We start from the raw sequence: 144,179 nt of genomic DNA, 5'->3' as shown, positions 1-144,179 counted from the left end.
ACCCATGATTGCTTCCACCACGGTAAGCACATAAAGCTTACTATTGCGGGTTCGTGGCAAGGTGATATAATCAGCCTGCCACACCTCCCCATATTTATATTTTTGCCATTGCTCTTCCCCCCACAGAGGTTTCATCCTCTTGGCTTGTTTAATTCAGCACGTTTCACAGTCATGTATAGCCTGTGCAATAGTGGTCATAGTTAAGTTCACCCCTCAGTCTCTAGCCCACTTATATGTTGTATCTCTTCCTTGATGGCTGAAGGTCTCACTGCCCATCAAGAAAGAAATAAATCACTCCTGTGTTGCCAATCCAATTCTATTTGAGCCACCTTAATTTTGGCTGCTCAATCTACCTGATGGTTATTTTTTTGCTCTTCAGTAGCCCGACTCTTGAGCTCATGAGCATCTACATGGTGCACCTTTACAATCATACTCTTTACTTGGGCGGCAATATCTTTCCACAGTTCAGCAGCCCAAATAGGTTTACCCCTTTGATGCCAGTTGTTTTATTCCCACAGCTGTAATCACCCTCTTAAGGGATCTGCCACCATCCATAAGTCATTATAAAGTTTATAAAGCATTGGCCACCTCTCTCATTCAGCAACATCTAGGGCCAGTTTGACAGCCTTTACCTCTGCAAACTGGCTTGATTCTCTTTTACCTTTGGTGGCCTCTGCAACTTGTCGTGTGGGGTTCCACACAGCAGATTTCCATCTGCGATGCTTCCTTACAGTACAATGTGATCCATTAGTGAACAGGGCATATTTTTTTTCATTCTCTGGTAATTCGTTGTGTGGTGGGATTTCTTTAGCATCCACTGACAAAATAACTTGACACACCAATGAGATATGTCAAGAAGGTATTCCCTTTATTACAGTGCTGTGTGCATGAGGGATGAACACTGAACATGCAGTGAGAGAAGCAGCGACTACATATTTAACGGCATAGCATATACATATTCATTACATTCCAAGGACATGGGCAGAATTTCCAAGAAAAAACTAACATCTCTGGTGGTTGTAGGATGCATTCTCACTGTAAACTCAACCTTTGAAGGGGAGGTAATCCAAACTGGTTTCTACTGATGTTACTTTGAGCTGAGGCACCTGTCTTGCCGTTTTCAACAACAGGACATCTATTCTTTCTTATCTTCACATGACAACAAGATTCATGGACTCCTCCGTATTCTGTTTTTAAGCTAACATTTATGCAAGCCTCCATCCTTCAGTTACTTACTCCGAGTAGCATCAGTGGAATGATGGGTAGAGGGAACCTCTTCTTTAACATCCAGTTCAGCACTGGATGTCAAGGTGCTAAAAGGAGCTGCCTTTCAGTACCAGTTACTTCAGACACAGACCGAACCCTCTCATATGTGACTAAGATCTCATTTTCAGTTGGTGTGTAGCACTCTTCGGACCCTCTGTATGTTCAACTCTAGAATCCAAGAGGTGTGCCTCAGTTGTCCCTCTTGGCAGTATTAAAAGTTGAATTTCTTGACAAATATGAAGTCCTTGCAGGAGCTGATATTAAAGGTAGTCAAGTGAAACCCTTTGTGCTTTCTTCCTGTGCACAGACAGGGCAAATGATTGTCTTTGCATTTCTTGAAATGATTTTAACTGAATTTTGAGCCAACTCAGGTCGCCTGAATTTAGACTCAGAAGATCCAGTGGAGGAGAAAATAGCAAGCAGCATTTGTAGACTGAATCAATTAGCATCAAAGAGCCTGATCTTGTAAAATGTTTCATGACTTTGATTTCCATTTAATTTACTATAATCTGTGATTTTTCAGTGTAATTGGCCCTGTGTGTATGAAGGACAATATTGCCTTTTAGTAAGAAATTTTCCCATTCATGTTAGCACTAATGCAATGCTGGAAAGCTGTGCAATGCCATGATACTTAAAAGCTTTATTTTATTCACTACTGGGAAAGCTGAATCTTAGAAATTTATAGAGATTCAAGAACCATGGAAAAAAGAACATTTCAGATGTATAATATATTTTACGAAGTACATATTCTCTGTCTTCTTTCTTCAGGTCAATCTATCAGTACAGATTGCTGTGTCACTAGGTTCAGCCAGTTTAAATGCTGGTCATCAAGAAAAATGCAGGAACAATTGTCCTTGCTGACCTCAAAACTGTGATCAAGCAGGTAACATCAAACCTCTGCTTGTACTGACTTGCTCCAAAATGTTGTTCAGATTCTGAAATGCCTTATGTAACATTGATGTATTCTCATGTAGGAACCTGTGAACATAAATATTTCATTTAGCATCCCAAGTGTAAAAATGCTATGATTTCCTCTGGTCAAGTAATGTTAATTTGAAAGTCTGAAGGTCAGTTATTAATGGACAGAGTATCAAAGAACTTACTTGGAAAATCGGGTGTGATTATATGCAGGTTTCCTGGAATAATAGGAGCAAATATAGCAACTTAACCAAAATACAGAAAAAAACCCTTCTCTTTTTCAGATATGTCATAAATCTTGCTGGGCACAAAAAATCACTGTAAAGAAAAAAATGTCGTCTTCTACGAGCAAAGCCACTCCTCCCTTAGTACCTGAGTTCAGTTATGATATACAGTAAAATGAACAGTCTTTTCTAAGGACAAGTGATGTACTGAAGTCAGCAACAGAACAACAGGGTGGTATGACAATGGTATGCTTGTTAGGTATTTGTATCCATCACACCTGAGATTTAATTTCTTCAGTTTCAAGATATAAGGAATCTTGCTATCACTGAGAATGAAAAATAGAGTAATCCCTATCTGGTGGCAGATCCTCAGCAGATATCTGCTATCATAGCGCTCCAGCACTCACTGGGGCACATATTCAACTAGAAAATACTTCTCTTTGTTGCTTTCAGTCTTTCTAGTTGGCGACCCTGCACCTGCAGGGGTGTTGAAACTAGATGATCATTGTGGCCCTTTTCAACCCAGGCCATTATATGATTCTATGATTCTTTTTCTGATTATGCTCTCCCTTAAACTGTATTTCAGTGTAAAACAAGTACTAAAAGTAACAGAGGTGCACTAGAATGTGTATAGCTGAGTCTTCAGTATTGCCAAAATGATTATGTATGTCCAGTTCTAAGGCAGCTTGTTTTGTAATCAATTACCCAATACACTGGCCATCACTGCTTTAGTGCTTCCCATCACAGCTGGGATACGATGACTAGGAATGGAGATACAAGGTGTGTTTTTTGGCTACAGCTTTGGGATAGAGGTTAGTTAATATGACATCAATCTGCAAGAAGGGCAGGAAGAAGGATCTGGGGAACTACAAGAATATCAATTTGACCTCTCTACAAGGGTGGTTTATAGAGCAGGTCACAGGTTATCATGTGATACACTTCAGGACATTTTTGGTCTCTTTTCTCAGGTGACAAGTGAGGAGACAGTCCAAGTTTTGCCAGAAGAGATTTAGAATGAATATTTGGAGGGATTTCTTCACAGAAATAGTGGTGAAGCTTTGGAAGAGGCTGCTTGGGTCAATGATAGAATATCCATCCCTGGAGGTATTTAAGAGATGCGTGGATGTGGCACAAGTGGATGTGGTTTAGTGATGGGACTCAGTAGATCAGGTTGATAGTAGAACTAGATGATCTTCAAAGCCTCTTCCATGATTCTATGACTCTACAATTCTATGAAAATGCTTATTTCCAAATTCATATGATACTTCTAACTCTTCGAACAGTATGAGCAGCTGCAGCTTTTTCTGGGTTCCTGACATTTCTGTTGTATCCTCCTTTCTTTAAGTTCTGGGAGATCTACTAACAGAGATATGCTGAGGTTGGATTAAGACTTAGAAAAAAAAATTATAAAAATACTCGAGAGCGTAGAGCAAAGTATTAACATGGCAGTAATTACCCACCTGAACACATTATTGCCTATTCAGTGATCTTTATCCTTTTGAAATTCATACTGGTTCATTATCACATCTCTGTTACCATAACAATCATAAGTATCATAAGCAATATAATTTTAACATGAGTGTAATTCTGTGTCACGAGGAAAAGAAATCAAATTTGAAAAATATCCTTGTGCCATTTGTCATTTTTCTCTCTGTTCTTTGACAGTAGATTCTCTATTTTTCTGCTGCATCATAAATTAGCATTTCCACAGGATGCCATCTATGCAAAAATGATTTCTCCTTACGGTGTGGTATATTATAATAGTTAGTTACACTGTAGCATTCAGGGACTATTAGAAAAGACATATGTCCCTCTTATGTCTAATTCAGTGTCCTACTCTTCAAAAGGTGCCAAAAACCTACTTACTTCACATAGTGAAATTATATGAGCTATGCAGAGCTGAAACAGAGAAAAGAAATGAAGAAATTTGGACAAAACAGAAAACCAAGTGAATCATAAAAAGGAAACTGTGCGTCATGTTTTCTACATAGTCTAAGCAATTAAAAGCAATTTATAACAATGACATGTATCAAACAAAGCAAGAATAATGAATACAAACATCTCTAAAAAAGTAACATAGCATTTGGATCAGAAGACTACATAGTCTATTTTATCAAACATAAAGAATTAATCAGAAAGAAATCGGACGCCAACATGCTTTTGGTCCGGAAAACAAACAAACAAACAAAAAACAACTATCATGAGCAGGGTGGTACTGCATGAAATGCTAGATAACTACTTAGTGTGAGTCAACAAAAACACATTAATAAAAATAACTGTTTCCCAGAAGGTGATAGTGGACTTAATGTAGTGTTCTCTAATTCAACTCACCATCTTTCTGCAATCTTCGTAAAGATTGAAAGCTTTTCATGCTGGAAGGCATGAAAACTCAATCTAGATGTCAAGATATTAAGGGATTACAGAATTAAATAAGTGCCAACTGAAAAATATCAAGTATCACAAAATGCTGCTTCCTTACTCTGGCAACAGAAGGAGGAATCTTTTCTCATAAATACTGGGAAAGGAGGTTACCTAATATTATAGAAACTTGGCTAAATTCTCATTGTTCCAGAAGACATACTTCTTGTTTGACTGCTTAATGGTGCTGAGAACTTGGTTTTTTTTTCCTTAGTCTCTCTAAAATAGTTTTCTTAAGAAGCTTTGTGATTCAGTTATATTCACATTTTTTTTATTTTCAAAATCATAGGCGAAATATTTTTAACACTGACAAAGCCTATTTAATATGGTTAGTGTGGGATATGTGATACAGTTCTGCGAAAGCATAGCATGATGGATGGATTCTACACAGCCTTCCCAGCCATCCTGATTTGTATGCAATGATTCTGTCTTCATTCTGAAACTCTTGCATTATGCCAGGGCTTATGATTGTTCTGAGACTCCTGATCCCTAGGAGAGGCATGCAGAAAAATATCTGAAACTGCTACAGTGAGGCAAAGTTGTAAAGAAACAGCTGGAGGGACCAGACATCAACAACAAAACAAGGATAAGACAGTCCCATAGGCCTTAGGCGGATAATTGAATGACATCCTCTGTCCTCAGCATTCTCGAGATCCTACCATTCTTTCTTCCTTGTCTATCACTATGTCACTGAAGGTAATAACTCTCTTTAATAATACAGAATAATATTATTATAATACTGCAGCCTGCAAATTACACTGGAAACTGAAACATATTAGTTGACATGCTCTGTTGAAAAGAAAGAAATCTAGTGGGGCTTTTTGTTTGATTATTAGTTTTTCGGGAGGCTTTTTTTTTGGGGGGGGGGGGAGGAGTTGTTTTTGTTTGGTTTTGGAATCCTTTTTCTCGATTTTACAGTGTTTGTTTCAGAAAGTGATCTGTATAGGTGCCCAATAAATGAAATTGTTTAAATTTTAAAAGCAATTATCAAATTACTGTTCTGCATTGTATGTATTAGTTCATTGATAATAGATTTCCATGTGACATTTCTTTATTGCTTTTTTGATGAAAGAAATTTAGCCAGTTGCTTTTTTAATTGTGACTTGATTGTATTCCAGTTTTTACAATAGACTTTCATAAGGTGAAATTAAACACAATTTTCTCTCTTCAGTGTCACATGCCCTGAAAACGTGCATCTAACTGGTTCAGCAAGCCTGCTGCTTGTGCATTCAATCAAGAAGCTGAAAGCAGCACAGTAGAAAAATTATGATTTTGGGAGGCTATGTTTATTAGAACTGTATGCTTTAGAAAATAACCAGGCATATAGGCAAAGAATAATGGTTCAATCACAAAACAAGCCAGTAAAAACCCTCTCTTTTCAAGGCACTTTGCTGGGGGAAAAAAAAAAAAAAAAAAAAAAAAAAGCAAAGCAAAACAAAACACACTGTTAGCTTGTCTTCCAGATGAGTCTAAAATTCAGCTGTTTGGAAAAAAGCAAAGGCTAGCTTCAAAGAGATTGCAGATAGTTGCATAGATACATGTATATTCTGACCAAAATTCTCTGGTAGCAATATTGAAATTGCAAAGCAGATTATCTCAGAAGTTAAACAATGACATAAATAAGGTTTCTTGTAGAAGCCTGTGTATGTATTATTTAAAAGGTTTTCCTATAGGACCCTGCCTCATGAGCCTTCTCTTCAGAGGATCAAGCAGGGATTCACATAGGCAGCACAGTGCACTCAAACACTTAAAAGAAAAGATTAGCAAGTATCTGCAAAAGGTTGTTATCTTCTGTGTGGGTCACCATGCTGAGAGGGATAGAAAAATGCATTTGGTAGGATGGCAGCAATATCCAGCCGCGTGATCAAAGAGCTGCTCAGCCTCCAAAGGAGAGTGCTTTTGAGCTATTCTCGTCTTGTTTTTTAGCTTCTCTTTATTCCTCTCCCTTGGCTCTTCTGTTTTTTTTTTCCCATTCTGCTGCTGCTTCTCCTTTCCCTTATAATTTTCTCATCTATCCCATCTTCTCTGCATCCATTCAATTAAAATTGTTTTCTTCATTTCCTCCTGGCTACTTAGAGCCAGACTTTACACGTGAAGTCAGTTACAGAAACAAGAACCCCAGCAATGCCCAAAAGACATGAGCAATGGTGGATGCAGGAATATGCCCCGAAACAGGCTGCAACATGCCCATACATTCAGGACAGGGCCATAACTCAGGAGGCAACTAGGATCAGGCTGAATCCAGAGCATATTCAGCAAACAGAAACTGTGCATTCAAACAATTCATGCATAATTAAATTCATAGTATTTAAAAATCTTGCAGCTTGTTCAAATTGGAAAAAGTTTCTGTAAGACTGGCAAAAAAATAATGTTCTTACTACCTCAGAAATCATCTTGTTAAATATCAGATTCTTGCTCCATAGCATAGAGACCTAATGAAATACACTTAAGATTATATTTAATGGGAAAAATAGTATTGGTGTTGTCCTCTGAAAATATCTGAACTATTTTAGCTGAAAACCCTAAAAGGCTCTTTAGTAGAGGGCAGTGGTCATGGCCCTAAGCAGCTGGTGTTCAAGGAGCATCTGGACAATGCTCTGAGATGTCTGGTCTGATTTTGGGGTTCCTATGTGGACGCAGGAGTTGGACTCAATGATCCTTATGGGTCGCTTCTCAGCCAGGATATTCTGTGATTCTATGAAAATAAAACGTATGTAAACCAGCCTACCCATAAGGCAAACACAGATATTTAGTTTTACCATATTTTAAGCAGCCAGGAGTACTAAGCCAGAAATTACTGAGAAACTTTAATCGTCAGCAAGCTTATAACATTGTCAATAATGGTGCAGATGAAGGTGGTCCTTTACTGACAAATCCAAAAATTACAGAAGCTCAATCTACAGTATATGTCTGTCCTGCAGATTATGCAAGACAATGCCTACCCTCTCACCAATAAAAAATATCATTCTATGTTACCTAAGCTGTTTTTAAATATTGATCGATTACGATCCTTCCTGCTGTTGATGGTAACTTGGCAGTTAAACTCTGACATTTCCCAGTCTCTAGCATAAAAAGTTGTGGTTGGGCTTTGCATGCTCAAAATGAAAAAAACACTGCAAATGGTAAAATTTTGCCATATCTTTAAATTGTGTGCTATATTTGCAGACAACACTCATTTTGTGATAAGCATCAAAAAGATGTTATGTTTTTCTCACAGGGTTGCCTCATTAACAAGAAAGATATGAGTATTACTCAACAACATGAAAAATATGCTTTGGTTCCTACAAGCAGCTGGGATATCCAAGCAGAGGTCAGTAACACGCGTTATGGTTTTGATTAGCAATGGTCTCATAGCTCTGATCAATAAACTAATTGAGCTATGTTAAATTGGTCCTCTGGGCTTTTACTTTGATTAGAAAAAAATTCAGGCTCAAATTTGGAATAAACATGTTGAGGAAACAGGAAAGATGATGTCTCCTCTGTGAGTAGCCCAGATATAATAAACATCTTCTCTCTCATCTCCCCTCACAGTTCATTCTAGAAGGATAAAGACAGTTTCTTTTCAGAGTTTCAACTGTCCTGATGTTCCTCAAGATCTTACATTCTGGCAGAACACCTCTCTTTCTACCCAGCAACAAACAGTTTTACATGCTGCTCTAGTCTTATTGCTGTTAGTCAACTGCTTTTCCCTGTTCAATCTTTCAATGACTTCACAAAGTTTGTTTTCTCACAGTGTCATATATTTCGCTTTCATTTAAGAGCCTTTAAAAAAACCTCAATCCTCTGTTGCTTTCACTGTGCATTACTGTGTGTGTAAAATTTGAAGGTGAGGATCAATATTTCTTGCATTTTAATAGAAAGGACTATGGGAGACAATCATGTACATTAAATACATGCATGTACTTCATGTACGTTTTTGTTTTTTTTTTTTACTGTTGGCTTTCGGTAACATTGAGCTATACCAGAACTGCATTTAGAAGATTTTAGAGGAGTTTCTGCTCCAGGACTGAGGGGACCTTATCCCTTCTGCTTCTTCACTGTTGACTTAACAGAGGTTTATTTCAAAACAAATTTCAGCAGGCATGCACAGATTGTAAACCTTCAGTAACATTAGAAGTAAATGCAACAACTTTAAATGTGCCTCTCAGGGAAGGAATTGCTATATGCAAGGTTGCACCTTCAGTTAGTTCAGCATCTGTCTAGGTCTTTTTTTCATCCCACATATAGATTCTGCTTACATTATCACTTCTCATAACTATGCAGACAGAGTTTCTCTGGAGATACATAGTCCTGTGTACACCACTGAAGAGCTCCCTTGAGAACTCTGCTAGGCAGAAGTGTTAGGATCTGGCTTTGCACTTCCTTCCCTTTGGTTTCCACTCATTAGTTTGTCTGGGGAAAGACTTCTGCAGTTTTGCATCAGTTATATGTACATTTTTATTCCAACAAACTTTGTGCCATAGCACAACAAAGAGATAGGGCCAGATCCTTCTTAAACAATCAGAAATTGATCAGGATTAAAATTACAGTTTAGGAAGTGCTCCATTATGATTTACTCTATTAACATCAGGAAGTTTTCTTCTTATCATAGAATCATAGAATCATAGAATCACCAAGGTTGGAAAAGACCTAAAAGATCATCCAATCCAACCATTCACCTATTCCCAATAGCTCCCACTAAACCATGTCCCTCAACACAACATCCAGCCTTTCCTTGAACACCCCCAGGCTCGGTGACTCCACCACCTCCCTGGGCAGTCCATTCCAGTGCCTGACCACCCTTTCTGAAAAGTAATACTTCCTCATGTCCAGCCTGAATCTCCCCTGCCGTAGCTTGAAGAAATCAATTATCATTAGCAACACTTTTAAAATATGTTCATTTTAATGATTATTATGCTATACTAAACTTTTAAGGCTTTATATACATCATAATGACGGAAGACATATGTTGTACTGCTGCAAATTGCACAAACTCAAGTGTATGATAAGGTCATTAATGTTTAGTGATACTAAACATTAGGGACAGCAAATTTCTTTGTGTTTTCAAGGGTTGCTAACATTTGCTGATAAAAAATAAACTAATAAAATAAATAACATAAAGATAAAATAGAATGCTTATGTTCCCTTATAGTAAGAACAGTTCTTCAAATTGTAAATTTGTTTTTGAAAAGGTGTCAGATCTTCTGCACTTTGTACACTTATGTCATGAATGTACTAGAAATTCCTTTTATGGTCACAGCTGGGAGGTAAAACTATTTTAGTGACCATATTTTTCCTCCCAGTTGTGTTTTTCAGGTGAGATATATGCACTATTTAGTAATTGCACCATAGCATTTACTGTCCTGCTCACACTCAGTGTTTCTTTCATTAAAGAGTTAATCGGAGCTTTTGTCAAACAGCATTACCACATTTCCCAACGACAAATAGTAGTCTTTAATCTGCTTTTAGAAGTGATTTAAATCTACCCTAACTGAAACTCTGACTAGTTAGAGGGCTGAGATTGGAAGGCCTTGAGTTATGCTCTGGCAAAAGCACATTCACCATGAATTGAGGACACAGGAAAAAAATCAATTAGCTTCCATTACTTCTCCGGAAACAATCCATAGTTCTTGCAAAGAACAGATGATCTGTAATTCACTCAATTGATGTGAAGGGGCTCACAGGATATTTAACAGGAGAAAAAAAAAAAAAAAAAAAGGAAAAACAAAAACCCAAACATTGGAATTGACTATCGAGACACGTGAGCGGAAGCAGAAGCAATGAGAACATGGGAAAAAAAATTGCTGGGGAAATATTTAAACTTGCGGTAAGCGAAAGTGGGTGTGTGCCACTCACAATATTGTGACTGGATTTTTCAGCTACGCTTTTGGTATGCAAGCATTTAGCAAGTATTTGCCAACAGTTAGACTTGTTGAGCATCTGGCAGCAGCTGATTAAAATGACTAAAGACCAGCAAATCTTAAAGTCAAAGTAGCATGTAACTGCCAAGTAGGACACAAGATTTAGGAGTGTATTAACACAACAAAGAAACACGGTGCGTCTTTGCCTACACGAGCTCAGACAGCCCGCCCATTGCTCTAGTGTGATCTAGCCTGCTTCTTCCCCTGGGCTGAGAGCAAGGATGCTGGCTGGAGACAGCAGCCAGGGAGGATTCAACTGTGTTTTTGCCATCTTCTTAGTAAGGCCAGAAAGCTTTTGGCTTAAATGCTGACCACCTATGCCGTCAGCAATCGAAAGAGCACATGTAATCAACTTTGATGGTCTTCTCTGGGTAACTGCATTTCACCTTTCCTGCCACTTCATTTCTTTTTAATTTTAGTTTTAATAATTTCCTAGGCTTCAGGAATGTTATTACCAAACAGATAACAATTCAGACAGATGATATTTACAAAAAATAATACACAGCTCCTTCCATTTTCACATTAGATAAATCATCAGACACTTCCTCGAGCAGAACAGTTGATCATATAAAACAAACTGCTGTCTTACTCAGTACCTACACTAGCTCTACCTAGACAAATCAAGTTCATCTGTCAGCACACATAACATTAACGACTTGTAAGTCATCAGATTTGCTGTACTACCCTTAGAGCAGTAACAACATAAGATCTTGAGCATGTTAAAAAATGTATTTTCTTTTTAGCCATAGATCTCATTAGATCTCATTTCAATATTGTAAAATTGAAGCATCCTACCTTTCAATTATTTATTAAACACTGAAATCAACTGATAACTACTGTATCAATTAATTTCTTAGTAGAATGAATATAGAGTAATGATTAGGGGGATGCAAATACATTTGGACAACTTGAATAACAATATGGTGAAAACATTTCAATTGTTTAATATCTTTTACTTAAAAAAATCATGCCATGTTTTCTTAAGGAACGTGATGTTTCAACTTTGATATAGGGGGTAATTTCTTCCATAAATTTAGGATTAGGATCAATCTCCATTCTTACGTTTAGTAAGTCTGTAATCAAAACCTTTGTACTGCTCTGCTTATTAGTCAAGCCATATTCGTACTCTTGTACATGTGTTCTTTATTAATGCATCTAAACATTTCCCCTAAAAGGCCAGTAATGAACAAACCATTCAAATAAATCAAGCAGCAGAACTCTATGCTAACAATAATAATCAGTACCTGAATTTCCCTCAGGAAGAAATTCAGTCTATAAAGTGATTTGATTTGGGAAGCATTTGTGCAACGGGCATTCTTGTTCCTTCAAACCAATGGCTGGGAGTCTGAAGCATACTGTTAACACCCTTTTGAGTATATGTGACTACAGTTTCAATCTATCGAAATTCCTGCTGTGTTGCTTTGTATTTAATCACAATCTTTATTGGCATTTATTCATTGTAACCATATTTTATTCATTTATTCACTTAAATGTTTATACCAAACAGAATATATATAACTGCAGCAACATTTTTTATGAGCAACAAATAAAAATTAAGCCTGCTTGTGTTGCATGTGCATATCTATTCAACAGATGTCCTGTTATTGTTTGATGGATGTCTGTGCCAGAAATGAGCTAGAAGCATGTTCTGTTTTCCTGAGAAATAATTGGTCCTTAAAAGATTTTCAGTTTTCTGTTTATCAGATACGCACCACATCTGCATGTATAAACTCATTTTAGAGTTAAACATGTCATTTTTATTTGCCACATTCAGGATCCCGATTAAAAGGAAGCATGATGGTCAGACTGTCTGACTAGAAGTCAGACTATTTTCACTGCTGTCAGTCATATCAACACAGTAGTGCCAGTGTGTGCTGACTGGGAGTACAGATGGCGTTTCTAGTATTTCTGTCAAAAACTTAATTCTAACTTACTTTTATTTTTTTCTATGCCAGTCTAGGATTTAGGTTTCCATTTTTTGCCAGGGAAGAGAAAAAGTTTTTGAGTCAGCACTTGTATTTATTTGGTTTTATTAAATTCTGCATTTGAATTCCTAGGCTTAAGCCTTCAATCTGGAAATAAGCCACTAAACGCTACCTCATGGGTCAGTTTCAAAAGTGTGTTCTCTCAAAGAATCAGAGGTCACAGATATATTGTCTCATTTGTCTCATACATGTACATAAGCTGTTAAAACGATGCTTGTTCTCAAGTGAAAGGGGCTTGGTAAAGTATTACTAGTATTACTAAACACTCCAAAAAGCCATGACTGGTTTCATTAACAGCAGGACACCTTTTGTTCTTCTAGTCCGTGTTTCAAACTAGCCACTGGAGAGAGAACACACTACATCTCCAGTAATGAGGACCATGAATCACTTCCCTGAACTCATCTCCAGAGCCTTTTCTCTTGCCTCTGTCTGCTGGAAGGGAATATGGGGATTGCTTCTGACCCCTCATCAGAGCAGAGGTGGTAGAGGTGCAGCCTTTATCTCGAGTTTTAAATACTGAATTTAATAGAGCATTTTTGACCAAAAGAAAAAATTTAAAAATCAAGAATCAGGAACAGGCTTTTTTGGTCAACAGCTGCCTCTTCAGGCACTTAATTGCAAAATTGCCTCATGGGAGTCACTTAAAGGCCCTCTTTTCTGTCAGAAAAATCCATATGGCATTCTGTTACTTAATTCTTGATAGCAATGAACAGTTCAGTTCTCTGTCTGTTTACTTTGTAAAATGCAGTGGAACACACAAACACCTTTACTCTTAGCTGTGGGGTTCTGATCTAGGGCATATACTCTAATCACATGGTATAAACCCACAGGAAGAGATATCCCTGACCATCTGAAAATCCACATATTCACTTTACATTGACCTTGGGCTAGAGACTGTACGCATGAATTAGTACACAGTAAATTTGAGCACTGGCCTGGAATAAATATTTAAAGGATTTATATGAGTAAGAGTGACATACTCACTATAGACTAATAATAGTACGTCACATTATATTCTATGGCTTGATAGCAAAGTTGGGACAGCAAATGGAGAAAGAAATTTGATGTGCCCTATGGGTATTTTAATCCTTTACAAATTATTTAAAAAAAAAACAAAGGACTGAAGTGACGTGATTTAAATACCTTCGATACCTAGACCCCGAAAATAATTTATGAGTGGACAAAGGTGTGTATAAACAGCTTGGATGTAGGCATCTCTATCTCACAAGGAAGAGGGCCGTAAGCCAATTTCTTTCTTTCTACAACTTCTTCTAATTGCCCTAGCAGTTCTGTATCCTGTGTTTGTGAATCCTGTTCTGGGGCACTTTCCTAGTCATTAAACTATTTCTTTGATCATTGTATGGGAAATATACTTACTTTATCCATGGCTGGAGATGCTACTAAGTAGAGCTGAAAAGGTGGTATGGCACACTGCTTCACAGAGGCAAAATTCCCAGTGTGAGTCTCAATTATCTGAGATTTTGGTGAAGGGGGAAAAATAGCTCCTCAAAATAGTATTTCATGCAGCAATTTCAGACTTACAGAACTAACTGTTAGAATTATAAATTATTCAAAGTAATGGTGTTAAGAACTTAAGTGGCAACTAACAGAATAAGTTACAGACTCATATTTTAGGGCCACTAGGGACCACTCAGCTCATCTGGTCTGACCTGCTGCCTAGGACAGGCCAAATAATTTCATCTAATCATTCCTTTAGTAAAAGGACGTCTTATTGCACCTGCACTGCAAATTAGCTCTACTGAGTCCTTTACTTCCTAATTGAAGTAGAATCTAGCAGTTACAAAAACATTCAATTTTTGTCTAAAGACTTTAAGTTTGTATAAACCTTTCTCCAAATACAAAGAAAAACCAGCCAGCACTCAAGAAAAATTCAAAGAAAACCATTTCTTCATATTGCTTCTTATTGGAAGTCAAAGAAACAGTAAACATAGCACTTTTCTGAGTTATAAAACACAGACTGGCATAGGAAGCTATGAGTCCAGTGTCAACAAAAGATGTACTTCCTTGTTTATTTCCTTAATTCCTCTATATATCACTGAGGTTTTAAGTAGGCTAGTTCTGGAGGCTAAAAGGGTTTTCCTACTGATTTCAGTCAATTAATGAAACATTAGAAATGTTTCAAAACCACTGAAACTAATAGAAATCTTTCATTGTCTTAAACATACTTTGGAACCAACTCAATGCCTACAACATTCTCTAAAATATAGACCTACACAATAGTCTGTAGAGATGTAGCCTTTATGACTGATTTCATACTTAGCAATAATTAAGTATCAACCCTAAGCTGCATCTTGGAACTCAATTTACATCTTACAAAAATAAGAAAGAAAAAATAAATTTTAGTACATGGTACATAACTGCAAAAAGATCTCTCTTTGTGGTGTTGTTAACACAGAAGAAAATTATCAAAAGAAAACTCTACAACAATCTAGTACTGATCATACAATTGATCAAAATCATTTTGTAAATACATATATGGAACACGTATATTATCTATATATTATCTGAATCTGAACTAATAATGGAGCACCTTTTACATTAGCACTTCAGTATCTCTCAGTAGATACACTGGATGTGTCTGTCACAAAGAGGCAGTTCCATGAATACTTTGGAGGAGAATTTGGTCTATCAAAATGATATTATGTGAGCTTTTATGTCCAAAAGATCAAAAAAAGCTGACAGAGAAAATTGCTGAGGTCATTTAACTCCCTCCTAAAATTAATTCCAACAAGCTAAGAATAAATGGAGTATCAGAAGATTGGAGATAGCCTAGCAAAGTCTGAGTACATGCAATAAACTGTTGATCCATTTGGTATTAGGCACAGGGCCATCTATCACTGATTATTTCTTGTATAGGGTGGTTTAGGAACCAAGTTACAAATACACAAATCTCATTTTTGGTCTCACTAATCAGTGAAAATTTCACCCATTCCAACAACTTCTCCATCAGTAGCTTTGCATATGTCATAATTAGTGATGGTAGCTCAAAGGCTGTCATGTAGGATATTTACAGTAATTTCAAATCAAGCAAATTTGCATGCCTATATCCCAGGTTTGGAGACACCCAAACTGGTAGGAAATGCTATGGGGAGAGCATAACATCTTAGATGAGCTTGAAAATATTTAAGCCTGGTGATATTTTGTATCAGAATGCTTTATGGTTTCACAGTTTAGTAGAATACAGCAGATCTAATTGTTTCAGTGTGGAGTAATGCAGTTGGAAGTAAGATGAACCTTCATTTAATTTACTTATTGTTCTGTAGTAAAATTATGGTTTTCTTTTGAGATAAGAAATTCAATTGGTAACTGAAAACAATACAATGAGCACAAGTATCCAGAGGAGAACTCATAAAGAATAAATAATGTTAGATGAGTTTATATAGCAGCCTACTTCCACACAAACACCTTGGCATGTTTTAATGATGCCACTGTCAGCAGCCAGGAATCTAGCCTATTTTCTTTAGGGTTTCATTTGTGGGATGAATATTTTTTGCTAAAATGTGTTAAATTAAGAGAAGAGAATGTTATCTTTAATCTTTAAAAAAATCAGACAGAAAGAAAAACCTCAAGCAACAACAACAGCAAACAGCAAAAAATACCAGAGTTTTCTCTGACCCCTTTTATGTAAAGGTTAAAAAGACGTTAATGAAATAGTCATCTCAGACTTTCAAATCTTTTGTACTCCGTTCTGCAACGTATTCCTAAGTACTGAAATATCAAAACATCACTTTACAGTTACACATCTAATATAAGTTATGCATAAAATATATGTACTTTCAAACATTTCTGTACAGCATCTGCAATATCTGTTCATTACTCAAGAGCTGCACTTATTATATCAATTGTATGCTGTTGCAGTTTAAGATGGTTTGCATCTTAATGCCTTGAGCTAAAAACTGTTTGATCCCAGCTCATTGGTTTGCTAGAGATTGTGTGATCCTGCGAAGTTTCAAAGACTTGCAAGATTTTGAATATGTAGACATTTTACAAAGTGCTCTGTGTGGCCTGCTGAGTGGTTTCCCACTGGTTGCATCAATTCACCATGCTAATCAGATGACAGCAATAAGCAAGAGTAATTTAATTACTTTTAAAGACTGCTTTCTGCCTCTCGATATAGATAGGTGACTCCTAGTGTCTTTAAAAGAAGGCACTGATGTGAGCATAGGCCTGGAATCTCACTCTGTGCTACATCATTTTACTCTCCTGCTTAAATATTTGGCTGGAATTCCAAAGACCTATATGGTATTTTCAGCGTCTTTGTCTGCAGAAAAACTGCTTTGTCAGAATGCTCCATCAGCATCCTTCTGACCTTATCTACCAAATACAAACATTTTCCAGTACTGGAGTATGCTCAGCATCCTGGAGGTGAACATCAAAAGATAATATTGTGCCATCCCACATGCAGACAAGACAAAACTACACCTGGAGATTTTGATCCTGAAGATCTATCAAATCAGAGTATTTACAGTAGTATTTGGTTGCTGAGCCGCTCTCCATCATATTTGAAAAGTCGTGATTGTCAGGTGAGGTCCCAGATGACTGGAGGAAGGGTCACGTCATTCCCATTTACAAGAAAGGGAGCAGGGAGGACCCCGGGAACTACAGGCCAGTGAGTCTCACCTCTGTGTCATCCTGGATGACATGCTTGATCACATGAGGAATGAGCGTGTGATCCGAGACAGCCAGCATAGCTTCACCAGGCTAAGGTCATGCTTGACCAATCTGATGGCCTTGTATGATGGAGTGACGGCATCAGTGGACAAGGGAAAGGCGACTGATGTCATTTAGCTGGACTTGAGCAAGGCCTTTGACATGGTCCCCCACCACATCCTTATCTCCAAATTGGAGGAATGTGGATTTGGTGGGTGAACCACTCAGTGGATAGAAACTGGTTGAAAGGCCACAGACAGAGGGTGGTCATCAATGGCTCTATGTCCAGGTGGAGGCCAGTAATGAGTGGTGTTCCCCAGGGTCTGTCTTGGGACTGGTGCTCTGTAATATCTTTATCAATGACATCGATGACGGAATTGAGTGCACACTCAGCAAGTTTGCTGACGACACCAAGCTGAGCGGTGCAATGGACACGGTAGAACAAAGGGATGCCATTCAGAGGGACCTCGACAGTCTTGAAAGGTGGGCCTGGGTGAACCTGGTGAGGTTCAACATGGTAAAGTGCAGAGTTTTGCACTTGGGCCAGAGGAATCCCAGGCATCCAGTAGACTGGAAGGAGCGGTCCTTGAGAGCAGCCCTGAGGAGAAGGACCAAGGGATCTTGATAGATCAAAACCTTAACATGAGCCAGCATGCTCTTCCAGCTCGGAAAGCAAATGGTATCCTGGGCTCCATCAAAAGAGGGGTGGCCAGCAGGGACAGGGAGGTGATTGTTCCTCTCTTCTCTGCTCTTGTGAGGCCCCATCTGGAGTACTGTGTCCAGGTCTGGAGCCCCCAGTAAAAGAAAAACAGAGTTGTTGGAGAGAGTCCACAGGAGAGCCATGAAGATGATCAGGAGACTGGAGCACCTCCCCTATGAAGACAGACTGAGGGAGCTGGGCTTGTTCAGCCTGGAGAAAAGAAGGCTGCGGGGTGACCTCATTGCAGCCTTTCAATACCTAAAGGGAGCCTATAAACAGGAGGAGAATCAACTCTTTGAAATGATTGATAACTGCGGGACAAGAGGAAATGGTTATAAGTTGAGGGAGAGGAGATTTAGGTTGGACATCAGGGAGAAATTCTTTATAGAGAGAGTGGTGAGGTGCTGGAACAGGCTGCCCAGAGAGGTTGTGGATGGCCCATCCCTGGAGGTGTTCAAGGCCAGGTTGGATGGGGCCCTGGGCAGCCTGGTCTAGTATTAAATGGGGAGATTGGTGGCCCTGCATGTGGCAGAGGGGTTGGAAATTCATGATCTTTGAGGTCCCTTCCAACCCTGGCCACTCTGTGATTCTGTGATTCTATGGTAGAGACACCTCAGAACCCTGCACATGTTGCGTGATTTCCACCTTCTAGAATTTCACAGTGCTGACAAAGGTGCATGCCACACTGTTACTATGATCCATATGGAAAAGTGGAGCTAGAATCTGCCCACACCATGCCAAACAGACAACCACATAAACATACAGGCATGGCTTATACTTCCCACTGTAAATTGTCTAGCAAAGCCTTTCCTCCTCTCAGCCTTGTGGTACAACCTGGATTTATTTATTAATTGTAAGGCTCTGAATGCTTTGACCATCACAAGCCAAGCAATTAGGTCATGTCTTTGAATAGTGACTTACAACTAAAGACTTGGGGGAAGAAAGATATCATTGTCTAGTTGGTGAGATATCAGTTTTACCTTGCAACTTCTATGGTAGGGATGTAATTCTTGACCATTCATAGACAATTATTCAATGTTAAAAATGAAAATGGAATGGAATGGAAATCACATTATTCTTTCAGGATTTCCAGATTAATTGTATTTGATGACTGCTAGAAGCATTTCTAAGATATATACTGCCTATCTTAAAATGTTTACCATAACTTGGACATACTGAAAACCACACCTTCTTGTTCCTCACCGCTAGTAATAGCATATCTGTAGCTTTTTCACTCAAGCTTAAACCCATATCTTCTAATTTTAGGTTCCTAAATGAGGTAAAAGGTGTATACTTGAAGCCAACTAAATACAGTATCACCATGGCTTATGTCAAGGTTTTTAGTAACTACAAGGCCTCAGGACTGGGGCTTGTCAGACTCTTAGGCAAGTTTTTTATTTGAAGATTTTGGTTAACTTGTTTAGTCAAAACCAGAACGTCCTAATGACTAGGTACGTATTTTAGCCCTGCTCAACTTTGTGCTGCTAAACCTGCTTCTTCAATAACATTGATATATTTCCTGTAAGCAATATATACTGGCTATGGGTAATTATTCTGGTAGTTATTCTGTGTAGAAAGGACTACGGGTGATTCCAGAATAACACTGTGGTGCAGTGCAATGCAAAGATGCTAGCAAAAACCATGGAAATGTGAACATAAGCCCAGAGGCTTCAGAGTCATACACAACTTGCCCATTATCCATTACTGATGTTTGAAGAAGTACATCTTCTGGAATTAGGTGAAATTTGTTTTATGAGTCACAAAAAGAACAAGGAAACAAATGCCTGGTGTATGTAGTACATAACATCTAAAGTAAATTCAGAAGTTAACATTGAAGAACAAAGAAGAAAGAACTAGTTGTTAGGAAATCAAACTAGCCCCAGACTCACCCTTGGCAGTGGTGGAAGAAACTATGAGTATTACATTCCTCCTGTCAAAGGACTTGAGATGTTGAATATAGAAGTAATCCCCACACACACGCCCATGTGCACACCCTGACTGAAACCAATGACTTCTGAAGGTGAAAGGAGAGTGGAAATCAGAATATTATGTGTATAGAACAGGTAATTTGGACTATGAATGACATATCACTGTAATTGATCTAATAATAATAACTTCACAGGATTTTTACAAGATGATTAAAATTGAAATTAAACAATAGGGTTTTTTTGTTGTTGTTGTTTAGCACTTAAAATACATTATTTTTTTACCCATTATAAGATTTTTATAATAATCAACTGCAAGATTGCAGTCAACCTAATTTCTCTCTCTCTAAATGAGTAATAAGGAAATTTTGCCTCCTAAAAGTCCCTTTCTATCATTACTGATTGCAGATGAATCCTAAATTGATCAGATTCCTGCATTAGAGGACTTCATTTAGTGCCTAAATTAGTTGGAATGAATCTTCTCTCATTCTAATTTCCCATAAGCTTATAATACATCCTGATGGTCTGAGAAAGAGAATGCTTTATCATGTATTCATAGAATCATAGAATTATAAAATCACTAGGATTGGAAAAGACCTCTAAGATCATCTAGCCCAACTGTCCACCTAGCACCAAAATTGTGCACTAAACCATCTTCCTTATTACAACATCCACGTTTCTTGAACACCTTCAGGGATGGTGATTCAACCACCTCCCTGGGCAGCCCATTCCAATGCCTGACCACTCCTTTGGAATAGAAGTTTTTTCCTAATACCCAGTCCAAACTTCCCCTAGAACAGCTTGAGACCATTCCCTCCAGTGTTAGCACGTTACCCAAGAGAAAAGGCCAACACCTACTTTGCCACAACCTCCTTTCAGGTAGTTGTAGAGGGCAATAAGGTCTCCTGTAAGCTTCTTCTTCTCCAGACTAAATTATCCCAGTTTCCTCAGCCTCTCCTTATAAGGCTTGTGCTCCAGATCCCTCATCAGCTTCGCTGTCATTCTCTGGAGATGTTTCAATGCCTTGATGCCTTTCTCATAGTGAGGGGCCTAAAACTGAAGTACTTGAAGTACAGCCTCACCACAGCTGAGTACAGAGGGACAATCACTTCCCTGCTCCTGCTATTTCTGATATAAGCCAGGTATCCTAGGCCTTTTTAACCACCTAGGCACACACTTCTGGCTCATGCCACTACTCCTTCCTTGCCTATCCCTTTTAAAGAGTTCATAGCCATCTATTGCAGCACTCCACTTGTGGCAATTGTCCTGCTGTGTTTCAATAATTTTAATAATCTTTAATTTTAATAAATAATAATTTTAATAATAAAAAATAAAATAAAAAATTAATAATTTTAATAATCTTTCTGCCTGATGCATGGTAGGGGGTCCACCACTACTTGGGGCGTATCACCCTACTGTCTTTCACACAGGTACTGTAGGGAGTTACTCCACCAGTCTATCTCCTGCTCACACTCCCTGACATTTCTTAATCTGTCCATCTCCTCCCTGAGCTCTGCCATCATGTTCAGCAAATCACACACCTGCTCATACATCACACAGGTGGAATCCTTCTGTCCTTCACTAAAAGTAACAGGCTCAGGCACTCTCTGCAGCCAGATATCTGAACAGCCACATTCTTGGGCAGGCACTACATCTGAGACACCCCATTTTTTTTTGGAAGGAAGTTTATGCCTAGTTGAGACCATGGCTGGATTTGTATTCTGGTAGGCAGTTGATACATGTGCCAGTCTCCCCACTGGGGAGGGATAGTCTGCCCCCCCCCTGCTAGGCCCTCCCTGCTCAAATGCTCTGCACAAACTCAATTCCTGACTATCTAAATTGCAAGAAAAAGGCCTTAGCACCAATGCATGATGTAATACACCTGATCATTTATTCTCCAGATAGCTGACCACACTGAGGTGACCTATTGGTTCAAAGCAACAGTGTGGATAATGTCAACTAAAGCAAGTTCATTCACTTACTTCCAAAATGTTGTGTCTTCATTGTGCTGTAAGACAACAGAGATTTTGCAGATTACAGAAAGAATTTGAAGCTAAAGAGAAAAGAGTGGATAGGGATGAGTACAAGAGATGCAGGTATGAGAGTTCCTGACCACATTAAGTGGGTGATGGGGGGAATAATGAATGATATAAAGTGTCTGGGGAAAAAAAAGCAACAACAGAGGTTAATGAGTGAAAGGAAAGTAAGAAGAAAGAAATTTTGGAAATATTCAACACAAGATATAGGAAAATTTATAAATGTGCTGAATATTCGCATCTGCAAGCAAAGTATACTTGAGGTGTGTACTGGGTACAGAACCGTAGCAATCACAGTATTCTGAAAACAAAGCCACCAAGGGCCATGTTTTTAAACATTTTAGGCACCAAAAAATTCAAAAATCATTCCTATGAGGATTTGCAAAAGAGCCAGAAGATAATACTATTTTATGTCATGGGGCTATCAGGAAGATACACTGAGCTAAACACTTTGAAACATTACAAAACAGAGGTGAGAAATATATTCAAACATCTAAAGTGTTGATTATATGTACATCTATCCCACACTGCAGTGTCTGGATAATGTAGACAAAATACCATTCAGGCTACAGCTAGTCAGAAGAATCGGGTATGTAAAGACAATTTTGAGGGGAAAGAGCTGTTCTTTTCTATCATTTTTAGGAATGTGTGGTTGCAATCAATCAATCAATTAATTAATGAAGTATAAAGACATCCTTAAGAAGTTCTTCCAAGTATCTGAGCCAAAAATTGACTTTAGTACCACCACAAGACAGAACCATCATGAGACCTACTGTCCTGATTCACAATATATGTAGTAACTCAAAAAGAAGTTTAAAAGGCAACTTGATTATGATCTCTAAGGACCTGGAAGATTTCTCATATGTGGGACACTTAGTCTGACAGACGATAGCATAACAAGATTCAGTTCTGGATAAGGTGGATATAGAAGAATATGAAATAGGTGGAAGAAAAAAAAAATATCCATGGGGGTAGTTTATCATTGTTGCAGCCTACCAAGAGAAGTGGCAAATTTATCACAAACATAAGTCTTTAATACTTCGTTGGCTGCCTTTCCAAAAGGTAGGATACAAACAACAGCTAGATAGCAAAAAGGAAGAATTCTTTCCCACAGAGGAACTATTACTGAGTCATACTGTCTGTCCTTGATATGCAGGCATCAGACTGTATAGTCAATGTCGTCTCATCCAGGCTAAGAACAAATTTTTTACATGGCTGCCTTTCATGATTGGCACATGCCATAAGGTATACAGCATGCATTTACTGAACATGCAGCAAATATCTTTGGGGTATTATAGTGTGCCTTTTTTCCCTGGGAAAATTAATGATAAGTGATTATTATGTATCATTTTTATAATACTGTATATCTGCATTGCTGCCTAATGAATATAAATTAAAACACTGGCCTGGATTTCTACTCTATCATAAATCAAATAATAAACAGATCAAAGAAGAAGAAAAGAGCAAACTGCAATTACGGAGTGAAAATTGTTTACATTCTGGAATGTGCAATGGCATTTCTGTTTTTCGCTTTTTTTGTCATTTGCTTGCATTTGTTTTCAGTGTCGTCATTTCAAAACGAATGAAGGTTTCAGATGTTTCAGAGACTATATTCCTCACCAAGAGTAATACAGAGGATAAGACTGTATTTTCTAACTTTCTTCCAGCATTAAACATAAAGAAAAGAACATCTAAATAAATGTCATTAATTTTGAATAAGTTGTATTCCTTTATATCAATCATGAATTCATATCCTGACTTGCATGTTTCTACAACTCAGTGCAGCTAAAAAGTCTTGACAGAGAACAAGACACTTTCCCTTAGACCTGCAGTCTGAGAAATTTGAGCCAATCACGAGGCATTATAGCTGAGACAATAGCAACTTTAAAAGGGGGAAGTTACATTTATTGTGCTAGCCACCTAGAAACACTTGTGTTTCTAAATAAATTAATTATTTTTTTTTTTAAATCACATATTCCCAGATTTTCCCCGGAGAAAATTTCAGGGAGGAATTTAGAATTTATATGGATTCAGACAGTAGTATCTAGATCCTGATTTATTTGTAATAGTATATTTAATTAGGTATTTAGAAGGAATATGGTAGGACCTGATCTTGCCATTTGTTATTCATGTTGCAAATAGTCCTGCCACAATCACACGATTCAAATTAATTAGAGACTGTATGTGCATATACAATATTGTTCAAGTATAGAGGAGCCAACAAACTGCAGTACTACAGTCAGTGCAGTGCAGTTGGAGCTGACACATTGTCCATACAGGTGGACCGTGACTGTTCTCCCACATACTGTAAAATGTAAGAACAAAAAGATGGTCTGTGAGTTCAAAAAACTTACAGTTCTTCCAGACAAAAGAATGAAGTCAGGAATGCTACAGAGGAGGTCAGAACAAAGATATAGGTCTATGATTAATCATTAGCAGCTGTAATGGTTAGTGAATAAAAACACTCAGAGAGAACAGGATTAACTCTCACAAGGGTAAAAAGACTGTTAAAGCTTAGTATGTCCCTTAAAAGATACTGTATAAAAGGTTACCATGAAGTTGAATGCTTTGCTTGTCTCCATTAGTTCATGATACCATGTCTCAAATAGAAAACTTTCATTTTTTTCAATGCCTAAACTTTGCACACACACACTGGACTCTAACACAAAATGGGAACAAGTCAATTCCCCTTGGTGTTAACAGTGAAAACTACCAGACACTTTGAGTTCTCAGGTATTTTCTTCCAAGTATGCGCTTAGCATTTCCCGTATTCTGCTGTCTGTGTCAATCTGAAATTAATCTGTGCCTACACTGCAGACTTCTGCTGGCATAGCTTTGTGAGCAGCTGCTATGGCAATGTCTTGGCTCCTGTTACAAACTCACATGCATTAAAAACAAAAACAAACAAACAAAAAATTGTCTATTTGTTTACCTGTTTAGCTTCCTTGACTTGGAGGTAATTGGCTTTCACAAGATAAGCTGTATCCTTACTAGGAAAGAATTGCTGCTATGGCACAGCAGTACAGGAATACTTCTAAATCACTTCTACTAAAGACATGGTTCTTGGCAAACAACTCTGTTGATACATGGAATAGACTGAAGTCTGCAGAGTAGTTGTATTGACTTGATAGAACTAGCCAACGTTAAAAGAAATTGGTGCATTCTTTGTTTCCAAAGTCAGCAGATTTAATATTGAAAGAAACAAATCTGTTAGTGTTCATACTAGTATACCGCTGCTGGAATATATATGAAATATCAACGATGTAATACTGGCACACAAGACAGGAGGCAAGGAAGGAGAAATCCATAATTAGATTTTTCTCAGTACATCCATCTTCATTTATCCAGGAGGCTAAAGTCATTATTATTTACTCAAAAATCTCCTTGGAGAGTAGAATTGTAAAGATTTACTGCATATTACAAGAATCTGTAAGTATACTGAAGTTCCCTAGTTCAATTATTTGTCTCGTCTACACTTGATTAAAATATGAAGAAAGTTATACCAGCACCTATATGTTTGGCTTCTGATGATATTTTCCCTTTCCTAAATCTGTCCTTTAATTCAGAAGGCGTAAGTAAGTTTCATTTCTCCCTTCTTATTTTGTATCTTTTTTCGCCAACTGACATAAAGTTACATGTGATGTTCTTTGTTTTTGGTACCAGAAGACCTTCAAATCTGTTAAAAAAAAAAAATATAATAATTGTGATGGTATACAGAGTCGAAATTAGAGAAGCTGTATATTTCAAAGCCATCCTTTGACTTCAGTGGAGATCAGGGCGTGGGTGCAGAAAGCAAATTTTCCTTGTAGAAAGTGGTAACCGAGAACAGTTTGGGTTCTTGAGTTAAGCCCTTGCAGTGTCCTTGGCCTGTAAAAGCAATAAACTTTTTAGAATCAATCCTATAAGCCATAGTGCAAAGGCTTCTAATCTTAAATTCTAAATCTGAATGTCCCGTATAACATCAAACTGCTGCTTAACAAGAGTCTTAATAAAAATGGCACTGTGCACACACACATACCACTCTCCAATTTACAATAGATTATTTAATCTCAATTAAACTTCTTTTTTTTCTTAATAAATCATACTAAACAAAGAAAATATTCTGTCAATAAATCAAAGCTTTCATAAAGCCCACTAGCTAAACTTCCATATAGAAGGTATTTTTAAAAGTACTTCATTTTGCTGTCTCCAAAATGAAGGCATTAATACCTGCTTAAGTGTGGTTCAGGCTGGAAACTTATACTACAGCTTGGTGCATTAAACTTTCCACCAACCAACCAAACAAACAAACAAAAAACACCCAAAAAACAAAACAAAACAAAACAAAAAAATCTAAGACCACACAGTTCTTTCTGAGATTCAACTATGGGTAGAATTTCATGTTATTTTTATCTCAGTCATACCAAAAACCTCAGTCTGGTTTTTGGTATGGTGCCTCATTGCACAATGCAGTCCTTTGTCTAGATCCAAGATCCTTCTCCTCATCCCACAGCCACATAATGGGCCACTGCACTCATTGAGGTTAGTAAGGTTCATTGCACAGCTCTGGATGCTGGCATCAGTCAAAACAGTTGTAGAATCGGGGCCAAATTTAAGGCAAATAATAACTAATGGTCATCATGAGCAGTAAAGCAAAGGATGATAGATATTTTGAATGATGCAGTTAACCCCAATGCCAACAATCAATTACAAATAGGAAAATGCACTCAGGACTCTCATGGGCGTGGGTTCTGGGCCATACAAAGTGAAATGTAGACAGAAAAGGCAGCCCTGCCCCAAACAGTGGTAGGATCAACTTGGTACAGCTACATACAATACATGTTCTTGTACTGCATATTTGTTTTTAGTAGGACTTTGGATGTTTGTTGATGGATGTTCTTTAAAAACATGTCTCAAATAATTATTCAGACCGTATTAAGTGAAAAATAAACTCTTTTTCTTTTTTCCCCTCATAATTTTGATAAATATCTACATTTGGGCTTAGGGAGCTGTCTGGGAAAGGGATTGTTTGGGTTTGTTTTATTTTTGAGCATTTTCTGCTTCTTTGGACCTTTAAAATATTCTACTTAAAACATTACGTCTGTATCTGCTTTTTTAAATTTTATTTTAAAGTTTCTCTTAATATCCACATTTTTTCCCTTATAGTGAATTAAAACTTTTTCAAACTGTGCTCTCTGAAAATAATTTTGAATCTTGAGAAAACACCATAGATGCATTTCTAGACAAGGTAGCAAGCTCAGCAGCCATGTTTTGCAAAGGCAACTTACAACCTTGTATCTAGGAATAAACCAGCTAACAACAGTGACATTGAAAAGTAAGGGTTAATGTTTGTGTTCTGTTTAAACAAAATGCTGATATGATATGAAACAAGCAAACAAACAAAAATCTTACCAAATCCTTGTTTGGAAATATACAGGAATATATGAAGTATATGCAGAAAGAACATGTAAGTATCTGCAAGAATCTGAACACAGCTCTGGAACTTTTTGAAGAACTGACACTTTTCAAAAAAAAAAATTCACCTTGGTGCAAAAAAAAAAATTCTGTGTGTATGCATATTCTCACACTGGTGCAGACTGAATTTGGAGTCAAAGCTAGTGAAGATCTGAAGTCATTCACCCGAGACCTCCATGGTTCATTTCCTATTCTGAATCTCAGAGAAAAAGTCTTCACCCTCATTCTCCCATTTCTCAAGAATTGCCCTAACCACCAGGCTCCTGTTACACTACTGCAGCCATTCACCTCTAGCTACACAGCAAAAAAGGGACAAAAAGCCACAATAAAACCCAGCTATACTAAAGACTGCATTAAGTATACTTAAAGCCTGTATTAGCTATACTAAAAAATATTAACCCAGTATCTGTGAGATTACCACTAGATAAGCTTTTATTCAAAAGTGTCATTGCATATACAGAGCCCAAATGTTACTCTTTTTCCAGTTTCCCTCCCCTTTTCTGACTCTTCCATTGCTGTCACTTCCTAGAGCCCTTACTAGACAAGGCACAAAGGTGAAGAAGGGGAGACAATCAGTACAAGGGGAATAAGAAAAACCTGCAAGCCAAAGGTGCTCAGATCTAATCCCAAAGCTGAGACCAAAGAAGAGAAAAACTCTCAAACATTAATTTGTTGGTAACATACTTCTGAGCAGCAATGAAGCACTGAGTTACACACTTGTGGGCTTCACAAACATCCAAATTTGGACCTAAGACTTTCACAGTACCCCTTTTCCTCTCTCCTTGCCCACTGTGCCTGACAATTGCAGGGTTTGGTCTGAGCCTATGGAGAGCAGTCCAGCTGGGAGATGAAATCTGCCTGCCATTACATATTTCTGTCAGATAGAGGAGAGCAAAAACATATCTCCATGTTTCTCTCAACACTTTTGTGAGGAAGATGCACATTTTGGTAAATAGTCTTTTCCCTGGGATTTCTTACTACCTCTAAAGAACAGCAGCATTCAGAAATACCTTCATGCTGACAGTGAGTTCGCGGTGTTTTGAAGCAACTTCCACCATGGTTACAGATGTAATTGCACTGTCTTCAGAGCACTCTGGGCCAGGCCTCTCCTCAGAATCCACCTGTTAGAGGCACAGACCTCTTTTCTCAGTGACTGAAGCCCGTACAGCAAATCAGCACTTTGAAATGTGAAGCTGCGTGGAAATCCACCCAATCTTTCTCTTTCCTGGTCTCACAGGCGGGAGCTGCTGATAACTGCACAGTACAGGGCAGGGTGGGAGAGCACCATAAGTTAATAACCTACAAGCAATTCGGAGACATTTCAGACAGAGGCTGACACTGGGGAATTGGATATCTGCACTGAACATCCATTGAATTGTGTTGGAGGGCTGATGAGAGGAGCACCGATGAGCTTCTGAAAGCACTGCCTGGCAGGTAAGGCTACAATGCACTCTGATGGGAAGTGCAATGTCTTCACTGCCGCTTTGTCTTTTCCCTGGACATCCTCACAGCAGTGTATCAACATTATATAATGCAGGGAGAGTTCAGCACGGGGATAAGGAGTTGATAGCCAGCTCTTGGTGTGTCTGTTTATGTGACAGACGTGATTTACCATTCTCCCGTCTACATGATGCACTCGGAGCTGTTGTTTCATTTATTTTTTATGTCACAATAATTATACTTGAACCTAAATAAACATCTGGAAAGTCCTCTAGGTTGCAGGAGCAGCCTTGAAAGCCTGTTTTTAAAAACTCCTCCAGCGTGGGGTTTGTTTCCCACACAGTTAGTGATTACTGCTCTGTGTTCTCCTCCTATTTACCGCCTTTTTCTCCTAACACAGCACGGTTTTGCTTTCTCCTGCCGGGTGGGAAAAAGGAAACGAGCGCGACGAGCAAGCCCTGGGATTGCTTTTCCCATCGGGACGGAGGGGAGCCGGGCACCCTCTGCCCTTCACAGGGGCAGTTTGCCCTTCCCGGGGGGCTCCGCGGGGGCGCGCCGGAGGGGCAGCAGCGCGCCCGCGGCCCCTGGGGTCTCCTGAGCCATCCTGCGGCGGAGAGGGGGTAACCGCAGAGACGGCAGCTGCCGGCCGGGGAGCAGAGGGACGGAGGGGAAAGGAATGTGGGATTGAGAAGAAAGAGACGGGGGGAAGAGGGATAACGGGCGGAAGGATGAAGGGACGAGAGAGGGAGGGATGGAAAGATGGAGGGAGGGAGGGATTCGGGATGGAGGCACGAGAGACGGAGGGATGAGAAAATGAGGGCTGAGGACCGAAGGTCTGAGGGACGGCGGGCTGCGGGAGCGTGCGCCCTCCTCCCCAAGCTGCTCCCCCTCCGCTGCGCGCCCCCGCGCCACTCTACGCCTCCCCCCGCTTCGCCGCCGCGCGTGCCCGAGCCCGGGGCTGCCTCTCCGTCGCATCCTCCTCCTCCTCCGGCGGCGGCGGCGGCAGCGCCGGGGATGGGCAGCGAGAGCGCGCCCAGGAGCAGCCCGGGCCTCGCCGCTCCCCGCTGCTCCCGCGCCCGCTGCTGCTCCTGCCCCGCCGCCCCCCGCGCCCCGGGGGCAGCGCCGCCGCCGCGCTACCCGCAGCCCCCGCCTCGGACCGGTGAGTCACGGGGCCCTGTGCCCCCCCGCCCCCAAAAACACCTGCCGTGCCTCCCCCATCGCCGCTTCGTCTCCCATCCCGGAGCGGCCCCGGGAACGCTGACGGGGACGCGGTGTGGAGGGGGGCACTGTGCTTCGCCTGCTCCAACCCCCGGGGAATGGAGGGTCCTGGCCCGGGTTTGAGCCCTCCCCGCGGGGGCAGGAGGTACGCGGGGCAGCGAGAGTGGCCCCAGGGCTGCGCGGGGGCGGCGGGGGAGGGGGCTGCCCCACGGTGCCCTGCCCTGCCCCGCTGCCCATTTCCACGGGGCTATCTCGCACACACACAGACAACCGGACATCCCTCAGCGCCCGGGTCTGGAGCCCCCCCGTAGCCCGAACCCCCGTGCCCGGGTGGCTCGGGTGGCTCGGGGTAGCGTGCAGCGTCTTAACTTTACCAAGGGACGTTTTAAGGTGGTCTGGGGGGAGATGGGCCAACGCAGCGCAGCTGGATGCTGACCGCAGCCGCAGCCCGTGATCGGGGAATGGTCCCGCACCCCCCCCCGAGATTGCGCGGGGGCACCGGATCGCGGGGCAGCTGCGGCTCTGTGCAGCCCGGAGCGGCCCCGGGAAGAGCGAGGCAGAACTCGGCGCCCGGGTGGACTTCTCTCCCTCCCCTCCAACAAACGAATAAATAGATGAAGGCAGAGAGATTGTAGGGTGGGAGGGGGAAGAAGTCTGTGCCTGTTTTCCTTTCGCTGCCCAGAGCAGAGAATGCGAATGTTGAGGATGCTGTGACTGAAAAGTGATTTCTGGTTTTCTGTGTCATGATGCACAAGGCTGGTTGTAGGGAGTGTAGTTACTATCTGTATCCCAATAGTTCCCTGCCGAAAGGGTTGTTATGGCAGCAGAGCTTCCCCATTCTTTTATTCAGCATCTCTGGCTCAGAGTAATGTTAAAGAGCTGGAAACTGCCTGGAAGAAAAAAAAGAAAAAAGAGCAACCTCTCACCTCTTTGCCAAATAGCCAACAAGTATGAATACAAGATATGCAGTAAATCTTCACTCCTTTCTCCAGAAGCTGGTGCTGTGATAGCACTTCAGACTGAAGGAGTCTCTGGGGGGAAAACGTCTTTTTAAAAAAATTATTTTTACGTAAGGGGGAAGGGAGGAGGACGGAGGGGCACAATTCCTGCATTCTGTTACATTTTGTTGAAGTTTTCTAATGGTTTTTCAGATTATGTTTTTCAAGTGTTTCAATTACAGTTTGTGGGGTTTTTTTTTTGTTTTTTGCTTTTTTTTTTTTTTTTTTTTGACATAGAATTCTTTCTCAGTTACAGAAGACTCCTTACTCCTGCGCTGCTCTGGGTAAAATAATTCTGCATACAAGAAGCAGAGGAAGACTTGTATTTCAGTACATGCAGCTTTTCTCTATAGTTTACAGGATGATGCGTATTTGTTTCACAAAACAGAAAGGAATCTGTGTGAGACTCATCAGAAAGCTTTCATCGCACCTTAACTGCCGCAGCTGGTGGCAGTCTGAAACAACAAGACTTAGAGGTTATTATGGAAATAAGTTCTTCTGACACTGGTCATGATCTGCCCATCCCCTGTCAGACCACAGAGAGTTGTAAGAGAAATAGTTTGATTTTTGCTTAATTCAGTATATTTCAGAAACAGTGGTTAAACAATGATTAAGATTAGGACAGATGCTAAAAGGATATGAAATTCTCAGAGGGCTGTATTATCTTGCAGTTCTTTATTCTGCAGCTGTATTGGTGTCATTTGATGTCTTCAGCTGGAGTTTGGTTGTGTAGAGGTTGAACAGTGACGAAGGGCAGCAGGACTACAACCTGGAAGCTCCTGCATCTTTATTTCCAGCAGAATATTTTTTGCAAGCTGATATTGATGCTGCAGAATAAAATGTAATCAAATGGTGGTATCTTGTTTCTAGTTGTACATTTTTGCTTGTAGTGAGAAAGCAACACAAATCTGGAACTGCTCATTCAAGAGTAAACAAACAAACAAACAAACAAAAAAGTAAATGCTGTTCTATAAGATTCATTGTGTTCAGTGCTGAACTCAGTGTGGAAACAGACAAGGTGCAGGTTAAATAAGTGAACTAAAACAACAGAGTGTACGTGATTTGTAACTAATTTTCATTGCTTGTAGTGAATATAGGCAATCTTGTAATATTCATATTATAATAGAGACACTATACAAGGGAAATGAAGCACATCAGTGTGTATTTTTAATGCCAACTGAACTCTTGAATAAACCTCAGAAATTCCCAAGGGACTGCAACTACATTTCTTGTTAGAACCGTGGTCATGATTCTGATCTCAGTTAAATCAGTAGGAGATTCTCCTCAGACATTGCTGTGAGCTGAATCAAAGACATTTTGGTTAACCATTTTGAAGGAATCAGGATGCGAAAAGATCATTTGTATTTTCCCCCGTTGCCATAGCTGGAAGCATTTATTTTATATCTGGTATGGAATATTCCAAGCTCTACCTGCACTAAAGCCCATAGTTCATACCTGTTCAGACAGCTCAGCTGAAATAATTACTGTGAGAAACAATAACGTATGTATAGCTATGAGCTCTTTTACTGGGTTCTACTATTTAAATGATAGTCATGTTTCCTGTCAAAAGGGCTCAACTTTGATATTTCCATATCTGATACCAGTAAAATTTTACCTTAGGTTGTGTTGGGGATCCATGATCTTTGAGGTCTCTTCCAATCCGGGCCATTCTGTGATTCCACGATTCTGCTAAATAGAATGTTTCTTAAAATGGCATTATTTGTTTCATGGTTCTGATTTTAAGAGGGCTAGCTGACTTTAATCAAGATGAAGAGCAGATGTTTCCAACTTTAGTGATTAAAAAATAAGTTCAGTGATTTAAAAATAAACTTAAATTGTAATGGAGAAAAAACAAGTTTAATCTCTCTAGAAAGGGATACACGTGAAATTATTTGATACAAATGAACCAACAACTTGCACTTGTTTAACACTGAACAGAGGTAAAGTGGAGCAAAACCAAAAGCTGGAGTACCATCATAGGAAAATACATAATGTAAACCCTGGAAGACTGTTGCAAATATTGCCCCAAAAGTTCCTACTTTTGACTTGAGGACTGAGAGTCCAATGGAGAAGGTCCCACTGACTTCAGTAAGCACGCATACCTGCAGCGTGTTGTTGAAGAAGGGGTGGGAAAAGGTAATCTGATGTGGTAAATCATAAAGCTGCTAAAACATATGGAGAATGTATGGTTTTCTTCATTTAGAAGCAAGTTTTGGCTCCACAGAAGCTGATTTGGAATTTTGCCATTGATCTCACTGGGGCCAAAATGTCAACCAGAGAATTATGTTTCAAATGACTTTTGAAATACGTTGTGTGTTATATTTAATCTGGTTTTAATTTGTGTGATATTCTATTAAAATGAGGTTACCTTTGCCAAGCTTGAGTTATTAATTAGTTATTAGTGATCATTTTCCCTTTCCTTTTCAATTTTTTAAATGTCAGTTTTTCAGAAATGGCAAGAAATACAAAATAGTCTTCTTGTAAGAGTGCACTCATAAGCTGAATAATTCAAAACCTGTGCCGTCATTGTGCAATCAAATTTTTAATATGATGCTGTCAGAGTCATAAAATAAGAAAATCAAATGTGACATCATAGAACACAGTGTATATAGCTGACATGACATCTGGATGTTTTAATTTCCCCACTTTAAATTTAGTGGTTAATGAAGACAGACTCTTCTTTCTTTCCTCTGAGGAAGTCCCTAACACAGCATGCTAAATGTTCAGAAAAATGATGTGTATATTTTCTTAAGAAGAAAAATCCCTCACGTAAAGGAAACGAATTAACAGAGGAGACAGTTTTAAAGCCTTCCCTGGGAAACACAGAACTGAGATAATTTATAGCTGGAGAGGAAAACTATTGTCATTTATGTTTTCTACAATATAGTAGGTATGCTCTTGACAAAGGACAACTTATTAACTGTTTCTGACTAGGTGTGTACCTCTGCATAAACGTGAGATTGATGCACTCAAGCTGCTCAAAAGAACCCATCAATTTCTGTGGTGGTGGTGGATGGTGGTGTGGTCTTTTTTTTTTTTTTTTTTTTTTTGTACTGACTTTCCCTTACATCAAGAGCATTTCTTGCTAATAAAAAGGTGCCAGACAGGCAGAAATGGAACATGAAGCTCTGCTTGTGCCCTACATTTGTGGAACAGAAAGAGCAGCAATGCCACTGTCCCCATACTGTGGTGCTGCATCAGCCCTGCTTTGCTGAATGGGGACCAATGCTTGATACTGCTCTAAGCAGTCAGTCTGTTAAGGAAACTTGCCTGGAAATGGATCACAAGTGGGGTTTTATTTGTTAGTCTCAGCCTCTGCCATCCTCGAAGAAACCAGCTCTGATTATGAGCCTGCTTTAGCAGAGGGTTTGGACTAGATCATCTCCAGAGGTCTCTTCCAAACTCTATGATTCTGTAATTATGTGTCACCATGGGTCCTGGCCAGATCCTTTGAGGAGCTCAGCTCCTCATTGCTGGTGCTTTGAAAGCTCTGATTGCATTCCAAGATCCTCTAAGAAATGGAGTGAAATAACCACACACTGTGTTCATCTCACACAGCCACAAACTAGCTTTCAAATCGCAATGATTTTCCATCACAACTGCATGTTGGCTGTGTTTGAAACAGTGAACTTGAGGTGAAAGGCTCCAAAAATGTGATTACCACTCCCCGAGACATTTGGTCCTTCAGGAATATCTTACTGAAAGTACGTGTTTCTATTGCACAAACTGGAGCAGACACAATCGAATCAAATAACACTTTTGTTTTATTTTTTTCCCCACACTATTTCTTCTAATTATGTAGAGAAACTGTTAGTGTTGTCATATATTTGGTTCTGGAATACATATCTAATCCATGAACAAATAGCCTCATAATTGTTCATAATTGTATTTCTTCACCGCATAATGCTACATTTTGATCTGTCAGTAGACAGTGATTTAACCTGACCAAATTAGCACATTCCAATACTAATGCTTTTCTTCCTTCTCGATTTCTACCACTTAAAAGCTAAAAATCCTAAACAAATAACAAAGAAAAAACTATTGTTGCAATACTACAGTGTAAACCTACTGTGCAAGTAAAGCTACTGAACTTAAAAGAACTCACCAACTGAACACTGAAGATATACTTTTGTATATCTCAGTGATAATCCAGTTGGTCAAGGCTCTATTGTCTTTCTTCAGATGTCTTCTTCCTTCTAGTTTATCCTGGACAGCAGCTACAGCAGTTTCAAACAGAGAAAATGTATTAGAACTGAACGTGCATGAAAGCCTGCTTTCCTATTTCAGTGTTAGAAGAGAAGTGAAAGGCAGAGATATACACAGTTTAAATTTTGAAGGACACAGCAATGTAAAACATATACTTCAAAGCTGGTTTTTTTTTTTTCATTATCAAATGAGTATTGATTTTTATTTAAATGCAGAATATATTTTAAAAATTTGTATTTATCTAGGATCTTTATTATTCTTTTGTTTACCTAGTTAAAAAATCCAGAAAATATTTTCTGCATTGTATTTGTATATTGACTTTTAACTCAAAGCATCTAAATAATATTAAAACATTATGCATCATTTATCATACTAAAGTGCACGAATTGCAAACTGGAACAAATAACAGACAGACTTCTTTTTGATTGGCAAAAAATGGCATCAGATTTTCTACAGAGCTTGTAGAAATTGCTGGCTGATGTTCTTTAATGGTTAGGTGGGTGATGCTCAAATATTCTTCAAGAAAATAACTAAAAATCATAATGTAGTCCAAGATTAATTGCAATTGTTTAATACATGGTGTTGAACTATAAGTAAAGCTGATGATTTAAACTACTATGATTGAAATCTATCTATCCTTAGGATAAAGCAATCACTAAGTATTGTTTACTTTTTTGTCTTTGCATTTCCACACAGTTTCTCCTGCAGCTTTTTTTACCCATTTTTTTCACCCCAGATGGAGCCACTGGGTAGGACTTCAAGATATTTTAAAATAGCTTCTAAGTAATTAAGCAATCTTATCTCTCTGTATTTTCAAAGGCTTTCTTATGAGTCACCACAGCTTAGGAAGTCAGGTACCAACTGCCTACTCAGAGCAGACTTCTAACCAAGGACAGATGGATGCAGGTGGCACGTAGACCTTGCCAGACACCATAGGGTGAAGGAAGCTTAAAAGGTGTCAAAGCCAGTTCTCTCTACTTATCAGGGTGATACTCCAGAGCTTTTTGAAATTACAAAATTTGTGTCCTTTTGAAATGAATTAGAACTCCTCAAGAAAGTCTTTTCCCCAAGTTGTTTCAGATAGACTGAAATCTTTAAGTTGGACTTTTAAAATATTGTAATATACATCCCAAAAAACTGTAAACTATCTGAATATTTCCTCTATTTGATTTTCCTTCAAAGCAAGACTAGCAAAATTAGTTCAATTTCATGGAGCACTGTGATATCAGTGAAAATGTATATTCCAATGTAATAGGATTTCAGACAATTTTCTTCAGTGGCTTTAATTACAGAGTAAGAAAGACCTTCTTTAAAACTGAGGCTAAGGAAATGAAGGAATCAATCCTGAAATGATTTGTGTGTATGACAAGTTCTGTGAATGTGTATATTCCCATAAATTGGCTGATTGTGTATGTCATGTTACTCTTGCGATAAGCACTTGAACTTTATAAGAATTAAGTCCTCACTACTCTTTGGCAAAGCAGTGAAAGTGTTGCCTTAGTGGAAAAGAGTTATGGAAAATCATAAAGTTTTGAAACTGAAGATTTGAAATAGGAAATACTTTATGGTTACTAGCACTGAATTTTGCATTTAAATGGAATGGGAGAACATCCAACTACACTTAGAAAGCATTTAAGTTATTATTATTGCTTGTATCGTTATGTTTGGAATAAAATTTATCAGCTAAATAGCCAAGGCTATCAACCTAGGCTATCCTGATTTTACAGTCTATTTAAACTGGCAATACAAGATTTTCACAACTAACTGCTTAAGACTATTATTCAGCAGCTCTAAATACCCATAGTTTAAAGGCCAACATTTAAGTTAACAAAGTAAACTTGCTCTGACACAAATGCTAATTGATTTCTTGCAAACTATCAGAGTTTTTATACAACACTATTTAGCTAAATATAGAAAGAAAATGTGATAATATCCCGCAAATGCCATTTTGGAGCATAAGAATCATGCTAATTCTAGAAGTTGAAATAATTAGGAGAGTTTTCATGACTGTCCCAAACATCTGCCTCAACCACCTACACTAAAAGACAACTGATGTCCTACATGAGATATGAGCACTTGGATTAGGGTTGCAAGCAAGGAGCTCAGGCAAGGAACCAAGCTTCACTTCCTAGGGATCTCCAAGCCTCCCCCACAGTTGCTCACTGGCCACCACAGCTGCACAGTGTTCAGCGAAGCTTTCTAGGGAACACAAAATAGCATTTTAAATATTTTGGCAGTTGGAGTCTTATAACTAGATAAAGCATATTTTCTTCAGGCCTTATTGAATCAGAAATAGCGTAGCCAGCAGGAGCAGGGAGATGCTCATCCCTCTGTACTCAGCACTGGTGAGGCCGCCCCTCAAGCACTGTGTTCAGTTTTGGGCCACTCACTTCAAGACATCGAGGCCCTGGCATGTGTCCAGCGAGGAGCAATGAAGGTGTGAGGGCTCTGATGTACAAGTCTTAGGCGGAGCAGCTGAGGGAGCTGGGATTGTTTAGCCTGGGGAAGAGAAAGCTCAGGGGAGAGCTTGTCACTCTCTACAATTGCATGAGAAAAGGTTGTAGCAAGGCGGATTCAGTTTCTTCTTCCAGATAACAATTATAGGATGACAAGTGGTGGCTTTAAGTTGCACCAGGGGAGGTTCAGGTTGGGTGTTAGGAAATATTTCTTCCCAGGAAGAGTGGTGAGGCATTGGCACAGGCTGCCCAGGGAGGTGGAAGAGTCACTGTCCCTGGAGGTTTACTAGAAACATGTAGATGTGGCAATGAGGGACATGGTAAGTGGGCATGGTGGGGGTGGATCAAGATCAAGAGTACTGGAAGATCTTTCCCAACCTTATGAATTCTATGATTTTATAAGTTTTCTCTACAAAGATATCCTGTGGTAGGGTAGGCAAGTGCAAGCAGCTGACAGTATTCATATTGCTAAACCACTTACAGCAAACTAAAATACTGACAACAACAACTGCGTTTGGCTTTTAGTTCAATCCACCCAAAAGCAGTTAAGGCCTTACATAACAAGTGATGCTAATGGTCAGTGGGAAGGCATTCCAAACTGATTGCACATTGGAGCTAAGAACAGCAGCTCTGCTATGAAATTCAAGGCTGGGAGTTTTTGTGCAATTGATAATACTCACCGTAAGACTGGGAGTAATTTAATTTTATGCAGTCGATGAAACAAATAAGAAAATGGTTTGCATATGTGTGCATAAACTACAGTATAAATAATTCATGTTCAAATCAGTAAACAGAACAAAGTAATTGACTGAAACCTGTGAGTTACATCAGTGGATAAGCAAATAAAATACCAGCAGTCATAGTTTTTTCATACTAAAATATATGTTAGCAAAACACCCGTCTTAGAATACCAACTGCACATGGGAGACTACTTGTTATTAAAGTAAGTTGCTTTACTTCACAACATCTTGATACTTTCAAATAGGCCTAAATTTTATTTTTTAAGCATATATATATATGCTTATATAGAAATATGTACATATATATTCACATACACATACATGCCTTCATGCATACATGCATACATACATTCATATATACATGAATGCTCCTATTTCAACTAGTCCACAGTGGCAGCTGAGGATTCCAGGCATCCTACTTTTAAAAATCCTCTTCTGTAAAAATTAGCTTTTTAATTTTTCTTAATAAAGTAATTTCCTGTGTTTGATTTATTGATTTATTCATTTTCTTAACTTTCTTGGAATGGCCTATTTGTAATTCTTTTCACTCTCACCACTATGCAGATAATTTTTGTTCCTTTCACTGCATTGTTACAGAATAAGTCATTTTGATGTTTGTGCCCTATTTTTGTAAGTGGCTAATGCAGTGTAATGGGTATGGATTATCTGTAGTTTTCAGGTAAGTAGAAGAAATTGCCCTAGAATTTTGCTTCTGTGAAGGTCAGAAACGCAAAGATAGGAGTGCAAGCCATTACATTCTCAGTCCCCATCTCCAGCCATGCCTCTTTCTACCATACAAAATTGTTTTTGCACAGATTTTCCCAAAAAACTAGAGGATACTTCTGATGCTGTGAAGGGAAAATAGTATGTGATAATTACATGCTATTTCAGCAGCAATAGGAAATGGCAGTATACACTTGAGAGAATAGTCAGTGATCAGTCTAGATGATAAGCTGCCTATTGATGTGTATATATTTTTTAAGGTTTCTACAAATTATTGTTTCAAAGTAGTATTTTCTCCTGCTTCACTGCCATCTTCCAGTTTTCCCTCCCATTCTATTCCCTTTTCTTCCTACTTTTGTATCCTTTACACCTCAAATTCATTTTATTCAGCTGAGCATTTCCATCTTTTCCTTTGTATGGTTTCTCAAATTGTCACTTCTTAATACAAAATCCATTTTATTTGCTTCAGGGCAAAAAAAAAAAAAAAAAAAAAAAAAGAAGGGAACCTGAACTTTTCTGTAATAATTATGTGTGATGATTGAGGGCAAAATCAACGCAGAAAGTTGTAACTAAATACATTAAATGTTTTTGGCAGCGAAAACATGACTTGGATGCATTTGTCTGTATTAGCAATTCAGCACAGCAGGATCAGACCAGTAGATCAAAGCAGTTAGTACTGAGGTCTCTATATTTAAAGTATGTGATCAATGTGTTTTGCCATGGACTAGATTTAGTTAGGTCTTGGACCAAATGTTATTACCTTGCATCTAGTCTGAGGCTTCTCAAAAGACTAAATTTGCTCAGGTCTTTTTGTTCCCTCTGCAGGACAGAGTACATTTGGTACAGACTGTAAGCAGAGCTTCCTATTTAATTTCCTTCAAAAAGCATGTAGTTTGTGCACACCAAAACTGCTTTGAAACCAAACCAATACATGATAATGCGTTACAGAACCACATTACTTCTCCCAGTCAAATGGCAGTGTAGGCTCCTATTCTCTGAATAGCACTCTCTACCATCACTGTACCCTGGGGTTACCTATTTCTACTTAAGTTTTTATTCTTAGAACTCTATTTATCTAGGTCCCAAGAAGCTCCTTAAGTCTTCTGAAGACTGAACAAAATCAAGGATTTGTGTTAATCTTTCATCGTGCCATCATATGGTTTATGTGCTATAACCAGGAAACTATTCCTTGAGCAATAGCTTCAGATGCTAGGCTAATAAGTCATTCACTCTTTTGTGTGGGCAAATAAATATTTATTTTTTAAACATTCTAATCATGTAGAGGCATGGTTCCTACAGGTGTGGCAAATGTTTTATCTCAGAATGGGAGGTGCAGGTTGCAGTGTCACAGCCAGAATAGGCAGTTGGCAGAAATGAACCCAGGCTGCTGACATTTTGGATAAGAAATTGGATCGTGGTGTTATTTGAGGGTGAACGACCAATGCATCTCTACTCTCTATTTTAAAAGAAAAGTATTGTTCCACTTATTTTTGTCTTCCATTCAATTTCTAAAATGAAAAAAAAAAATTTACTTTGCTAGCAGGATCTGAATCTTAATTTGATGGATGCACATTCTTAAAACTCTAAGCAGAATGCTTGACTTCTGACTTGGTGGAATTTAAAACAAGCTCCGTGACATGTATTCCTTTCTGTATCAAACTGCCTGCTCGATGTCCTGACTTCAACATAGATCTCTACTCTGTGTGCAGGGTACCCACAACCTAGCCAGTTCCACTTGACCTCCTGGGGAATCATGTACCACTTAAACAGGGAATGCTTTATGTGATATGGCAACAGGATACCAAAAGTGAAATAATGGATTACTCTGCCTTTTAGTACCCAGTCATTTTTTCTTGGATGCTGCCATCAAACATTGCAATGTCTAACTGTCAGGTGCTGTATTTGTAAAGACTCATTTCTTTTACCTGAGATGGATTTCCCATGCAAAGCATAGGGGATGTAAGTGGAATTCAGAAAGGATGAGAAGCTGAACAAGGGAATAACTAGAAGGAAATTCAGTGGGCCAGTAATACACATACAACCTACGCCTTATAACCATCTACTTTCAGCACAAGGCAAATACCTGCCATTTCTTGAAAGCAAGCTCATAAGCTAGACCTATATTTTTTTCAAAATAATTAGAACATGATGCTAATTGATATCTAAATATCTAGTAATTGCAGGACTTACCATTTGGGTAGAGAACATTTAACAAGCTCTGCACACTTCTGAACTGGAAAAAAACAACCTCAGAAGCGCTTTCAGGTCAAAAATGTGCTTTAACTACTGACTGAATGATTATTGCTGTATGAAGCAAGTGACTTTCTCCTTTTGAAATGTTGCCAATTTGTATAATTGATTAAAGAGCTAATGGAGGAGGAATTCAAACCTGACCCCCTTTTTTCATAGAAGAGGGGGCTGTGGAGTTAATTGCTTGCTATTTGGCCAAATAAATATTTAAAAGCACACTGAACAGTTCCAAGAGGGGAAAATGAAAAAGTTGTCTTGCCGGATAACAAGTACTTTTTGCTAACAAGTACTTTCTGCTTACTGGGATCCTCTAGAGAGGTGAACTGTTTCAAATCTAATAGTTTTTATAGATTGAGTGATGTCGCGTTGTTGTTTCCCAAGTGAGAATTTCATTTACTTTGGTTTCAGAAAGTCTTGTTTCCTACTTTTTCTTTTTTTTCCATGCATGTGAAATCTGATCTGGCATGCTTGTTCTCAGAAAACGCACTGGTATTCTCTGCCAGATGAGGCTGCTGCTCCTGTGAATGAATTTGCACTCAGAACTTGGGCAGGGTCAGGACTTGAGAATCCAGTACATGAGTATCACACTGCTTGAAGATGCTGGGCTGCAGCTGCTTGAGAGCTGAAAAGCATTAGTGATGCCCAAACACTGCAGCTACACTCCTTGATCAGTTTTACCTTTATAACTCATTTAAAAAGCCAGGGCGTTAAAAGACAACACTTAAGAGGAATCTTTAGAATGACAGAAAGGTATTAATAGGAAACATTCAGAAAATTTAATATTTTATAAAAATAGCTTTTTGCCATCTTGGAAAATGAAGATCTCTCTTCTTTCACGTAATAGATATAGTGCAGTGAGCAGTAATATAGCTTTTCCATAATCCTTCATCACTTTACCTTCATTTGTTTTTAGAAGATATTTGAGCTTATAGCCAAAGCACAAAATTAACTGATGTCCATAGAAGCAGAAGTTCAAGGAATTATGCTTTGTAGAAAAGTAAATATATATAATTTTCCTATAGATATTCACTTTTGACAGTCTGTTTACTCAAAAAGATCTTTACTTTGCCAGCACTCTGTCTCTCTTCTCATTTAAAATATCAAGGTCTTCACAGTAGAGACTTTTATCATATTTGTTCCTGTAGGCTTAAAAGCCATTGTGTACTAACATAACTCAAAATAATCTAATTTAGCTTTTGCACTTTATTTTACAAAGCAAACCTTTACATAGATTTCCATAACACTAAAAAGCCTTGCTGAAGTCCTTAAATGTCTGATTTATTCAAGCTGAATTGGGCCTTCATACTTCCTAATGCTCCTTGAGCCATTATCAAATCATAGATATGTTTTCAGTGAAAGCTGTAATATCTGCAGTAAGTCTTCTCTGATATCTATCATGGAAGAGAACAAGCTATCAAAATGTATTCTTTTCTATTTAGATTGAAATCATTCCGAAGTAGGAGTAAGTTGGCAAGACCATTAGAAGATCCCAGATAATTATGCTGTCAGTGGCAACAAATCTGTTTCAGGTGATAGTCTGTCTTTCTGTGTTAAGGTTTTATGACTTCATCTAACTCCAGAAGTGTGTTTTCTTGGAATATTTTTATTAAAATTGTAATGAGTTCAACATGTTTTTTTTTCAAATGATAATATGGTGTTTTGTTGTACATAGCATTTCCTTGAGATGTAGCCTGTAGTTGTTAGATAGACAAATTTTGACCTGGAATCTCCCTAGATGTGTGTGGTGATTAGAATATATCTATTCCACATTCTTTTAGTCTTACAAATCATTTTTGGGTTTATGTTTCTTTCTGAGTTCTGGAAAGGTTAAATTTTACTTCTCATACATAGATATGCTGGAACTGTCCTTACTTTCCTCATGTTAAATCCTCAGCTACTGATCTGTTATACACTAACACACATAGGAAAGACCACTTTAAATGTTTGCATTATGAAACTTCCAGATTTTCTTTAAAGACAATAAGTGAAGCTAGTGATGTATCTCTGACTGTGAAGTGTTAAATCTGTAACTCAGCCTAGAGTTCTGTGTGAAGCCTCCTTAACTTTTTACAGATTGGACCATGCATTTTAATTTCTGTATTTATCGTCTTTACAGTCACTAATAATTTTTACCTTTGACTTTCATTTTCTTGTGATTTTTTTCCATCCATTTTAGCAGGATGTTATCACTCAGAATCCTCATTTTGCTTGTAAAACTATAATAAACCCAAAATTGTGAGCCTGGAGAGCTGACAATTATGTATTCATGAATAACAGTAATCTCACCTCAATTTAGCCACAAAAAAAAAAAAAAAAGCACACTAGTCTTCATGACTTCCTCTGTAGTTAGGAAAGAGGGAAAGATGACTCCGGAGAGCAATTCATTGTGTTTTCTGGACCTTTCTCTTAGAATGGGAGGAATTATTCTGTGAGAGTACTTCTTTGCTCTACTGATTGTAAGGGAGCTTCTATGAATATCATGCAGAGTATATCTACCTTTTTTAAAAAAACGACTTCATTATTTAAGACCATCAATTATTTTTACATAGGGCTTTACAGTTTCCAGGTTCAAGACTTGTGGCTGACTTGGACTATATCTGGAGAGCAGGAATGGAGCCAAAAGAGCATGCTGTGCTCCCCCTGTATTTGGGAAAGCTGAGATGTATGGTACAGAGAGATTTCAGCTGGCAGCACAGAAGCCGTTGTGAGGATAGAAGCAGCACAGCTGTGTTCCTGTGACACTGCACACTGAGCTAAGAAACACTGCTGAAACCAGCTTAATTCACTGGCACAGTATCTCAGTTCCAGTGAAATTTGTTTATAGCAAATAGACTAGTAGAATATCATAGATATACAGATAGATAAGCTTCTTCCATTTTACTTGCTTTGGAAGAAAACACTGCAAAAATGCAACAAGAGACATCCTCTGCAAGACACTTTCTGTTACAGAATATGTGTTCCCTGAGAAGTAGTACAATTTTTCATTTTGTCCTGTCATTTTTGTGTGTGTACATCTGTTTTAAGGAATATGCCAGTTAGGGAAAATATATAAACATCCTGATAATCAGTTCTGGACTAAGGCACATAGTGATGCAACTTAATTACAGACAAGTTCTTTCATTCATGTCTGGGCATTAATACAAAATGAATGCTAATAGATGAGTGCATGCCATTAATTAGCACTAACACTAATAATGCACAACCTAAATTCATCAATAAATGCTCATAGAGGTATTTCAAAGAAGAATTTTGTGAAGATGTTCACGATATAACAGTACTTCCTTTTAGAACTGCAAGAGTACAGAGTGTAAAATTGCAGACTTCTCAGGAAGCCTGCAAAGCAAGACTTACTTTCTGTGCAGTTATTAGTGTCTTTTCAGATGAATGATGTCACATTAATTTGAAATACTAGTGCTATGTACTATTTTGTAAGAGGAAAAGAATTGACTGGATAGAGTTAAGTTTCTTCATTTGTTTGTTTTTACAAAGGATGGCTATATGGGTACGAAGACTGTTCCCCATTTTGGTATGCTACTGTTTTGCACAGGGATTGCTGTCTACTGTTTCACCTGCAACTCCTAGGCTGGGAAGTTATTAAAATCTGTATGAAAGAGAGTTCTAAAGCAATTAAATATTGGGCTGAACTAACTTTATCACTATTATCTGCTTGAAGGGAACAGCTAGTGATCCTTCCTATGAACTGTCAGAACACCATCTATTCTCTTAAATTTTTCCGTTGCTCCAAAATAAGAGTACGGAGACAACAGGTCCTGCTCTTTCTCTTTGGACTCATACATATATGAATTCCTTACTGATCGTTTGGGGTAAGTGTAGCAAGACATACAAAAAGGGGAACTAAAATCAGTTTTACAGTAGTTACAGCTTTATGTTTGCTTACTTTAACAGAGTCAGTGTGTAATTGCCACTGTGCTTGTGCACAGGAAAGGGCTCCTGTGATTATTTTATAATATGTGCTGTGTTGTTTTTTTCTTTATTATATTTTATTTTAATGCTCCAACTTAGAAAATTATAGTTATGCGTGAAAATCTCAAATGCAATTAGATAGACACACACACACACACACACAAAAAAAAAAAAAAAAAAAAATAAAGAAAGAGAGAGAGAGAGAGAAAGCTGGGAAGATACAAATTACACTTCCTATGCAAAATTCTTGTAAGCCTACTAAATATTATTGTCGCCCAATTATTTTAGCAAACGAATACTACTTAAAGCATTTGGGTGAGATTAGATACTTAGCTCAAAACAATTTATGAGCAAATTATGAGCAATTTTCTGAGCATATAGTAATGTGAGCAGTTTAACTGCTGGATCACAGAAATTATAATTTCCAGCTTCTAGTGGGGGTGTTGAGGGTGGGTGGAACTTAATCATATCTGCAACCAGAGCTGTAGAATGAGATGTTTCCAAATCCTAAGTTTCTAGATATCATGAGTGTATAAGACAGTGTCAAAATACATATCATAAGAAAACAAAACAAAACAAAATGAAGAAATCATATATTTTTTAAAATTTCTTTTTTAAATGTCATTTTTTAGCCTATCTTATGGCCTCACGTGGGTTGAGTTACCATTTTTGAGCCTTTTTGGAAGTTCTACAAGACTACAAAATCTTTACTTCTGGGTTAGTTGAGATGTAACCTGGAGAGTGACGATGATTTTGAGTGAATCCACTGAAATCTATTCTATTTTATACATATTCTTATATAATTTGACAAATCCCCAGTTATATTTTCAACATTCCTTTTGAGAAGCTATGTAGATATTTTCTAGATGGAACTTATATTTCTTGAGATGAAACAAAACAAGGCCAGTAAGAATAAAACTATTCCACTTCCACACAGAATTATTTTCATAAGTTAGCTGTTAAGAAATTATCTTTTTTAGATATAAATTAAACCATCTTAAACCTTGGCAAATCTTAACCTCAACTTCCCTCCTACTTTGATGAACACATATGCAGGCAGGTAGTACTGTCAACAGCAACATGTATAATCCTGCTTGTCAGTAAGATTATAAATCAGTGTGAATAAAGAGTGCAAAATTGTGCCCTAAGTCATAAACAGCATGAAAACTTCTGATGCTGTAATTATCATCTTTTGCAAAGTAGTGCTCCCCTCAACTGCTCGTCTTGCTTCATATCTGAAGTTAAGCCTTACACTTGGATCCTTGATGAGTCTATGTGTCTTTCTGTTGTGGGATTGTGTGTGGGGAATTGGTCATGCTGACTCATTACAATTTGATGCTGTGAGATGCAGTTTTCCCAGAGCAGCTGCTTTTTCTGACAAACATAATGCTCTACTCTGCGTCTGTGATTTTCTGCATCTTTTTCTTGCTCATTAGGTCTTGCTCTTTGTATGTTGCCGCTTCATTCAGAGTACTTACTCTACTGTATGTTCCCAGATGGCCAAGTATTTTCATCTGTGTTTTCTATTTGGCTTTTGCAGAAGTTGCTGGAAGTTTTGATAAGCACCAGTGGAGGCAGGTTTAAATTATAACTTGAGAAAATAACAGGAGAGAGGGGTATGAATCACTGAGTGCTCAACTGTAACAAAAATAGCTGGGGAGGGGGTTGCAGAGTAGTAGGGATGTGCATTTTTTCTACTGCATTTTTGAGAGCTAAATGAATATTATGTAGAACTAAAGGCCTTCATGTAAGCACACGCCATTTGCTGGAAATTATCCCACTGACTATCACTTTCAGTTGGAAAATGCTCAAGTCCCTGGCTGTGTACTGCCAACATTCATTCTGAGCCCTCCATATGGACAGAGAAGGTATTGTTTAATATCTTGTCTATCTGATGATTTCTCGCTTTCACAGGAGAGGTTCTTGTTTGAGTTTTGCTTTGGAAAAAAAGAGTCGTAGTATTTCTGTCGTTTACACTTCATGTTTACTAAGTCACATTCTTTTATCACTCATCACAGTGGATTTTATCTTGAGTTTTAGCTTTATGTGCTTTTTACTGTTTTTGGAGCCTGTCACTCCATAAGTATCCGCATTTTGTGAAATTACTACCAACATTGTGTCAGCACTGTGCTGTAATAATTTAAATATATTAACTACTTGATATTTTTAGAAATCAATGACATTTTCATATTTTTCTGGGAGCAATATCCTCAAGCAGTAATCATTCCCATTTTTAACTTTATTTTCATACTACACTTCAGACCATAATATTCTAAAGACTTATGAATTAGTGAATCCATGGCAGTATGAAATATACTAATTTGTTTCTGAACTTTCCAGAAAAATTTTAGTGTATTTTTTTTTAATTTATTTAGATTAGTGGATTTTATGATGTTATTGTATTTTATTTTATTTTCATACAGTCTTATTAAAATGGGCTCTAGTTCACAGATTTTTGGGGGGTAAAATGGATCTTCAAAATAGAAGATCTCAGTTTCTCTTAATGTGATACCTGACCAGTTTGTAGCCCAATAGCATAACCTCTTCCTGATTCATGGAGCACTGTGGTCTTATTCTATTCTGTCTATTGATGAATCGATCGACACTATGCAGATAAATATAGATTTCAGATAGCTCTCACCCTCTTATTTTTGATGTAAGACCTAGAAAGCCCTTGAACAATCTTGAGTTACAGTTCTTTTGTAAGCCAGTCTTTACAAGATGCCAGAAAGCTTGTGGTGGACATCAGACTTGGAGTAACTGATAAAAAATTCAGTTTCAGTATGTTTTTTGAAATATATTATTTTTCTGAATGTTAGCTTTTTTATGCAGTTAACTTAATTTTGTTCTAGACTTTGGTAAGCAGTTTAAAGAAAGCATATTTTGCTTTGTGCTCTTCCCACTATTTCTGTTTAGGGATCCTTGTAAGCATCACTGCCAGACCTCTGGGAAATTTCTTCACAGGGTCATCCCCATTGCTCTATGTAGCTCAGCTATCTTGTGGAACGTCAAAGCATCGTAGATGTGTTTGAGTATCCTGATAAAGATCCAATCTTTCATGCCCTGAAGTTTTGCTACTCCTTGCTGCTTTGGAGCTGGTAATGTTGGGTCACACAACAGCAGCAGCTCTCACAGCTCTCCTGGATGCTCTCCAGCACCTTACCTGTAGACACACATCAGGTGGGGAGCTGTCATGAAGAACTCACCACAGAGAATTGAAGCAAGAAGGTTTAACATCACAGTCCTTCTCACACATCCTGCCGGACTGCCAAAGTAGTCCAGGAAGGAGAAAGATGAGAGAACTGCTTATTCATAGGGGCTGCAGAGCCAAACCTTGTTAATATGCTTATTTTCAAAGAGAAAATTTCTCTGTGACACCTGCCCTCCAAGCTTTCTGTACAAAAATTACTTTCTAATCTACTTTCTAGTGAAGAGAACACATTTTTTCCCCAAAGCAAAAAAAAAAACAAAAAAAAAACAACAAACCCATCCCTAAATTTCTACTCAAAGTATTCCACAGTTAGTGTTGTGTTTGTTGTGTATTGTTTAAAGAGCTTTAAATGTTGTGCTCCGTGTGATTTGTTTTCTACATATTATAGCCGTGGTACTGTTATCAGACCATTTTTCAGAACTTGCCAAGTCTTGGTAAAAATGATAAATTTCAGTCCTTGTAAATCATGATTATTTTCGTGACTACATAAGGATGTGTTCTTTGGATTAAAATGTAGTTTTTCTTCATATAGATGTGTAGTGAGTGCATAATGAAACTAAATTACGCTAAATCTAGATATATTTAGTTTAAATAATATGAAACTTAGCATGCATAGAAATAGATCTCAATACTAAGTTTAGAAAATTGCTGGGGTATGGTCAGCATAATCTATTTTCTGTCAGCACTTTAAATTTATTCTGGTTCTGATTCTCACAGCCTCTACAGCAACAATTATTTCTATTTATGTAATAAAGTATTTAAGCTCAGTGCAGTACATATTTTTGTTGGTAGTATAAAAAGCTCATGCTGTGATACTAAATGTAAGTTGTCTGTTTTCTCAGTGAAATTAGTGCACTAATAATTAAGAATCCATTTTTGAACTCTAACTTTAGAACTTTCTTATATAGGTAGACAATTAAAAACAAACAAACAAACAAAAAAACAAACTGCACAGTTTCCTACTGAGTTTGTTTTGAATGGAGATAGTTTATGTTGCTGTTCACACAGATTGTTTTCCTGTTTTCCAAGACCTTTAAACTCTACCAAAGAAGAAAAGCAAGTTATCCTACAGTGTTTAAAAGGAGTTTTCAGACCCCTCAGCTGTCCCAAAACAATTTTATCAGGGAGTTAACCTTTCCCAGTGAAATAGCCTATTGGGAGTTTGTAATGGGTTGGGCTTTTTTCATCTTTTTCTAAGAATATTGAGGGAAACTGAGTGAATGACAACCTTTTGTCCAAGAATATTTGTCTCTTTATGATGAAAGATTATTATTAGTAAGAAATTACAGTAAGCTCATCATTCGAAGTGGATAATTTAATGATCTTTCCATGTTGTGATATTATGTAAAGTTAAAAAGGTTTTGGGTTTTGTTGTTTTTGTTGTTTGTTTGGTTTTTTGTTCTTTACTGACTGCAAATAATGACAGTATGTAACAGATTAAGAATGTTCATTCAGATAAAGGACTTAAAGGAAACAATTAAAGACAGAATAAATGAAAAAAAAAGACAGTTTTCTACTTAGCAAGGAGAGAGAAGAAATGAGAAATATTGAAGTCTGTAGCAAGCACTGCAGATGGAATTTTTGATGACACAATGACTGAATTACTAAAATCACTTCCAAATGTGTTTTCAGTTAGAGAAATAAAAATTGCCTGCAAAATTACTATGAAAGGAAAGTAGATCTATAAAAAAAATCAGTCTGGGAGCACAGATTCTAAGGGACAAATGATTTATGAAAATATAGGCACCATGTAGCAAGCTTATACAGCCCTATTTCTGAGGCATATAAAAAGAGGACAGCCACATACTAAGCAATTGGAAATGCTGAACTGGACTTTACTTACAAAAAAGAAATCCAGTGGCTGGCAGAAGAAGTAATCTTGTTCAAGTCTTCTGTTGTAAATTAATTTAAGCCAACTAATTGGTTGAAGGAAATGCACTTTCCTTCACCCTTCCTGCTTCTGGAAGGGGACCATAACCTACAGAGTGCTCTCATTTGTTCCTTCCCCTTAACTGTCTCCCACTGAGATATTGTGCAGCAAAAATACATATAATAAAAAATAAGTAAAAGGTGTTTTTAATCCCTATTTAAGATAGGATTGTCAGATAAAAAGAGGAAACCTTGGCTCTGCTCAAGAGGATACTTAATCATTTTATATTAAGAACTCATTAGGCAAGACAATAGAAATACATGATTCTCTGATTTATAAGTGAAGGCATAGAAACAAGAATATGCAGTGCACTGTGCATGTAGTGTACATCTAAATACATTGGAAAGGACACTACACTCAAAAAGAAATCCAGAGGTAAATCTTTCCTTTCTTCCAACATTTGGCTCTTACTCCATTTGTTAGAAGCATAATCAATAGGATTGTGAGATGTGCATGAGATGTTGCTAAAGTATGCAGGGAGGAAGTTAAGAGGGCAAAAGCCCAACTTGAACTCAGATTGGCCACTGCAGTAAAAGAGAATAAGAAATCCTTTTATATATATATGTCAACAGTAAGAGAAGAACCACGGAGACTTTCCATCCTTTACTTGATGCAGCGGGGAATGTGACCACTGAGTTTAAGGAGAAGGCTGAGGTCCTCAATGTCTTCTTTACATCTGCCCACCAAGTTGGGAGGTGGTATGGATGTGCCTGAGGGTAGGGAGGCCCTTCAGAGGGATCTAGATAAGCTGGATCACTTGGGCTGAGGTGAATGGGATGAGGTTCAACAAGGCCAAGTGTTGGGTCCCGTACTTTGGCCACAACAACCCCATGCAGCGCTACAGGCTTGGGGATGAGTGGCTGGATGAGTGTGAAGAGGAAAGGGACCTGGGGGTGTTGGTTGATGCTTGCCTGAACATGAGCCAACAGTGTGCTCAGGTGGCCAAGAGGGCCAATGGCATCCTGGCCTGCATTAGAAATAGTGTGGCCAGCAGGAGCAGGGAGGTGATCATCCCCCTCTACTCAGCACAGGTGAGGCCACACCTCGAGTACTGTGTTCAGTTTTGGGCCCCTCACTACAAGAAAGACATTGAGGCCCTGAAACGTGTCCAGAGAAGGCCAACGAAACTGGTGAGGGGTCTGGAGCACAAGTCTTATGAGGAGCGGCTGAGGGAGCTGGGATTGTTCAGTCTGGAGAAGAGGAGGCTCAGAGAAGAACTTACTGCACTCTACAACTTCCTGAAGGGAGGTTGTGATGAGGAGAGTTTTGGCCTCTTCTCCCAGGCAACAAACAGGACCTGAGGAAATGGCCACAAGTTGTACACGAGGAAGTTGGAAGTTTAGATTAGGCATAAGGAAGAACTTCTTCTCTCAGAGAGTGGTCAGGCACTGGAATGGCTGCCCAGGGAGTCGCTGTTTCTGGCAGTGTTGAAAAGGCGTCTGGATGAGGAGCTATGAGATATGGCTTAGTGCTTGTGGTAGCAATGGTAATGGGAGGATGATTGGACAAGATGATCTTGCAGATTGTTTCTAACCTTGTGATTCTATGATTCTATCATGACATTAGCAGTCAATGGAACCAAAACTACAGATAAAGTCAGATGAGAAGACATGGTCCTCTCTGGGTGGAAACTGTTCTTGCTTAGATTTAGATGTCATCATTGTCATATAGGAGGTAGATGATAACAAGAATTGTAATTCTTGTATCCTGGCTAAAGAAGCGATCACATGAAGGAAATCTTTTCACAAGGATATTATGATTGAACCTGGCAAATTTTATCCTTCAGCTCCTTGCAACAGCTTTTAATTGTACAGTACTAATGCTGGCCGAACAAATTAACAAATAATAAAAATAAATTCTACTAGTTCTACGTAATGCCAAATATAACAGGTTGAGAATTGTTTCTTTTTAATCTTAAATGAACAGCCAAATTAGCTCAAGGTGGAAGCTGTTTTTGAGACTGTACTGGGCAACATAGTAATTCTTAACATCTGACTTACTATCAGAGACAAATTTCTTTTCATCCTAGTGAGGGTCTTGATGATGTTCTTACTACAATTTGTGTAATGACCTTTCTGCAATTATGGCATTTTCAGTCTTTTTACTGTACTCTTTTTATTTAATGAAGGTAACATTAAAAGTGAGGAAGATCTAATGTCACATCATCTACCCTGTCCTACCTTATTTTTTATTGTTTGATACTCATTTTCATTATCTTCTACCTGTACAAGATTAGTGCTAGTGCTGTTAACTGATCACTCTTGTTTTCAGCTTGGGAAATCTGAGGCGCTGTTACTGCATTCAGTTTTGTTCTGTTTTGCAGCCCCTAGTTGTCAATAGGTAAAGCTTTTCCCATTCCCAAGGAACCAACTACCTCCTGTGAATAGCTCCCTTGTATGTGCTTCCTTTGTCTGAGGTCCTCTCACTCAGCAGAATCAGCACTATAGTGAAAATGTCAGTTTAATTTTTAGTATGAAATGCTTGACTTTTTTAACAAGAGAAGAACACTCAATGTTGAAACTATCGTGAAAGAAAATCTCTTTTCATGACCAGTGGAATAAGTCGACAGGGACAGTGAGGGAGACAGCAAAGAGTGGGAAACTGGCTTTCCTCCAAAACAAGAAAGAGCTTCATTTAAGGACATAATTGAATGATTTGGTATTCCTTTGAAAAAATTAACACAGCATGATCTTTTCAAATGAACAAAAGCTTAAATGGATAGTAATTCCACGTACATATATTTGTATATAAATGAATGTTTGAAGTATTAATGGATGAATTTACAGATATTTTAGATGTGGAAAACAAGTGGCAACACAATTGTTGTCTAGGCTTAAAACTACAAACACAATGCACACAAACTCAATTATCTACAATGAAGTGGCATGGGAAAAAAAAGGAAATTAAAGAACTTAAAAAAAAATTAACATCTTGTCAGCATACTGACTTTGCTGCTTGCTTTATAGCTAATTGTGTCATCAGTTTTATTTCCTTTGAGGGTATGGAAGAATTTATTATAGTGTAGAATCCTTTGTGCCTGTATGAAAAGAGCTGAAAATACATTGAAAAATATGTGGGAAAAGCAGACATAATAAAAACTAGTTACTCTACATAAACACTTCATTTTTTAATATCCCAGCTAATGATACATTTTATACACATTTCTGTTTACCTGAAGAAGCTGTTAATAGTATTTCATGTAAAAACATAGGAAACTGAATTACAGCGAGTTTGCAGAGAACTCAATAATTGCTGCATAAAGCACATTTGAGGAAAGCTGTTCAAACTCAATAAAAAGGGACATTCCTATACATATAAACAGTGTCTAATTAACAGAGAATCATAGCTGAATATGTGACATACAGTGAAGGTTAAGTATTGTTTTATGTGCCTGGAAACAGGCATGGGAGGCAAAGAAAAATGAGGTCTACTCATCACTGAGGCACAGTAAAACTTGTCTGTAACAACTAACTTCACAAAGGCCACTACTTTTGTCATTTTTATAACCAATGGCTGCATTTAATCACCATAGGGTGATTAAAACAAAGTGTATCTCCTGAGGATGGAAATTTGTGCTTAGGAGAGGTGGATGAGGCTACCAAGTGACTTGCAGTATTTATTTCATTTTACAAAATGATCTTTCCTTCTCATGAGCACAACCATACATACCTGCACATTAGAAGCCCATGTATTTCTCAGACTAGAAGGTCAAAGTCAAAATACAGTTTGAAGTGATAGGCACCAAAGTAAAAATTTGGCTCTAAGTCATTAGGAAGGGAGGTATTCCTCTGATGGTGTTTTGATTTTTTTTACAGTTGGAGTAACAGTGGAGTACTAAAGAGGTATTTGGAAGGGAATTATAAGAGGAAGGATTTAGGGGAGGAGGAAATAATGGAAAGGAGCATATACAGACAAAGCCAAACTCACTGTTCCCAAGTAAGTTTTCTCATTCCGATATGCTTTTCTGCATGATCACAGAATCTCAGAGTGGGTGAAGATGGAAGGGTCCTCTGGATCCATCTGGAACAACCCCTGATTCAACAGGGACACCCAGAACAGGATGCCCATTGCCACTCTTCCTGGCTCTGGGCACCGCTGAAAAGAGCTCACCCTCCTTTCAGGTATTTATAGGCATTATAAGATCCTCCCTGAACCTCCTCTTCTCTAGACTAGGAAGTCCCAGCTCTCTCATAGGAGAGGTGCTCCAGGCATTTCAGTGTCTTGGTGGCCCTGTGCAGGATGGGATTTGATGACATGAATCAGAAGTACTGGCTTTATCTTCATTTGTCATGCTATTGCATAGGCTGCTTCCTTTGGCTGCTTTCTCTTTTTCTTGTAATGTATGAGGGCTGCTCCAAAAATAATGACTCCTTTCATTATGTTGGCCCACAATATCAGGGATATGTGTTGGTGGTATTGCAGTAAAGGCTGAACTTTCCCACAAATATTTCATCATATTTGTTGCCATGCGACAGATGGCAGCAAAGGGGCAGTCTAATAGAATGACATCTGACATGACAGTGCATAAGAAGAAAAATGCATTGCATATGAGCAATTGAATTACTCCATGTGAAAAAAATTGCACCTACCAACACTTACTTAATGTTTATTGTGACCAAACAGGAATGTGAGCACTGTGAGGCAATGGGTGGTGTGTTTCAGCAACAAGGCTGTTGTAGTAGCTTTGAAACAGTAGGTCACCTCCACTGGTACAGATTTTTATGGATGTGACATGCAGGCTCTTGTTCATTACTGGCAAAAAGTGCAGAGCTAATGGTGGTGGCTGTAGTATTTTGTAGCTGAGAATTTGCTCTATTGAATAGTGCTATTGTACTCTTTGTTGTCTGCTGTAGTTTCCATGGAAATAAATAGGAGGCATTACTTTCAGTGACCTATGTATTTTCAGTCCTAGGTTACTTGCTCTTTTCCATGAACAACTCATAAGACTGTCACAAATGAATTAAACAAGATTCAGGATATCTATGATATCTCCAATTTTTTAATGTGTTTTGAATTTGGAAACATATTTTTAGATGCTATTGGATAGAATTGTTCCCCAGCGACACAGAACGCTTGATTTGTTATACCTGATCAAAGTATGGACTGTGATGATGCAAAATTTAACTTTTCCTGCATCTCACCTTGTGAACATTTCAAATTGCATCAGCCCTGGTTTCTACTTTTCAACTTTAATTATTGCTAAGTTCTGATTATATTTTGTGTCTGTTTTTCAACATAATAAGTAGTGGGTTTTGCTTTAGCGTGTTGCAGTAATATTGCAGCACGTTTCTCCTTGCTAGCAGGTACAATATAAGTTGAATGCACCATCTTTGACCCACAATACAATTGCTTTGGTTTTCTGAACAGATGGAAGCTCTGTTGTATATCATCTTTTTATCAAGAGGAGCTCTTGCACTGAACCACTGTAATTGCAATGTGAATCTAATAAATATAAAAAAATCAGATAAATTGGAGAGCTGCCATACTCTCTAAAATACTCCGACTTTTTTTTTTCTGTAATTTGTAGCAGGCTCCTCAAATTCTTTGGAAATTAAAGCAATAGCATCTAACACAAAATATTATAAGATGTATTCCTGATTTAAAAAAAAAAGGCTCTGTACCATGTTGCCAAACTTTTGCTGATCAGCATATATTTTTATCATTATAAATGGCAGAACAGAACTAGAATAGAATGGTTCAGTTGGAAAGGATCTACAGAGGCTATCAAGCATCAAGTCCAACTGCTTGACAAATTCAGGGCTAACTGTAAACTAAAGCATGTTACTGAAGATATTATCCAAATCCCTCTTGAATATTGACAGGCATGGATCATCAATCACCTCTATAGGGAGCCTGCTCCAGTGCTTGACCACCCTCCCAGTAGAGAAATTTTTCATCACATCCAGTCTGAACCTCCCTTGGGGCAATTTCTTGCCTTTCCTGTGCATCCTATCATCGGTTACCAGAGTGCACAGACCATTACCTCTCACTCCACCCCCTCAGGAATTTGTAAAAAGTAACAAGGTCACCTCTCAGCTTTCTGTTCTCCAGACCAGAAAACTAGTGTTTTCTTCAGACCTCAGCCTTTTGTCACAGCGCATGCCCTCCAGCTCTTTTACTAGCTTTGTTGCATTCCTCTGGATCATTTCAAGGACCTTAACATCCTTTTTATAGTATGGACCCCAGAACTGCATACAATATTCAAGGAGAGATTTCACCTAAGCTGTGTTCAATGCACTCTAAAATGCAGTTTATGCTCCTGGATCCCAAAGCACAGTGCAGTTTCATGCTGAGCCCTTTCTGCTGAACTGCTCTCCAGCTATTCATCTCCTAGACTGTACCTGTGAATAGCTTTGCTCCATCTGAGAATCCAGCATTTTACTTTCATTGAACTTCATGCCGTTGGTGATTTTCCAGTGTTCCAGTCTGTCTAGATTCCTCTTCAAACCCCCTCATCCCTCAAGGAGTCAGCAGCACCTTCCCGTTTAGTGGCATAAGAAAACTTGCTGAGAATGCACTCCATTCCTGCATCAAGATCACTGATAAAAATATTGAATGGGACTGGCCCTAGAAATGAACCCTGGGGAGAACCACTAGTTGCCAGCCACCAGCCATCAGTCCCGTTCACCACAGCCCTTTGAGCTCACTCACTAAGTGAGTGAGCCCATTCACTCAGTGTATTGTGGACCTCTTTATCTCACAGTTGGACAATTGGTCTGGAAGGGTGCTGTAAGAGATGGTATGAAAGGCTTAAATAAAATCTAGAAAGGTTACATCCACCATCTTCCCTTCATTCAGCAAGTGGGTGACCTTATCATAGAAGTTGTAATTGCTAAGGTTGGAATTCCCCTTCATGAACTGATATTGATATGCTTGACTATAGCTTTGCTCTTTAACTGACTTTCAGTAGCACCCAGAATAACCCTCTTCATAACTTTTTCAGGGGTGGAGAGTAGACTATCAGTATTTTCCCTCTTGTCCTTTTGGTAGGTGGGTATAACACTGGCTACCTCTCAGTCAGCAGGGACATCTCCTGACTCCCAAGAACTTCGGTAAATTGTTGAGAGAGGTTCAGCTATAACAGCCACTAACTCATTTAGTATTCTGAGGTGAATCACAGCAGGCCTCATGGACTTATTATAGCATAAAGATCAACAAAAGCTAGAACAAAAAAACCTGACATATTTATTACAGAGTCTTGTCCAGCAAAATGTTGTTGAAGGTCTTGCTTTGCTGCTGGAGAGTCAGGGAGCAAGTTGTGAAGCTCCCATGGGTTTCAATGGAGTAAGATTTATTTATTTATTTATTTATTTTTTCCTAATTGAAATAGATGAAACAAATTTCACAACAAACATATGACATAGGAGAGGATATTTACTCTACCAAACCTTCAGATGCTCTTTTTTGAGACTGGAGGTGAAAAGTCTACTACTTCTCAACAGTTTTTTCGTCTTCTAAGTTTGAAACAATTTTTTTAACTGATAATTTTACTGCTTGCCTAATAATAGCAATTGTCTGTGTAATTCGAAGCATAAAAAAAGGTGAGTAAGCCTTTGAGGAAAGCCAACTAAGCATGTAAATGCTGCTTGTAATTGGTACATAAATTTAGGTGATCTAGTTGCATATGTATTTCCTGCTTAATGGCAATATTTAACAGTATAATACTTCTTTGCTTCACATTTTCCCAAGCTGAAAGTAGTGATCCTTCAAGACATTTGACTTTACAAAGCTTCTACTAGGCCATACATCCAAAATCAACTGCAGTAAACAAAATATGTTATTTCATCCATCTGCCTTTTTCCACAAACAAAAATAATCAAAAAGCAGAATAGCATGAAACAGTAGCTTGCAGATAATTCACACAGTTTTCTCATGAGCTGTTTCAAATTGAAACGCGAGTTTCACAGTTCAGGCTTTGTATGAGCCATCTTCTGCATTGCAAGGTTTGAGGGTAGACTTCAGATGACCTCTCATGTGGGCCGGAATGGTTTTCCTCTTTGAAATCCTAGTTCAAGTTCATTTTCTTCCCAACTTTCCCTTCATCCCAACCGCAAACCAAGTTTGAACAGTTCAAATACTCAAATTTGAAGTTTGAGGAGGAGGACTACTCTTTTTTCATCAATTAAATGCTTTCCATCAATCCTCACTAAATTCACGAGCTTATTTTCTTCTAATGCTAATTTTACTTAGTTCTTATTTCGTGGAACTCTCCTTCCCCTCCCATTTTTCCAAGAAATTAATTAATTGATTCCAGTCTATCCTCCTTTTCTGTCAGTTCTTTCCCTTTTCTCTTCAAAACATATAGCTTCTGTGTTCTTTCACATTTCTTCTTTTCCCTTGGATCATGGCTGTATTCACTTATTTCCATTTGACTTTGCTGTTTTCAGCTCATCCAGGACATTGAATTCTGGGAAATGATAGTGAACTCTAGTCCACCAATGACTGGTCACATGTCCACAGGGATTAATGATGATAAGATGTTCCAACTACATTTCAGTGACCAGGCTCCATTTCTGAGTTGCAGGGATAAATCCCATTCTATAGCACTTTGAAGAACATGCAAGGAGCACCAGTGCTTTGCTACAATCAAAAAAGAGATGGTTGGCTGTTAGGCAGTAATCTCAAATTGTTTTCACACCCGTTCTTATTGAAAATGAAGCCCATGCATGCTATAGGAGATTTTCAGAGCAAATACTAAATTAGGATCTGGCAATTAAAGGGAGCTTATAAACAGGAGGAAGACAGATGTTTTACATAAACAGTTGGTGATAGGACAAGAGGGAATGGTTTTAAGCTCAAAGAGGGGAGATTTATATTAGATACTAGAAGGTAACTTTTTTTGCAGGGGATGGTGAGGCACTGGCACAGGCTGCCAAGGGAAGCTGTGGATGCCCCATCCCTGGAGGTGTTGGGGCCAGGATGGGGCCCAGGGCAGACAGATTGAATTGGTGGCAACCATACACATGGCAGGGTGTTGGAACTGCATGGGCTTTAAGGTCCCTCCTAACCCATGCAATTCTATGATTCTATGATTCTGTAATTCTGTAAGCATGCAAAGTGACAGTGTTAATGACTGTTTTTTATTACTTATAAACATTATTAGTATATACTTACATCTTTTACAGATAACAGATTTGGTCTCCATTGTTACAACTCTTGACAGCAGCTACCCTATTTAGTTTGTGTGCAGGTTTTAAACTGAGATATAATTAGCAGATTAATAAATGTTCTACTAGCATCTCAGTGCCATCAATCGTCACAGCATGCAATCATTAATATAATAATCTTGCATGCACAAATAGTTGCATTGCCATTAAAATATGTGAAATCTGGATAACTTACAGAAATAACAGAATGCCTGTTGTTTTATTTTACTATTTGTCACAGCTAACAGAATTCTAGGTGTTTACACTCTTCAAGGATTCACAGGAGTTTGTTTTTGGAATATCACATGGCTATAGCATTCTTTTATGGCTTGCATTTCAGTTGAAAAATTCCACTGTAATACCTGATCATTTACAACACATTCATTGCCTCTTTTAAGAAGACAAATATTCATTTTAGTGTTGAGCAATGAGCAGGATAAAAGAATATCCTGACAGAGTGCCAGAGTGATTAAAAAACTTCATAAACTTGGTAACAGAATAAAACAAAATATGTTGAAATCATTAGTGTTTGACCAACTCTTCAAGAGATCCTTGTTTTCCAGCTGAACTCAGAACAAGCTTGGAATTTTAATAAAAAAATAATAATAATTAAAAAAAAAAGAAAAAAAAAAGCAGTATTGCAGTTGGAATTAAAGACATAACAGGTACTTAATAGAATTCAGGCACTAAATCATCAGTTTTTCTATCATTCTTTAATGTACTTTTCATTCCCATATTTACTCTGATATATCTGTAAAAAGTAATAACAAGCCCTCTCGTTCTCTTCTTTATTAGACCTCTTAACTTTTCCTAAACAATTAACCCTCTTCCTCTGATCATGATAGTATGGCTTTTGTGATCATTTTCCTGACTGAATAAATTTTACATAAATGGAAGGGATTGAAATCTATATCAGATATTTCAAAGAGTGTGATGAGGGAGTTTTAGCAGGAGGGTAATGAAGGAGACTTTAGTTCCTAAGATACAAAATATATCCTGATGAATATAGGAAAAATAATCATTAGTTGTTTTTCGAAATCAGATAAATATGGTAAGTTTCCCTTGAGAAGGGTCAATCACAAAGATGGATGAAAAGTAAACACAAGAGATTTAGGTTATCTTCAATTCTGGTTCTTCTGGTCCCTCAAAAGGGAAGATAAAATTCTGTCAGATGTTATACAGATGTCACAATGGCTGCTGTTAAAAGGAATCTTTTGAAAGCACATATTATAAAGTAGACTCCGGTACAGACAGAATTTTTGTTATTAGTCCTCCAAGATAGATGTTGTTATGACTGGGATGAATCAGTTAAAAAATAGGGTAGACCTGAAAGGAACTGTTAGATTATGTTAAAGTACAAAGGAGCATTAAAGACGAGGACAGACAGGTAAGAAAAAAAAACAGCAGTAGATCTCAAAAGTGACTTAGATTTCTTTTTCAAAGGTAGAGTACGGCATATTTTTACTTTTCCCCATGCAGTTCTTTCTGGATTACAGTTTGTTTTTCTGAATCAAATTCTTTATCACTGAAGTTATAGTAAATTCTTTTCAGTACTTCTGTTCAATCCTATTTCCACTTGCAACATTAATTGAACCATGGATCCCACCTGCGTCTAATTTGAGTGATAGGTTAGTCACAGTCATTAATGGAATCAGGGTCAGATTCCTGATACTTGTAAATAATTTGTGAGATCACAAAAGTTGCCTTCTTAGAGGCAACATCAAATTATACTTCATAGTGTTAGAGAATGTGAAAAAGAATCTGCCTACATATATCCCATTGATGTTATGTTTTTAAACAAAGGACAAAAAAAGGAGAATGCTTTTTGTTTTCCTTTTTTTTTTTCCTGTAGTAGACTGTAGTACACAAAAGATTTACTTTTATACTCTTCTTGAAAAGATGATTCAGAGATACAATTTTGACAAACTGTAATTAATATTCAATAAGATATAAAGGGAAACATAAAGGAAAAATTATTACATACTACAGTAGTTAATCCCTTTTTCCCTGTAAAATCCTCCTAAAAATATTTATCTATTATTCTCTTTTGCATTTTAAAGGTTACTGCAAATTGCAAAGGAAAAAAAAATAAAAAGTTATTTACTAAATGCAAATGAAGACGAATAAGAGGGATGTGTATATTATCAAACCAGGAGACAGTGATCTAGTCATTGCTGTAAGCAGATAGCCCATTTCTCTGAGTTTCATAACATCTGTTCAAATCCTTTGAATTTCTTAACATGCAAATCCTGAGCCATTCCAAATGTTCTGGAATGGCACATGAAATATAGAAATTATAATATAAAATTAATATAGAAATTATGCCATACCTTCAGGGGACCTTATGATGCTTCCTGGTACAGAGAAAGACATTACTGTTGCTCTCCAATACACTATATTCTCTAAAATGTAAAATATACAGTAATGACAGTAATACAACTTAGGCATAAAAATACCATAAAGCATGAAGTAACAATTTTATGACAAAATTCTACTATTTATAGAGTAGATATAAATGTGGATAAAGCTGAAATCACTATCTCTTTTACAGTTTCCTATTACAAGATTACTTGCAGTTCACTACAAACTTAGAAGAGCAAAGGTTTGATATCCGAATCTACTGGCATGGACTAAGTAATCAATCAATTATAACAGTAATCAATTAGTTATTAAGTAATTCTACATTTTGTTGAAAACTTAGTAAAAAGGAGCAGTGGTATAATATCTTTTAAAAGTTGGTGGTTTTTTTTTTTTTTTTCTTTTGTTTTTTTTTTTTCTTTTTAAACATAAAAACAAACAGGACCATAAATCCCTTAACATGGGACCACATATCCCTTCTTTTTACTTTGTAGCTATTATTTTCTCCAGGTTTTGCTATGGTGATCTAGATGCCATCAGTTTTTACATTTTCAGATTCATAAGTTTCCTGCATAAATAATCATTTATCTCAAAGCATATCAGAAACCCACCTTTGATATGATTCCTGGCTGCAGTGCCTTTGTTGGTGACAGCAATGTTGTATGCAAGAGGAACAGTCTTTTTGGTAAGAAAATCTCAAGCTGTAAAGAATTTTGAACTTTTCTAGCTCTACTGAGGTTTATGGAGCACCGTTTCCATTCTCATCAGCTACTGAATCACGTTCAATGTTTTAACGTTCTTAATGAGTCTTTTTGAGTCTAGAGTTCAAGGTATCTAAACTGAAGTCCCCTAATTAAAACATGATTGACAATTTTGTTCAATTGGAAAACAGAAATCTTTTCCAGGAGGGTAAATCTTACTAGCTGTTACAGAGCACTTTTGCTAAGACAGAAATCAGCTCCTTCAGGAAGTATGAGTTCACCTGCCACCTTCCTTTTCACACACAAACTGGATTTTCTTAACCTTTCCTACTGTAATGTAAACATTTAGATGAACAGTCAGACAAGCATTATATGTTGTAAAACAAAACATTGCATAGTAGACACATCTTCCCTGGGGAAAGGAATGAAAGAATAAACATGTAACAAGCATTAGTCACATTGCTTAATGCACTACTGGAAGGCACTCAAATTTTCAATGTGAATATACTATAAAGAGGTACATAAAATATAATAAATATACATACTTGCCAAATAATTTGCTGCATTCTCATCAGTCTGAGTTAGAATATATTTTAAGAGTAGTTCCAGAGCATTTCAGCTGAGTTGAGGAAGGTTTCAAAATCTTTTCAGAAAGGCAGTGTTGCATTTACCTTGCTAAGCACAGACATAAAAAGCAATTATTATATTTTTAAATATTATTTCTTAGCAACATCTGGATCAAACTGGCAAATCATCAGTGGTGATCTTGACCAACAAAGAGTTGAGAAACACCCTGCTTTCCTTGCTGTCAACTGGCTGCTTCCTAGCAATCATGCAGCATCATCTCAGTTTTACTTTCATTTCTGTAGGGACTGAAGCAGGAGCAGTTAACAACTGGAGCGTGTAGACACAATCAGCCTAGGAAGGAAGAACAGCCAGTAGAATCTGAGCAGAGTTATTTCAATGTTCAGAAGAAAGATGTTGGAAATGTTTGCCACAACAAGGTATATATTCCACTTCTGGTATAAAGATAATATCTACAGTATTCAATCCATAATTTACAAGTACCACATGCTCCTGATACTCATTCTTCTCTAGACATATCACTTTTCGAAAGTAACAGAATATTTGTTGGAAGGTTAAACTTCTACTGCTATACCACCAACATTCACCTCTGATGTTATAGGCCACGATAATAAAATAAGAGACATTACTTTCAGAGCAGTATTTCCTCTTTTGTCATCTCTCCTTATCTTCTGGCAGATATTCAAGCTGCACTAGACAGAATTCAGTTATCTCAAATTGCTTCTTTAGACCAGTCAGGTCAGTGGTGAAAGGTGGAGCATAACATATCTTGCCAAGGCTGGTTCTAATTTGTCACACTTTTCTACTTTTTCTATCACTTGCCTGCATGGTGTCATCTTTAATAGAATTTAACTTCTGATGTGAGTTCCACTACAGTCACTGGAAGTTGTTCAGAATCTTGATGTCATAATGCGTAGATACAGAGGCAATGAGCTGTCCTCAGAACTGGACTCAAGAGCTGGGCAGACAAGTCTGTAGCACACAGCCAAGCACTCTTCCTTAAGTATGCTGTACTGAAGACTGGTGATACGGACCCAACTATTTGATTGCATATCTTAGGGTTTCACCTGTGTTTCTCAGATCATAAATGCAGAATTTTATGCAGGATCTTCTATCTGATTCTGTGCACTTTGACTTTGTTGAATGATTGAGGAGTTTCTACGTATTTGTCACCATAGCTTGAGGCAGAATCTAGATGTATGGTGCAGCTGTGTCTTCATTTCAGTGCTGAAGTTGTATACACTGTTATCTTCAGTAAATTATTCAGCATTGTGGTGTTAATCATGTGCTATTATGGTGACACGGGATTCTGTACAGACTAGGACAGAGCTTCTGTAAGACTACAGAAAAGTTTGAGTTCATCAGCAAGTATTCTCTGCCAGGAAAGATGCACACATGAGTAAAAACAACTTGAAAAGAGAGAAGAATGAAAGAAATCAATTCATTAGAAGTATACAGGTACATTACTGGTACTCCAACATATTTGTGTAATGTCTCTCACTGGAGAATAAATGATGGTCATCACAGAGTGAAACTCTTCTTAAGTCCATGACAGACCTTCCACAGACTTTGGTGGTTCCAGGGTTTAATCAATTGATCTCAAGCACCACATAATTAATAATTCTTTTTAAAAAATCCTTTGGTTATAGCTTCCTTAGGTAAAATGTTATGCCTCTCACTTTCAATACATGAAGTGAGGAATCACATATTTTACACTTGTTTACCTTTAAACTAGAGTTATATCACTCTTTATTTGTATTCATAATCTGTATTCATATCAAAAGATGCAAATTCTAAGAGCTAGGTTTTGTAGAAAAGTTCATTCCAAGATGAAGAACCTTAGACATTTCTTATAGCTTTCACAGTTCTGTTTTATTATTCCCTTTGGCTTTGCAACACTGTTTAGAATTTTCTGTTGTTTAGACTCACTAAATCCTTTGAATTGGAAGGGACCATCTGTGATCATCTAGTCCAACCCTCCTGCTCAAGCAATATTAGCAAGAGCAAGTTTGCCACAACTGTGTTTACTCCAGTTTTGAATAGCTCTGATTGTAGAGGTTCCACAACCTTTCAGTGCAAACTGTTTCAATGTTTGACTGCTCCCACCATAAAAGTAAGCGAGGTTCAACAGTGACAGAATCCAGCACTTTCTTACTAGGTTCTTTTAGGTATTCCACATAATGCGGATTTAATGTTTAAATATCAAATTTATTTATTTGTAGATACTTGATATTACACAGGATTTTGTTTTAGCAGAGTGATTCAACAGTGTATTGAAATAAAAATATAAGCAGATATTTGAAATACACAGTCAGATCACAATGTTTGCACTTGGCAAGGACCAGTTGGTCAGTCTGAGGGAAGAGATTGTATGGGCTGTGGAAACAAGGGCACACCACCTGGAGGGAGCACAGGGATGCAGTCTGGACTTGCAGAGAGAAGGTTAGAAAAGCCAAGGCACAGATGGAGCTGAATTTGATGAAGGAATTCTACAGCTACATTGTCCAGAAGAGGCAGGCCAAAGAGATTGTACCTCCTTTGGTAAATGAGAAAGGCAAACTGGCTACAATAGACATGGAGAAGGCTGAGGTACTAAATGAGTTCTTTGCCTCGGTCTTTACTGGCAGCCAGGATTCTTGTAATTCTTGTGTCTCTGAAGTTAACACCTCTGGACCTCTAGGTAGGAACCCTAAGGGCAGAACAAGTCCAAGACCACCTCATGAGACTGAATGTATACAATGTATACAAGACTATGGGGCCTGATGACCTGCATCCCAGGGTCCTAAAGAAGCTGGCTGATATGGTTGCTGAGCTGCTCTTCATCACCTCTGTGCCTGGGAAAAACATGGAACAGATCCTCCTAGAAGACATGTTAAGGCACATGAAGGATGAACAGGTGATCTGAGAGAGCCAGTATGGCTTTATGAAGGGAAAGCCTGACCAATCTAATGACTTTCTATGATGGAGTGACAACATCAGTGGACAAAGTGAAGGTGACCGATGTCATCTACCTGGAGTTATGCAAGGCCTTCAACATGGTCCCCCACCACCTCTTTTCTCTAAATTGGAGATATATGGATTTGAGGGCTACACTATTCAGTGGATAAGGAATTGGTTAGAAGGCTGTAGACAGAAGGTTGTGTTAATAGTGCTATGTCCAGGTGGAGACCAGCAATGACGTGCTGTGTCTCCCGGGTCTCTGTCTTGGGACCAGTGCTCTTCACCATCTTCATCAATGACATCAATGATGCACCCTCAGCATGTTCACTGATGATACCGAGCTGAGTGGTGCAGCTGACATGTTAGAAGGAAGAAACTCCATCCAGAGTTGAAACAACTTGAACAAACTTGAAAGGTAAGCCTGTGTGAATCTAATGAGGTTCAACACAGAAAAGTGCAGGATTTTGCACTTGGGTAGGTGTAATCCCAGATACGTATATAGACTGGGAGAAGAACTCCTTGAGAGTAGCCCTGCAGAGAATGACATGGGGGTTGTGGTGGTTGAAACACTGAACATGAGCCAACAATGTACACTCGCATCTCGGAAGTCCAATGGTATCCTGGGCTCCATCAGAAGAGAAGTGACCAGCAGGGACAGGAAGGTGATTATTCCTCTCTACTCTGTCCTTGTGAAGCCCCATCTGGAGTACAGCATCCAGGTCTGGGGACTCCAAAACAGGAAAAGTGCAGAGCTGTTGGAGAGGGTCAAGAGGAAGGCCATGAAGGTGATCAGAGATCCACAATGAAGACAGGCTGAGGGACCTGAACTTGTTCAGCCTTGAGAAGGCCATGAGGAGACATCATTGCAGCCTTCCAGTATTTAAAAGGGGATTATAAACAGGAGGGGAATCAGCATTTTACAAGGGTAGACAGTGATAGGACAAGGGGGAATGGTTTTAAGCTCAAGGAGGGAAGGTTTAGATGGGATGTCAGGGATAAATTCTTAGCAGAGAGAGTGATCACAGAATCACAGAATCACCAAAGTTGGAAAAGGTGGTGATGGGGCTGAATGGGGCTGCGTAAGGACAGTCAGTCCCACCAATGATCATCCAGTCCAACATCCACCAATCACCAATAGTTTTCATTAAACCCTATCCCTCAACACAATGTACAAACGTTCCTTGAACACCCCCAGGGTCGGTGACTCCACCACCTCCCTGGGCAGCCCATTCCAGTGCCTGACCACTCTTTCAGAAAAGTAGTATTTCCTAATGTCCAGCCTACGTCTCCCCTGGCGCAGCTTGAAGCCGTTCCCTCTATTCCTACTACCAGTTACACAAGAGAAGAGGCTGACTCCCAGCTCACTACAACCTCCTTTCAGGTTGTTATAGAGAGCAATAAGGTCTCCCCTGAGGCTCCTCTTCTCCAGACTGAACAATTCCAGCTGCTCCTCATAAGGCCTGTGCTCCAGACCCCTCACCTGCTTTGTTGCCCTTCTTGAACCTGCTCCAGTCCACAATGTCTTTCCTGCAGTGAGGGATCCAAAACTGGACACAGTACTTGAGGTGCGGCCTCACCAGAGCTGAATACACGGGGACAATCACTTCCCTGTTCCTGCTGGCAGCACTGTTTCTGATGCAAGCCAAGATGCCATTGACCTTCTTGGCCCCCTGGGCACACTGCTGGCTCACGTTCAGCTGAGCATCAACCAACACCTCCAGGTCCATTTCCTCTACACAGAGGAATTGATAGAAAAGCTGCCCAGGGAGATTGTGGATGCTCTGTCTCTGAAGTTGTTCTAGACCAGATTGGATGGGGCCCTGGCCAATGTGGCCTAGTACAAGATCTGGAGGTTGGCTTGTGGCAGGAAGTTGAAACTTGATGATCCTTGAGGTCCCTTCCAGACCAAGCCGTTCTGTGATTCTACTATTTGACTGTCATTCTTGTTACTACATATGCATATTGGCATGATACTGCACACCCCATTGTTGAAAAGTGCCATGCAGGTCAAAGCCCTTTGCTCACTTAATGTGTGTATTTTTGGTGGTCACCTTTCATACTCTGTGCTGCACTCAGGCACATATATGCTTCTCAGATGCTGATGAGGATAGGAATCACAGAATCACAGAATCACAGAATTGTAGGGGTTGGAAGGGACCTCCAGAGATCATCGAGTCCAACCCCCCTGCCAAAGCAGGTTCCCTACACCAGGTCGCACAGGTAGGCATTCAGGCAGGTCTTGAACATCTCCAGAGAAGGAGACTCCACCACCTCCCTGGGCAGCCTGTTCCAGTGCTCCGTCACCCTCACTGTAAAGAAGTTCTTGCGCATGTTTGTGCAGAACTTCCTATGCTGCAGTTTCCGGCCATTTCCCCTTGTCCTGTCTCCACTCACCACTGAAAAGAGTCCGGCCTCACCATTCTGTCCCCCACACCTTAGATATTTATAGACCTGGATCAGGTCCCCCTCAGTCTTCTTTTCCCAAGGCTGAACAGACCCAGTTCACTCAGCCTTTCTTCACAGGGGAGATGCTTCAGGCCCTTCACCATCTTTGTGGCCCTCCACTGGACTCTTTCCAAGAGATCCCTGTCTTTTTTGTACTGGGGAGCCCAGAACTGGATGCAGTACTCCAGATGAGGCCTTACTAGGGCAGAGTAGAGGGGGACGATCACCTCCCTCGACTTGCTGGCCATGCTCTTTTTAATGCATCCCAGGATGCCATTGGCCTTTTTGGCCACAAGGGCACACTGCTGGCTATGGCCAACCTGTCGTCCACCAGGACACCCAGGTCCCTCTCCGGAGAGCTCCCCTCCAGCAGGTCATCCCTCAACCTGTACCGGTGCATGGAATTATTCCTCCCCAGATGCAAGACTCTACACTTGCAAGTGTAGAGAGAAGGATTAGGAAGAGAGAAGACAGTACTCTCTATTGACTATCTCAATAAAGGCTATTTACACAACCAGTTGGTTTACTCAACTGATAAGATCACCACTGAAAACAAAGGCCATCCTCCCGACCTCTTTGTTTCTGAAAGTTCGTCTTCCCTTACCATAACTGTCATTTTCTACACTCTTCTGAGTCTAAAACACACCACCTGTGCTCATCTCCTCTGAGTCTTCTTTCATCGTAAGAATTTATAGATCTTTCTCAAGCATCATTATTGTCTATAAAGCAAGTGACTCAGTTATCCATGCTCCTAAGCAACATGGAGGTGACAACAGGCACTGTGACAGGATGATGAGAGTCAGCTAAAAGCAAGCTAACAAACTAGGTCAAAGGTTAAGCAAGCAACTTCAAACAACTGCTCATGAATGAGGCTGGGATCTGCACTTCTGTAGTGTTGTTGGGACAGAAGTATGATCCTGGGCCGTGTATAGGATGATGGGGCTGAATGGGGCTGCGTAAGGACAGTCAGTCCCACCAATGCTATCACAGCCCACACAAGAAGTCTCTGTGGCACACAGCTTGCTTGGGGATGCATTGTAAATAAATAAATAAAGATAACTGGCTGTGCAATGTAAAAGAGTATTCATTTGACCTGAGGAAAACTGTGGACAATACCATTCCATTTCCATTAACCAAAAATAAAGTATGAGTAAAAATAAACGATAAGAGAATGAGTGAGTGATGCCAATGTAACTGCAAGGTGGTCTCATTATCATCATAATTTTTTACCACTCTGCACAATAATTGTTATTAGACAAGTTCAAACATCCTTCTCTTAAAGTACACTGGATTTTGGCATAATAGTTTATTCCTTAGGGAGATTAATTATTTATTGATTTAATAAGGAGTTTAATGATCTAAATGCAAGAACTGGAGTGCATGTAATTAAGATCAAATTGGTGGGACATTAACCTACTCACTAAATTTAAGTAGAGACACTTAAATTGGCCCCAAGATTAAAAGAAAATCTTTTTTCTGTTGAATTCTTTCACTGCCAAAAAGTACATTTTAAGAATGAAAGGGAGTAACTTGTTTTTTGGTTGTTTTTTTTTTTCTTTTTTTCTTTTTATAATTCACAGTTTTTACACCTCATTCTAAACTGGACAAAAGTGGCATAGTGACAAGATGTATTTTTAAATGACCAAAAATTTATTCAAGACTGTAAACCCAGACAGCTATTGCGTGCTGCAATAGCTAACAAGATTCACTAACATGACTTTAACAGCATGTCACATTAGAACTGGAGGTCTATGTAAAGTTGAAGGAATTTCAAGACTTAGGGAAAAAATAGTAAACGAGTGTGGTTTTTAGTCAGAGTATTGGGAGATCTCAGCACATTTTATTTCAGCTAAGGAAAAAAATTTATTGTGAATGGCACATAATTAACCTTTAAAAGTAACTTTCCTTTAGCAGGACTGGTGTTCTACCAGCATCGTTATGGTATCAGTTCCTCTGAGTAATAGAGGCGGTTATCCTATCTCTTAATTATTTCTCAAACTATGATAATGGGAGCATCACTTGCACCCAAAAGAAAAAAACTATACCTGAATAATTGAGGCCTGGAAATACTGCCTTATTCCAGGGCTGTACTTGGTGAGTTAATATCTAAGCTTTTCAAAAGTAATCTTTGTTTGATTGTCTGCAAGTCGCTGATTTGCACAAGATGCAATTAACTGAATTAGAAAGTGAATAGTTTTAAATTTTTCTCTCCTTGAAATAAATATTCTCAGTAACTTAGTATCCTTCTAAATATTTTGTGAGTTTTGTGATGATGCTTGCTTTGATAGTGCTTCTCAAACTAGTAGGATGCATCCAAAGCACTATGAAGTATGATTAATTAGGCTTTAGATGTTCAGTATAGCCATTTATCTGGACATAAACCTGTGAATACTTATTCACCAATAGTCTACAAATGTGAAAGTAAATATATGATGGACAGGCTTGCTGACTGGAACTGTATAGGAGTTGGGCTCAGTGCTCCTTATGGACCCCTTGCAACTTCAGATATGCTATGATTCTATATGACTTTCAGTTGGTGATACTTATTATTTGAATGTCTTCAGCCTGCACAGAAAGCAATATAATTCCATGAAATGTTAAGCATGGGCTTACATACGCTGTGCTAAGCTTAATTATTTTCTGTATTTCTGTGTAATTCCATACACACTCGAGATAGAATCTGATATAAAATTGTTTTATAAATTTATTGAATTGCACAAATAACAACAAAGTTATAAATCTTCCTTGAAAAATTACAGTGATTCTTCTTTATTTGAGAGGTCATAGTTAATAACCCTTAGGAATAAAAGACAAGAATAAACTCAAACTCAGGGAACAATGTTGTTAAAAGCTTTCCTGTCTCTAATACATATTCATTCACCTTCCATTTCTCTCCTTTCACGCCCTTCCTCTCAAATTCTGCTTTCTTTAATTCCTTTGTACTTTCATATTAGCTTCTCTTTTCTTCATGGTAGTTTTTTGCTTTGTTTTGTTTTGTTTTGTTTTGTTTCTTTTTTTCCCATCTTCTGCCTTTGTTTGTTTTCTTTGTATCTTACCAAGGCTATCTGGTGAGAAAATTCATTATTTTTGTAATTTGAATCTACCCCGCTAATTTTGCTAATTTTGCTGCAAAGTTGCCAGAGACACATACAAATGCTATTATGCATGATCACAGAAATGTTCATACTCTTCTGTCGTGGTTCTAGATGTGGGGTTTTTTTGTTGTTTTTTGTTGTTGTTTGTTTGTTTGTTTGTTTACTTTTTAATATTGACCTCCTGTTTGTTTGAGTCAGACAAAATGAGAGTTAATTAGAAGCTTAGCACACTCACAGTCTGGACCTAAATTTAAAGCACTGCTGTATGTGATGTGATGCAGTTAACAGAAATTTATTCCTGTACTGTGTTGGTTTTTTTTTTTCTTTTTCTTTTTCTTTTCTTTTTTTTTTTTTCTGGTGAATTGACTGCATGTTGTAAGGCTTCTTGTCTTTAGTAAAGAACAAATCCATTTTATATTCCACAAGTTGCAGCTTTGCTTTACTAGTCAAAAACTGTAAATGCAAACACATCTGTGTTCTTAAATCTTATAAGACAGATTTTTAGTTAATGTTGGGGTGGACACTATGACCAGCGTTCTTTGAGCTTGGATATTTCTTTGGACTAAATAGTTTAATGTTTGCTTTGATTCTCAAAACAAGATACTATGCAGAATTTCAGCAAACTTTTTTTTCAAGTATATTGAAAATAAAATCTGGAGCAATGTATCTGTAGATGTTTTAAGAGGTCTACCTATGTGCTAATTGCTTTATTTTATTTTACATTATTTTTGACTCTTTAGCACAGTTTTCTCAAGCTGAGTTTTAAACTCTCAGATTATGAGGCAGTGACTGTAGTCCTGTGTTTGATAATTGTATTAATTTAAAAACTAGGTGGCTAAAGGCTACTGGAAGCACAAATATCTTGATGTGAGTTTTCAAATATACAGGATACTTTTTTGATTTTGGATAAGCGAGGAATTCAGCCTTAGGAACTACTCTAAAACTGTTTACTATCTGCTGCATTTTGACCTTAGAAACATCTACACAAACCTTAATGATGTTACCAAAGCTTGGGGCTGGAATTGCAATTGTTGTATTCATGGCTGGAAGATGTGTATGTTTTCTTTCAAACACTATAACTGTGCTGGAGGTGGGTAATAAACTTTCAAAATAAACTTTCTCCCTGCTCCTATTTCTCTTCATTATCTGCACTCCTGCACAGTTTTAACATGGTAACAGGAAAAAGAACAAAACTGACCCAGAATCAGAAGCAGAAGATTTTGAGCACCTGGTAGCAAATTAGCCTGCAGGAGAGATGTTGGATTTCTCAAATGCACAAAGCCAATACAAGAGAAAACTTGAGGAGGATGAGAATAATTTTCCAGTCCATCCAGAGGTGTGACAGGTCATAAACCATGTTATACATCAAGAGTCTCATAGAGTAAGACTGGGAGAGAGATATGCAGAGAGAAGCAGCTTTCGGACAGTTATTGTCTATCATAGTGGATACCCTGAAATCCTCAAGCATCTGAGCTAAACTGCTATTTTAGAGTGCACCGTTGCCAACTTCTTCTATTAACTATCATGGCACAAATGTATATAAATTGCCAAAAGTGTCAAATAAATTTTTCTGCATCTTGGCTTTCTTAGAGATGACAGTCTACACAGAAGGCTTTCACTTTTTTCAGGCTACTACAGTTCAAGTGAAATAATATACTGGGTATGTGCCACTGATTTACCCCCTGTGCTTTCTACTTATGTCAAAAGATTTATGCATCACTGATAGTAGGAACAGACAATAATCATATATTTCTTCCTTTCATTTTAATGTAGTAAAATGAATATGTCTGATTAAAGTATCTTCACAGAATGACAGGGACAGTAGTATAAATACAAGACAGGTTCTTCTTGTGTTTGAAATTACTGAGGGGCTTCAGATGGTCTTTTAATTAATTTAGAATAACTTCTGAGTATAAGTGACAATAGAATATGAAGTTATTGAGACAAATTTTATTCAGTAATTTGACAGATCTACCAGAACTGGGATTGCCTCAGCATAGGACAATGATTCAAGAAGTTTTCAACATAGAACATGTGACTTAGATGGTTTTACAGTTATACTACTTGAGACATTAATCTATTGGAATATATATTAAAATAGGCCTAATTTTAAAGAATGCATATTTGCCCTTGTTTCATCATTACCTGTACACTTGAAAGATGATGCTAAAATTACCTTTGTGAAAGCACTTACAGTTGATCTTTCTATCCATTTTTGAACATACAGAGAGTGCCTACACAGTGGTGCAAGTACAATTATACAAGCAAAGCAAATAGCAAAAATGTTGCATGTGAATATTTATTATAAAATTAGATTCTGGCAATTGCATTAGAAAGAATTGAGAGTGTGTTAGAATATCTGAAAATAATTGCTACTAAATTCAGTCACTTGCGTGGAATGTGAATAAGTCAACCCAAGGTCAGCTTAAAAAGGAAAATGAATGATTTATGCAGTTATTGCACAGGACCAGACGGCATTACTGGAAGGTGAAAAAGATGAAAGGACAGTTCTTCAAATCGTGTTAATTTGTTAATGCATGTACACTAGAATCATGTAATTGAAAAGTTCACTAATTATTTGTTAATTAAATGTATTAATGTATTAATTGCTGAAGTGAAAGACTGGAAAAAATGAGGAAAAGAGGCCTGAGAAACATATACCATTTTTCTACTCCTATAAACAGGAAGTCCATATTCTGTATTCAAAGATTCTCACATTGCTTATAGACATCTCCAGCTCTCTGTTTTTGCCCTTATTCCACAGAATAAAGGAGAGCAGGCAGCCTGTTCCACTGTCCACTGTCCTCAATGGAAAACAATTATCCCTACATCTATCCTGATTTTTTTTTGTTTCAGCCTGTGTCTATTTTCTATCATCCTTTCAATTTTTACCATTGTGAAGAGTCTGGCACTTCTCAGTGACCATCCCATAGTTAAGAGGGGGCTGCTGTTAGGTCTCTCCAAAGCTGCTACTTCTACAGGAGGACTAAGCAAGCCAAACTCCATCAGTTTCTTCTTACAGGGCAAGAACTCCAGCCCACTGAGCATTCTGGTGGCTTCTGCTGGGCTCTCTCTAGATTACTAATGCTCTTCCTGAACTAGGGAGGAAAGCGGTTGAAAGGGGAAAAAAGAAGGAGCATTTCAGTTGGACATCATTTCTCCATATTGTCTGTCAGGTAGAGGATAATCACTTTCTTTGATCTCCCGGCTGCGCTCCTCCGTTAATGTAGATCCTGACACTCAGCCATTCCTGCTAGGGAACTCTGTAGCTCATGTTCAGCTTGCTGTCTGCCAAAATCACCTCCATATTTGTGTCATTTTCCACTAAACTGCTCCCAGGCCAGTAATTTTCCAGGATGCATCATCACAGGGGGTTCTTCTTCCTAGGTTCAGGACTTGGCTTTGTTGAATTTCAAAGGTTTCTGTAGACCCACTGCTCAAACAGACGTAGTACCTTCTAGGCGACAGCCCTGATTTCAAGTGAACACACTAGTGTCCCCTGTTTGTTATCATCTGCAAACACGCAAGTGCACACCATTGCCTCTTCCAGTTCACAGGTAAAGCTGCTGAAGAGGACATATCCCTGTTTAGACCATTGTGATACTAGTTACTGGTCTTCAAATAAAGTATCATCTATTTATTAACTGGCATTCAAATCAAAGGCATTACTAAAACTCATATTTATTACATCCACTGCTCTCTTCTTGCCAGAGACCAATGCACTTTACTATAAAAGGCAATCAGATTAGTCAGGCATCTCCCTCCCTTACCATCTCCCTCCACTGACTCTAGAAGTCTACACATATTGCTGCTTAGATTGTAGGTATTCGTACTGCTAAGAAAACATTAAATAAATCCTAAATTTGCTCTTTCATAATCCTAGAAATTTTCATTCACATTGTCCATTGTAAACCCAGGACTTTTTCTGTCAGCAAGTACTTGAACGCATAAATTTTTACAGCAAATGAACTATGGTAGTTTCAAATGTAGTAGTATAGCATTACTTTCTAATGAGAATGACTTCTGACAGGGTGGATGGCAACTGCAGCATCTGGTATCCTGCCAGTTCTAGACTAGCTCCCCAGTATAACTCAGGTTGGCAGAGCATATGCACAAAAGCTGATTAACTATGGATAGAGTTTTTCCATCTGAGAATCCAGTAGAGCACATGGTAAAACTTCCGTTGTTTCGTGGAAACTATGTTATGACATTGGAATAATTCAGAAAATGCAGAACATCTCATTTGGTTTTGAGGAGCTTGAAAGCAGGAAGTCAAACTGGAAATTGAGTTGTTCTGGAAGGAAAGGGAAAGCTTCACACAGAAAATTTGATTACTTTTCAAAATTTAAAGCTACTTTCCAAAACTACTTTCCCTAGTGACATAGGTCCTCTACAATACACTTGATGTTACTATTAAAACAGAAATTTAGCTAGTACGTTCACCTGAGTTTCTAAGAGCATTTCAAACACTAACCCTAGTTTCTAGCACATTTTAATAATATAAAAGCATGTTTTAAAATATATAATAAATGAGAAGATATATTTCTCATTTATAACAACACATACATATGAAGCTAAGCTGTAATCAGAATGATGTTCCCCATACCAGGGCACTATGTGTTATGGTACAGAATACATTACATAATTTTAATACTCTCTAACCTTTTCCATCCTCTGAATCTCTGTTTCCACAGTCTGTTAAGCAGGTTAGACTGATGATGAAATTTTCTTCGATTGAGTAAATTTCTGCTTAATCATGGTTTGCTTTTCTTGTACTCAGTCAATGGTAAATCCTATCGACTTGGTTAGAGTGAAAGTGCTGTTTCCCCATTAAAAGAAGCACTTGCAAAGCCAACAATTGTCTTCATAAGATTATTGGAAAAGATATTTAGGTTAATTTATTTGTGTATATATAGCTACTTAGCAAATAGGCTCAAAGGTGTATATTGCCCTATGCTGAGAAGATCTCTATGTTAGTTACAGTTTAAAAATGTAAGCTGAAAACAGAACTTCTGGCTCTGTTACTCAAAAGAATGTATCATGAGGCTCAAAGCAAGGAAATACTTCAAGAAATAATCTATTTATCAGAGGGAAGATGAAGAGACTGACCTGTAACAGTCCTATAGGAATGTGCATTAGAATAGGGATAATGGATACCATGTTATTTATAACTACAACAAAAACTAATGCCTACATTTGTAGATGGGCACATTCAAAATGAATATGAGACACAGTTCTAGTAGTTGAAGGAAAATAACCAGTGGGTCAATTTATGAAGGAAAGTATTAGATTTTCTGTCCATCATATAACATTTTAAAATAAATAATGGTTTCTTGCTAAAAGGTGTTCTATATTCAACCATGAATTATTTGATTTCTGTGGAAATTATTGGGTGAGTTCTTACTGCCCGTGTCACATAGCAAGTCAGTTAAAATGACTGTGGTGCTCTCTTCTGGCCTTAAAATCCATGAAGTGATCAATGATCACTTTACAGGACTGCAGCCATGGAAAAAAAGTAATGATTGCTTATGGTCAAATGGATACGAACCTATGCAGGCTCTCAACACTGATAAGGCAAAAGGTGACCAAATCTATCCAACCTGTGCTTTCTGCTTTTAGATCCAGACTTAGTGATTCATTATTTTCACTCACCTGCATAGAATCGAACAGATTCAGTAAAAATGTCATAGATGTAATTTCATTTCATGGAAATACAAAATAAGTACTTGAATAGGATCAGAACTCCAATACGTATAAATACATGTGGATTTCTTTCCTGTTGTTTTGGATCACTGTTGTATTTTCCCAGTTTTCTGATCTATCCCTTTCTCTCTGAATACTGATTTTCTCAACTTTTTTATCCCTTCCTTGTGGACTAATGAATCATTAATAACTTGCACTTATTCATTATTTAGGGAGAGAATATCTGAAATATAACAATAACAACAAGAACAATAAAGATTTATGATTGAATGACAGCATGCCACACTCAGTATGATCTCCTTTGCATTCCTCATGATAACAGTATTTTTTCTAACAAATGAGAATTCTGGGGATTTGGTCTGGTTTTTTAGATTTTTTTTTTTTTTTTTCTTAGGCTGGAACTAATGTTTTTACAAGATTCATTATTATTTGCTTTCCTAAATCTTTTTTTTTTTTTTTTAATATGTCTTGGAACACAGAGCAGTATTATTTCTCTGAAGAATAAAATCAAGAACTAGCTTGTGATTGAGAAAAACTCTGGAAAGTCCACAGTCTGATCTTGTATAATTATGTGTTATCTCGATTAATTTAGCTGTAAATTCCCTTTGATATTCCCACACAGTGTGGGTATAACAGGTCACTAGGATACTAAAATATTTTCTTGTCTCCTATAGTGTATATATATATACATATATATATATACATATACATATACATATATATACACATATATATACATATACATATATTTATATATATATATATATATGATTCTACATACAGTAGACTGTTTAGTGAGTACTCCTTATGTTTCCTCCAAAACAATTCTTCCAATCAGATCTATTGCATGGAGTTTAACAAAAGTGTATGCTTGAAAGCTATAAATAAGTAAGTTCTGGATACTACTTGTGTGGAACCCGTATTTTCATTTTGTGATGAGTATCATTTTCTCTTCTTGAAGTGTAAAGCACTGTGACAAGATATTAGTGGAAAATGGACTTTTTATACATAATCTCGAGGGAAGGTATGGTGGAGCATCCACTGTGACAACATGTTGTTGGATAAGGAAGGCTGTTCTTGGCCCAATATCAGGTAAAAACTTTGTTTCAAAAAGTAACAAATATTTGGGTGACCTACTGATTTGATAACTTCTTAGGTTTTGTGCTTCCCCCAAAAAACTTTTCAAGTGGCCGTGTAAAGGCACACTGTACATGTATGGGATTTACTTTAAATTACACTTTTGTAATGATGTTCATTTGTAACGCCATATCAAAATTATGTCAGCTGTGTAAGAGCTAAACGTAGTGTTTAGATCAGGGAGGGCACATTGCCTCGCTGTGAGAGGCGTGAGCAGTAATATCAGTGTAAAGTACCATATAGTGCTTTCATTCCTGAGTGTTTGGCTATAAAAAGACTGGTACTCAAAGGAGAAGACAACATGTGCAATATTGTACACCATATAGCAGTGTAGAGCAGTCATCTGTGTCACAGTGCTGTTTCAGCCAATACTATGAAGGATGAGGTGTAGCTCACAGTACTGAATCACGTAGAAGTCCTCAGATTCAATAAGTTATCTCCAGAACAGGAAACATTATGGCAGCATCAGTTTAGCCAAGTGCCTGAGTAACTAGCACTGCTAATCAGAACAGTGAAAACGCCTAGAGATATTTTCTGCTATTGAAAGCATCATACAAGGGCCACTAAATAAAGGAAAGGGGTGAATGACACAGATGTTTGATGATTTTCTATTGATTTTTTTATTACAGCTGTCAAAACCAAACCAAAACAAAAAACAGAAACTGGGCTATGGCTTTTCTGGCTCTATTTTGCTCAAAATGAGCAACATCACTCTTCTCTCCTGCTTCATATGCTTTTCTTCCAGTGCTTTGCACTGAGGCATTCAGAAGTGACTGTACTAATGTGTCTTAATGTGTCTTTCCCTTTTCTATTGAGAGTAAATATTAATGTTCTGCCATTATTCTAAAAATAACTCTAATAACGAAGGGAAGACTGGAATGCAGGACATGAAGGCTATACCAGCACTGGTAAAACAAGCAAGGCTCTAGTATCACCAGCATTCTTCAGCTTTTAGCCCATTCACTGATTTGATTTGCTCTAGTGCAAAAAAATGCCAAAGCCATGGTTCACAAGTTGGCAAAACACAGAATCAACTCAGCTAGCCAACTGAGTAAATCCATCCATTCTAGAACAAAATAAAACAAAAAAAGAATAAAAGTGCTTACTGTTTAGTCATATGGGCATTAACTAGCCTTAGGCTCTTGACAGTTTTTCCTTACAGACATATTACCTTATATTCACTCTTTTCAGCTGTCTTTCTTGAATGTGATAATACAATATATGACCTAAATCCTCCCATCTAGGGTTAAAGAGCATTTAGACAGGAGGATATGGTCATGGTCATGGTTTTTATGAGATATTTTATTCCGGACACTTTCCTAAAAGTACATTTCATTGAAAGTGTTGCTTACCCAATCGATTTTCGTTCTGAAAAATCACAGTTTTCTAACAGAAAAATATTGACTCCTGCTCCAAAATGCTTCGTTTTCATTCTAAGAGCAAAATATTACTTAGCTTTAAGTTCCAGGCTTGCTTTCTCTCTGTCTCTACTTACTGATTTTATAATACGTAGGAAACAAGAAGATATTTTACAGTACGTATATATTTTTGAATTATAAACTACATATTATTTGTAAATACAAGGGCTGCTCCAAAAGTAATTCCTGCTGCTTTATTTTGTTCCTATTAACTCATTTTATTATGTTTATATAACATCCACAAATGTTCAGAAAGTGTTGGTGAATGTCAGTGGATGCAATTCAATGGCACACATTTCCTTCATATGCACTTCCATATCAGATGTCATTTTGTCAGACTGCTCCTCCGCTGTCTGTCGCACAGCAAAAATGTGTAACAGAATACAGGTGGGAAGATTTAACTTCTACTGCCATACCACCAACATCTACCTGTGACCTCTTGGGAAACAATAAAATAAGGGGCATTACTTTCAGAGCAGCCCTCCTAAAATGTACAGGTGGCTCAAGGCCTTACAAAGTACCCAGAAAATAGACAACTAAAAATGCATCCTAATACTTCAGATTTGAATTCCAAACCTATCTTCGTATTCAAATAATACTTACTAGTACACCTCCCTGTTTCCTATGTATGTCTTTTACCAGTACACATATTGACAGAAAATGTATCTTAAACATTAAAGAGATCAGTTCAGAAATTGATGTGGTTAAACAAAGTTATTAGTTTAAAACTACTAGAATTTGCCCTGCGCTACTGAGGTAAATGAAGTTTTGCCTTATAATCTCCTGGGAACAATTCTGTAGACTGATTTTATTTTCTATGTCAGTTAGTAATTGGGAGAAAATGAGTAGAATTTGAGTTACATATCAGAACAGGCCAAAGATTTCAGTGACACTGGGATGAAATAATAAATAATGCTTTTTAGCACATCAGTCATGGCAATAACTTAGTTCACAACATATTCATAAAAATAGACTACTCCACAGTCTCAGAAGTACTGATCTCACAGTTTTACAGAAATAGAAGTTGTGAAATAAATTTATTTCCCAGGCAGCTAGATTATTTGAAATTTACTGATAGTATTCCAAGAGAAAGCTATGATTAATAATTACATGCTGCTAAGGCTGATTTGAATAGAAACTTAGTTGTAAAAATATATGCAATAAAATATGGTGTAAATTAATTCTGAGCAGCCATATTAATAGCTGTTGTCTGGATTGGAAGGGAGCTTCAAGAACAGTGAAAAGGATAGCCTTTGCTATACACAGGCTGCTCCAAAAGTAACACCTCCTATTTTATTGTATTGGCCCACAACATCAGATGCAGATGTTGGTGATATGGAAGTAGGGATCGAACCTTCCTGCCAGTATTCCATTATGTTCTGTTGCTGTGTGACAGATGGCAGCAGAGGGGCAGTCTGACAAAATGATGCCTGAAATGAAAGAACATATGAAGCAAATGTGTGCCATTAAATTGCACCTACTGACATTCATCGACATTTGCTGAACATTTACAGAAATCAAACAGTGGATGTGAGCACAGTGAGGCGGTGGGCGGTGCATTTCAGCAGAGGTGACTGCTGCATGAAACACATACCACATTCCAGACATCCTTGCAGATTTTCAAGGGTTCACTGTCTTACTCCCTCTCTCCTTTATCAGAACATGTTTACCAGTGCAATTCCAGAACGGCAATAGACAGTCATAGTTCAGATTTTGTGAGTTTTTACACCACTTTAATGGTTTTGTGAGCTGTTCCACAAGGTGTAATGTAATGAGAGCAATCATATGATAACTGTGTTTGCATTACTATGTCTCATTCAATAAAAAAGAGAATAAAGAACATGATGTGTTATAATTGTGATCTTTACTACTTACAAAAGTCCTAGTGGCTTCAAGTTTTGAAGCTTAAACCAGTTTCTTACTGAGATATGGATGAAAGTCCAAATTGAAGGAAGTACAAGTTTAGAAAAAGAATGAGCATTTCTAAATGCTGTAGTGTGAGTTACGAAAGGAGGCAAAATATTGTAGTAGAGAGATGAGAAATCTGCTATAGAATTCCTATTTTAGTTGAAAGTGCTTGAAGAGTAGCAAAGGTCGTTTTTACAGATTGTTACTTTTATGAATGGATAGCCCAGATAAATAAAGAATACACACATGAATCAAAGATGAAGGCTTATCCCTTTATTCAATATGCACGGAGTTAAATGAAGCCATGAAACAATACATCAGTTTGGAGTTAAAATGTAGCACCATATCAATAGCACATAGATAAAAAGACTGATATGCAAGAAAACTGTAAGGTGATAAAGGAAGCCTAATTTAAGTTGGAATTAAAAAAGCAATCTAAACAGGTGTTACATATATGTAAATTGGCTAAAGCATTGGCATGAATTCCATAAAACTCAGCCTGTGCTGAATCTCTTTCTGGTTATTTCTTTTCTTGCTTTTGCTAAACTCATTAGCGAGGCACTCGAGAAAGTTTGCACTCAATAATTAAGTGCTCAGTAAATTGCTCAGTCCCTGTGATGTTTTATGGCCCAAAACCAGAGTTGAAAAGGAAATAGGATTTTTTTGGTTTTTAACAAATGCAAATATGCTTTTCAGTTCTTCAATAATATTGTATTAACCTTAGAACTTGCTGGAACCAAAGTTTTCAGTCGGGTGCACACGTTAATCTTACCCTTTATACCTCATAACTCAAAAGGGACAAGGCCTTAGGAATCAACACTTAGGAGTCTCTCTCTAACACGAGTAGCTTCATCCCTACTGGCATCCACAGCAAAGCTGACTGCAGAATCCAGGTGGATAAAAATGTGAACGTTAGAATTCTCAAGAATTCTCTGTCTCTTGACCTGAATAAACAAACAAGTTCTTTTTCTATTTATTTCTACAGCAACCAGCACAGTCCTGGGTAATGTTCCTTCTTTGGATACTTCTTAGATTTCTTCTCTCCATTAAATTAACATAAGAAAACAAAATTGTTTGAAATTAAATATTGCATAGGAGACTCTACACTCTTTCTTGCACAAAAAAAAAAAAAAAAGCTATTAAAACTACTTGTACATGAAAGAATTATTTCATTACAAGATACATATTCTTGTCGTGTTTTACATTTGAATAACATTGTTTAAATCAAACATTACCTCAAAAACTATGACCACTTTATTCTATATGCGGTCACTGGCCCATGTTCTTAGATGACTACATAAAAGATTCCTTGTAAAAAAAAATTGATGTGCACCACTCAGGACACCATATATGCCTGAAACACTGTACCTGTATAGCAGTACACTTTTACTTTAGGAGAAATAAATTCCTTGATGTTTTTCTAGGAGCTGATAAAATTTGTATAATTTTATTCCTAAAACCTGAATACCAAATCATGTTGTCTTTTTGTGTTCTATTTGTGTTTCTAGTTTTTGTTATATAGAAGGAGTTGGACTCAGTGATCCTTGTGGGTCTCTTCCAAATCAGGGTGGGAATACTCTAACATAACAGACTTGTACAGAATGATATTCTACAAGTGTTCTTCACTCTTATTATTAAGTTGTTCCTTCTGTAATAATTATTCTTTGTCAGTCCCAAGTTTTACATTTTTTCTGCACCGTTAGGTTCATTCACTAGTGTACACTCTTCCCATTTTGCTAGCTAGCTCTTCAGGTGCAGAACCGAGTGGACATTTTTTCTGCACACAATATTGATACCTCAGCTGCTTCAGCATGGTTATTTCAGTCTCAATTTCTTGTTTCCATTTTCTCCTATGGCTCTTTCTTTCCTCTGTGTTCTGCCTATACATCTGTCTAAAAATAGCCATAGATCTCCTAGCTTTTCCTTTACATTCCTTCTAAGTAACCTATTTGTCTGTGATGGTTACAAGAAATTATTTATCTACTGAGATGTGTTTTTATTCATTTAACTAGAAGACATCAAAGTAAATAATCCTGAGTTGAGTCTATTCTGCCCCACATTATCTAAGATGCAATAAGAGCTTGATTCTGTTATGAAGGGAAATTCTTTAGTTTTGTTTTTCTGTCCTTCCACTCACATTTCTTATTCTTATATATGTTATGTCACATACAGAAGGATGTTGCATGTTTACTTCAGGTAAGGATCATTGTCTCAGTACAAATATTTAGTGTTTATTAAGCATACTTAATATTAATTTTATAATAAATAAATATTAATATTAATATTAATATTAATATTAATATTAAATTACAATAGCAATTAGTTTTTATCAGCTTGCAAAGGTAAAAAAGTGTATTTTCCTTACATTTGTCCTAATATAATTTGAAATAATTTGTTAAATATACATTTAAAATACTTTTTTACACATTAAATTGTTTAATATTTTCAAGGCGTCATATGCAATACTTAGAGAAAGTAGCATCCACTGTTTTCAGTATAGAGAATAGATAACAGAAATACAACAAACGTTACCCACTCTTCAAACCACATGAAAAGAGTTAGGATTTATTATATTAACAGATTACAGATCTAAAAAAATATGTGTTTTCTATTAATGATGTAAGTAATGTGTGTGGAAGCAATTAATAAAATAAATCAATAGGGATGATCACATAAAGATGTAATCAATGTAAATTGTAAAAAATATTGTTCAGTATAAAAATTTGCTTAGAATTATTAGCACTATCCTAAAAACTGGGGAAAAAAAAAGCTAACTTAAGAAAGATAAAAGGCATAATTACAAGATAATCAGTGTGGGGTTGGTGATATAATAGCTTTTTATCTGAAAAATGCCAACCAATATAACAAATGACAGCACCTATCGCAGCACTTCAGAGAGCACAGCAGGAATGTTAGCTTCTAACTTGAAGAATGTGATTCAAAATTTAAAAGTGCTTTCCAAGCACTCACTGCCTCATCTCATAGAATTATTTCCCTTTCGGGATAATGAAATTCTAATTAAAAAATTTCTCCCTTCATATACTCCTAAATGCATCAGGAATGCAATTTTAAGAGATGATTTTCTTTTTAATTAAGTATTTTGAATCACACACAACTGTGCATGCTCTTCCTGTCTGCCCATTGTTTGTTAGTAGTGACTGCCAGTAGCAGGGCCCTTGGAGAATCCCTCTCAATCAGTAGAACAAGACCTGTCCTTTCTCCCTTGCAATGTTAAAAGTACTACATGTACTCTCTGTCATCCCTAGTGACTATGAGAGAAGAAATACATGGAAATAAAGGGCAAATGAGGGGCTTTAGAACTTAAAAACAAGAGCAATCTATTTGGTTAAGGACTACTGCATATTGCAGTTGTTTGCAAACACCTCTGTGGAGTTATGCGTGTGCTTCTCCACTCTGAGCTGCAACATCCCCATTATTTTGTGTATTTCATGCTTAAAAATCTTTCTGTTTATTCTATTATCCCCATTCATTTCATTCACTTTTAAGACCAAATTATATTCCTTCTGTGAAATTTTCGTACCACATAACCTTCATGATGTATGTGTAACAGGCAGAATTTGTTTCTTTGAGAGACATAATTGCTTCCTATTTGTTTTAATTTAGTTGAAGCATAATCCCAAATTCTCTTGGGAAATCTGTCTAAACTAACTCACCACATCTAGAGGTTTATGCTGCACCTACAGCAGTAGAGTACGATCTATTCTTTTCACCAGGTAACATTGGGGATTCAATTTTTTTCTCCTTAACATCAAACTTGGAAGAGGACACTCCGTGTTGTAAAAGTTCAGCAGGTCACTCTACTAAAAAATAATTGCTTTGAAGCACGAATCATGAATGGTGACTTATATATACTAAGGTATCCGATTTTCCTCTAATGTGTTTTAATATTTTCATCAGAAATCATACAGTATTTCTGTAATCACATATAAGGTATAAGTTATGTAATTAGTCATGGAAAGCATTTTTTCCTCTTCAACCACCAGTAAAAATCAATTTTTCCCATCTTGAATAAATGCTAATCCATACTTATATTTTGAAAACAGAATATTCTCATTAATTATGAGGTTTGCCATCTTCTTATCCTTAATTACTTAATGAATTTCTTTAAAAATCCAAAGTATATAGCTTGAAACTACCCAACTTAATTTCAGTTAATGGAAAGTGGTATTTTTCCTCATTTCACAGTGTAGAATATTTTGCAAAATAACTGTTTAATCAGGAAACTTAAATATGATATGGTTTATATCTTCTGGTAAAAAGTATATACCTTTCCATTTTAACAGTTTCAGAAGATAATAACATCTTTATTATGAGTTATGAGTTGTATTTTTGTATTATTGTGCTTATTACTTAATTGTAATAAATATTTTCATGGATTTTGTTGTATATAATTTATATTCAATTACAATGCCTTATTCTTCAAATGAAAGTCAAGCAGCGCTCTGATTGTTTACTCTAAGGTTTCATATTCCATAATTAGAACTTCTTTTAACATCTTTCACAGATAATTTTATTTGTACAGTGCTCGTTATTTTAGGATAGCTCATGACAATCTCATAATTATGCTGCTTATGGTGAAAGTATGTAGTTGATGACCAAAAGAGTGTTTAAAAAGAGATCAATTCTGACATCAAAAAATACAGAAAGGATTAGAGATTTTCTAGTTCTGAAACCAGAAGCACAAAAAGAAAGGAAATATAATTGCAATAATGACATATATATCAGAAACACGAATAGAGGAAACATAATAGCAGTGATGCCATATAAGCATATACTGTATCTCTTTTATTAATTTTATGGTATTACCTTTTCCTCATATGTCTGGATGGCCAAGACCATCACAAATGCCACTCTCCTGATGTTTCATCACACACAATTCTGTACAATATTGGTTCTACACTGAGTCACTTGGTGTCTAAGGAACAGTGAGGGCTCTCTCTGAATATTCTCTTCTCAGCTCAGCCATTCTTCTCTACTGAATTTTTCTCCATTCCTCATTTCAAAATCTTGCGTGCTTCTTCTTCTCCATGCTGTTATCTCCCTTGAGACATTACAGAGTGGCACCCACACTTGAGAGTAGTAGATATCAAGCCACGCATAGTAATAAAAGCAAGATCAGTCTATACCAAAGAAGGGAAAGGAGGGAAGGAGGTAGTTAGAACATAACTGGAAAAGAAGTGTCAAGTTCCAAGGCAGGGATAATTGGATAACTTCCAGAATGTAAGAAAAGAGAAAGCAAAAAATAAAGGAAGAATGAGAGACGTAAAAAGTACATGATTGCACAAAAGGACAATTTTAAAATGTATTTTTAAAAAGTACAAAGATTCTCAACACGGAAAACATAAATGAAAATCTGAGTCCACCATTATTCTAGTTAGTTAACAAATTTTCTTCTGGTGTCACTTCATTTTAATAACATTATATGTTAGCACGTGCAGACTGTAAGTGTAGATTTCCAGTTATGCTGTGAGTATCATTCATTTCAAATGTCTGTGGCAATGGAGAAAATTAACTTTGTTGTTAGAATACCTAAGTATAAAGCCAGCAACTTTGACAAAGGCAATTACAGGATAAATAAGATCTTCCTTTATTTAAAATATTTTTTGGTTAGCAGATAAAGCAAAAAAGTTTTTTCTTTTTTGTTTGTTTCTGAAATATATGCAGTTTTTCACATACAGACTAATCTTAAACTAGAAAAGAGTACGTTGCATGCTGTTCTGTATAGCTATGTTTGTTAGAGAAAATAAATTAGATTAAAAATGAAGCCTGGGGAAATTGCTGCTGTATTGTAAGTCACTTGAGCATCACTAACTTGCCCTTCAAAATGGCTTGGTAACATAATGAGAGTTCTGTATTTCTTGTTTAAGTAATACAGAGTGGGAAGGATCTTGCTCTGGGCTATTATCTTTTTTCTCACTTTTGTCTTGTATATACTGAATCATTATTTGTTATTTGGAACTGTTGTGGGTATCAGTAAGCCTACACCTCATTGTATATGCCGAAGTATAGAGAAGCAACCACTTAAGTCAGTGTAACTGTAAGCAGAAATTAACTTACTTCTATTTTGAATAAAGTGGATCTGAAGTCCTACTGAGATTATTCATACAGTCTGTGATACACTTCAGTAGATTTGGCTTTAAATCAAGTTCTCTAGTGAAATAGGTAAAATCCTCTCTGATCTCACTTCAGTGTACACTCATTTAAATGCTTCTGGACATCCCAGTTTCCTATACTCAATTGTTTCCTTTGAATCTTCATATATATATATTTTTTAATCTCTTTCCTGATATGCTAAATTCTAGCCGTTGATTTTTCCTGGAGCCAGACTTGTTACTAGCAGGCAGGTCCACTCATACATGTGTTCTGTTTTTCCCTCAGTAGGGAATCCAAAGATTTTCACCTCTTCCAAAAGAGAAAGAAGTGAATGTTTTCCTACTGGCTTTTTTTTTGTCCTATAGATGTCCCTGCCAAGCTCTGTAATTCATACAATAAATTCAAGAATGCTCTTTCGGTGATTGATGTCAAGATATTTCCATCAACTCACACACCATATAATTTCTTCAGTATTTCAATTTAGGTCAAGAAAATATATTTTTTTCCAAGTGGATGGTGTTAGATTTGTAGTCACTAGACTGAGAAATCATTCATCTGTCCTCTTATGAATAACTGATTATGGCTAATGAATTCAGATAGTCAGGCACTAATTAAAAAATTCAGTTCTTTCCACAATCCTATGCACTGAATTCTGAAATAATGAAGGTTTTGCATCCTTCATGTTTCAGAAGAAACTTAGCTTCATAGTTATACAATATTCTTGTGCTTCCTTGCCCAGTAGGACAAAGATGATAGCCAAAAAAAGGCAAATGTTGCAAGCTGAGGCCAGCTACTATTGCAGCCAGCACCGTTTTCTCCTAACCTTTTCTTCTGACAAGTTTGAAATTAAAAATCAAGTTGTGTTCTCTTTGTCATCTGCCTACAATGACTAATATTTTTTCTCACACTGTTTTCTAAGATGTTAGTCAGCTTACTTTCCTCCTCTACCTGCTCCTTCCGGAGTTAGTTCACAGGACTATCATTCCCTAAACACTGGTGTTATTCCAATATCATTTCCCTGTGTGGCCAAAAAGCATACCGACTTCTACTGCTCTCTCTTATCCTTAGTCAGTGCTTAGCTATAGATTTGTTTTACCTTTTTGATCTTTCTCATAAATCAGTTCCTTCAGAACTCTCTACCACTTTGCTTCTGTTTCCCAATCTCAATCTGTTTTCATCAATGCTCTCTAAATCCTTGATATTTAGGACCACATCCTCCCCTGAGTGGTACAAAGAGATATGGCCTTTTTATTTATTTCTTATGATGCATCTTCAAAGCATCTTTGTAACATATTATTTTATTTGATTTTATTTTTTTAAATCTTAACATGAAAATGTATTGTAACTAAAAAACAGCTGAATATATCCTGAACTTGAATATGTTTTCGTAGTTTTCTGGTAACGTGAAAATTCTAGTAGCTTGTATTCTCTTCATCGTGGCATATAATCTTGTTCTCTTCTTTTCAAAATGAACACTGTGTTTGTTTGTTGGCTGGTCAAAACATGCTTAAAGCAATTGAGGAGAATGTTTCCAGAGCATGTATAGTTATACTGATAGTAAAGTGAAACAGCAGTGTTGACTATGCTTGACCATTTTAACTTGGATCTTGCACAAGATGTCTATTTCAGAATATAAAAGCATTAACCAAATATTTAATGTCAGCTCACAAAACTCAACAGCAAATGAATGGGAAAAGAAAACAATTATTTTTTTTCATTCAGGTTTTGAGGAGTAGCTATTGGGTTGTTTTTTTTTTCTTTAATTCTCTTGGCACTTCATAGGATTCCAACTAAAATTTTGATGAAATCAGAGGATAAAAAAAGTGCATTAAAAATCCAGATGAAAAAGATTCCAAGTTGTGTCATCCTTAGATGCTCAATTTCTGCCAGACCTTCCAGGCTCCTATATATCTTCTCCATGATCAGAGATAATGGTTATGCCAAAGTTCTGAATAGAAATCAGAAACACTGGCTCTCTATTTCGTTCAAAATACCATTCCTCCTCATCTGTATCTAATGATCAGAACAATGTTTTTCTAAGTCTACTTGCACTTTGTTATTTTTTATTTCTGGAAGCTACTATATTGGAAAGTCTGAAGCTGTTCCGGCTGCATCTTTGAAAAGATTACAAGTAGTAGTGCTGGATAACTTCAGACACTCGAGTGAATGCAACAAAGCTGAAAATCATGCAGTATTTCACCAAACGAGACAGAAATAATGCTGTGTGCTAAACTGTTGTGAATTCTTCTTCCATACCTACTCTTGTTACAATAATTTCATTCCAATTTTGAGTTTTACCCAAATATTCCGCCTCCCTCCTGTTTTATGCTGTTTGCTGCCACCCATTTAACACTTGACACTGTTACCTTGGATTTCTTGCCACAAGTTGGTTGTGCTCTGCTCAGGTTGTGCAGATTCTCCTAAAACAACCAGAGACCTGTCCCCAGTTGGTCAAGAGTTCATCAACAGCATATTTTCTGGCTTTCAAATTTTTGAAATTGCAGAATTATCATTGCTTTTTTCTACGCATAGAGCTTCATTACTTTTCAGTGGAAATGGAAAAAAAATATGTCAAATACCATTTATCTCCAATAACATTTATTTTCTTCTGCTTGGTGCTCTATTTTGTTTTCCTTCTTGTTTCCCTACTGCTTCATGCTTTATAGCACATCAAACACAATAATTGTCGTATGCCTTGCACCTGATTATGCTCAAATTTCCTGGAACATTTGCTGGAAATTTTCCAGTACTACAAAGGCAACAAATAATCTTCATAGAATAGAACAGATGGCAGGCACCTTTGACTTTATTATGGCATTGTTGCTTTAGAAATCTGCAGGTCCAGATGCTAAGAAAAAAATGGAGCTTTGTTCACTGAACCCAATATCTACTGCTTGTTTCACACTGAGTTAAAAATTATGGTAGATATATCATGTTTTTATGACCCAATAGCTTAGATTTATATCTGTAATTGCTTATGTGCTTTTATTTCCCCACTTAGTTTAATAAGAAAATCGCAGACTCAAAGTATCTCAAAATGGTGACAGTGAGAAAATCCCACCCTGCTGATATATGTTCACAAGTAATAAACTCAAATTCATTTAGCATCCATCAGGCTGCTGGGATGAGTGATGAGAATTAAAGAAGTCTTTCTTACCAGAGAAGGTCTCAACTTTTCCAAGACTGAATTGACCCAATACTGCAGCTTAGACAGAAATGGGAGAGAAAAACAGTTCTTAGGAGTTAGCTTCCATGTATACTTCTGCATTATCATTATTTTTTTATTCAGAAGGCAGGAAATTGCAACAGTTTCTCATCTACAAAAATTAGCATACCTGAGTAACAACATGTAGTAATTCCTCAAAAATTTTTATTTTGTTTTTGAATTATGAAGTTCAAACACTAATCTACTGTAGACTCGCTTGTAAATTCAGACCAGTCCCTCTTTAACCTACAACATGAAATATGTAGCCATAAAATAAACAACTCCCTGCTATGAGGAGTTGCCTGAGAGCACAAAAAAAGTGTATAAAGTAATATTGTGACAGCATGCCAAGGTATTCTGAGAAAGAAGTAGGAAATGTTAATCAATTTGATGCACAATGAAATAACTTTATTTAGGAAATTGTGCAACACTCAAATTTAGCCCAGACAATTGCTTTATTGATTTGAATCACACTTTTTACAAACTTTATCCCACCGAAATTAGTTCTTCACTCACAAAAATAAATAAATAAATAAATAAATAAATAAATAAATAAATAAACAAATACAGAAATAGAAGAATTTCACTTGAGTTGAAAAGCCAAAACACCATGCATCTGAATTGAGGCTGTTTGTCAGTCTTCAGTCTACCCTCGTTTGAACGTGCGTGTTAACTCTTTAATTACATGATTATATGCTACTTTTTCCAAAGGACATCAGAAACAATCAGCACAAAACTTGAAAAGTACTCAGTGAATGAGCAAAGCAAAGAAACAACTGTTGAAAAGGCATTATTATCCTGAAAGAAAGCTAAAGATTTTTTGTCCATTAGTACAAAACTGATACGAGAGAAACTGATTTTCTCGTGACAGAAGTGAAGTGGATGAATACTTTTGACTAACGTCAAGGTATCTAAGGATATGTATTTGAAATGGAATTCACTTTGATTGGGATAATTCTGTTTTCCTAAACAAATTTTTTTTAAATTTTTATTTTTCAGTACTTAAATTCCAGTAAGCTTTAAAAAAGATCAAGCTGCGTGATTTCTATTAATTTCTATTGTATTTGCTTAACCAATTTTTTCTGTATAGCCACAAATTTTACTTCACAGTGTGTTTGATAATAAAGATTATCATGCATTGTTTGTAACAAATAATGGTAAAACAACCTAGTTATATATACAAATTATAAACTAACTAATTGTAGATATATTTAATTGCTAGATCGCAGAGCAGCTGGAGAAACAAAAGTACTGCTAATCTTAGTGCTAAGCAATAGTAGGAGAAATACATCATGTGTGAAGATGTAGTTCCAAATTATGACACCAAGCTGAGTGGTGGAGCTGAGGGAAGGGATGCCATCCAGAGGGACCTGGACAGGCTTGAGAGGTGAGCCCATGCCAACCTCATGAAGTTCAACAAGGCCAAGTGAAGGTCCTCCATATGGGTCAGGGCAATCCCAAACACGGATATAGGTTGGGCAGAGAATGGCTTGAGAGCAGCCCGAGGAGAAGAATTTGGGAGTGTTGGTTGATGAGAGATTCAACATGACCGGCAATGTGCACTTGCAACCCAAAAGACCAACTGTATCCTGGGTTGCATCAAGAGAAGAGTAACCATCAGACCAAGGGAGGTGATTCTGCCTCTTTAATCTGCTCTGAGGAGATTCCACCTGGAGTACTGCATCCAATTCTGGAGCCCCCAACACAAGCAGGACATGGAGTTTTCAGAGCAGGTTCAGAGGAGCACCACAAAGATGATTAGAGGGCTGGAGCACCTCCCCTATGAGGACAGGCTGAGAGAGCTGGGGCTCTTCAGCCCTGAAAAGAGAAGATTCCAAAGAGATCTTATAGTGGCTTTCTAGTATCTGAAGGGGTTCTACAGGAAAGCTGAGGGGGGACTTCTTATAAGGGCAGGTAGTGACAGGATAAGCGGAAATGGCTCTAAAATGGAGGAGGGTAAATTTAGACTAGATAATAGGAAGAAATTATTTTCTTTGAGACCTCACGCCCAGTGAGGTTGTGTATTCCCAGTCCCTGGAGGCATTCAAAGCCAGGCTGGATGGGGCTTTGAGCATCGTGGTCTAAAGAGAGACGTCCCCTATAACAGGAGAGTTGAAACTAGGTGATCTTAAAAGTCACTTCCAACCCAAAGCATTCTATGATTCTGAGTCTAAGTGAAAGGAATAAGCAGTGAGAAATCAATGTGGTAGAGGACCTCCAAATGGTTCAAAAACCAGGGCATGTAAATCTCATTGGGTTGTCTGCACTTTGGAATCTGTTAGAGGGAACTAAGGAAACATTCTCACTTTGCAATAGTCCATTACTTATGTCCAGTTATAGAGCTATTTCAGGCATTGAAAAATAGCTATGTTAGCCTTCTAAACTGAAACAGCTGGGTAATCCTTGCATTATGCAATTTGTAAGCACTAAATTTTTTGGGAAAAAATAATTCTATATTTCTAGTTTCATTCTATGATTTCTTATGCATATCTTATGTTCCAGGTTTTCCGCATTGCTCCCTAACTGGTTTTCCTTTTATTTTGCCTGCAAAGCTTTTTATCTGTTTTACTCATTCTTTGTTTTTCTTTCAAAACCAGTTACACAGCATAGTTAGCTTCAGTTCTCTCTTAAGAAATCTCTTAATAATCATGAGATTGACCTACAAGTTTTAATTACTGGGGGAAGGATAAAAAAAAAGGGTGCTTAACAAAAACAGCCACAGAAACAGATTATTGAAGCAACAGAGAAAGTAGAACTATGCATGTCATATAATAATTGTCTGAAATTTGAAGCACCTAAGCTTTGATTCTGCAAAGGCACACATACTCAAAAGCTTAGCTTAACTCACTAAAATCAATGGAGCTTTTGCAGTGCAAACTTGCAAGCAAGTGTGCGTGTTTTAAAGGTGTCTATAATCACATCTTCATATGAAAGGCCACAGTGTCACTGTTTAACAGTTTTTAGGGGATGCTTTGGAAATCCCATTAATTTGAGCTGCATGTTCAGCTTTCTTTATTCATTAAAATGTTAAAAGTGTCCACTTTGAAGGGAAAAAAAAAGGGGGGAGGGGATATTGAAGAGGTCATCACCTTTTACAATGTATTTCCATGTGACAAAGCTATGGGGATACCTCACTGCAGCCTTCCAGTACTTGAAGGGGATCGACAGGAAAGACAGGGAGGGACTCTTTATCAGGGGTGATAGAACAAGAGACAATAGTTTTAAACCAAAAGACGGTAGACTTCAGTTAGGAAGATTGTTCACTGTTAGGATGGTCAGGCACTGGAACAGATTGCCCCATTTGGAAGTGTTGTATGGGGCTCTGAGCAACTGGATCTGGTTAGATATGCCCCTGCCCAGGGTGGGGAGGTTGAACTAGATGATCTTTAAGGTCTCTTCCAACCAAAACTGTTCTACGGTTTTATAATTTTCTCATACAAATCTATAGGAAAACACATTCAGGTGCTAGTAAGACTAAGCTGGCTTTTTGTTTTACTTTTTCTGCCTTACTTCTCCAGAAATGTTATGTGACAATTTTGGCTTATGAAGGTAATGAGACATAAACAGTATGACTGCAATGAGATCCAAAACAGCATTTCATAAAACCGACAAACACTGTAGATTATTTATACGCAGGTTAGTAATGCATCAGGAACACTGGCAAGTTTGTCAGGAGGTGATCTAAGAGGCAACGCAATTTTTTTATTTGTTTCATTATTTTATTTCTAACTAAGCATCTCCTCTCCAAAGAAACTCACAGATATAGAAGAGTGCTGCTTATAGCTGGAACTGTAAAGTTGAATCACCAAGATCTTTACTATGTAACTGATATCTTTGTGATTTCAAAATATAATTGTATTTTTTAATGGTATATTTTTACTTAAGTGTTTTATTTACTTATTTATTCTCTCTTGCCACTCCTCTTTCCTCTTTTGTATCCTTCATTGCCAGACTATAATGAAAATTCTTCCCCAGAAGGTTATAAAAGACTTAGTTTTTTATTATGGAAAAGTTCCCTTACTCATTCCATTCATGGATTTGACTCTGGACTCTTAGATATGGCCTACACAAAGTACTTTAACAGTTTTTATAGAGGTGGAATACTCTAATTCCTGTGTACACACAAAGAAAAAGATATATTTTGTCAATGCAAATGTTTTATCTGGGTTGGTGTTACAGACTGCAGTAGCTGTATCATTCTTTGGTAGCATAAGTAACATCTGTGTAAAAGACACACTAACAAAAGGACAGATACCTGCTACTTGGCACTGCACATTTGCAATATTAAGAGCATTCCACTTCAGAGAAAAGTTTCATACAACTGGATTTAAGCATTTTAGTATTCTCTGCAAGAAATGTCATCCGCATATGAAATCTATGCTACATGAATTAATCTTCTTAGGTGGATAAGAGAGAAACACAGCAAGACATCACTAATCTTGCCAGGTGTAATGCTGGCAACTCACTTGTGTCTTATTTTACTTTTTTAAGGAGTCGTAAGAGGAAACAGTGAGCGGGCAAAAGCTATGAGGTAAACAGTTCATCCTTAATCATAAAGATGAAAATTCTAGCAACAGCACAGATCAGGCTTGCAGTGCATAGCACCTGCAGAAACGTAGCAGAAATATAATATTGTATATCCCTCAGACAACAGTTCTCAAATAATAAGAATTTTAATTCTAAATTCTAACAAGCTCACTGATTGCACAGAATACAGTATTCCATATAAAGTCCTGTGGCCTTAGTTCCCAGCCTGTTAGTAAATAGCCCGATCATGCATTCCTTATTCAAACAAATCTACAGTTGATCTTTTTAATTTACTTACCTTGACATATCTGCAATTTCTTCAAAGGATTCAGGATACAAGCATGTATGCTGGGACCTATATTCTTTTAAAAATTGACACGGGAATTGATCATGTATTGTTTGTTCAAGCAGAACTTCCAGAAGGAAACCACTTTTTTTTTTTTTTCCCCACCAAATCACAGAATGTTTTATGTTGGAAGGGACCTCTGAAGGTAATCTGGTCTAATCCTCCTTCTTAACCACTGGATTGTAATAATTCATTGCCCTTTTTTTAAAAAAGCTGTAATAGACAAAGGAAATGTGTAATTAAAAATATTCGTATTTAGCTTAGCTATTCAAATTGAAAATCACATAGTTAAAATTTAAAAATTTTACATTGCAAAATAAGGAGGGTATGTTCTTATATTTTTATACTAAATGTCTATTTTTCTTTTCAGTGACTTTTGTTACTTATGTAAAGTCTATCAGATATTCAGCTCTTTTAGGTCATTTTTTGATCCATTATATATTTAACAACATATAAATGCATATCACTATGTGTTATGTATAGATATATATATATATATACAAACCTATTTATAATTTTATATCTTATATAAAGAAAAACCACATTACAGACTAAAAGAAGTAGAAAAAAAATTGAAAAGAAAATGGAAAAAGAAAATCTTAGATATGGTGAGTTCTATTTCAGATAGAAGGGTGGAAGTAATTATTTGATATTTTAAAAGTAACAGAGAAGAATCTGCAATGGAAACAGATCCTTCAGCTTTCCTGTTGAGTAATGTGTATTTGCTGTCAATCAGCCTCTTAAGGATGCTGAAAGATAAACTACCTGAATTTAAGGCAGCAGATTTATTTTAAAAAATAATACTAGAAGTTCATTTCAGTCATCTCTTTAAAGAACAACAACAACAACAACAACAAAGACATCATTTTATGTGCTAGCTGAATTTATAGGAAGCAAAAGGAGAAAGTTGTTATATAGAAAGTGAAGCAGCACATTTAGTTCATAATAAAGCCAACTATGTGGTTTAGCATAATCTTCTGTAATAGAACATTTGTAAGTCTTGAATAATTTTTCAGTGATATTCAGACCTCTCACTGAAATTCACATAGAATTCTCACCAATATTTTTGTCCCTATGTAAAAACATACATAATTTCACCTTGCAAAGATATTTCCAAAAGAGAAGGGTTTTTTTCAGCAGACCAAAAGCAGCTAGGGAGCTTGTCATTTGAATCCAAATTAGCCACACCAGTTACATGCATGTTTTATGGGAGATAAGTCTATACTAACTTAGACAGGTGTTCTCGAAAATCTTGTCTCCGTTACTAAGCATTTAGACGACTTCATGTATCTGATATTGGTGCCATGGTCCTCCAAACATGGTCCTCTGCTTTGAAGGCGAGTGTCTTAAGGAAACATAAATAAGCTGGCTCTATGCATGCTCTATGCAGGGAGAAATCACTTCTTATCTTCGCAATTGATCTCCAGGTCAAATAATATATTTACTGAGTACCTAAAATAAAGCACATTGACAGGAGACCTGTAAAAAGTACATGCTTTCCAGGTGCTTGTTGTAAACACAGATTTCTGAGCTCACAAGATACGCAAAGTAAGAACCTTTGGGGGTTTGGTCTTGCACTCACTCTGTGCCTTATTTTTCTTTGCTGACAATCTGCAAAAGAGAAAAAAGAGAAAGTTACCCCATCAACATGAAATTATAGAATCACAGAATATCTCAAGTTGAAAGGAACCCAGAAGCAGAACTCCTGGTTCCATACAGAACCACTCTAAATTAAACCCTATGTCAAAAAGTGTTGTCTAAGTGCTCCTTGAACTCTGGCAGCTTGGGGCCATGACCACTGCCCTGGGGAGCTTGTTCCATGCCCACCATACTGCTGAATTGGATTCAACTTGCCATCAGCTGAAACCTCCAGATTCTTTTTTGCAGGGTAGCTCTCCAGCTACTCATCCCACAGTCTGTATATATATCCAGTGTTGCCATGTCCTGGGTAAAAATCTGGCACTTGCTCTTGCTAAAATTTACATATCTGTTAGTTATCCAGCCCTCTAATTTGTGAACATGTCTCTGCAAGTTCTCTACTCCTGAGGGAGTCAACAGTTCCTACTAATTTTGTGTTATCTGTAAACTTACTTCAAGTCCTGTACTCAAGTCATTTGTGAAAACATAAATTCTCTTTAAAGAGAATGGCTTAAAGGCCCTAAAATGGAGTCCTGTGGAACTCCACTAGAGATTGGTCACCTGTTTGATATAATCGCATTTACTATCATCCTTTGAGCCCGACCTGTCAGCCAAATGTTCATCCACTGAATTATGTATTTGTCTAGCTGGACATTTTGTCCACAAAGATATTGTGAGAAATGGTACTGAAAGTCCTGCTGAAATCCAAAAATATTACATCAACTGGCTTCTTCTAGTCAAATAGATGGGTAACCTTGCTTAAAAGTAAATTAAATGCATTTCCCCTCGCAAACCCATATCGGCTGTGCCCAATGACTGCATTGTTTTTCACATGGTTTTCAATAACTCCCAAAATAATTTTCTCCATAATTTTGCCAGGCACAGAATTGAGACTTATAGGGGGATAAATCCCTTCAGGCTCCCGGCTAGATGACTTACTTTTTGTTGGTTTGGACAATTTTCTGAGACCACTCTCTCCAGCTGAGTGCTGTAAAACAGCCATGCTTTCTTCCCATCACAGGAAGCAACGTTCAGTCAACATGCAGTAGCCAAGTTCAGGAGCTGGGCTTCGGGGTCTATAGTCAAGTTTAAAGGAGATGACTAACTACCACCTACCAGTTTGTAACAGAAACAGTGCTGTAGATTCACCCTTCTCTGGAGTGGATTAAGCATCAAATTATTTACTTGCTGACAGGACCTAAATGCTCTTGTAGGCTTCCAGGCATTTCATTTATTCAAGAGAATGTGGATTTCATATTGCAAGCTCATACTTTTCAGTGCAAACATTATACTCTGTTTAGAGTGTGTAGGATCTAGTCACCGTAGTGTTAAACTGCAGTTGCCTTAACCCTTTTCTAGCTTTAAAAACAGGTAACACTGAGCACTGTATTCTTATTCTCCCATTCTCCATTTTTTCCTTCCACTAGAAAACAAAACAAAACAAAACAAAACAAAAAAAGCAAAAAATACCCCTGAGAGTTGCATTAAAATCAACCTGCTACTGAAAGAAAAAGCATAATTCTACTGAGAAAAGCCAGAAAGAAGTGGCCACTTTACTGCCTGCAGGAATGGACAGAAGATGTATATGAGTTCTGAGCAGAGGAAATTGCCATTAAAGCAGGATTTATTTCAAAAAGTATTTAAGATGATTTTACCTCAGAGATTAATGCTTGAAGTGAAGAGAAGTGAGAAGCTGCAGCATGGAAAGCTGATTTGTGAAATGTAATCTGGGATGGAAACTTTCAGTTTGGGAAAGGATTGTAGTATGCTAGGGTAATTTTAGAGCTATTTTACATTTAGATAATGCATCTGGGATTTGATGGAGAAAACTGATGGAAAATGCTAAGAAAATCATTTAACTGAGGAGCAATGCAATTATTGAGAAATAATTCATACAAGCAGTATGCCTGGGATTGGCAAAATGTGCCTTTTAACTTCTGCTTATTGAGCATAAATATATTTTATAAAGCTCACTTCTAACTTGAGCTCAAAGGGGACATACCCTGTAGAGAAAATCCCTTCATTCAGAGGTGCAAGGTTAGAACTTTTATTGTGGTGCCCAATCTGCAGGAGAGAAAAAAGAAGATAATGCAGTGGCAGCCAGTAAAATATCCTCACAAGTTTTTATATCTCGAAGGCAATATGAAAAGTTAGTTGTAGAAAAACAAAACAAAACCCAACCTAAGCTAATAAATAATGCATTTAGATTTAAAGTATTTGGATTATTTAGGGGATTCAGCAAACACTGAGTGAAGAGATATCAGTATGGGAAACTTGGACCATGCTGGGAAATGTTTGTTAAATAGAAAAATTTCAGTCTACACAGGAAAAGGAATAAATTGATGAGAAGCAGTGAATGATTTAATACATGTGTACACAGGGATGCTCTGTGTTTCCCTTACTCAGATGGCCAACCCTTCCCACCTTCAGACTGAATTGCCATTAGACAGTACTTGCAGAGTGCACAGACGACTCAAACAGAAAAAGAGTGTGACCTCTTAACAAAAGACAGTTTTCATTTCTTTCTTCTACTTTGCTTCTGTTGCCATGATAAGGTCATCTCTTGCCTATTTTTCCTAGTAAGTGGTTTACACTCTGTTTTCCTGCCACTGGTGTTAAAGCTGTCATCTGTGTTTCATTATCTACTCTGCTGGGTTTTTAGCCACTCTTCAGCTTATGAAAAACACAGCTGCCAAAATAATCAAGTCAGCTATTATGAGATGTCTGCCTCTATTTTGAAGCTCTACTTTCTTGCACTGTTTCCTGCCAAATCGGGATCAACCGTTACAATTTTGACACAGCATATCATTTTCAAACATGTCCTCAAATGAGGTTCAATAAGGCCAAGTGCAGGGAGTTGCACTTGGGTCGGGGCAATCCCAGGTATTTATACAAACTGGGGGCACATCTCCTTGAGAGCAGCCCTGCGGAGAAGGACTTGGGGATCCGGTAGATGGGAAGCTGGACATGAGCCAGCAGTGTGCGCCCGCAGCTCGGGAGGCCAACTGTGTTCTGGGCTGCATTAAAAAGGGGTGGCCAGCAGGGAGAGGGAGGTGATTGTCCCCCTCTGCTCGGCTCTCGTGAGGCCCCATCTGGAGCACTGCGTCCAGGCCTGGGGCCCCCAGTGCAGGAAGGACATGGAGCTCTTAGAGTGGGTTCAGAGGAGGGACATTAAGGTGATCAGGGGACTGGAGCACCTGTCCTATGAGCAAAGGTTGAGGCAACTGGGATTGTTTAGCGTGGAGAAGACAAGGCTCCAGGGAGACTTTATTGTGGCCTTTCAGTACTTGAAAGGAACATATAAATGCTCTTAACATGTAAAAGTAAGGCAAATTTAGTAGAAGAATTCATATTCTGGATATGCAAAATCATCTAAATTTTCTGTATGGCCTAAGTTTTCTGTGTATGACATTTGCATGACAATTTTTCTAGTGGTATGTAATAGTATAGGTTATGATGATCATCATCATTAGGACTCATTAGGAACTCACAAGTTCCATTTGTACTCTTACTCTACATATGTCTTATATTATAGGCACCATTTACATATATTTTAGTGTATCTCAGATAATGCAATGCCCTTTAACATTGTTTTTTCCCTACATAATAGCTATTATTTTCTGAATAAAGTTAAACTTAGGTCTCTAAAACTACATAGACATAAGGACATAGAATCATAGAATCACCAAGATTGTAAAAGAAATCTAAGATCATCCAGTCTAACCATCCATCTATCCCAAATATTTCCCTCTAAACTGTGTCTCTCAGTACATCTAAATGTTTCTTGAACACCTCCAAGGAGTTCATGATTCAACCATCTCCCTGGGCAGCCTGTTCCAGAGCCCAACCAATCTATTGCAGAATTATTTCCTAATATCCAACCTGAATCTCCTCTGGTGCAACTTGAGGTCATTCCCTCTAGTCCTATTGCTAGTGAGAGAACAGACCAACCCCCATCTTGCCACAGTCTCCCTTCAGAGAATTGTAGAGAGCAATAAGATCACCTCTGAACCTCCTCTTCTCCAAACTAAATTATCCCAGCTTACTCATCTGCTCCTCATCACAAAACTTGTGCTCTATACCCCTCACCAGTTTCATTGCCCTTCTCTCTTCACTGAGGTTCCAGGGCCTTAGTGCCTTTCTTGTAGTCAGGGGTGCAATACTTGTAGTCAGGAACACAATACTTGAGGTGCAGCCTCACCAGTGTTGAGTACAGAGGGATAATCACTTCTCTGCTCCTGCTGGCAATACAATTTCTGATACAAGCCAGGAGCTTGTGGCCCTCCTGGAAACCTGGTCACACTGTTGCTCATGTTCAGCCAAGCACCAGTCAATATCCCCAGGTCCATTTCCTCTACACAGTCTCCTGCCACTCCCCCAAAACCTGTATCATTGCCTGGGGTCATTGTGGCCAAAGTGCAGGACCCAGCACACCATCTTGATAAAAATCCAGTCTGAGAACACAGTTTCATGGATACAGATGAAGGAACTTACCTTTAATTATTTCATTTATGATCTCTGAGCATCTAGGTTGCTAGCTAGGCCAGTCTACAAGCTCACTTTTTCAGGAAAAAAAAAACCAAAACCCTGGGCAAACACATATGTTGAGCAGCCTAACCTGGCTGCGTACTACATGCATTATATTAGTGATATCGTTATAAAATGCTGTTTAAGCTAAGTTAATGATTCCTAGATGAGATCAGACTGTGAGCTTGAGAGAATGTGGGTGAATGAATGCTGATGTGATATGAGGTGGAGCAAAAGTACATACTCTCTTTTGATTTCCCTGATGAGGTAAACGGAGGCAGTGTGGGAAAAAGTCTGTTGGAGGAGAGTGGGTGGAAATGCATGACCTCGGTAAGAACAGAGAGTTGACAGGTTTTGTGTTGCTATCTATTTTCAATATTTTATGTCAGAAATTGCCCAGGGTATTCGTGGGAGCCCCTAACTGTGAAATTTCACTGTAGCAGCAAGTAGCTGTACAGCTTTATCCTCATATGAATGTATTTAACAAATCCTCTAAGCTACAGGTTCTTTCACTGCTAGAAGGTAACGCTATGCGGCATCATCACTACCAGTAGGAGTTATGCTCCAAAGCCTCCTGTGTGTTTTGGGCAGGAATAACTACATCTTCAGCAGACCAAACAATTTTAATGCAAGCAACAAAGGTCACTTGAAATGCTTGCCTTACACAGCTGAGAGCTGGAAATATTCAGAACACGTTGACTTTGACCTCAATGTTGCTGGGGAATTAGGCATAATCCAGACAAAACCGGGGGCTAACCAGGAGCAACACTGAGGCATTTCCTGATAAAGCCAGTGATGGTCTATTGCTTAGCATGTATGAAGCATATAAAAATCAATTTTTTCTAACATTTTAAAACTTTACAAAACAAGAACTGCTTACGTATGGAAAAATCTATGCAACAACTGAAATATCTAAAGGATCCATAATTTCTAGGAAAGGAGAGAAAGGCTATAAGCATGTAAGATATCTTATGTTTTGTGTACTTGGTTGTTCCCTCAAGTCTAGAGCAGAGAGGTGTGGCAAACATCTAGCGAAGCCGGATAGAACAGAAGGCAGAAAAGAGCTAAACATGTTGTACCTTTTTGATATTCTAACTGCATTGCCTCCTTCTGTTGCTTCAAATCACATCTGACACTTATTTAGTTACATTAATCTGATAGATTGCAAATGTGTATCCAAGGCTTTACATGTAATCAACACACGTTAAAAATATAAACATAAAAATCTGAAGTATCTGAGTCTTGTCCTCCTAAGGGCATTCCTAATTTTTTTTTTACCTGTGTCAGAAATAATGTTGTCTTTTTTTATATTCCTAGTTTACTCAATGCCTTTGGATTTTTAGTTATTTATTACACTGTTCAGATTTGGCAGTTTCACTTGCCAGGGTCAGTGGCTGTGATGCCCATAGCTGTCATTCAATAATATGGCTATAATATGAAATTGTACTTTTTTTTTCTTCAGTATACCCTGTTTTTCTCAATTTAAGAACGTTCACAAAAAGTATACAATTGTTCTCGAGCTTGATAGAAAAGATTATGATTCTGTTCCAAAAATCACTGTTTTTCTTCATTACTACAAATTTTGTGTATATTTTTTCCTATTACTAATATCACTCTCAATTGCAAAGATAAATTTTTGATTTTAACCAAAAAAGTAAATCGTCATATTTTGTCCTGCCTTCTTAAGTATTTTAATCATGTTTTCTTTGCGGTAAGATTTTTTTAACCTGTGCTTCTGAATATTTTTTCTGTTTATTTGGTAGGTGGTTGGGTTTGGGGGGTTTTTTTGGTTGTTTTTTTTTTTTCTTTTTTCTTTTTTTTTTTTTTTCATTTTATTTTTGAAAAGTCTTATTTCCTTGACAGAAGTTAAGTCCTGAGTTCATGTTGGCAGTTGACTGACAATGAGCTTCTCATGGCCTTTAAAATACTAATTAGTGACACTGTCCTTTAGATGACGATTCTAAAAGAATGTAGACACGTACAGACAAGATGTGCATATCCACCACCCTGCACTCTGCTTTTACCCGTTCATATTACACAGTTCAGCCTAGACTGTTGATGGGGTGTAGAACATTTCTGATTTAATCATGTTTCATACTTAATTACCATGACGATTTATCTATGCAAAGTCCACGGAGCAGGTTAAACACACACAGGTGTTACATTGTACTTCCTCAACATGTCCATTTCGCAGAATCCTTGTTCAACCAGTAGGCAGTGGCAGTAGCGATGGCTGCATTTGGTTACACAATAACCAATGGTTAACAGAGCATGCGCGAACCAAACACAGCTGGTATGCAATACGAGTCAATATCTTACACCATAAATAGCAGAGCCGAGAACTAGTTGAACTCTTCTGCATGGCAGTGGGCTGCATGCAAGGATCTTCCCTTGAGTAGGGACGCCACTCAAGATTACTTCTCAAGGCTGAGAGATCCCTTACCCACAACGGATTCTCAGTAAGTCACTAATAGCTTTGCAAACTTTGCATTTTTATTGAATTTGTACATCATCCTTTAGGCATAAACTGTTGATCAAGTCTGGAACTTGGGCCCCAGTGCACCTATGTTCCTCTGAGGAGGAGTTTAGAAAGCAAACCTGCTGATTCGATGGAAGGATCTTCACGACAGTTTTGTCTGACATCGTCCTCTGCAGTAAATACCCACGTGTACTCTTCCACTGAATCTTATTAAACTACAGTCTTTTTATGATTTTATGTTGTTTAATCACTGTGTTATATCAATAACATACTGCTGCTTTACACTTGCAAGTGTATTTCTGCTCTGTGACAACAGGGAACTGTCTTAATCTCCTACTTTCATTTACTATTAGATATTTTGCATGATAGAACTAGATTTTTCTTCTGGCTAACGATTTTTTTTAATGTAGTATTATTAGAGTTTTATTCATGCTAAAGCATGAACATGCGATTTTTTCTTTTTCTTTTTTCCTTTTCTTTTTTTTCCCTTTACTGGCCAAAAAGACCTTAGCCCTAGAATTAATGAATCTCATTGAGGAATCACCATTTCTGGGTTCTTGTTCTTAAGAATTTGCCTAAAAGTTTTTGATTATTGGACTTATTTCTCTGCCCTTCTTATATCCTGTCAGATCACAGTAAGGTTTTTTAAAGTGATTAAACAGGACTAACAGCCTTATCAGAAAACTTGGTTGTGCCCTTTAAAAATTTCTGACATAGTCCTGTTGATTATGTAAGGTTCAATGTTTTTATTAATTCAAACACTTCCTTGACTTTAGTGGCTATACTGTGTGGATTATTACTTTGAACTGGACAAAGGTCTTTATCCTCTTTAAATATCTGATGCAGCTACCGAGTTGAACTTCCTACCTGTTTGATTTATCAGCACAAGCTAGAAGAAGGTGCTGTGTATCATTCTCAGAAAGAAAAAGAAATAGAGGCATTGGGTTGATGACTGCTACCCCTGTGACTGTATCCTAAGATAAGTTCTGCACACCAGTGTCCACCCCTTATATAGGTAGGGCACATAGCAAACCCCAGATTTGCTCACAGCTCAGCCTGTGTGCAAGGAAAAGTTGTTTTAACTGTAGCACTTAGGGGAGAGAGGAAAAAAAAGAAAAAAAAAAAAAAAGAGAGAAAGCCAATGTCGTTCTTTGTTAGCAAAATCACACAACAGATTTAGAATAGATGACGGAGAAGTGCTATGATTTTGACTATGCTACTCTTCCATTTGAAGATGATGACACTAAAAGCCTTTAGCATAATGTGAAATGTTTACAAATGCACTTGATCCATTAAAAAAAAACAAAAAACAAAAAACAAAAAAAAAAACAAAACAAAACAAAAAAAAAACAAAACAAGAAATCTCTGGTGAAAGAAAGATTAGTTGCATGAGTTACGGGAGACAAGCCACCGTTTCTTTTTACATTGCAGTAGATGGCATGAATTGCCTGTGATCTTGCAGTGTTGCTGCATGGAAAGCAGACTCCATGTGAAGGAAGCAGTCTGTGAAGATTCTTGCTGCTTGATGCCCAACAAAATCCTAATAAAATATACTGTCAGAATGACCTTTCTTACTTACTCAATTTCTGTGAACTGTGGCACAGCTCATTCTAAATACCCCAATTTACATAAATGCAATATAGAGGAAAGATTTTACAACTTTGGCTCGAATCTTTCCTGATAATTCTCTTATCTGTATTGCCCTTAGACCTGGAAATAATATTTCAGAATATCCTACCTTGCCATAAACAAGAATAAACACCCCTATTTGCCTGGAGAAGCTTGTATTTCATAGACTTGATGAGCAGATGCGAGCCCTACTTATGTAAAAAAAGTAAAACCAGTAAAACCAGTAGGACCTTTGAAGCACATTGTTTCTTGTGTGACTGCTGCTGAAAGACAGAATCACATGTTAGGCATCCAAAAAAATTCACACAAAATTTCACTGTTTTCTTCACGTAGAATAAAAATGAATGGTTTGAGGGCAGCTTAATCCTCCATGGAGCCTGATTCTGAATTATAAGATTAGGAAAAACTTGATCTACCAATTTCAAAGAAACTACCAACCTCCCCCAGAAAAAGAAATTGGATGGTAATTACTTGTTGATTCAAAATGGCAGTACTTATACATCATGAATATTACTGTGCAATTTCTCTGAAGGGCATGCAGCTTTTTCTTTTAACTGTTCCCTGAAAGGTTTGTATAACTTACTATCAATCTGCAGTACTCAAATTCAGCAGCTCTATGGTACAGATCTGTATTTCAGAAGCCCATCAGCTTTGAAACAATTCTTATCTGTCCCTGTAGTATACTTGCCTACTCTGGACAGAAGAAGAAAGTATTTTATTATTTTTTTTTAGTCCTCAGGACTTGCATTCCAAGCCCGCATTCCATATACCGTGTATAGTTTTTTTGGTGGTTTTTTTTTTCCCCAGTTTCTGTTTGTTTTCTTAGTTGTTTTTAAACCATTAGATTGTTGTATATATATATATATTATCTGGAAGATACCCTTTAACTTATTTTTCTGTGGAACTAGCAGGTGGGAACAACAAAAGTAGACTCTTACATTATGGTTGTTCTTTTTTCTGGAAGCAATTTGAGCATTAATTAGATTTAAGAGCCAACAAACGGACTTTGCATTTGCTTCTTTTTTTAGATGCAAGACTATATGCGAAAAGTGAAAATTTTTGTACAATAAAAAAGCCAGTTTACATTTTTAGATTTTGGTAATAGGAAAACAACTCTACTCATTCACCATACATAATTTTATCTGTAGTCTATCTGAAGACATAAGTATAAAGTACTTAAACCTCACAAACTCTTAGCAAGTTCACTGTCATTATTTCAGTGTTACAAACAAATTGTGGAGAAGAACAATTAAATACTTTGGTTAAGATCACACAGGACATTTGCTGAAGATGTGTAAACTGAATTAAATTCTGCTGATTCTGAGTTTGGTACTTTAGCCACAGAACAGTCTTTTCCTGCAGAATCTCTCTCACTCTTGATGCATCTCATGCATAGTCTAAATTAGAAGCATCATTAAAAAAGGAAGTTAGTTACCTTCTCCGCTTTAAAAACTATTTGCTGATTTTAATATTGAATATATTCAAGCAGTTTTCTCATGCAATTATAGAGTGAAGGAATCTAAACATAAATCTGAAAATAATCATGATGTTTCCATGGTATAAATAGCAGAAAACACCCACAGCAACTTTATTAAGACAAAAGAATTGAAAATATGTGGGTTTAGTTGGATTCAGTTTTCAAACTGAATGCACTAAAAAAATTATCATTTACATTCTCCTTATTCTTTATTTATTCTACATTATGCTTTTAGTAAACCTGTTGTTATGAAAAGTAAAAGAACTCTTTGAAGCACCAGAAACTGCATTGTTTTTTAGAAAAACAGGAGAATATTAAAAAATAAAAATAAAAATAAAAAAACAAAAACCACATGAATGTTAATCTATGAATAGTACCCAGAAACTTTAGGAACTTCCCCCAGCACATTAACTGACTGTCATAAAACCTTTGATCTATAGGCATTTCCAGAAAGAGGCATGGAGATCACTGACCAGTTACCATCACAGGCAAAACAGACTCAGTATAAGGAAATTACTGAACCAATAATAGAGTAGAGCAGTGAGAGCTAAAAGCATACTACAAGCAGCTGCCATCCCCACCCACTCTCTCCACACCCTGCCTGTGGGCTGTGGGGGGAAGGCTCTTTCCTTTGTGGGTCTCTCCTGGGCTGCAGGGAGTTGCTGCTGTGTGCCTGGAGCTCCTCCTGCACTGACTTTGGTGCCCACAGGCCTGTTCTCTCACATTTCTCACTCTTCTCTCTCATCTGTTGCCATGTAGTGGTTTTTTCTTAAATCTGCTCTCCCAGAGCACACTAAACATCATTTATGTCTCAGCTGTGGCAGCAGCAGGTCCCATTGGAGCAGCTGGAGCTGGCTTTGCCCTGGTGTGATGGGGCTCCTCTAATAGGGGCACCTCTGATTGGATTTTGAAATCAAAATGGTCTCTGCCTTTGTTGCCTGCATATTTGGACCCCATCAGAAATTTTACCTGAGCTTCCTGAGTCAGCATAGGCAGAGAGGAAGGATAGCAATTTGACAAGTATCTAAAAGCATTTACTTACAATGCCACAGGATATAGTAAAAATGTGTTTGATTTGAAGATCCAAAGCAGAGATTTACACCTTCTCCTTGCCCTTGAAGCTGCTTTGTTCTGGAATGCATCATAGAAGGAGGATGTTTGCCTTCACAACCACAGTGGCTTGGTCAGTTTCAGGTTCTGCTGTAGTAGACAAGTATTTAAGTTTCACTCTGGATCACAGAGATCTTCATTTCTGAGTGCCGTGTTACAACTTAGTAGCTAGGTGTCTTACCTAGAAGATAGGAAACCAAATCAAATGCAGACAGGATTAGGATTCGATTCTCCTTATTTCAACCTAGAAAGGACTGACCTAATTTCAAAAGAAGGTTAATGAAAATACATCCAGTGAAATACATACAATAAAAAAAGAAAGTCCTCTCAGAGAAGTAAGGATCTATCCTTCAGCACAATTATCTTATAGTGAGCTGAATGACTTACTGAGATGTCTCTCTCCTTAAATATAAGTAGATTATACAACCAGCTTAGAATGGATACCTAACTTTTAGGATAGCAAGGTTCCAATTGAAATGCCTTAGTTAGTTTTTAATAATGTGATAGATTTCTAAAGCATATAGCCATATAACACCTCTGCAAATAGGACCCTAATGCATTTCATTCAGCATACTTTTTTTAATTTGGAGCTTTGTAGAACTGTGCAATACATTCTAAATTTACTATTTCCATTTTTCAAGGAAGGGTTTTGTGAGAAAGCCAAGATTTATAACAATAGTTTAAATAATACTTGGTTTTAAAACCATTAGATGTATTAATCAAGAAACTTTAATGTAACTATCATTATGAGATGCAAATGGTAAGATTAATATGAAATTATGTATACCATTGAAATTTGTGGTACTTATATGGTACATATATATATATATATATACACATATACATATACATGCGGTAATCATGGGTTTCAGTCCTCCTTTGGATTTTGTGTTGAGGGACATGGCTTAGTGAGTACTACTCATGATAGGTGGATGGTTGGACTGGATGATCTTGAAGGTCTTTTCCAACCTTGGTGATTCTGTGATTCCTCCTTAATGTCTTTATGGCTAAGTTGTAAAACAATACTATGAGTTTACAAAGGGAATGTTCTTATAGAGTTACAATGGACAATTTTGAAGTTACTATCTAGGGAGTGTTATTGTGATCACAACTGTAATTCATATCTGATAACAAAATACTTCTGAATTGGAAATGATGATTTGCAGAAATAATCTGGAAGTCTGAGAAAAAAAGAACTCAGGCAGGGGTAAATTCCACCTTGGGGGGGGCAAAGTCCATCACCACCAGCAACTTTATAATCCCTTCTAGTATAATGATTTGTATAATGATTTCTGTTTAAATTGATTATGTACCTGAATATTAACATCCAGTAAGGGGATAATATAGGACAGATCTCCATAAATGCATATTTATTAACTAATGCATAACTGTGTCACAGTCTACATTTTATTTATTTGTTTGTTTTTAGAGCCATGCCAGCTAAAAAGCACTTGAATTATTTGTGAAAGTAATGAATAGATTAGCAGAGACTGCTCGTAATATCTACTCCTATATCACAGAAAACAGAATGAAAGTTTGTGTCATATCCCTGTAACAAATTTATCTTTACCTAATATTGTTTTTTACAGAATATTTATTAATCCAATGATACATTTTACAAAGAGAGGAAATGTGAAAGTAATAGCTGTACTACATATCAGCTCTGACTGCATTTACCTATTCCTCTTCCTCTGTTTGCCTCAATTCCCTTCTTCATCTCATCTTAGGACTATATGCTTCTTCCAGGTATTCAAGTCATACAAGATCAGAACAAAATATCTTGATGACCACCAGAAAAAGTGCATGGCAATCTTTCAGATGCCAAGTGCTGTGCAGTATGTGATCATCTTACGTGAGCAAAATTCTAACCTCATTGTCCTTTTGCACAAATTAATAGAAAACATAATGAACTATTATTTATAAGGACTATCACAATGTCTGTGCTGATAAGATATCTGCTGTATAACTGCTCTGGCTGTACTTGATGACTGAGCCAGTCCTGTTGTGGGCTGTCTTTAGTATCATCAGCACAGCCTACCTTGCTGATACTATGCTAGAGGTTGAATAGGTCATCTTAGCTAGATAATGTCTGTGATGATGTGCTCACATATCTTTGAAGTAAAGTGACTTTGTGCTTTTTTGGAGGTCAGGAGCCCTCATTATCAGAAGATATAGACCTACTGGTCTACCAGTAAAGAAAGTCAGAGTTCCTCCTGCCATCAGTAAAATGCAGATGATGTAAAATTCTTGCAGATGATGTAGAATTGATATTAAGAAGTAATTTGATAGATCATACATTAGTTTTAATTTTTCCAATCTCTTAGATCTTATCTGTGCTGGTTTGTAAACGTAAAGCAGCCACAGCTCCCAAGCACTCACTCAACAAGGACTCAGTCAATACAAGGGAACTAATCTTAGTTACATGGTAATTTTTGAACACTCTTTCAGAACTCTTTACAAAGAAGGCACATATCTTTAATTTCATTTTACATTTGAGGAAACTAAATTAGGATGGAAATCCGAATTCTCACTGTCACCATCACCTGTCCCACCACTCAAACAAAGCAAATATAAATGTCATCCAGCACCAAAACTGAAAATATCCTCCTATTTGGTTCCTCTGATGTCCAGTCTCTGCCAAAACTATGATCGTAGTTTCTCTTTAATGGTAGCCTAAAGAGTGTTGTTCTATGTAAAGGGATTAAATGATACGTTAAACGTGTAATTTAATTTGTACTGAGATAAAACGCTTCCTGTTGGTCTAGAGGGAGGATTTTATTTAAGTAAGATAAAATATTTTTTCATTGCAAAATTAAATACCAGCCCAGTCCGCAGTCCTGTCCACAGATATTTTGAAAAAGAAGCTTGTTGGCAGTTTGGCCAGGTAAGAACTCTATCTAGCTACACCCTACAGATACTGTCATTTCCAAACCTGTGTTGTAACAGCCAGCAATTCTTTAGAAGCAATGACAAAAAACTTACCTTAATTAAGTGTTAAGTTTGAGAATCTCAGGAAGTTCAGTGGAAGAGAGTAGAACGTGAATGAGAGGGATGTATGCATTCTGGAAGACTGGTCAGCATCTTGGTCAGTACAGACACTTCTCAGAAAGGGAGTTTTGCCCAAAAGCAGATTCCAGAAGTAAAAGCTCTGTACGAGTCTTGTTTTATTTTTCAAATAAAATAAGAATTGAGGCACTTTAAATGATTTATAAGTATCTCTAAAACAAGATGTTTTCCTTTTGACTTTTGTATATCATTCTCCCAGAAGTTCTGTAATTTTTTCCGCTATCACTGAATAAAAGTGCTCTTTACCTTTCTTCACATTGGAAGAGTGGGGCAGTGATTTTAGAGCTGCAGGCAAACCACAGGCATTGCTTATTCTATCAAATGGCAATCTTGCACAGACAGCAGTGGTATACTGTTCTCAGGGAAGAGACAAACCTGAGGAGTTGACCTGGTCTTCCCTGTGTCCCAGTCCAGGGGCACTGTAGAGAGGATGCGACTCCACTACTAATATTCATGGATCAGTTTGGGAGAAAAAAAGAGTAACAAAAAAATATGCAAAAAAACACGTCATAGCACATACTGTCTAGCTTATACCTAGAATGCAGCGAAGTAGCACAGGAATACTGAATCAGTGAAAAATTTATCTGTTATAGCAGTCATTCTGTGATGGCAGTACAGCAGTTCAGACCGTTCGCATTCTTCATCTCTGATGAGTTCCAGAAAGCAGACGACATCGCCCAAACATTTTTGTATTTTGGACATACTCAGTTGCTATGCCAGTTCTTCATGAAGCATTGCAGAGAAGTGTGTTTGGCATAATTTTACTCCAGACGTAGACGAGTCTGCAGTCATGCTGTGGCATCAAAAGTGGAAGCTAAAAAAAAAAAGAAAAAAGCATTTGTTTGAGAATATTTAAAACTTCTCATATTAATAGTCTTTTGCCTTGAACAAACAAGAATTGATTTCTGTAGGCCATATTAGAAGCAACAAGCCTTTCAGGAACTGCTTTCTCATAATCTCATAATAGGACTTCCTGTAATCAGTACTCTGTTTTGGGGGTATACCAAGTTGCTTTTCCAAGCTTTGCTCTACAGCTGCAATTCCTAGAAATATATTTCCTTGGGAAAACAGGAGTACTGGTTCTTGTGCATTCACTATGATGTGGTGCCCAGGAACCTAAGGCAAGTTCAGGCTTCCAATGCACTTGAATAAAAATTAAGAAAAAAACTAACAAAATACTGAGAATATTTCCCATAAATCTATATATATATTGTTTATGTGATTCCATGCATGTTTGCAAGGATACAGGAAGGTTACCAACAGGCATACGGTATATTTTTTCACCTTTTCTTCATGATCACTAGCTATTATGGGGTTCAGCAAATGAGATGTATTGAACTCTGGCAATTCTCAGCCATATTTAATGTTTTCTGAACATCAGTTTCAGCCGGAGCCCTTCACAGGGTGATGTGTACTTTCCTGACATGTTTAGCTGTTCAGATCACCTTCCTACAGTGTAGGTGGATGCTGAACAAGCTGGGATTATTTAGAGATGTTGTTCTGCTGCTTAACTGCCATAATGCTGCTTCCCTCATCAGAGACATTTTGATTGGAAATCTGCAGTATGAGTCACAAAGGACAATGTTGATGTAATTAGGATGTCGAAATGACAGTGACAGCGTTAGTTGAGCTGCAGGAATGACATTCAAATACTGGGTTTTATACTCTTTGTTAACAATGGATTTATACCTTCAGACTTATGACACACGGTAGCAAGCTTCTATTACATTATTACAGAGAAAGTGGGACTTACTATGCAGGGAGTGACAACAGCTTTCGAAGATGCAAAGCAAGAGGGAGTGTGCTGACAACCGGGGACCAGGAAAACCCAAATTTGCAGGATATCCTTTTGCACTTAGAAGAATGTACTTTAATTGTCTTTTCTCAACCCTCCATTTGGAATCACTCTGCTTATGAGGCTTTTCCATTATCATCGGCAGAAAGAGGGCAAAGAATTGCTGTCATGATATCATTTACTTATTAAGCCTCCCTTGCTTTACTATATCTAAGTGATTTTCTCATCTGCAGCTAAAGCACGAATGACTTCAGTCTCCTATGTTCAATTTTGCATTAGCTTTCTTTATTGTTATTTATCATTTGTTTATTATGCTGCTTTATGTGGCATTATGGCATGATCGGTTTGGAGTATATAGATCTTGATGGCTTAGTTCATATCTGGACCGCTGCCAAACAGTAATTCCCAGCTGGTAAGGTAAAAACATGTTAAATGTGAAGCATGGTATGCAGCTTCAGTAAACAAGAGTACAGGACCCTTGCTGGATGGATGCTGAGACAGTACAGGGCTCCGGAACTGGCATATGGAGAACGTGATAAATAGTGACTTGGTGGCTCAGAGTGGTATCAGTTACTGTCAGTGCTGTCACCTGCATTCAAAATCTTCCAGAAGGCTTTAGGAGCAGAGTGGGGAAGGAAGTGGGGCTGGAAGCAGACAGAGAGGAACACAGTTGGAAAAACATAAGGCCTCTCATTTCAAATGAGGCATTCACATAGTCATCTACACAAAGCCTGCAGTCATAGTCCAGAAAATGTATGCAGAACACCACTGTTATAACCAAATTCATGGGATTTTTACTTACAGTGATTAATCAGACTGAGGTTTCACCTGAAAGCATCAGTGATCTGGGTTCTGCAGACATTTTTAATTTGGTGTGTCTGCTGCTGGGGGAACAAGGAGTAACTCTGGTAATGAGTAATAAGCAGAGTGAGGCTGGTATGGAATGCATGTAAGATTAAGTAAGAAGTCTGCAGGAAGTGTCAGGGAAGTAATACATGCTGCATCATGTCTTCTTGAAAGTCACAGTAGCTGTTTTAATTAGATACGTACTTGTATGTGTGAAATTCATTCTGCACAGAAAATAACACAGAAAGCTAATGGTTCTTCATGTCTGTATGTAATACAAAATATCCTTAGCAAACAAATACTGCTATCAATAGTCTCTATTATGCAAGCATGGAGGTCCTGTCTTTCCTGAGCAGAGTTCTAAACCTTCCAGTTTCTTATCTAGGAAGTTAGATAATCATAATATTTTCTTTCTCTCATTGGAGTATACTACCAGAAAGAAAAGCTTTCCTCCTGATCTTGTCATGGGTCTTTATTCCAGCGCTTTCTATTTATGTAGTAATTATTGTTCGATTAATACATTATAACCTACCAAGAACACTCAAAATTCTGTTGATCAGCCTTAAAATACACTGAAAATGCACAGAAAACATTAAAAGCTAAGTGAAGAATAAAGACAAAAAAGTGACAAAGGCAGTACTATTTGTACTGTTCAAAAGGCAAATGGGATTTTTAAATGGGATTCAAAATTTGTACTGTTCGAAAGGCAAATGGGATCCTGGGCTCCATCAGGAGAGGGGTGGTCATCAGGGACAGGGAGGTGATTGTCCCTCTCTACTCGGCTCTTGTGAGGCCCCATCTGGAGTACTGTGTCCAGGTGTGGAGCCCTCAGTACAAGAAAGACATGGATATTTTGGAAAGGGTCCAGAGGAGGGCGACTAAGATGATCAGGGGGCTGGAGCACCTCCCCTATGGGGACAGGCTGAGGGAGTTGGGCTTGTTCAGCCTGGAGAAGAGAAGGCTGCGGGGTGACCTCATTGCAGCCTATCAGTACCTGAAGGGAACCTACACCCAGGAGAGGAGTAAACTCTTCAAAAGGGCTGACAATAGCAGGACTAGGGGAAATGGATCCAAGTTGAAGGAGGGAAGATTTAGGTTGGATGTTAGGGGGAAGTTCTTTACGAGGAGAGTGGTTAGGCCCTGGAACAGGCTGCCCAGGGAGGTTGTGGATGCCCCGTCCTTGGACGTGTTCAAGGCCAGGTTGGACGGGGTCCTGGGCAACCTGATCTAAATGTGTATGTTTGGTGGCCCTGCTAGGCAGGGGGGTTGGAACTACATGATCCTTGAGGTCCCTTCCAACCCGGGTGATTCTGTGATTCTGTGATTCTGTGTTCAGTTAGATGTTAGGATAGCCATATTCCCATATTTGATGCTAATTCTGAGATATGGAAAGACTGTGATTTTGCCACAAGAGCATAAACATTGAAACAGGGTAAAAGGATGAAATTAAAAAAGAGAGAGAGAGATTTTAGATGAGGATGCTACAGATTCAAGCTCTTTGAGGTGGATAGTTCAAATTACCCTAGCATAAAAAATTTAGGAACAACTGGGAAGCAAGGTACCCCTCTGGTATCTGCTGCCTCAGCTACAGTTGCTGGACTGCCTCCTGATAGAAGCTAGTTCTCCCTCAGGCTATATCTGCATCAAGGTGAGATGCACTTCTGCCTTTGTTTTTCCTTAGATGTATCAGTTGTACAGATCAGGAGGTGATGCTGTTGTCATGTCCCATCCAGACATCATGCAATAATGTGTACATGCCCTTCAGATATCACATAGCATGAGATATCCTCCAGTGATTAAAGGTATGGTAGATTGATAGAATAATTTCTTGTCCTCTGTAAATTTTTATGATGCTGAAAATGTTGTCACTTTTATCAGGGAAAAATTGAAATCTTTCAAACCATTCCCTCTCTAATAAGCTCTGCTGAAGTTAAAGAATTTATGGGCTTTCCTGAAAATTTTTTCGTAAGTTGCCAAATAGTATCCTTGAGAGGATGTTAACAAAATCGATGTTCTCAGGAAGGGTTTTGTTTTTACTCAGTGATAATGCTCAAAAAAACTCACAATTTATTTAATATTTTGTGGTCATGTATCCTTGAACCTACATAGGAAAAAGCATAGTTTATTCCCAATGCATCAGAATCCAAAAATATTTCTGAAGTAATGCATGGAGAGAAAGTAAGAAACAGAGAATTTAATTCTCCTTGTCCAATGAAAACAGGAATGTCATTTTATGAGTAGGAAGTCAATTTTTCTGTTTACACTTAACTGTCCACTAAATCCCAGTTTGCTCTACACTAATAGAGAACAACAGCTTACACAGTGCAGGAATTTGTAAAAGAAATAAAACTTACTTCTGTATTTTAAGCAGTTTTAACAGTGGAAAGATCTCTATTGTTTTTAGATTTTGAAAAGCAAGATATTCCAAATCTAACTTATGTGCTACATTTGCCTCAACACTATCTCTTTTATGTAATTTCCCTTATATATTGCAGTTAAATAAAGTAGTGATGTAAAACCCCAATGGAAAAATAAATCTAGCTAGAGCAATCATACTATCAACGCTTCAGCTCTGTAGAACTCCGTCTTGCTTCCTTGCACAAAATGACAATTTAAAGTATCTTTCCAGAAGTCTCCTGGGAGATTATCATATTTTATTCTCCGTTCAAAAAAAAAAAAAAACCCCAAAAAATTCTTTGCAAACCTATTAGAACTTCCTGATGAAATGCTTACAGTTCACTTCAGCACAATAGGGTAGTTTCAGAATGGCTGAAAAGTAATTTGTTTCATTTTACTTTTATCAGCAGGTAAAGGTCATCTATCCGAAACCAGTTTTTTTTCCCGATGCACACATTTCATTTGTTATCATCTTAAATAACACAGAAACACAATCAAATTCCAATATTTGCCAATCAAATGCGAGTTCTGTTAAGTGATCTTTTACCTGTTTAAATACTTACACACGGACATTGATTGAATGCTTGCTTGACATTCAAAATGTAGCTCAAAACAAGAAGACTTCCTCTAAGCTGTACATACACTTCTAAATGTTTCATGAGTTCCTATTATGTTGAAAATACATTTTAAAAATATATTATTTGTAATCTGGAAAACGTCTTTTTCACATGGATATACCTCTGAAAATCCAAAGTAGTTCAATTTTTAAAAGCACTTTTTCTCCAATATGTAAATATAGTGTTTCTCCTGTTGTGTTTGGTGTTAGTAACAGATGTCATTGAGAGCTCACCAAGAGCTATAAAGCTACAGTCGTAGAAAGAGCTCACAGATATGCTAAATATGCTACTATATCACTAGGCATATAGCTATGCGAGGTTATTTCTGACTCTTTAGCAAATATACCAGGTCTTGGCACATTTTACTGCTGAGACAGAAAAAAAATAAAAAAAAATAAAAAATCAACCACAGTTACTTATTCTTGTGACTTCATTGCTGTGCTGGTTGCCTGCATTAGATTTGCTTGGAAGCCATACTGCAGTTTTGAAACACAGAGGGATCCCAGTCTGTCTCTCCTTACTACTGTTGTTTCAGTTCCTAGAGAGATGTAGGTGTGCACAAACTAATTTCTTTTCAAAAGAGAAGTATTCAGAGGCTTTGTTTCAAAATTACTCCAGAACTTTGTGAGTGTATTCAGATCCAAGCCAATGTGAAGGAATCATGTGGGTCCTCCAATATGAACCCAACTGCACTCAGCAACAGGGCAGATAACAAAACAGCAACAAAACAGCCAGAGCTCCCAGCAGAGCCTGAAATGGTTCTCAAGCTTTGTAAAGGGTCTTCCTTTTTATAACGGGCTGTGTATGCTTTCCTGACAGCTGCTAGCAGCAACTATAGCTTCAGTATCTGCTGTTCCTTCACCATCCAACAAATAAAATAATGAATTCACTTTAAATGCATGCTCAAAAGGATTGACATAAGGTAGAAATGACTCACAGATAGAGTCATTTTACCTCTGGTTTCTAATGAATGTTTCTAGCTTCTAATAATTTGAAACTAGTCTTTTGTTTGTTTGTTTGTTTTGTTCTAGTTGTTCTAACTTAAAGGAAGCAAAATTAATTCATTAAGTATATTAATGTGGTGTATTTATTTACTATGTAGCACACGTTAGCTGCCAACTGCTGATTATCCCATAATGAACACCAAAGCAGGAGTTTAAAAATCTCTTGTCTTCACAGATTTTCCTACAACATCTTCCTTGTTCCATCTTGGCTATACTTTCTCTAGTGGTAAATCAGTCTGCAGAAGCTCTGCAAAAGAAATCCTCTCTACTGCTGGACATCCTATGATAGAAGCTTGTCAATAAGAGAATGAAGATGCACCAAAGTTGAGCTCTCCTAAAGGTACATTTTCACAGCCAGGCACCTAGACTCGGAAGTGTTAAGGAAGTAAAGCAGCTGCATGCACTCAGGTCATCCTTCTCTCATTCTCATATGGAACAAAAGAACCTCTACAAGTACAGAAAGTTGAAGCAGAGTAAATTCAAACATATCCTGCTTACACTTTAACCTTCCCTTTTTGCACTGCAGAGCACAATTCTATAACAATAAGTACCAAAGCCAGGTGCTAAGGTATCAGTCAGTGACATAAGAACCTGAACAGAATAACTCATAAAATTAACAGAAGATATGTGGGAAATAGATAAATAAACAAATAAGTAAAATAATTTTTTTGCTTAAACATTTGAAGAGCTTATTCTAAAATGCCCTTAGAAATATTTTTCATCTGGTTCATTTAAAAAAAACTTAGACCTTTGTGTTAGCAGCTAAAGTCAATCCACTAGAAATAGCTGGTTGTAAACAGTTGTCATATTTATCATATTTATGATTCAAAACCTGAAAAAGCAGTAAACTTGAAAGATATTCATTGGTAATTAAAATGAAGCTGATAATCACTGCTGACATGGAAAATGCAAAAATGGGCAGAGTAGAAACGAAAGATAAAATGGATTTCAAGAATTCTGTATCTTCAAGGTTTTCTATTCATATTAGCTATCCAGTAGATACCCTTGTTTGCATATAATGAACAATTCTTTAGTAAATCCACTTTACTGCCATGTCATGGACACATATATCAGAATCCTTGAAAGAGCAACTGCCTTCTTTTCCTTGCTGTATTTTTTCCAAAACCCTAAAGGAAACTTCAGATCTCCAGATACATTACAGAAGTCTCATGCTCTAAATGATTTTCAGGATTGCAGGATTCAGCCTTTTGCTGTGCATCTTTTTAAGTGAACTGTTTGAGATCAATGCTCTCTTTCACGTCATCATTGATAAAAGGGTTAAGGCATAAGAAAGAAAAAGATTTTATTTCTTATACACAGTAACACCATCTTCATTTTTACTCTCCTCTTTCTACCTATCCTCTTTCTACCCTCCCTGCTTGGTGCCTCACTGAACTCAGTGCTCTGTTTCTCTCGCAGTATGTGTCCGTGAGGCAGTAGTAGCTGTTCCATTGCCATCCACACCTGCTCAGTGTCCACTGCTTCTACATCTACCAGTTTGGGCAGTAGTTTCATAAGCAGACACACGTGTGTATATATTTACATACATGCAGATGTAAAGATATGGACACAGACTAAAAAGTAGAACTGATATGACACATTTCAGTCAATCTAAAAAAGGTGTTTCTAATACCACATAAATGTTGTATATATGTGTATATGTTTATATTTATAATGCATTGCAAGTATGAAAACTGAGATGCCTTTAATACATGATTAAATTTCTCTGGGTTACAGATCATGGATGCATGTGTGTCTGTGTAGGGGAGTGTTCATTATTTATAACTTGCTCCAGAGTTTAGGTTCCCCGAGCATGATTTATGCCTGCCTTGCTGTTTCTTGAGTTGCAGTAAGTTTTTTTATTTCTAAATTGACTTTATTCACAAAAGAATAGCTTTTGTTCTCTTGTTCTCGCCTCTCACATGTTGTTGCGTTTAGCTGAAGGAACAAAAAACTAACCATTCTGAAATTAACAGAAGGATTGCCATTGTTCACTTGAGCAAAATTTCATCTCTGATTTGTCTTTCAAGAAATCTAACTTTGCAGACAGATTCTATAATTTAGTTCTGAAAAGAGTTTTGCATTTTTTTACTATATAGATCAAGAGGTCATTGGCTTAAACCTGATTATACTTTCCATTTCCCACTTCTAATATAGAGCTGTAGAGCTCGGAAACAATGATCTATGCCATTGGTATCTGATCTGAATTAATGTGCTATGACTAGTTTCATGTGACATTTGTTTGAAGGAAAATATTCTATCCCACAGATGCAACTGTTTTGATGTAAATTAAAATCATCTTTGTCACATATAAAAACTTTATGGTATTATGTTAACCACTTTGTCTTACTTGGACTTCATTTTCATTCCTCCTTTACTCCCACTAAAGCAGTTTCAGTAATAGTTTTCCAACTGTTGTGTGACTAGAATGTTTATTAGAATGTCTAATGTTAATAAAAGCTCTTAAGAATATTTAAGGTATCTCAGAAGTATTGCTGCATGCAAAGCAGTGCTGTTTTTGCTTTTAATCTGCAGATTTTAAAGTACTTTACTGAAGAAGGAGAAGTATCACATTTCATACTATAGAAGATGAGATAGAAAGCAATTAATTTGTAGGTTAACCCAAATTTAATTTCAGTTAACTGAACTAAAGTTAGAGTGATGGATGAGTCAGGAGGTTCTCCTTGTCCTCTGTCCTATGGGAGATGCTTGTTAGGGCACCAGCAGGCTCTAATTGTTGTGGCAGAACTGTATGGTCCTTCATCTTATTCGTATGCTGGGCAGTAATAACAATATTTCCTAATACCATTTTCACTGCTTTTGATTTCACTCCCTCATGAAAGATTACAGTATAAGAATCCTATTTACTTCCATTTAATTTGGCTGGGAGGGATACTTCTTGGTAATTTAATCTTTGTTTTGTTTGATGTCTAGCCTACATCTGACCTGACAGAGCAAAGCCTGTACTGCACTCAAAATCAGCATTAGCATGTCTGGCTGTTAACTGTCAGCCTCAGGATAGGAACCAAAAGTTTCCTTAGGGTGTCTAGGATGTCAACTAACTGAATGAATTTACCTAGGCCTCTAAGTATGGAGACACACAGGACAAGCAATGGAAGAGGCTGCCCAGAACAGGATTCAGATGAGCCTTCCTCCATCTCTTAATAAGGCACATCTAGTCCTCTTCAGGAGTGGGTTCTCCTCCTTGGGTTTTACAGCTGGGAATCTTCCCTTGTTCTCAGAGTGATAACTCCTTTCCTTACAAAGAAATACGGGTATTACACCTTTTAAGCCTAGCCAGAGGAGAATGGCAAAACCAATGGTTCAGAATACAGTCTTTTTTTTGTGATCTTTCCGAAAGAGGAGATTCAAATAATCTCTGCCACCCCCTCCCACAGTGTCCCCCATTATGAAACTGCAACTGCACAGGGAAGGAGCAGGCAGACTCCACGCTCTACTGCTGCAGATGCGCCCTGGGCATAAATCATTAGGGAGTCAATAGGCAAGAGACAGAAAGAGGTCAAGGGAAAAGAGTAGTGTCTGGATTAGCAGCTAGGGCAACAACAGGGAGGAAAGGATTCTTTCCACCTAATCGTAAAGCTTTTCACATATTTTAAAATCAACTGCCACTGCCATTGAGGAGCTAGTAAATTTTTAAGGTGAAGTGAAATATCTAGGTCCAAATCACTTTAGACTGAAGTAGGATTTGTATCCCTCATCCAAGGTTGTAGCTCCAAAGGCTTTATAAAGGGACTTCACCCTGTTCCTTTAGAAACAGAGAAGCAAGAGCAGATGCTACCACTGCATTTGAGATGGAGTCTGCTGCTGTAGGTGCAGCCAAGAAGTCCTTCGCAGGGCTGAGAGCTAGGAAAATTGCTGTTTTATCGATGTGAGTGTCCATATCCCAATGAAGAATGAGCCCCTCCTGGGCATGTGCTGGCACCAGTCTGCTGAGTGCACAGAAGGCTGAAAGGCAGAGAGCCAGGGGGAGTTAAAGCATGACTAGCATTGAGAAAAAAAATGAGCAGAGGCATTCAGGGTTGCAGTATCAAAGTCAGACACCAGTGTTTCCCTTGAGCCCTATTAGTAGTGCCTGTTTCTGGTTTGGGGCTCCTTAGGACTGGGAATAGACTAACCAAGCATGGGGTTAGGTCCCGCTTATCATCCTTGTCATCAAATTAGTCTTACTCACCCTTGCAAAACTGTGCTAACTGCAGGGAGCCACACATTGTTTGTAAAGACAACTGCTTGCCATCATTTTTCTTTACACCAGCAATCTCAAAGCAGAGGAATACAGAATTAAGCAGAGCACTGCTGTCCTCATACCTAGCTCCTTTTTTTTTCTTTTTCCATTTTTTCCATTACTTCTTTCTTTCTCCTTGCATATCCTTCAAAATATCACAGTTAAGTTTCTTTAAAAAGCTGCTCTCTGAGCAAGATGGCTATATGAAGGTTTCCTCATGTATCAGAAACAACTGAGAACTTTTTCCCCTGCTTAAATGCTTCTTTCTAATATGTACAGCAGGGTTATAGCAGAGAAAAAGTGTGGGCTAAAAACCTTAAGATGGTAAAAAGATTGCCTAGCAAATTCTATTTTCAAGGTATAGTAAATAATTTTATATTAACTCGCTACTGTAGTGGTAAAAAGGACATGAATTCATTATGGAATTTTTGCTCTATTAACAATAGAATATTGTATGACAGTAAAATTCAGTAACTGAACATCAGAATGGAATGCTTTAACTTATGCTGCAGATACTTGATTTTTTAACAGCATAGAAGGAAGAAAATAAGCAAGGAAATAGCAAGTTCCACTGCAAGTTTCTTGAGTCTTTCCAAATTAAACACAAGTTCTGTACAAACTATCAGTCTGTTTTGTAACAATTTACTGTCAACAGAGAGTACAGAATATTCTTCCTTTCTATATTCTAAGCTTGAGAGTTGCTCTCAGAGGCATCAGTCCATCTGTTCACCTGGACAATAAGTAGTAACAAGAAAACATCTTAGAACATGTAGGTGTTGGTAACTGCTGTAGGATTTTTTCCAGTCAGTAATTCCTTCAACTCATTCATCTTATGTATTTGTCATTTCTTTACTGGAGGATTACTTATTTTTGCTATATAAATTGTCTTTTCAGTGACTTTTTGTTAAGCTTTGTATTTCTCAGCTTGTTAGACTAGTAGTTCCAGCTCGCTGCTCTTCCTTTTGTTGTGCACACAAAGGCACACTCGAAGAAATTAACCACTGGTTTCTCTCAACTGAGGTTTTGTTTTCTCAGAGGAATGAGAGGTTTGAGAGGTTTGGTGTTGTTATTTTTGCTGGTTTTGCAGTATATACTGTATCAATCATTTTCCAATATATACTATCTAAAATAATTATATTTAAAATATGTTTTCATTCTTGCTGTTTAGTGTTTTGCTGTTTAGATTCTGCAAGATTGAATTTTTATTTCTGTTTATGTGTGTGTGCACATTTATGAATGTTCTTAAAGTACTTATAAACTTACTATGAACAACTTTTTATTTAATTTGTGGATCTTCCTCTTTCTTTCTCTAGATGAGTAGGAAGTCACTTGGATTCTTTCTTTTTTTAAAGTTTCCTTTTTAAATTTTTTTAATTGTTATTGTTGTTTTAATTGTTCATAGCAACTTAGTATCTTGTTTGCTACAGCAAACTACTTTATTTAAGTCCTATTTTTATTATTACCTTCCATCTTACATCTACCAGGCTCTTTCTTTAAAATAGTTAATACTTAACCAATACAAGTCACCTTGAAAACGTAGTTCTTGGTGTGCAAGGGACAATGATATTTGCTATTCTTCTGGTTTTCCAATTGTCCATCAATTTTGTGCTAAGGTATTTGCACTTACAAGTTCTCACTTAGCTGAAGTGCATTTTTCCCAGGTGGAAAATAAGCAGTGATTGTTTTTGGCACTCATAATCTTAAGATATGAAGGATTTGTATTTTATATACACAGACTTTCACCAGAAGCTTTGAGTGATGCATTCTCTTTTAAGAAAACAAGAGCAGTGTGGGATTCAGCTCGAGGTGCAGAACTTCGATACGGACCCTTAGCCACTGTGAGGCCTGTTGACCAACACTTGGTTACTTCTTTGTTCAGGATAGTCACTTTGGTTGGATGGATTTCTAAAAGAAGAGCTGTTCTTTCACCCTTTTAAAGGGCAAAAAGAGGTCTTACTTGCAAAGAATATGGCCATATTAAAAAGGAGGGGAAAAAAAAGGCCTAGTGATCAACAGTTCTTTGTTCCATTTTCCTTTGACTGTCCAAGTAAATACCATTCTCCCTTTCAATCACAGAGCTGTTTACAGTGAATGTGAGCACTTCAGTTTCTCACTTTACTCTTTAGAGTAGTCTCTGTCTGTCTGGCAAGTAGCATCTATAGCAATTTAGGTTTGTAAATTAAAGCAAGACCGTTGACTTACATCCCCCCCAAAAAAAACAAAAGGCAGGGACATCAGTACAGATCCCAAACCCAGAGGTATGATCAGTTTCTGAAGAAAATTGTGCTAGGCAGACAGAGAACTGAATCGTTAAGAAGAGACCAAATTATGAGGATTTTATGCGATGCTTTAGAGGGTTCTCAGGCTTTCTTTCTAGACTCAGAACTGTCTCAAGAGTTCTGCCAATGGCAGAATCCTCCAGATCAATGCAGTTGTATCAACAAAAAGAGCAGCATTAAATCCCAATTAAAATATTCAAGCTTGCCTATGCAGCAAGATTTAACAGTGTGAGTGCTGCACACAGCCTCTAATCATATCTACACAAACTGCTGTTGCTTAGAGCTCCATAAGCCTCTCTTTGCCACAGAAGTAATGTCTCCTAATAAGCGTTCACTGTTTTAAGCATGTGTCTTCCACCCTTTACTGACTCTGCTTTATCTGCTTTGCCAACAAAAATATTTATATTTTATTCCATTGTAGTAGGGAAATATATAGTAGGAAATCAACTAGAAGTAATTGTGATGCTAGGATGTGGAGTTTAGCATACATACACAGCAAAGCCTAAGATTCTTCTTTTGCTACTTTGTGCCCCATCCCTAGTTTAACTCATACCATTTTCATAGCTACTGGGAATTCACTAGGGCTTCCTGGCAGGCTGGTGGCCATCAGAAATGTATAGTCTGTTTAGATATGTTCTATGTATTTCAGTTGTGTGCAGTTTTACAAGCCAGCCAGCCACAAAGCTACTGAACAGCTCTTTCCTCAGTTCTGACATAGTCAGAGAGTACAGCAGTTTGCTGACCCAAAAGAAAATGGAAAGAAACCACCTTTTGCACTTCAGGATCTGCTTTTCTTTGTACAGCTTCATTTGATCCAGAGCATTTTCAGTGCTTTTGAAAGAAGACTGGATTGTGCTCTATAGCTAGGATGAGTTTTATCTTCAGGAAGACAATAAAGAACATTCTTTTCCGTGCTCAGCACAGTATAGAAAGCCACCACTACCTTCAGAGAACATTATAAGTTGTAAACTAGCTTTGATGTGGACGTGTCAATGTGGACCTATCTCTGCATGTTATCAAGTCTGATGATGCTGCTGAATTTTAGTAAAGCTTTGCATGAGAAAATTTTCCAGTTGTGCCAGTGATGGAACCAACATAGTCAGACCTTAGGGTTCATGAGTAGAAAGTGATACAGTGTGGAGTTCTGATGCTAATATTGTATTTGGCTGAAAAATATTTCCCACAGATAGGATTTTCATGTAATTCTTCTTTTTTTTTTTTTTTTTTTTTTTTGAGACAGAAGGGGATTGAAGGAAAGTCACTCCAGTATGCCAGTATGGACAGCAGCGCTATATCCACTCTTCTCTATTATTAAGAGACCGTGCACAGCTGGCTGATGCCTTCTGCTGTGCAATCAGATTGCAGAAAGGAACCACTGAACTGGTGCTTCAGCAGCTGGGGATTGACAGCACATGAGTGCTGCTGGGAGGAGGAGAAGATGGATGACAATCAGGGGAAGGCTGGAGGCTGCAGAACCATTGCAGCACACTGTGCACTGCACAGCAACTTGGAGAGTGGAGCTGAGAGTTGGCTATTTCTCACCATGGCCAAAGGGGATGAGATATAAAGACTCAGAGATTTGCAAAATTGCAGCAGTACCCAGCCAGAAACTGACAGGAATGTTTATGTTTTACCTTTGAAGACAGGGAATAATTTTTCTTGTCCACAGAATTTTTCAGTTTCTCGTACTTTTTCATTATGTGAAGTACTGTTCTTCCATTGCCTTCAAGAAAATTTTTAAGAAGGAAGATTTTTTAACTCAATTTATGCAGCAATTTTCTGCAGTTGTAGGTTACCAGGTTGTGTTTTCATTAGGTACATTTTACAACCATCTGTGTTTAGTATCATCACTGAGCTGAAAGGAATCAAGGGAGGTCATCTAGTCCAGCCCCAGAACCTGAGGGCAGAGTCAAATCTCATAACTGAAGGATGTATGTCTAACCTTTTCTTTACATTTTACAGTGACAGCTTCAGCACCATCCCTAAACTAGTCCATCTTAATTAAGCTCTGAGATAATTTTTTTAAGCTGTTCATAACAAAAAATGCCAGTGTTGTACAGAACCATTCTACATTGTTCTCAAAGTGCAAACACGGAACTGGAATCTAAGGAACTGAACAAATAACTTGAAAACAAAGTAGGTGGAGAGGGGAAGAAAAAGAATGCTGCAGACAATAGAATAAAAATACACAGCCTGAGATTAGCACTTCATTCAACTATCAGCCTAAAAGTATTTAACTATATGCAGCTCAGCTGTGTCTTTTCATATTAGGCAGTTTTCAAGAATCTGCAGGACAGGCATGGAAAGGCATGGTAGCAAGCCCATGTTTAGATAGCAGGGAAAAATATCTACCATTCCAGTTGATAAAAAGGAAGTATAACTGGGAACAGTAAGAGTTAATTCCATCAAAAAGAAGCATTCTTCAGTCTCAGAGAACTGAACCAAAAGAAGCTTGGGGCACCTGGAGATAAGAAATTACACTCACGCTATCCTAAGGCATTAAGTTTTCATTTTATACTGCAGGTGAAAAATTCCAGCTATCTGGAAGTGTGATCTAAGAGGACACTGCTCCTTGCATAAATGTAGATATGCAGTGGCTGGGACTGGTACAATATGCCAGAGGACAGGTACAGCAATTTCAAAGGAGTGTTATTTCCAACAATGTTTGCCTGTGTGTGATCCTTATCAGTTCACACTGCATTCAATGTCCTTTTAATATTTCCAGAGTATCTCCATAGATACTATCTCCTGCTAGAAGGGCCTCTGTCACCTCTGTTTGCCCCAGTGTCCTTCTGCTTCTCACTTTCAATAAATCTCCTGTGCCAGAGATGCCCAGTCTGATCCCCAGAGTGATCCTCTGAGGATACCTTGAGATTTTAAAGTATTTAATCTTGAGCTCTCCCGAGACAGGGTGCTGATAAGAATTAGCCCTGAATATTTCAGAATTCTAAGTAAGGCAAGAGAAGTAACAAGTTATCTTTATTCATTAATCAGTGCCCATGATTTCAGAAATAACACTGTCCCTTTGTTCCAGCTTAATTTTAAAATACTGTCCTTAGTATCTCTTTGCACTCTTGGAAATAATTCATTCCTGCACACCTCCAAATCCTCCAGAATGTCATTTTAGCTCATCTAGGAGATTTGCAGTGGCTGCCTGTGCTGACAGTCAGTGTTTTTTTCATGGACACAGTGGTCAGCTGTTTTGGATTGAAAAATCATAGGACTGTGCCTCTAATCCTTTGGAATATCTCAGCATTAGACTAGTAATGACAGTTACACCTCTGCAAGTAGTCACATATTTTGGGCTACTGGCAAAACTTTGAGGGTATACCAGTGAGGGTGATGTAAAGGTATGCCAGGAAAACAGGCACTGGCATAACTGACCAGAAATGCTACCTTTCTTCTCTCTGCTTTAGTTAGCATAACTGGAAATAAAACATTATGTCTATCCTTTCCTGGAATAATTAAGAAGTCATCATTGTAAAGGACCCATGAAATAGGTTTTATAAAATTGCATTTTATTTCTTTGTAAACATTATGCATTCATACAATATTTTGTAAGCCTTGCCTGGTGTACTCAGGGTTAATGCTCCTAGTACCCTGCCCATTATCCCTGTGGTTTTGTTGCTACTACATGGAGTTGCTTGGTGATGGAATGCCAAAGTCTGCACTTAAAAGGAAGCCTTGCTAAGTTTTCTGCTGAGGAAAATAGTCTTGCACTACTATGCTTTCAAGTAGGAAAAAGGCACCTAGAAAATTCTTGCTATACCACAACACTTGGAAATGTAGTTTATAATGAAACTATCAAAGATACTGCATTCTTTCATTTGGCAATAGTCTCAGTAAACACATTTCTTTGACGAGTTTTCTTTTCAGAGGCTGCCATGACAGAAATTGATGGGGGAGGGGATCTGGAAAAAGGAAGTGTGTGCTTCTGTGGTGGAAAGAAAGCCATAAAAGAGGAAGGGTGAGATAAGGTTACTTGGCTGGATGTATCGCAATGAATGTCTCCACATATTGTCTGTCACCTTTATAGAGAGAAAGAAGCACAGCAAGAGATCAGCAGCTACCTTGAGCACAAAAAGGAAGAAGAAAATGTTAAATTGAAAGACGCATTTTGAAGAACATTGTGAAAAAAAATATCTTCCACAAATTTTAGTGGGCAAATTAAACAGAATCAGCCTATGTATCCTAGCATTACAGACAAACTACTTCTCAAGAAAATGCAATTTGTTAACAAGTGTTTGCCACATGCCTTCACTGTGCTGCTGTTTAGGACAAAGAGTCTCAAAAGCCATGAAGGCAGTCTGTTTTTTCCTCATCTGCTTTACAGAGGACAAAGGTCAGAACTTCACTCTGAAAAGTGACTGCTACTCCATGTTTACATTTCAAAAGTCATTGCTGCAGTCACAACAAAATCTTGTCAGCTCTTTTAGGTTTAGGCAAATAATACTGCTAGAAGTATTCTCTCTTCTGCTTCCTTGCCAGCCTCTCATTTCAGGTTGTAATGTGTCTTACTTTTGCAAAACTTTTGCAGCATCCCATTAGAAGTAGCTTCAAAGTGAAGCATGCCAACAGCACCTATGTATCTCGTAATGGATGTGTGAGTCTGCATCATAATAGTTTTCTGAACCCAAAAGATGAAAAATTAACAGAAGTATCCTGGCCATGAGCTACTCTTTTGGTGAAAGGTAAAAACTAAGAACCATGAACTCAGATCAGTAGGGGATATTTGAGTACAGGGGGCACCAATGCAACGTGAGGAAACATTTAGAGAAGACAGGATAAGTAAACTTGTTTAATGTTGCGAGATGCTAATATCAGCCTTGTGGATACAGAAGTAGTTTATCCTCACATTGTCGCTACAATTCAAAGACACAAATACCACACAGTGTACGCCTAATTTCATGCAGAGAACAGAATAAATAATATTTGACTATTTCCTACAAAGCAGGAACTGTCATGTGTTTATGCAGGGTTTTTCATTACTTAGGAGATGAGTTTAGTTTAAAATAACCCCTGCCAGAGAGCATCAAAGAGCTTTTAATTGGGGGGTGACTACAGAACAAGACAGAAGATTAAGGTACTTTTCTGATTTCCCAGTAATTTTAGTATTCAGAAAATCATCAGTTTCTGTGAATAGACACCTTCCTCAACCTATTCTTCAACTCAACTCACAGAACTTAAGTCAACTCTTAAGTGAAAAGATAAACCTATTCCGCATGTTAGTTTCAATAGAAGAGAAAGAATGGCCTTATGAAGATTAGTTCAGCCCCTTGTTTTTATCTCAAGTTTCATCTCTTTGAGCCGTTTGACCCAAATCCCTTACTCCTTAGAGAACATGCTCCAATTTTGTTCATAGAAAAGCAGGAAAACAATCTTCTGTTCTCATGGGTCAGGTCAAAAACTTCTCTGTAGATGTATTTCCAGCAAAAATCAGCATAAGCTGAAGAAAAGCCTATGTGATGTATCTGCAGAACCACAAACTGAACTTGAACTGATGAGACTAAATGGAAAAGTCAAGGACACAACAGTACTTCCCCTCTTCTCCTTTCAATATGGCTTTGCTAAAAGCATAGAGGTCTTGCTAAACTCTATCCATAAGAAGGGGATTGAGATGACAGGCATACTCAACTCCAATATTTTAAATGACTGTACTGGGTGCGTATGTCCAGTTGATGGCAGGTGGCTGCCCAGTTCCACTGTGCAGAAAAGTCAAGGCTGCTGCATGCCACATACAGCTGGTTCCAGCCAGCTCCCACAGCCCCACTGCAGGGCATGGCTGGGCCCAGCAGTGGAGATGGCATATGCTGGAATAAGCAGAAAGTGTGAGGAGGAAGGAGTGACACAAGAGCTGTTATGAACTGAACACAACCCTCTGTTACCCAGCTCTCCTGCACTGCTTAGAGGGAAGGCAGAAGTGGGAATGAAAGAGTGAAAATGAGCCTCAGAGAAGGGGCTGAGGAGTACAAGTGTTTGAATTTTTGTTGTTTCTTATTATCCACATCTATTTTAATTGGCAATAAATTACATTCATTTTCCCCTAAGTGAGTCTGCCCATGACAGTAATTGGTAAGTGATCTTCCTGCCCTTACCTCAATGAGTCTTTCCATCTTAATTCCTGTCACCCCCTCCCCTGGCCCTGTCCTGCTGAGGAGAGAGAGTGAGAGAGCACCTGGGGGCCAAGAGCAAGTGGCAGTCAGCCAAGGTTAACCCACCACAATACGTACAACCAGAATTAAGACTGACTTTCCAAAATAAGGAAGAAAGCGTGGCACATTATTTTTTCCTCAAGATATGATGCTAGTGTAGAACTCCCCTTTCTGTCCCTTTCCTCAATAATGAATGTGAAAATGCATTTTGTTGTACTGTGTTGCTACACTGACACATCAGCTCTTACACTCACAAAGCAGTACATGTACTTGCATTAATGGACCTCTGAATCACATTCTATTGTGTCTTTGTGCTGAATGTAATTATTTATCTCACATGTTAAATGAGATTAACTGACTTAAGAGAAATTCTGCTTTGTCAGTGATTTTTTTTTTTTTTAGATCTTTTTTTATTTAGAGTATATATTTTATATATATATATTAGGAGTGGAAGTTTTATATATATATATATATGCATATATACATATATATAATTTATTTATTTACTTATTTATTTTTGGTGCAGCTAACTAGGAAAGATAACAAAACTTGAAAGCACTGAGAAATATGCAGGAAAAGAAAGCCAGACAAATTGAAATGCACAATTCAATCTTTTACAGTATGCCAACAAATACAGTACACTTCTTCTTGGTAACTAACTTCTATTCCTTTTTCCTTTTTAAGTCACAGCACTTTTCACATGGGTAACTGTTTTATTTTTAGAACACTTTTGTGTTCTAGGGCTACATTCAGGAGTAGAGGTTAGCCATAAGCAATCTCTAACTCTGCCAGGTTTCACAAGAACCATACGGAAGACAAGTGTTGTAAAGAGATTTATCAGTTCTCTCAGGAAGAAACAATCAGAGAAAGGACAAAGGAATCTGTATGAACTTCTCACTCTACTCTTTTTTCCCTATAGAGAAAGAAAAGGCGCCTCACAAAGAAGCAGCGTATCTGTACTTTTCTTAAAGTTTAACAAAGGACTGTGGCATAAAAACATAGTTAAATGATTAGGATACTTTATTGTTCATGTTTCTTTATAAGGCTGATTACGAGAACAGGAGAGCTGAGAATCTGTATTACTGCTTTCCTTCCCTATCTGTTTTAGGACTCACAAGGAAAAAGTAAGAATGTTCATCTCCATATACTCATCAGTCACAAGCTAGTTTTTTAACAGTCTTATTAATCCCAGAAATGAAGTTCCAGTACCAACTTATTCCTCTAAAGCTATATCCTCTATATGCACACAAATATATACAGACCAAAACTGCAGTATATTAGCCTTTACCCATACACAAGGAAAGAATCAAAGTATAATTTTGTGCATCTGAAACTCTTGGCCTAAGTTCTACGTAAAAACACTTAAGATGTGTGATTTATATCAAGCATGACATATCTTAAAACTCTACTTTCAATTTATATGTTAGCTTCTTATGGGAAGAAGATAAATATGAATATGGCATTATCTAAAACTTTTCCATGAATGCTGCGCAAGAACTCGTACACTTATAGAATAATAAATTCAGAGAATCATAGAATGATTTCAGTTGGAACCTTTAAAAATCATCTTCCAAGCCCTCTGCTATGAACAGGGACACCTTCCACTAGACTAGATCACGTTGTTCAAAGCACTATCTAGCATGAGTATGAGCACTTACAGGGATAGGGCATCCCTTTTTTACTTTAAAGTTTCTGAAGTTACAGATCAGAAATATTGATGTTTATCCATTTTGATGTCTGATGTCTGGGTTGTTAGGGTAGTTTGACTAGGTTGTGGTTGGACTTGATGATCTTTAAGGTCTTTTCCAATCTGAGCGATTCTATGATTCTATGATTCTATGTCTGATTGCTTTAAGAGGAGATAGATATATATGTATTTGAAAAACCTGATGTTATTTTCTCTCTTTGTCTTCCTCTCTTCTTCCTCAGAACAAATTATGACATCAACATCTAAAGGAATTTTCCGGCCATTTTTGATCGTCTTCATTATTCTTGGTTGTTTCATGGCATTTATACTAATTTATATTAAACCGACAAGCAGCTGGATCTCTACTCCTGTGGAATCAGCCAGCTCAGTTTTGAAAATGAAGAGTTTCTTTTCTTCCAAAACTGATAATTTTAATGAAACTATTATTTTGGTTTGGCTTTGGCCGTTTGGCCAGACATTCGATCTAACATCTTGCCAAATGATGTTCAATATCCACGGGTGCCATCTGACTATTGACCGCTCATTATATAACAAGTCCCACGCAGTTCTCATTCATCACAGGGACATTAACTGGGATCTGACTAATTTACCTCAGCAAGCCAGGCCACCATTCCAGAAATGGATTTGGATGAACTTGGAATCTCCAACTCATACTCCACAAAAGAGTGGCATTGAACACCTCTTTAACCTAACCCTGACTTACCGGCGTGATTCAGATATTCAGGTGCCTTATGGCTCCATGATGGTCGGTACAGGCTCCTTTACATATGAAGTGCCAAGTAAAGAAAACTTGGTTTGTTGGGTTGTAAGTAATTGGAACCCTGAGCATGCTCGAGTCAAGTATTACAATGAGCTTAGCAAATACATTGAAATCCATACCTACGGCCAAGCCTTTGGAGACTACGTCAACGATAAAAACTTAATTCCAACTATCTCCAGTTGCAAATTCTATCTTTCGTTTGAAAATTCAATCCACAAAGATTACATTACTGAGAAACTTTACAATGCTCTTCTGGCTGGATCAGTGCCAGTCGTATTGGGCCCTTCCAGAGAAAACTACGAGAATTACATTCCAGCAGACTCTTTTATCCATGTGGAAGATTTTCTATCCCCAAGAGATCTGGCAGAATATCTTCTGATGCTTGACAAAAATAACAAGATGTACCTTAGTTACTTCAACTGGAAGAAGGATTTCTCAGTGCATCTTCCTAAATTCTGGGAATCGCATGCATGTCTTGCTTGTGATCATGTGAAAAGACACCAGGAATACAAGTCGATTGGAAATTTAGAAAAATGGTTTTGGAACTAATTTGTGTGTGTGTGTGTATGTATGCACTTTTTTGAAGAAGATAATGGATCTTTAGTCTAAGTGGAGAGTAAAGGAATAAGGAAAGAAGAAGGATGAACCTCACAGAACCTTACGTCAAGGTTTATCAGCCATCCTCTCTTGGCTATCCTATTTATATTTTGTAAGAGATTTTAAGAATTATGAGCAGCAGTCATCAATACTCAGTTTTAAATTATAATGTTCATACTAATCATGTGCACTGAAGAACATATGATTGTTTACTATAACTTTTAAACAAGATTTTTCACATTTTCTGTGGAGTATGTCTCAGTCTTACACATAAATTGACATTTTAAACAATTTTTTTCTTTTTTCTTTTTTCTTTTTTCTTTTTTCTTTTTTCTTTTTTCTTTTTTCTTTTTTCTTTTTTCTTTTTTCTTTTTTCTTTTTTCTTTTTTCTTTTTCTTTTTTAACACTTCATTTGCTGTTTAATCTATTTGCAAAATGAGAACACAACTCTTAAATGCCAGAGAATTTTAAAAGGATAATTTGCTCTAGTGTTCTGAAATATGTGTATTTAATTAAAAAAAAAAAAAAGAAACAGAAACAGTATCTATAATTATTTCAGTGTGATAAACTGCACCCCTTTTTAAGGGTGCAGAATCTAGAAATACAGTTTTTAAAAAAGAATCACAGTAGCAGACAGTCTTTGTTTAAAAAAAAAAAAACGGTTTCCCAATAAACAACTTCTAGAGTTACTTTAGCAATACGTCAGTTCTTACCTTATGAAGAATGGAGAAGTAAGATATTGAGAAAATAAACAATCTTAGTGACCAAATCCCCATTCATCCAACTTTTCAGTGAATTTAAATGTAGAGCATTCTTGTGTCTCAAGTACAGTTTATGTGAACCAGGGCTGTAATTGGTATTATACTGATGCAGAAGTAAACAGATTTTAATTTAGGTATTTGACTGAATCAGCCTCATGCACTGAATTCAGCTGGTAATAGCGATCGTTTAGAAATAGCTTGTTGTGAAATTCTAGAAATGTCTCTCATAATCCTTTTTATAATTGTGGTGTTTCTCTCCACTTCTATAAAGGTCTGTTGAACTTGATCGGTAGATGGCTGACTTGCTGAGTGGCAAGTTTCTTTTCTGAAAGATATATGCTGAAAATCAGTAAATAAGTTATCATGCTGAAGTATTCAACCATTCAACTCATTAAGCTAATGAGTTTTGGTTTTTGAAACTATTTTATGTGACAGGTATAAACAAAAGCAATCTCAAGAACAGTAGATGCTTTCAAAGGGAAATTCTTACGTATTGAATTGCTCTGACAGCAAATACAAAAATGTGATGATTGTCATGATTGTTTAAAATATGTCTGTCTAAATGTCTGTTATTTGATCTTATCACTTTTTTTTTTTTTCATCAGCTCATACTTAAATACCGGATTGCTATGTATTGTCATATGTACAAGGTTTGTTTAATGACATGGACATACAGATATATTTTGGTAGCAACTGAAAGCCAATCAGGTTTTTTTCATGCCAAAATATTACACATTGCTCTTACTAATGAGTTGCAGTCAGCTGCAGAATCATATGTCTGTTTTTTTGATATGTTTAAAACTACACTAGATATGTTCACTCTTTTCTTTAAGCTAGAGAAAGGGTTGTAAAAGAAATTGAAATAAATGTTAAAAGTTATGAATTCACTGGTAAACATCACACAGTAGACTAGTACATTATTCCAATAGTTAACAGGTGAATATTGACTTTAAACTTTTAAGACTATCCATAAGTAAAATGAAATGAGGTGTAAAAATGTTGAAGGATGAAGGTGCATTTTCATTTACTGTGAACAAATATATATTCTGCTACTAAAGTAAGGCATGGTAAAAGAAACTATTAAAAAAAATCAAAAGATGAAAAGATTATAAAAGTTAGTGAAAAACTCCAGCTTATGTGATGTAGAAGACTTTATTCAAGCAACATAATTGATCTAACATGTAACATTAAACCTGAAGACAACAACTCTGATGAAGAGATTAAGGGATATGCAATGATAAAATTTAGCCAAAAAAATGTGATCTGTGAGATACTTCTTTTAACTCAGACTGGAATACAAACATGGAAGGCTGTGAGGGAAATATAGTTAAACTTATAAACTGAGAAACTCCTTTGGAAATGGTACAGAAAAACTTGTGTTCCTCCCTATGGCTTCAAAAGCTGTTTATTTATTTTGTTTATTGCTGCCTTTAAAAGCTTATTTACAAGATATGTGAGCCTTCCAGATTCACCAGCATTCCAGAAGGAAACAAGATGATTTTACCTTACAAATTAATGCAATAGAAGGAAACACAGTCTTCAGCAAATAAAGTGTATTACATATATGTAATGTGAATTGCATTCATGTCATTTTGAAGGCAAGTGGCTACACGAACAAAACCTTTCTATTTCTTCATACCTTTAGTTTTCAGGAGGATTGTGAAGTTCTCAGCTGCTGAAAATGCCATTGATGTGGCTAGGTAACCTGATCTCCTTGATGATGGAATTCAGATTTTTTTTTTTTTTTTTTTTGCACTAACCTCACTAGAAGTATATTCACCCTTTTGTGAACATCCACAGTCCCTTACTTCATTCCTCACACCAGACAGCAGGAGTTGTACTGGGTGTTACAAGGCCTTATTCAGATGAGACCGATTCCTTAGCTTGAAGATTCAGCATCTCAGCTCTTACTTAATTAAATAGTGAGCACAGTAAAGAAATGACTAAAAATGTTACTTGTTACTATGAAAATCTACTGGTATTGTGGTTTAACCTAGCAGACAGATCACCACCACACAGTTGTTCCCTCATTCCCCTCTAAGTGAGATGGGAGAGACAATCAGAATAAAAGCTGAAACTCATGGGTTGAGATACATACAGTTTAACATGACAGAAAAGGAAGATAAAATAAAAACAATAAAAGAATATACAAAACAAGTGATGCACAAAGTGATTGCTCACCACATGCCAACCAACACCCAAGCAGTCCCTAAGCCCAGTGCCACCCTCAGCCAACTCCCCCAGTTTTATTGTTCATCACAGTGTCATACGGTATGGAATACTCCTTTGTACAGTTTGGATAAGCTGTTCTGATTCTGTCCCATCTCAGCTTCTTGTGACACCTGCCTATTTGCTCTCAGGACACCACAAGCAGTTGAAGAGTGCTTGACTTATTATAAGAACTACTCATCATCAACTAAAGAATCAGAATTTCAGAATCATCAGAATTCATTCTTCATTAGTTTGGGTGATTCTTATTGTAACACCATTAATATGGCATATAGCAACCAGAAGCATGAGAAGTTGAAATGTCTTGGATTCAGTGCAAGAAATGCTCAGCTACAACTAAGACATTATTCTCATCTTAGATCCAAACCACAGCACTGTACTGTTAGAAAGAAAATTATCCCTGCTGAAACCAGGGCAGATGTATACACTGGAAAGTTTTGAAATATATGCAAAGTGTTAATATTGTAAATAATGTTGACCTTTGTGAGCAGTGGATCCATTCAGTCTGGCAATTCTTGAGCTGAGTTCTAGGGTATGTGAAAGCTTTTTGCTGGAAATGGAAACAGAGTACTTCATAGAAACTCCACTCAAGTTTGTATATGTTGCCTTCAGGATGCACTGATCAAATTGTTTCGAAGATTAATAAGACAAGAGAGAAATCTATTTTATATTGAAGTGACAGAATCATGATTAAATCCTAAGCTATAGACAAGGCTCTAATACTACAGTGACATTCCTGAAGCATGTTGACTGTATGTAAACGATCCAGCCATTTTATGAAGATTTTAGGGGGATCTACAGGTATCACCAAGATTTAAGCAGTCCTGAATGCAATAAGACACACTGAGAGAAGTTGTAGCATCATGTACAGCCTAGGTGGTAAATGGTGTGAGGCGATGAATGTAAATCATACGGACTTCATGCATGCAGAAAGACAGTCTGCCTAGATACGTATTCCTAAGTTTCTAGTTCATGGAAGATTTATTCCAGTCTCTATAACATTAGACATTGGTCTTAGTCTGTGCTTCTTCAGTGAGAAATCCTACCTGAATAATTAGCATTATACATTCAAATTGTAAGTCACTATGAAGTAGAATGGGGAAAAAAAAGTGATTAGGGAAGGGAAAATTATATTGAATTAGTTAAAATAGTCCACATGGAGTACCGCATCCAGTTCTGGTGCCCCCAGTACAATAAGGACACTGAGCTGTTGGAGCAGGTCCAGAAGAGGGCCACAAAGATGATGATCAGAAGTCTAAAGCACCTCCCCTCAAGGGACAGGCTAAGAGAGCTGGGGTTCTTCAGCCTTGAGAAGAGATGCTCCAAGGAGATCTTACAGTGGCCTTCCAGTACCTGAAGAGGGCCTGCAGGAAAGCTGGGGAGGGATTTTTTTATAAGGACATGTAGCAACAGGATGAAGGGAAATGGCTCTAAACTGGAAGAGCGTAGATTTAGGCTAGATATTAGGAAGAAATTCTTTACTGTGAGGATGGTGAGACACTGGAACAGGTTGCCCAGTGAGGCTGTGAATGCCCCTTCCCTGGAAGCATTCAAGGCCAGGCTGTGAGCAACCTGATCTAGTTGGAGGTGTCTCTGTCTATAGCAGAGGGTTGGAACTAGATGATGACCTTAAAGATTCTGTCTGTTCTATGAAAAGAAGGTATTATTTATGCCTTGATACTGCTGGCAAAAGAAGATAATTATACAACTAAAGAGAAATGAAAGATGAGAAATTGAACCAGTTCTTAGTGTTTTCTCAACAATTTTACTTCAGTTAGTGCATTTATTTGCCAGCCCACAGTAATCCAGTGGCACAATTACTTGTTTACTTGTCACAAGTTACTTCATTAAAGACAGAGAGTATTTTACAATGCTTTCTTTTGGATGTTTTTAGGTGCTCTGTCATACAATGAGCTATGAACATTACTGTCCTTGTCAGTGTGGAAAATAAGACATAAAACAGAAAAAATACTAATAGCAAATACATTCCTATCCCACTGAATGTGAACAGGCATCAGATGAACTGCCAGCAGATCTTCCTAAAATAGACATTTGTTTTAATTTTACCGACACTCAATGACCATAGAAGCTCCTGCTCAACAGGAGATCTTCCTTCCTTAGAAAATCCTGGTTGTGAATTTCTTTGAATGCCTTTTGATATCCAAGTTTGCCCACAGATTGTCCAAGAAATAACCATCAACATATTTGTCTTTTAGGAAACATATCAAATAAAATGAAAGATGGACAAAGAGAGCAGCAAAATACAGAGTTGCAAAGTTCATACAGACTGAAAGCTGCCTGTGAGCACTGCTGAGCATGAAAAACATCCAGTTACTGGTTCTAGCTGCTCATGCTTGTTTCTCAACCTGAATATAGAAAACATGCCATATAATTTTCTCCCATTTCTAATCAGACAAGCATCAGTTAAATAACCAATAACTGTTGCTGATTATTCAAGAATGTCACTCCTGTTGGTATTGTATTCTGTCTCATATTATATAAAAGATAACATTTGGGGTGGAAGGATGAAGTCTGTCAGTAAGCTAGTCATATTTCTAGTCCAACATGAAGAATTTCATTCTTACCATCTTTTTTTTTTTTTTTTTTTTCAATTTTGAAATGAATCCTTTTTTTATGCGACAATGCTTTTTTTGACCTAGTTCAGGAAGGACTTTAAGCACATGCATATGGACTGGAGACTTGAGCACATGCTTAAATTTAAGAGCATCTTAACTGGCTTAATGCACCGGAGCTTTTAACATTATATTGTTACTGGCTTTGGGAGTTGTGCAAAAAATCACAGTGTATAGCAGAGGCCAACTTCTATGCTCCTTATTGAATCCATGTGTCTACCCCATGATTAGTCTTGCTACTCCAAGCTGAATACTCTTTGGACTAATTTTGGCTTAGTGTTAATTCATTCAACTTAGTCCCCACTCTTGTGATTCAGAACACAGCATGTGCCACCACTGCCTCATGCCATCTACTCAGCAGAGCACCCCTCCTTCTGCTGTGAGTGCACTTGGGTGTGAGAAACAGAGCTGAGAGGAGATGAGATAGCATTTAGACAATTTCCCTAGGAAGAAAGCAAAAAATCTGATCATGTCTGCATCCAGTTAACTCAGACTGAGTGTCCTAGAAGGATCAGTATAAGCCATACAGGATTTTCCTCTTGGAGGAAAACATTTTGTTCAGACTAGATGGGACTCTGTGAGTGAACAGCCATGTGTGCAAACTGGTAACAAGGTATCCACTGTTTAGGAGAGACAGAGGGCATCAGTGTGTCTGTGGAGGCTGAGAGGGAAGATTCTGATCTATTTAAATCAAACAGTTAATTTTCAGTTAGTCAAAGTCAGTTAGTCAAATATTCAGGTGCTTCCTTAGTGAAAACCAGTATGCTACAAAAAAGAGAATCTAGGTGATTATCTGACAGTTGATGGGCTTTCTAATTAATACTGGCTAACAATTCCATTGTGGTTTCAGGTTTTTTTGTGTTTTTTTTTTTCCTAACATACACAATTTGTAAGCGTTAGACTTCAGTTGCTATAATTCATACAGAATAGATGTTTCAGCTTTAACTTTCACTCCTCGCTTAAGGAAACCTCCCTCTGGAGTTAGCAGCTGCTTTGGAAGATTCCCATATGGTAATACAGGATTGAGTGTAGAGTGGAATGACTGGAATAAAAACTTCTTATTCATGAATGGTTCCCTTTTAATATTTGAATAATTACTTCCAGTGCTGTAGACTACCTTCAGAGCAACAATCATACTGGTTAGATATGTTCATTAATATTACAGAAGTGCCAATAAGTTGATGTAATAAAACATGCAATAGTAATTTTAATTCATGCCACAAATACTGTAAGTGATACAGATAATAAAACCATAAACTCATAAGAAATAATGAAGTCTAGAGACATCATCCTGTGGTTTCAATACTGGAAAAAGTCCATTAATTACTCTATCAGAAAGGTAATTAATTGAGAATCTTTTATGTCATTATATTCTCCATGCAATTAACTGAAACCAAGAGTTTCTGTGCGGTGAATAGTTCAGAGATTTGGTCGTGTAGCAAACAGTCTTTCACCTCCAGGTTAATAGCCTAAATTATGAGAAGGTTGATGCAGGCAGTTATTTGGAAAACTCTAGCAGATGATACTGTTATCTCAGCAGGGTTTCTCATTCCTACTTTCAGTCAAGGAGCCAAAGAACTAAAATGATACTCATTTGACATCTTTGTGCATTTCTCAGCATGCAGACAGGATGGCCCAGGATGCTCTTAGTCCTGCAGCCAGCACCATGCGTGCTTATGATTGCACAGAAGTCTCTGCTGTCCTCAAGAACATTGGCTTTTTTTGAAGCACTGTGCCTGCCTGTCTGGACAAATGAAGTATTCATACCTGGAAGAACTCTTCATTAACATTCCTAAGTAAATACTTAATAAGAAAATAATCTAATCATTGCAAATTGGCAGAAAAAGCAATTGTTGCTTAGTCTTTATATGAATTACTCCAATGGAAAATAGGCTTTGAAGAAATCTTATCCCCTTGACTTAATACCAGTTTGGATTGATATATAGGGACATGCATGATTGCAAAATTTGAAAGATATACCATAAATCAATGCTCACATATATGAAATTGGGATAAATTTGCTATATGTAACTAACAACTTCAGTAGTCACCAGATAAAAATACTCCAATCAATTCTTTTGTTTATAGTGTGGTATAAAAAGCCAGTCTCATAAATGCTGTTTAGCAAATAATTTAACCCTAAACTCTAAATTTTCCTTTTCTATTTTCTTTTGTAATGCATATGTTAGACAAGAGTTAAAAGTATGGAAAGTTAACTTCCTTGCTGCAAGTTAATGTTTTAAAGATACAAAGAAGAAATTGAAGACAGTAAAGTGAGAAGATTTTCCATCTACACAAAATCCTAATGTGCCAACCGTTTCCACTGAATGAAAAAAGCAGTTAAATATAATGACTTTTTATTAGGATTTGCAAATCTTCTACTACCGCACTGTAATTTTGCACTATTTTGTAAGAAAAGAAAAAAGAAAAAAAGAAAAAAGGAACTGAAAAAGAAACAGAGAAAAAAAAATCTAAAAATAGATGCCAAATGTATAGTTTGTAAAATACTATTTTTCTTATATAAGGTGTCATCACATAGTGAATCCAACTGTATTATTGTAAACTGTGAAAAATGTGATGTACTGTTGTGACACAGCCTACCAAGGGTCATTTCTAATACACAGATTAGTCATCTGGACTTGTTTATATATGATACATATTCATAAATCTGGTATCACTTTTATACTTATTTTTTGTAGAATATTTTTCCACATTTACAAAACAACTGTTATTTTTATCAAACATTAATTTTGCTTTAAAATATTATTTAAATAGGTGAGTGGGTGTCTAAAATGTGCCAGAGGTTCAAAACCGTAACAAGATTAATTCAGAAACTTTTTATTTGCCAAATTGTAATGCTGCTGAAATCTAAAATGTTTTATTGAAGAAGCAAGCACACTGTCAATAAACAATGGTCGCAATAATGTTGATAATGTTACATTCACTGAGATAAATGCCTGAGAGTTATGAGCTGTATTTCCATTCTGTCTTTCTGTACACTGGCGAAATGGTACAGGGTGCCATAGTCGAACACTTTGATAATATGGCATGAATTTGAACACCAAAATATATGGATAAGAATTAGGAGAAAACCCTTCAAGCTGCCTGTCCTGATTCAAATCCACTTTGGGAATCAGTCATCTTAACACGGGATCATTGATTGTTGTACTCAGGACTGTGTCTCAAGAAAGTAAGTTCTGTATGTAGAAACATGGGACCACGTTTGTTGTTTTAGTGCAAGATCAAGACAAGATCAAGTACCTTTCTTGTATATTGGAGAGTACACATGTAGCATTGTATGGGATGTGATATCAATCCTTTCTTCATGTTTTCAACTAATGATGTTCCTTGTACAGAAAACTTAATATTTTATGTGTTTTATATACTATATATAATGCATAAATTCATGTGTAAGAAATGATAACCATGGAAAACTGGATTTTAATAAAATTATGAAAACCATTCTTACCTTCAGGCACATTTTAAGATGCCATGTTAAAGGAAATCTTGTAAAAAACTGTATTTTTTATTTATTAGTGATTGTATATTTTGGCCCATGACATTTATAACAGAGATTCTACCAAACTATTTCTTTGTTCCCTTTGAATAATCTCATCACCCTGAGGTGCATCTGAAAAATGTAGAGGTTTAACCACTGATGCTTTTCAGTATATTTTTAATTTGATGTTGTTGTTAAGCTTTCTTCTGATTACCTATAACTACGCTCAGAATCTTAAACACAGCTTAACAGCAGTCAGGAAACACTTACTGTATGAAGCTTCAGGTAACTGTAACCACTTCAAGGACATCCATCATTTATGTGAAGTTAATCTCTCTGAACTCTGACATGGTAAACAAGCAGCTCACTGACTCTTATCTATTGAGCACTGGAATTCTCCCCAAAGCATAAACACTGAATTATGTAAATAATAGTGCTCTAAATAAGCCTAATAAATTACTGTATTCGGTATATTTAAAATAAAAGAAAATCTTCTAAGTGTACTACAGTCT

General features: G+C 37.4%; 1 protein-coding gene across 1 annotated transcript; it reads left to right on the top strand.

The window, feature by feature from the left end:
• Positions 1-29,951: 29,951 nt before the first annotated feature.
• Positions 29,952-134,497, top strand: FUT9 (fucosyltransferase 9; the record flags this gene model as incomplete). Its single annotated transcript, XM_079532538.1, has 2 exons — positions 29,952-30,096; positions 133,410-134,497. 2 exons carry the CDS (start codon positions 29,952-29,954, stop codon positions 134,495-134,497), a joined length of 1,233 nt encoding a protein of 410 aa, XP_079388664.1.
• Between the last annotated feature and the right edge of the window lie 9,682 nt (positions 134,498-144,179).

The sequence above is a fragment of the Tetrao urogallus genome (genome assembly GCF_951394365.1).
Source record: "Tetrao urogallus genome assembly, chromosome: 2".
Classification (NCBI taxonomy): Eukaryota; Metazoa; Chordata; class Aves; order Galliformes; family Phasianidae; genus Tetrao; species Tetrao urogallus.
This window is presented reverse-complemented; position numbering and strand designations above follow the sequence as displayed.